The sequence below is a fragment of the Lithobates pipiens genome, unplaced genomic scaffold (assembly GCF_037356315.1).
Source record: "Lithobates pipiens isolate NorthernLeopardFrog02 unplaced genomic scaffold, aLitPip1_a1.2 Scaffold_8, whole genome shotgun sequence".
Lineage (NCBI taxonomy): Eukaryota > Metazoa > Chordata > Amphibia > Anura > Ranidae > Lithobates > Lithobates pipiens.
The window spans coordinates 226345662-226489840 of NW_027507903.1; the positions used below are offsets into that span (position 1 = coordinate 226345662).

A 144179-nucleotide genomic window follows, 5' to 3' on the forward strand; every position below is an offset into this window, starting at 1 on the left:
ACAGCATAAACAGCATAATATTTTATAATTTTACTGACAAGCTAAACAAGAAATTCAATAAGAACAGGGCAATTGAACCCGCAAGTGGGACTGCAACAATTCAATTAACTGCCATTGATAGAGTTGGAGCTTCTTCTGTAGCAACCCATAGAACCAGTTCAAGGAAAGAAAGGCTAAGTGTGGGAGCACCCTACCAGCACTCCCTTGTCACTCCACGTAGAACATTATTATCTGTGTATACACATATTTATTAATGTTTGATATGAACTCCTTAAAGTCATATGTTAGGGCAATGTCTACATACTTTAACAGCATAAGGATGTCCAGCCTGTTCTGCACAAGGGAAATAAAATGCTGGATGGAATAGGATTAAATTGTTACAAGCATCTACCTTTACAGGAAAGGGCATAGCTTAATAGCAGGTCTGATCCTGGTATGGCAACTATGTCACCAAAGGTAAAACATTATCAAACTAATTGTAACTAATGGTATGAGAGTCCCATTCATCCTACCTGTAGATAGAGGACACCGATGGACCCAGGTCTTTAAAGTGTAATTATTGTAGTGGCTGTAGCTTTGGCATAGTTTGGCTGACTGTAGTTTTCTGCTAATTAATAATAATGGTAAATTTGTTACAGCAAATACTTCCACTTAAAATGCCTTCAGTGTGGCTTGGAATCATCCAGTTACAGAAGTACTTTGTAAAATTGCGTAACAGCAAGGGTATCAGAAATAGCAACCAAATAAATGTTTAGGCTTAGGTGCAGTTTTCTGGGTGTTTGAGCTTTGACCCTCATTGATGTCTTGTTGACAACCCATTCAATTTAATGCTCGTAAGCTTTACGTGTTAGGGCGATGTTATGGGGTCCTAGTTTTGATTTTTCATTGTAGACCAATTCAGGCTAGCTAAGTTTTACTTTCTGTATCTTCTATGACAGTTGCCAAGCTGCGTTTCCCAAAGACGCAGTGGGGATGGTTTATAAATACACTTCCTTGTGTGGCTCTAACATTATAAAACATAAACGCCACACAAATAAAATAATGAAGAAAGCATGGCTCAGTGTACTACATGTTCAAGGAATACTAGAAAACACATTTCAGTGTAACAGAACTAAAAATTATACAACACACACATATACTATTCTCTCAGAATAACACTAAGATTTGAAAAGAAATAGGATACTATATACATACATATTTATATACCTTTTTTATCCCAGTTTCCTGCACTGAACATATTTACTACATGGGCATTATCAGTCAATAATAAACTATCCAGATCCTAAGTGCTACCCATACACTACTTAGGGTCATTGTGGAAGACACAATAATATGGTAAATGGGTATTGTTCAAATACAGGGATTCAATTTTGCCTGAATTAAGAATGGCCAGCGCTGCCCCAAACACATGCTTTCTCTCTTCTTCAAACTTGCGCAGCAAAAATCGGAGGAGGGATTTACACTATGTGGTTGTTTGGGACAGTCCTACAGAAAATTAATCTTTCAGGCACTTTTATAAATAAGGCATGCTGTTATCAGTAACCCAGCACCGCATTCAACAATCCTAGTTAAATAGAAGTATTATGGAGTATCTTTGGATATATACTACAAAAAAATGGCTTGCTTTGGGATAGGACAGAGGTAAAATAATGTCCATATACTATATGCATTTAGAATTTGGTTGCTATAAAAATAAAGGTGTATTTTATAGTCTAGTTATTACCTTATGGGCATATAAGAAAATAAATTATCTTATTGTTTTTCAAGCATAATGTAAAGTGCCTGATATAGTTTTGAAGAGCAAAGTGTGTCGGTTGGTTGTGGTTCTGTATGTATAGTCAAATTTGCTTTTTAGTCTTGAATAGAAGAAACAGTTTAGAGTAGGGACATTTTTGTTCTTGTCTGTGTTCCCACAAGGTTTCATCATCTAAATTTGTTCTGGTGACCATTGTCGCAGACACAGAAAGTGAGAAATCCAAAAATTCACAGATTACAGTACAGTTTAGCAGCTGTCAACTGTTGTGTCTTCAGAAAAGGGAATTTTCTCCAACAAAAATGAACCTTCCCTACTCCATCCAAAAGTAAAAAAGTGTTGGCTATGCATACATAGCCAACAAACGATTTAACAGACTAACATTTTAATAGTCAAGGGATTGTTTTTAAATAAAGGATAACAGAAAATATAAGTTTTTACCTAATTTATCACTAATGTTCACAAGGGCACAAATTCCCAAATCTGCAGTGCGGACAATGTGAAATTGAATACCATTATCAGTAGACTTCAAAATATGCCTATAACATTGTGGTAGGGAAACATTACTAGATCTGGCTCAGTCATCATGTGACTGGGGAAAAAAATCACACTTCTTTAAGCCCTTCATGACGCTGGCAGACAAATTCTGCCTAAACCTTCTCAGGAAAAGAAATAATTGGTCTGGTGGAATTTTCCCAGATGTCTACTACTGTTTTCTCCCCAAGATAGGCTAACGCTAGGGTTATTTCTAAAAGTCATGTTTGCACATTGCTATAAGAAAAGAAACTGGATATGTGCAACCTGGTTCTGTATGTTTGTAGGTCGCTTAAGCTATTAGATATCAAACAACTAATTAGGTAGATAAAATTGTACAATGACCATATCTGACAAATTTATGGTCTGATTATGGCATGATCATTTGCACGTTATGTCTAGGTATTGCATTTTTTTCCTTAGTTTTCACCACTCCACATAAGGTCAGATCCATTAGAGTTCAGGTAACCAAAACCTCAGGTACGCTGCACGTAAAATGTATGCCCAGGATCATTTACCAAATGTGTCTAAATGTGTCTAAGTGCAGCAGTGTCTTTCCTCTTCTCCTTATAGCTCCTGATCCAAACCAAATTCCTGTACATCAGGGAACCCTACATTTCCTCATATTTACTATAAATTAAGACCTAAAGGTTTATAAATCAAGATTCTCAGGACTGCATATTCAAAAATCTGTACAATGGTTCAACTATTCATACATATTAGGCGCAAACTACTGTAAATAAGATCAGAAAATTCTAATTCAACTGTGAATAAAATCCAAACCACTTATGGCCATTATGATATCTTTAAAACAGAGGTTTTGAAGGACTTTAAAGCCAATATCTAGACAGCTTTTTATTATTGATACAGTGGGGAAGACTTAAAATCTTTGTAAGGCATTCTGTTTGTGACCCCATTGAAAATATATATAAAAAAAAAATGGGGGTGGGGTGCAATTGTTACTAGGATAGGGTGTTAGGGTGGCAACAAAACACTCTGAAATTCTAAGTCCCTTAAAAAATGTAGTTTTGTTTTAATATGCATCCCCACTGGGGAGAGTTTCTTGTCTTGACAGGAAGTGAAGGGAAATCTACCCAATAGGAGCCCACAGGACAAAAAAAAAACTGAAGCAATTCCTTTATCACTCTATTCAAAATGGAAGGAAATATTTTGAAGCTCGGCTTTCACTATTAGGTATGATGTTATATTTACAATCCAGAGATAAGGAATCCACTAAGGGCTTTTAGTATGAAGGAAAAAAAGTCCAAGTTTGTTTACTTTCCAAGATGCACATTTTTCAGAATCCATCTCCACTAAAAACATGAGCAGTGGTTGCAAAAATAGAGTTCTGGCATAATCCATTCTCCAGTATCCTCCATTGATCCTTATTCCAGCAGCTCATCCATGATTTTATCACTTGTTTCCATGTACTCAATTTCAGTAGTTCTAGAAATATTAACATGTGCATGTATAATGCATAAATAATCACCCCTAAAAAGGTGTTCAGTATCACATTTGTTGGTACCAACAACAGTCTTTGGACTCATTTAGTCATTTTAGTCTTATAGCCACTCACTCTCGTGTTAAGGCACAAGCAGGGTTAATGATGCTTGGAGGAAAGTGGGTTATGGATCCAATCGGATATAATAAGTCCCATGCTTCCAATCATAAATATGACTCCAACAATAAGGAATACAAGGGCCTACAGGGCAAAAGAAAAACATTGAAATTGATCACTGAACATCCTGTCATACAGAAAGTCGATTTTAAAAAAATTAACATAAAGCTTTCTAACAATCTTGTCGGGGTGGTGAGAAATTAGTAATACATGAGCTGAAATACTTTTCCTAGGTAAATTGATCTTCCAGGCCCCTTCCAGTGCTAATCACACAGCCATGTGATCTCTGCTCATGGGATCAGGCTCCCAGAAGCTTAAATTACACGTAGCGATATAATTATTCTTCAAAGATAAAGTGACATGTGTGCTGACATCCGCTGCTATCCAATCAGATCCCGTCCGTGAAATCCAGAAGGATGGTAACCCTATTTTCCATCCATCTGGCGGATCGGATGAGATCAGATGATCATCTGATCTCCCCATAGAGGAGAGTGGGGCTCTCACAGGTCCGTGTCTGTACAGTGAGTGGAGACGGACCTGTCATCCGCCTGCTCAGCAGGGATCAACGGATCGATCCCCCGCTGAGCAAAGCGGAGTCCGCCGGGCAGACTGCCCCGTGTGAAAGGACCCGTATTTTGTTTTTCTGCTGCATTGTTATGTCCCAGTCCTCTCCTTTCTTTTCACTTTAAATTGTTTGGAATGAGAAGTGCATATTAGTTGTGGATATCTGCATTGCTCTATGCACACTACACATTCCTAAGGCACGGTTCACACTGACGCAACAATTACTCTGACTTTGAGAGTATATGTCGCATGGCACGTAAAAAAATCAGACCTATGAGAGCTGTCTTAAATGGTCCAACTTGTGTTGGTATGACTTTGGAAAAGGTTCCTGCACTACTTTGGTCCAACCTCTGTCCAATTTCAGCCCATAGAATTAAATTAAAGTCGCATTCAAGTCTGATCCTCATCTTCCTTGACATTACAAGAAGATTACACAGGCATTCCCTGAAGTTGCTGCTAAGTCGCGCCAGAGTCGCACCAAAATCGCCTGGTAAAGTCGTGCAATTTTCAAGTCGTGGTAGCGTGAACCGAGTCTTAGTCCCTAGTCCAATCAAGAAAGGGTGGCTATATTCCCATATACATTGGGACCATGGAGAATGAATGTAGCTACCCTATAACATGAAATTGGATCACAGCAGCAAACAAAGGGACATTTTTTGAGTTAGGAATACATATTTGAATAGAGTTTTCTTTAAACCAGCATTTAGTGGCACTTCAAGCATTTGGTTATGTGAGCAGCACAGCAGCAAGTTCACAGCAGTTTTCTCCACGTAATGATTATTTAATTTACTCTAGTACTATTGACATTTGGGTATATGTGTGTTTTAATTACATGTTAAATTTTTTGCTTATTTTTTGCTGGCCATATGTGGACAGATCCTTTGTTTGTTATAGCAAAAGATGCAATAGCGCTTACAATGTGCATTCTACTTCCAAGTCTAGAATTTTCTGCTGTTTTAACAATCTAATAGTATGTTTGTTTCAACATGTTGGGAGATTGCTATAATATGTTGCACCTTTTGTGAAAATAGGTTAAACTATTAATGGCTTAGGTCAGATTACTGAGATTTATACTTGGGCTGAATAACTACATTATGCGGTGGGGAACAGCGCCCTCTACAGCTGTGAATCACTTATAACATTACTGTAATAAATTCACCAATTTTTCTACATGGATGATTCATTGTTCTAAGATTCTACCTGTACATTTCTAGGGTGTGTAATGTAATACAACTTGTTTTAACATAGACAACTGGCTAGGACAAAAAAAAAAATGTGAGGGCAAGTACATTTGTTCAGTTATTATGAAATCGGAAATAATACAACTCGTAAGAAAACCTACTTATTAAGAATTCATTTTACAGTACCATCTAAACCTAACTGCTGTGCAGTAAGATTTATATGGAAGAGATTCTGTAATATAGGTTTGATAGGAATGTTTAGGAAGGCATCATATTTAGCCACATGTGAACTGCCCACTCGCAATGTACTGCGGATGGGCGGCCCACATAGGCAAAGCAATATACCTGTATGTCACTACTTGCTTCCGTGTTTAGGAAGCATGCATGCCCCCGGCACCCGGTGTGATTGTACACAGTAGGACGCTGTCACCGAGTCATTGCCAATGCTTCACACCCGAGAGGCCTGCTGATCGACTGTGTACAATCATAACCCAGAGCTTTGTGTTGACAATCGACACAGAGCTCTATACAGAGGGAACGATCTGTCTGTTTTTCAGGGATGAGAAACTTAGAGGTCATTTAGTAAAAGCAGTACACTAAACACATATTACACATAGTTAGGCACACATTTAACCCGTTGATCGCCCCAAGATGTTAACCCGATTCCAGCCAGTGTATTAGTACAGTGACAGTGTATAGAATTATCACTGATCACTGTATTACTGTTACTGGTGATGTCAGTGGCAGTTAGTCAGTTCCCCTCAGCATCAGTTATTGTCAGATTGCACCCGGAACCAGTGCAGTCCCATTATAAGCATCTGATCACCGCCATTAGTAGTATATAAAAAAAATGTCAGTCTTTATACCATAGTTTGTAGGCGCTATAACTTTTAAGCAAACCAATCAGTATATACACTTTTTGGGATTTTTTTTTTTTTTTTTATCAAACACATGTAGCAGAATACATTTTGTCCAAATATTATGAAGAAATACAACTTTGTTTTAATTTTTTTTTTATTGGTTATGTTTTGTAGCAGAAAGTATAAATATTGGGGGGGTTTTTCCAAAATTTTGGGTCTTTTTCTGTTTAGATCACAAAAAATAAAAAACCCAGTGGTAATCAAATACCACCAAAAGAAAGCTCTATTTTTATGAAAAAAAATGATATAAATTTTGTTTGGGTACAGCGTTGCATGGCCATGCTATTACCAGGTAAATTAGCAGTTAAAAGCACTAACTCCAGAGCTCAAGTGATTAATCGTAGCAATTCTAAGCATCACAATATGTTACCTTTGTTTTGCAAACTTTCACTGTCATTAACGTACTGTTAAAACTGTGCAATTCACTGTGACAATAGACATAATGTGATGAATAGGTCAATACTCCCTCTGGTGGCCAGAAGAGGCAAGATGTAAATGTGCTTTTAGGGCACTTTCACAATTGGGCCTCACCTTGTCAGTGGCACTGTTTTAGTGACGCTTTACCGTAGTTTTAGCGGCTCTTTTAACCCACTAGTGGGCAGGATTTTTTGGGAGCAGTGTGTATACACCACTCCCAAACCTCCCCAAAGGTGCTGCTTGCAGGACTTTTTTTCCCGCAAGCACTCGGGCTTTCACACTGAGGAGACATGAGAGGTGCTTTTCAAGCACTTTATTGACACTTTACTTTACTTTTAGCACAAAAACAGGTAAGTGTCCTAATATTTAAAGTCAGCAATTACAGTATTTTTTCTGAAGGAGCCTGGAGCTCTGCTTTAAATAGCGGTCTCCATAGTTTCCAATATGTTTTTTTTAAGGGTAAATAACATACAACTAGGCAGAAAAAGTGGGATAGGAGATAATAAGTTTGGCACTTATTGGTTTTTACATTATGTATTGTGCAACTTCACACAAATTGAAGAATAAAACAATGTTTTGTTTTTACTGCTAAGCGTAGTTCAGTTTAATTTGGTGGCTAGTGTTGAAATAAAATGTAGAATTAAAAAGCTATGTAGCACCCTCTACCATAGGTAGGTGCTAGAGTGAGGATTTTGATAGGGAAACTGTCAGTACACGTAAATTTGGGCAGACCTATGCCTCAGGCTAGGTCTGCTTGTTTTGATCTGGGGGGCAGGGAGTGGTTAGTGCAGCAGTGGGTGTGACCACCTGTGCTTTAGTTCTTAGGCGCCTCCCCTGCTTTGAGGAAGAATGATCTGGAAGAGTGGCAGGGCCTAGGACTGGAGTGGCAGGCAGCTCTTGTGAGGTGCCCTGACCAATCCCCAACTGGAATTAGCAGGGGACAGGCCTCCCATATAAGCTGGGGTAACAGCCCACTAGGGGAGGAGCTGTCAGCCCAGGAGACATGGAGAATGGAGTACTAGGCAGCAGCAGGGGCCCCATCCCCATCTGGTAGGGGGTGCAAGGCCTAGCGGAGGAGCAGGAGCCTGGGAGAGCTGGGAGGGAGCTTCAACTTTACACGGTTATGGATGAAGTGTTCTGGAACAGAGAAGCTGGAGAAGCTGCCAGAACGTATGTCCAGTTAAAACTCTTCATCATGGACTCGAGGCAGGAGAAGGTTGGTGAGTGGACCCCAGTGGAGTTCTGGATGAGGCATGCCAGGGGAGAGGGGTGCAAGGCCAGAGGAGAGACTGTGGGGAGATTGTCAAATCGCTGCGGCCTGAGGGCATAGGATTTGCAGGCCGGACTAGCTGGGAGCAATAGTGCACCAATCAGCACATGCTACTAAACTACTAGGCAGATGGGAAGAGGTACTGCAGACCTCTGGCCTAGTAACAGTGTAACCAATTCTAGCCAGCAACTAAGACTGTTCAGAGTGGTCTCTTTTGTCAAGGGAGGATGATGTGACAGGAAGAGTAATGGTCTACAGTGGAAGTTTGTGCAGGAGGGTAGAAGTCCTGAGAGCAACAGTCTCCAGGAGATACGCAGGGGAGGAGAAATAGTCTGTATGTTGTTATGCAGGGGAAGCGCCTGTAGATATTATGTGTACATCAGTACTTCACGGCTCAACCTTTTGTTCTAATTCTTAAATATGATGGCAAAGCAACTATTCCATGGGCATTCCATATTTCCATTCCCCCAACCAAGTTATATTCCCCAATAAACAAAAAAAAGCTCAAAATGACTGTTCATTGTCTCAGAAAGGATAGATGGAGTTCTGGCAGCAGGGTGACACGGTGGATGTTAGTTACTAATAGCAACCAAGCACTACAGATTTACTGTTGCTTAATGATTTTGTTGATAACCCCTTACTCCTTACCTAATTTATGTAATGTGGCCAAGGATGTGCTGCCACATCTTACAATTTTTCCTGGGTCTTAGATGATGTATGAAAAATGTCCATGGTCCACTTTTAGAACCCAACTCATCATTTGGCATCTTTGAAAATAATTCTCCTTGGGTTAGTCAACCCTCTAAATTGTGTGTTGTAAATTTCCTCTGTTACTAAGTTTATGGAATGCTAGGTACATGTGGAGTGGACTGGCAGAAATGTATGTTATTACATTAATCTTTATCACATTGTTATGCTCTTACCCCAATTTTCTGTGGGGAACGGAGAGGTTCCTTTTTCACTATTCGTAGATAGAATGCAGCTGGAAGAATGAAGATCAAATTTGTTGCTGCAGATGCACCTACAATTATAAGACATTTGTATTATTCATTTTTTTTACTGACTTGATATGCCTTTAATAAGATGAAACACTAAAATATGATTCAATAAAACATAAATACTAGCATGACAGCTGTTTGTACAAGTCAAGTGCTTTAGCTGGGCTCCATTCTATCATCATTCATTTAAAGAATCGACTGAAACTGCAATGAGACTAGATAACACATCTGTTTCTAAATTCTCTTCATTTGGGTTGACTTACTAATGAGTACAGAATATTTTCTTAGCTTGGTGCATTTGGTGAAGCTATATTCATTTGGAATACCAATAAAGTACATTTAAATTACAAAGTACCTTTGGGATAAAGGTTTTACATGAATAAATAAAAGTAAATTATTTTAATCACCCCTGCCAGTGGTAAATGCATTGTCTCAGCCATATAAACTGACATATTCTGCAGGAGAGTTTGTGCTGTGAAAAACAGACTTGGTGGCTGGATTAACAGATGAAAATAGAAGAAAGGAAGCCTAAAAAGGCAAACTAACAATGGCGGCCTCTCATGCAGGGTTCGGGGGCGCCGCCTCCCTAATCCATGTGCCCGGGCCCTAATCTACATGCAGGGCGCCAGAAACATGGATTCCAATTTTATTTTTTATTTTTTTTAAGCACATGATTAGAGCCTGATTTCAAAAAGGGTGGGCTCCGGGTGCAGAGCCCATCTAGTTATGTGACATTAGCAAATTAATATTCGCTTATGTCTTCCTGTTTCTCCTCCCAGCTAATCAGGAAGCCAGTCTTGAGACCCGATTGGCTGGGAGTCCTAAGACCTGGTTGGCTGCGAGTCCTAAGTCCTGATTGGCCGAGAAGGGAAGCAACCGCCGGGACTCGGGAGGAGACGCAGGGGGGAAGCTGCCAAAGCTGCAACCTGGATGGAGCAAGTGCGTGGCTGGCGGGGGTCTGGCTGGCTACGGGCGAGCGATTCGGCAATCAAGTGATGGGGAAGCGGCAATGGATCAAGCAAGCGAATGTCTGGGGGGGGGGGGGGTGCTTGGTTGGCTGGCTGACTGGGGGGCCTCGGCCCCCCCAAGAAAATTGAGTAGCAGATACCACTGCAATCTAATATAACCATCACATCCAAGAATATGTAAGCTGCAATATCATAAATATTCGCTTGTGGGTCTAATACTGTTTTAATAAACAACTCAAATTATTTTTTTGGGTGGAATGGGGCAAAGCTTGGTACTCATCAGTTTTTTTTTTCTGGCACCAAACAGTATGTGCGAATAGAAAATATAAGAATTATTCTTGCTGCATGACATGATTGCCACAGTATATACCATAGCAGGTGGAATATTCCAGCAAAACACCTAATGGGAGAACCAGCCGAAACCTGTTCCTCCCGAAAATCTCAAGTTTACCTATTGTATACATTTACTATTAAATATTTAAAAAAAGTAGACTGAAAAACATACCAATGAAACCAAAGATATCCTTAATAGTAGGCACAAATATGACAAGGGTATTATTAAAAGCCAGGAGAATAAAAGCAATCAGGAAATGCCTAAGCAAGCTGAATGGCCTTCCAGGAAATAGCAGCGTAGTGAGTGATGAGCGGATCTGAAAAACATAAAAGAAATAATATATGTAATACACAGATCACAATTCTTACAGTTATAGAAGCAAAACAGCTCTGAATATTGCATTTCTAATACACCAACATTTTGTTCTGTAGAAAACAAAGCAATTCTATTTAAGACAAATAAAATCTACAGCGACTCTAAACTGTATCATTGGGGTTTATTTACTAAAGGCAAATTCACTTTGCACTACAAGTGCACTTGGAAGTGCAGTTGCTGTAGATATGAAGGGGAAATGCAAGGAAAATAAAAAATATCATTTTTGCTTGCACGTGATTGGATGATAAAATCAGCAGAGCTTCCCCTCAGATCTACAGCGATCTACAGCAACTGCACTTACACAAGTGCATAGTGGATTTGCCTTTAGTAAATCAACCCAAACTTTGTATGTTTTTTTACTATGTGAGTAACTAAATGCACACCTTCATGCATTTCTTAATTTTTTTTTTATTATTATTATTATTATTATTATTATTATAGTAGGGACCTATATATAAGAAAACCAGGGAAAAGGAAAAAAAATTCTTGGCAACTAAATATAAAATATTGTGCATGAATGTTTTATTTTTCTTAATTTTATCCAGTAAGTGGAACGCTCAGGTTCCAGGCAATTGTTAAGTGTATACAAAGCTCAAAGTTCAACTAAAGGCAAAACTTTTTTGTTTTTAGTTTTGAACAGAGTGGAGATGAATTAGAACACCTACGGTATTCGTTTTTTTATTTCCGCCTGTGCCCCCCTTAGGGAGAGTCACCCTCTCTATCTGGCCTATTTACCATGATCATTGAAAGTGAAAGTAAAAGAAAATCCCAAATTTTTGGGTTGTCTCCAGAAAAGTAATAGAGGGCAAATCTCCCAATTGGGACACTCATTCTGGTGACTTGAGAGTCCCCAAAGGATTTCCTTAAAGTGTTACTAAACCCACAATAGTCAAATCAGTCTGTATATACAGCAAAGCATGCTTGTTATACTCACTGTGGAACCTAAGGAGGTAATCCTCTGCATATGCACATGTTCAGTTTGGTGTATTGATAGAGAGTTTATTTTTTTCTTGGGAGAATGGGAGCGTGCAAATGATCAGCACAGGGCCAATCAGCACTGTCCAGACAGATGGTCAGGGGTCTTGCATTCTCATGTGAAATTCGTGGGAGAATGAAAACTCCTCCTACAAGCTTTAACCAGACACTTATAGAAGTCACAAGACTGCTCTAACTGCTGATGAGAAAAGGCATTTAGCAGTTTATATTTACTAAAATAATTGCATTTACATGTTCTGTCTAGTGTGGGAGACCAAATATAGTGAATGCAGGGTCCTGGATTTAGTAACACTTACATTTTCAGGGATTTCCTCTCACTTACTGTTTTGGCTATTGGACAAGAAATTAAGGGCTCTTTCACACATAATGTCCGTTTTTGACAGACTCAGTTTGCTCAGAGGGGATTGCTCCGTTGATCCCCGCTGAGCCGGCGGATGATAGGTCCATCTCTGCTCACTGCAGAGACGGACCTGTTAGATCTCCACTCGTTGCTATGGGGGATCGGATGAAAACTGATCCGCCTGTCTGTTTTCATCTGATCAAATCCAATAGATGGGTGGAAAATAGGGTTTCCATCCGACTAGATTTTGCGGAGCAGATCGGATCTCAGCAGACATGCCACCACTGACATCCATCACTCCATAGAACTGTATGAATCGTCCATTCTGGTTTGCCTAAAAACTGACAGGGGACCTGAAGGATCCGCATGTGTGAAAGGGGCCTAGGGGAAATCTCCCCAATGGGACATGGATGGCAAAAAATTAACTGACAGGTGTTATGACCCTGCCTTACAGTTTTGGAATTTGCATTGAACAATATTTTTAGAGAGCTCTCCCAATGTGCTTTTTACATTTCTGGGGCCCATTGTCTGCATGAGCCAGTGTAAAAGGCAAACATAGCCTTTAGCAGTGCCGGGACAAGGTCATCCAGTGCCCAGGGCAAAGATGTCAAACTGTGCCCCCCTTTCCCTTAGGGTTAGGGTCAGGGTGCCCCCTACCCCTGCAATAAACCATTGCACCAGGGGCAGCTACCCCTCCTGTCCACCCCTTGTCCCAGCCCTGGCCTTTAGGCCCCTTTCATACGAGTGATCCGATCAGGTCTGCTTGTTAGTTTTCAAGCAGACTTGACAGGATGGTCCATGTATATGGAAGGTGTATGCTTACAGCTGCCTACCTCCATTCTGATCTAGTCTGCAAAAAAAAAACAAAGGGGGATTCGTACCTCTTCGTACGGACAGCTGGTCTGTTGACACCAGACCACCCATAGAGTAGAGCGGGCTGGATTTGTGGGCACGCTGCATAAACTGTGCAAACAGGGATCTGTCACCTGCCTGCTCTGCTCAGCAAGGGATCAGCGGACAGCTCCGCTGCTGGGGAAAGCGGATGTGCCCCCTGTGAAGAGGGCCTTAAATAAAACCTGCTATTGGAGAAACAAGGAGGCTATCATTGCTGAGCTCTCATTTAAAAAAAATACTAGATGTCTTTCTTTTGTGTTCACTCTCTGCGATAAAATTCAGTCTGTCTGTACAGCTCTGGGCTGTGTTGCAGTGCGAATGGGACACACAGAAAACAATTATTTAATGTGTGTTCTTGCGGCGACAAGTGTTTTAAATAACAATAAAACACTCATAACAGCATTATGCGGTTGATTTACTAAAGGGAACTCCACTCGCACTTACAAGTACAGTCGCTGTAGATTGCTTTAGATCTGAGGGGAAGCTCTGCTGATTTTATCATCCAATCATGTGCTAGCAAAAATGCTCTTTACTTTTTTCCTTGCATGCCCCCTCAGATCTACAGTGACTGCACTTTCAAGTGCACTTGCAGTGCAAAGTGGATTTGCCTTTTTCATAAATAACCCCCTATGTGTGAATTTGCCCTCAGAACTACTTACCTGGAACAAGCATGCAGATATTGACTTCTCTGATTTTCTTTATCTGTATACTTTTTGTGACTCAGTGACACACAGTATTAAATCTAGTGGGTCATCATGGCAGCCTGTCAGTTAGCATTTTTCAGATGACGGCCTGATATTTGAGGGCAGGTTTACTTTAAAATTGTTGTGAATATTTTTGTCGCATGTTATGTCATTTCTGCAAGCAAGCTAGGGGAAGTTAATGAAATGTGAGAGATTTTTATTTCTTGTAGCTAATTTTTTCACAGTGCTCACTGCTCAGACCAGTCAATTTCCTTGTTAAAAATGAATGGTCAGCTTTAGGCTATATACCAACGGTATTCCTGATGTTTTTTTTATACATTTTTCTATGTAGTTTACATTAGCATTGTTGGGTATGTTTATCTCTAGGCTCTTTTATAATATAATAAATCTACTTTCACATAGCTGGTACTCCAAATTGTAAAGCAAGATCAACATATACAATAAATAATGTAAAATATTTCTGATATATGATAGACACCCAAATATACATCTTACGTGTAAACAACATTTTGTCAGTAGCTCTGGAAGCAAGCCTTTCACTACACTAACTGAAGGAAAGTAGGTGAAAGTTCAGCAGTGGTTTGATGCAGATTCAATTTCTCTGAGGAAAATGCTTTGGGTGGATGGAGAGAGGACGCTACTATTACCTGCTACTATATAATTAGTTTTGACTGAAGCTGTTTAACCACTTACGGACCACCCGCCGTCGTTCTAGTCAGCTCAGCTGTTTGACTTTGAATATAATTGTTATGGCAGCAGATAGCTGCCATAACCCGGGTATCTTCTTAAACAGTGGGCGGTCCGCTTTCAGATAAAAGTGGTCTCTGCGGCAGCATCATCACTTTTATCGGCAGCGGGAGAGGTGCCCCCTTCCCGCCGCTCCCCGGTGGTCTCCGCCGCTTACCGGAGCCATCGGTAGAGGCAGAAATGATTGAGTCCTTTCTCCTGAGAGATATGGAGTTGAGTGAGGGAAAGATGGCCCCCACTGGGCTCCATACCATCGGATGACGGAAGCAACATCAAACGTCACTTCCGCCCAATGGTCTTAAAAGGCAATTTTTTTTTTTATTGGAAAAAAAGACATTTTTTTTTCTTTTTTTTTTATTACTTTTAAGTGTAAATGTGAGATCTGAGGTCTTTTCGACCCCAAATCTCACATTAAAGAGGTCCTGTCATGCTTTTTTGCCTAATACAAGGGATGCTTACATTCCTTGTAATAGGAATAAAAGTGACACAAAAATGTTTCTTTAAAAAGACAGTGTAAGTATAAAAAAATAAAAAGTAAAATAAATAAGAAAAAAACTGAAAAATGTAAAGCGCCCCGTCCCGCCGAGCTCGCGTGCAGAAGCAAAAGCAAACGTAAATCGCGCCTGCCTATGAAAACAGTGTTTAAACCACACATGAGAGTTATCGCCGCGATCGTTAGAATGAGAGCAATAAGTCTAGCAAAAGACCTCCTCTGTAACGCAAAACTGATAACCTGTAAAAAAATGTCAACTTCGCCTATGGAGATTTTAAGGGTCAGAGTTTGTCGCCCATTCCACGAGCGGGCACAATTTTGAAGCATAACATGTTGGGTATCAATTTACTCAGCATAACATTATCTTTCACAATATATAAAAAAGTTGGGCTAACTTCACTGTTGTCTTGCGCTTAAAAGACTGCTGCGCAAATATGGTGTGACAAAGTATTTCAAGGACCGCCATTCTATTCTCTAGGGTGTCTGAAAAATATATATAATATTTGGGGGTTCTAAGTAATTTTCTAGCAAAAAAAACTGATTTTAACTTTAACGAGTTTGAAAAATAGACCTGGTCCCTAAGTAGTTAAGCAGCATGCTAATTCTCAATGAAAATGACAAAACTTGTTTTGCTGTTTTTGATATTGGTAATAATAATTACCAAAAACTTGATTGCTATAAGAACTGCTGTCAGTTATCAGTGGAAACTCAGAATATTATATGTAAACAAACAATACCATCTATTTTAGTAGAATACATTGAAAGCCTGGATCTTAGGCTGCTTTCATACTGATCAGCTTTTGATGCGCTGAGATTTTTGTGAAAAATTTCCTACTAATAAGCTGCTTACAGTTGATGACTACACGAATCCTAGCCTTAATTCAAAGAGAAAAAAATTGCAGTCAATTACAGGACAGTTTTGCGTTGTTTAGTACATAATGGTTCCTACCTGCTTGGTAAGGATTATCACAGTTTATTCTTCTGGTTCTCTTCCTGGCACATGATAAAAAAATATTCTAGCTAATTTTATATGGCCACGCATGCATACCTTATATTGATGTGAACATAATATCGGTATGAATTATTAAAACTCAACTACAAGTAAAAATCTTTCCTTGCAGTGGGGATGCCCTACAATGCAAGTGTTAAATACTCGTTAAGGTCTAAGGCCTTATTCACACGGCCGTAATTATTTTTACTGATGTTACTACACGTGTTTTATAGGAGAAAAGTTCCTGTGTAAAATACTCATGTAAAGAAGCGTATGCGTACATAACTGTGAATGGGGCGCACCTGTAGATTATACACAAGAAAAAAGTGAGATTACAAAAAAAAAAAAGTTACAATTGAAATTGTAAATGGCATTTCCCATTTGTAAACAAAGCAGCCAGGGGTTCTCTTCATCTAAACCAAACACATATCCTAGATGAGAGACCCCACAATTAAAAAAACATACTAGAGTGGGGTTCCCTCTAAAAATCCATACTAGATGGTTATCCATGATAAGGGTCTATATGGGTCTAATATTATTATTATTATTATAATACAGGATTTATATAGCGCCAACAGTTTGCGCAGTGCTTTACAACATGAGGGCAGACAGTACACTTACAATACAATTCAATACAGGCGGGACTAGAGGGCCCTGCTCGTTAGAGCTTACAATCTAGAAGGGAGGGTCAAGTTGAAAAAAAAGTTAATAAAAAGTAATATACAATAGATATTAAGGGGAACTCCATAAAAAATACAAAAAAAAGTGTGGGGCTTCCCCAAATTCCATGCTAGAACCTTCTGGTCTGGTATGGATTATAAAGTGGAACCCCATGCAAAAAAAAAAAGTACCTGGTCCCTCAAAATTCACAGTGGATTCTTATCAGAGACTGCAGTCTGGCTGGTCAAGAAAGTGTGTACCCCTCAAACAAATTAAGGCCACAAGCCCTCAAGGAGGGTACCTTGCTGGGGTCAAATCACATTGTTCAGCATTGAGGATCCATCATCAATCACCAACCCGCCAAGACGATCTACTCCTAAAGGGCTCCTTATTGCAGGCACCCCCTACCTTTCAGGTGAATGAACACAAAGGGGCAAAAGCTGACAGCATTGCCCATAATCGGTTCATGTACATAAAGTATGTGGTCAATGACCACACTAGAGATATCTGCAAGCTTGTTTACAAACCAGAAAGCAGCGGAATAGTGGCTGCTAGAATACGGCAGCTGCCTGCATCATAGCAACCAATGAGGCTGTGCAGCCACTAGCTTTTCAGCAACCAATGATGCTAGAAGCCTGCACAGCAGTACGTTCTCATTGGTGGTAATATTACTGCCAATAAATTAAAGAGTTCTTGCTGCTTGCAGCGGGAGGTTCAGGGGGGTGAACGAGCTAAAATGTTTAGCCAGTCCACAAAGCAGAGACAGAGTTTCAAACCCTGCACTGCCACAAACCTGGGATCTGTGGGTTACAGAAGAGAACTGGAAATGCTAATACATTTCTTTGTGATTTTATTTCAGTGCATGGGACATAACAAGGCAAGCAGGATAACCTGTACTGGCAGAAAGTGTACTTAGACTAAAAAAGAAAACTAATACAGCCACCTCATCTAAAGACCTGTAAGCTGCGATTTGTTATATTTTTATTTTTTGGGTTTAAATATACTGTAACAAAAAAAGTTGACCCTGTGTTCACTTCAATCATCCATTCATTCGCTAGCAAAAATCCAGTTTTCTATATTTCCCTTGCACATAATTGAGTTTTCCCCTTTGTAAAAAGAATATTCGCTACTCCTTTAGTAAATCGATGCCAATGTATTTAAAGGGAATGAAATCACACAGGTTTAGATTAGTATTAGATACTTATGAACTAGATAATATTAAATACAGTACTAATGTATTCAAAATAATGGGACTCCTGATTTGTGTTGTCTTAGAATATATGTGTTCAGGGTAATATTTAGCTACTAATAACATGGTCATAAATCACTATCTCAAATGAGGACTCCAATGTCCCAGCTAGTTCTCGTATCTATAAATTGAGTTATTAACACTGGATGAGTTCGGCCACCTGTTTCCTGTTTCTGCTTCAATGTCTAGTGCTTTTCTGTTTAAGCCACACTACATTTACATCAGCTTCCATATACCACAGCATAGCCCCTGAACACTCTGCACTATAAACAGCTGCATTGGGAATTTTCAAGAAATAAACTCAAACTATTGATTAAATTAGGTTTCCAGGAAAACTAAGGGACACAGTTCTGATGTTTTCTCAGGACACAGAGCTATGGTTACATTTTTTACTTGTAGTTCTATCTGAATATAGTCTTAGCCAATGAGGAGAGAGAGACCCGGGACAGCCAAGACTCCCATGCACATCGCTGGATCAAGAGGGGGGTTCAGTTAAGTATTTCATTGAGTATTGGGGAGGTTGTGGGGGGAGTAGAACATAAATGTTTTTTTACCTTCATGCATAGAAAAAACTGTTTAAAACCTAGTGGTTATAAATACGGAAGATTTTTTTACCTTCATGCATTCTATGCATGAAGGTAAAAAACCTTTTGTCTGCTACTCCCCCCACAGCCTCCCCCTAATACTCAATTAAATACTTAATCAAGCCCCCTCTTGATCAAGCCCACTCTTGATCTGGTTTCCTGAATTCTGGGAACCCGGCTAATGATATCATATTTCCCAGGAGTCTTCAGAATGGCTTTCTCGGCTAAGCTCACCATCCTGCTTGCATGCCTGAGCTAAGGGCTGATGGATTCTAGGAAGTAAATGTTACATAAATCATCTGCCAGTGTATATTCGGTGACCCATCGCAGTTTTGCTGCGGAAGTGACGTTCCGTCGCCGCCATCTTGCTACACCCCTCACTCCTTCCCAGTAAAGATACACTAAGAAGGGGGAAAGTGGACACGTTGTTACACCCACCAGAGTTTTGCATTTTAGACTTATTCATAAGAGTAAAGTGAGTGAAATACAGGACTTAGAACTCCGTCTGACTGGCTAGATGTTGAATTTTAAAAGCAGCAAACGTCTGTCAGATTAGCAAACCTGTGAGATGAGCAGGGTTACCGCTGCTTTTAAAATTCAAGATCTAAGCAGTCAGACGGAGTTGTAAGTCCTGTATTTCACTATATAAACTGACTTTACTGTTATAAATACGTGTAAAATGCAAAACTCCGGTGGGTGTAACAACATGTCCGCTTTACCCCTTCTTTACTGTGGACAAGTGCGTGGTGTAGCAAGATGGCGGCAACGGAAGGTCACTTCCGCAGCAAATTGTGATGGGTCGTCGAATATGCCGTTACAACGTTACTCAAGGCAGCCACAACCAGAAATGTAAGATGGTGTTTTTCAAAGCGATTTCTCTCCAAAATAAAGCATGGAAATCTGTATGGATGGGGGAGTTTGCTTTAAATATTAAAAATGCATTAAATAGAGTTTTTTTGTGTTGCACAGATGCAGCGTAGTTCTGCTTTACGCCAAATGCAGAGCATTGCAACTAATGTATGTATGCTCTGGAAGTCACATAGGGGGTTATTTACTCCATTTTGTACTACAAGTGCACTTGGAAGTAAAGTCGCTGTAGATCCGAGGGGGACATGCAAGGAAAATAAAAAACAGCATTTTAGCTTGGACATGATTGGATGATAAAATCAGCAGAGCTTCCACTCATTTCAGATTTACCCCTTAGATTTACAGCGACTGCACTTCCAAGTGTACTTTTAATGCAAAGTGGATTTGCCTTTCGTAAATAACCCCCATAGGCTGGTACCCACATTTTTTCTTTCCTTATTTTATTATCTGATCACATGTAATAAATATCAAAAGAAGCCTATTATTACATAAAAATATGAGGGGCCACTGGGACATGTAATCGAAATCCACACTGCATTTGCCTGTAAAAATGAATGTTTAAAATTGGACATCCCAGGTGACTGGCAATATAAACAGATTTCTTTTTAGTGGCATTATGGCGAAAAGAATAAATTACAAATACATTTTAAAATGAGGAACATTTTATCCACTTTTTTTTTATTTCCAGAATAGTCTAATGTAATACTTGTTTTAATTTCCAGAATAGTCTAATGTAATACTTGTTTTAATTTCCTGAATATATATATATATATATATATATATATATATATATATATATATATATATATATATATATATATATATATAATTCTATATGATTTTTAGCACTGTGCCGTTTTTTTAACGGACTATCTTAACACAAGCCCGAGGCAGCATACATACTGTAGGCATGATTTTGCATGAGAAAATCAGCTCTAAAAATAATTCAATTTCTTTTATTATATGCATGATTTATTAGTTGCAGTTATAATTACTCATTTTTTGTCCTGATGCCGATAAAAACGGCAGACTATCCGAATAACCTGTCACTTAGGAATGTACATGTCTAACAGATATCATTTTGTAAAAATGTCTAGAGGCCTTTTTCAATTTTTCGCAATTTTTCTGCCTAATAGTAACTGACAATGCTGAGCCAGACTGACAGGTAAAACACGTTTGTTCGGAGGACATAGGAATATTTATGACAGGGGACGATAGGTCATTTCAAAGCTACCGACTTATCTTTGTTATACATCTCCAAATTGTATCTGTCTTTTAATCTATCTGTCTCGGATTGATATACTACAGAAGTGGAGAATGCTCACTTAGTTTAATGAATAAAGCGAAGCTGTATTCACTTCACTCATCCAATCACATGCAACTAAAATTTGATTCAAATTTAAAGTTGATACAGCCTAAAGCTATATTTTTTTTAAATCTAAATATCTGTTACATTTCACAAGAAATCAATATCTTGTTTTGAGGACGAGGCATTGCAACTCTCCGTTTCTATCAAAACATTTTGAACACTTTGTGACAACCGGATTATATTTATAGCACAGCACATGAAAGGTAATACTGCCATAACCAGCCAACAGCTGCCTTAAATCTTCACAGAGCAAAAACTACAGCTAAGAACATTATCCAGGTTTATTCAGGAACTACACAGTAGTAGTTCAGTACAGTAGGAAAACTACAGATGGAACAGTAGAGGGCGCCACAGCATGTAAGCCATATGCATTCCATTGCTGAGTTTCACCTATCATTTAAGTCATTTATGTGACAACTTTTATTTCTAACTCGAATGCAGCCTAAAGCAAATGAAGTACAAAAACATTTTCCATATATATATACGATTTTTTTTTTTTTATATCTGTGTTTTTAAAAATCTTTTAAGGCACTTACTGGGAACAAAACAATTGGCACTGTCAAGGTCACTGCCACCAGCACTGCTAAGCGGACACAGAGAAGAAGGGTATCAAATCTATATACTTTTGTGTAGGTGTGAAGTAATTCGTCTTGAACTTCTCCTGCAAGGAAAGGAAAAATGTAAACATAAAATGTATAATTGCTGCTGTTTACTTGTTTTTACATTGCCAGCATATTATGCAGCACTCATAGCTCCCAATGGTCCCTGATTTCGAGGGACTGTCCCTGATTTGGAGCAATGTCACTCTGTCCCTCATTCCTTCTCATTTGTCCCTCATTTTGGTCTGATCTCTATAGATGTATATAAAATGCACTTTTTATCTATCAAAAAGTGTTTTCCAGCACTAACCTTTCATCTGATTTCTAAATGGCTGCATTTATAAATTCCAAAAGCCAATATAAAGGAATAGTAGTGGTAAAAAAAAAAGCACTTCTGGGTTTAACCAATTTTGTTTTTTTGTACAATTCTCCTTTAAATTGGCTTGGCAATGGGTGTGTCCTATGCCTGCCTACTTTTGCTGATAGGTGTCCCTCATTCCCATATCAAAAAGTTGGGAGGTATGAGCACTGAGTATACCATATTGTGGAATGGCACAAATTGCACGCAAAATATCTTTATACTGGAAGAGACTTTGCAGTTTATATGTGTAATACACACATAAAATAATAGAAGAAGTCACAGCAGTGACAATGCCACCAACAAATCCTTTTCAATTACTGTCACAGGTACAGAAACCGCTGTTATTACTTTGACTTCAGCTATAAAAATAATAATATCAGCAATTTGTCTTTACTATCCAAGGGTCAGCAACCCATAGATCGTGATCTACCAGTAGATCATGCCCAGGTGACTTGTAGATTGTTGTCTGGGCTTGCTGACCCGGCATGCCAGAACATCAAACATAGTGCAGTGCAGTGTGCAGAGGGACTACTTGTAAAGTTGGAGCTGTAGGAGCAAGAGGTGCATAAGCCTCCTCGGTAGTGCTGGCTCCTGTCCCATGCCGAGTACCAACTGCACTCCACCTCTTATCCTGGCTAGCGGTCTCCAGAGTGGTGCCAGCAGCAGGAAAGGAGAGATCTTCATCACAATGTGAAGCAATACACTGAGTATAATAGTATAGGACAATTAGAGGTTTAAATCAGGTGGGAGGAGGCGACACTGTACCCAGTGATCTTTGAATTCTCCCGTGTTGTTCGGGTCGTTTTACACCTCTTTAAGATTGCCTACCCCTGCAGTATATTTGATAGTGCATGTAGGAGACTGAATGTTTGAATGACATAATATATATATATATATATATATATATATATATATATATATATTTATTAATTATATACATAGATAGATAGATTTATCTATCTATCTATCTATCTATATCTATCTATATCTATCTATCTATATCTATATCTATCTATATCTATCTATATCTATATCTATATCTCTATATATATATATATATATATATATATATATATATATATATATATATATATATATATATCTATAGATATATCTATAGATATATATATCCTGACTCTGCCCCTGCTGTAATAGTTCTGCTCCTTACTTGTAAGGCACGGCCAATAACAAAATGATAACTTGATCTTAACACCCTCTTGGTTGTCTTTATGTGTGACAGTAGCAATGACTATAGCCTTATGCACTTGGTGAAAGGAAGTGAAAGGAGTTACTGACAATTACTCTGGAATTTAAAGTATATCTAATTCCAATAACAAAAATGTAGTATATTGCAACTAGCCTTAGATGTGCTGGCTGCATTATTTATTTTTTCTTTTTACCTTGTCAATAACACACTTTCTTTTCTGGGATAGCAAAGCTGGCTCAAGTATACTGTATTTATGGAGGAACAGCAGCAGTGTCACCCTAGAACGGGAAGTGTTTTAGTACTAAAAAAAATCCCCCCCCCTCTTCTAATTAGCATAACCTAGGGGGGAGTGATTTGTAGGCTGCAGAAAGAACTGGGATCAATGTAACTGATAAGAGAGCAGCACAGGCAGAGAGTACAGGAAGCTATAAACTTACAAGATTTCTAGTAGAATCAATGCGTATATTTAACAGACCAAAAGGAAGCGAATTGCGAAGTTCACTGCACTTTGCAACTATGCTGTCTGTGGCTGTGATCAAAAATGATGTAGAGCACGTGTATGGTATTGGATGGGAGCAGACCTCAGTGCATTATGACTAAAACTGATAAGGGTAGGAAAAAAGTTCCCTGTTCATTTAATGCTTTAAATTGAGATGGAGTCTGATGACGCAGCCCTTCCTGGCTGTAGGAAAGGGAGGGGTGGCATGGAGGAACCAAAGGTCCCTAGTAACCAAAGGCCACTAGAACCCATAGGCGTGAGCACAGGGTGTGCCGGATGTGCCTGGGTACACTCTAATCTGGGGCTCAACAACCCATCAATCCCAATCACCTGTCAATCACGGGCATGTGATGGGTAAACTGTGAATCTTCCTTGACGATTCCCGGGAAAAAAAATAATATTGTAAAAAAAAAAAAACTACTGACACCATTTACTGTTATACTGACACTGTCCACTGTGCTGCTGACACATCCACTGCCTTACTGACTGACATCACACAATGTCCTACTGACACCAACCTCTGCCCTACTGACACAATCCAATGCCCTACTGACACTGTATACATACACACACACACACACACACACACACACACACACACACACACACACGCATGCGTGTTTGAGATTTGGGGTGACACCCTAATGCAATGGGCTGCGCACACCTATGCTAGTAATTAATAAGGAAAAATGTTTGTTGCAAATAAGCAGATATCCACATCAAAATTTTAAACCCGGATTTGCTTGGAGGACTGAAATCAATGTGCATTACAATATTCACACACAAGTCTGAGACTTTGCAAGCACAAAATTTACATTTAAGCGATGTAAAAATAACTAAATCTGTGCACATTACAGACAAATGGAGATAGAGTTTATCTTTCATTGATCAGAGCACACTAAATTGCTGACAGGTGAAATTGGAGAGGCCTGTACAGATTGATGTAGATGTTATTGCTCTGGGTAAAATGTTTTACAAGCAAAAAACATACGCAATGCAATGTGTTATTTTAAATGTGAGATATGAAAATGTCTATAAAAAGCATCACAAATATATTAGGTTTCTTTAAAAAGAGCAATTATTTTTTTAAATGTGTATTCATTTTGCTCTGGAAGATGATGCCAATAATAATAATCCCAATTTGGAACATTGACCCAATTTGGGGCATGCATAGTGTGCTCTTCCATGTGCCGGTGATGTATAAAATACTGTCCCCCATCAGATGGTGTCCGCCCTGTAATGCGCTTGTGCAGTTCGGAGGACAAGGAGAAGCTGAACATCTCTGAAGATAAACGGCGCCTGCGCAGTGAGTCCAGGTTCAAGCCCCATCATCCAAGTGGACATAGAGTTAGAATAGAAAATAGCCGTGCGAAGCGAGGCTGTGTCTGAAGTGTGGCGAGCGAAGCGAGCCCGCGAGGGTCCCTGTTACTATGAGCAACCGTATGTCCACTTGGATGGTGGGGCTTCAACCTGGACTCAGTGCGCAGGCGCCGTTCTTCTTCGGACACTTTCAGAGGCTCCTTATCCTTTGTACTGCGCAAGCGCTGCGCCTGCGCAGTACGGGGCGGACACTATTCGATGGCCGGACACTTTTTGACAGAACATTGGCTATGGAGAGGCTACTGCAAAATTTCTGCATGGGTAGCATAGTCTCTGGATGAACTCTAGCACAATATTCTGCCGAGGTCAGCAAATAGATAATTGTCTGATGATACTTCATGTAAGAATGAGAAGTGAGGTATTGTAAATATTAGCATTTTGGATGTTATGCAAAAGAACTTTGACCCGAACAGAGACTGAACTGTGCCACATGTGATGATCCTAAATGCTCTAGGATTAAACATGATTCTGCTGGATGAAACTGACAACCACCTATTTGAAATAATTACATTAGTCAGATTTAAACTTTCTTTTTCCAATAGTTTTTTTTACAGGACTGTCAATACAGGCAGTATCACAGTTATCTGATGTCATGATTATTTTGATGAAATAATTATATTTTTTCAAGACCAAATTTGGTAAATGAGTAGGTTGACCAATAGGCAATTATTTTCATTAATAAGGATAATCAGTCAGGGTGAAAAAACGAGCTACCCAAATCAATTTATTTCTTTGTTGATTGTGTTTATCTTGACGTGTTCAAGTCTTTTCATAGTTTCATAGTAAGGTTGAATAAAGACACCGGTCCATCCAGTTCAACCTGAGTGAGTGTCTACAATTGTCACATTTCACACTCACATCAGTCCCTACCCTCAAGGAGCCCACAATCCAAGGTCCCCATTCATATACTAGGGCCAATTTAGAACAGAAGCCAATTAACCTACCTGCATGTCTTTGGAGTGTGGGAGGAAACCGGAGTACCCCGAGGAAACCCACGCAGGCACAGGGAGAACATGCAAACTCCAGGCAGGTAGTGTCGTGGTTGGGATTTGAACCAGTGACCCTTCTTACTGCTAGGTGAGAGTGCTAACCACTACACCACTGTGCTGCAACATAGACAACATATTTTGATGAAGAAGGTCCATGATGGGCAACTATGCTCCTTGAGAAACTCACAGCAATGCAGGTTAACGTGATAGCTAAATATCAATAATGCTGGGCTCCCTGCATAGACCATTATCCCCACACTATGTTGACAAAACAATGCTCACATTATAAGCAGCTTGGGTCAGCTCATTCTTGATATCGCTTCCTCATTTTTCCACCCCTCCACTCATCCTCTTCTTCTATTTTCTCCCACTACCCCCAACCCTTCTTGCTTTCCACCTACATTTGCATATACCAGTATTTCCAACTACACTTGCTGTTGACAAGTGAATGTTTTGAAAAGGGAAGGTAAAAGACATGTCATCATTTAATCTAATTTAGAATGCTTTGACCTCTCAATCCTTCAAATTTCTGATTTCACTTATACATGCAGAATTTTGGAGTTTAAATATCAAATACTAAATGCTCTCAGCATTTGGCCATATATTAGAAACTAGATATTAGAAAATAATTGTACTCACCATAAAATGTAAGATAACCAAAAAGTGCAGCAAAGAGATACATCACAAGCATTGCTGTTATTGAAAGATTGGAAACGGTCTGCATTTTTCTTCGGGATCGACTAGAAAAACACATTGAAAGCATGTCAGGCTATCATAAAAAAATATATATATTAAGCATGCACTGATAATTGCATTGCGAAAGTAGTAAAGAGTTATTTACTAAAGAAGCAGAAGCTAAATAAATGTGATCAATATTCCATACTCTTATTGCCCAAATGATAAATCAATATGAATATAAATATTTTTTGTAAGCTCTAACAAACAGGGCCCTCTGAATCCTCTTGTTCCAAATTGTAATGTACAGGCATACCCCACTTTTAAGTATGCAATGGGGTATATTTACTAAAGCTGGAAAGTACAAAATTAGGCTAACTTCTGCATAGAAACCAATGAGCTTCCAGGTTTTATTACCAAAGCGTAATTGAACAAGCTGGAGTTAGAAGCTCATTGGTTTCTATGCAGTGAGCCTGATTTTCCAGCTTTAGTAAATAAACCCCATTTGCTTGTTGCCTTATAAAGCAGGGGTCACAGACCGGTGCTGGTCCTTGGCCCGCTGGGACCCAAGCCACGTGGTCGAGGTTGGTAGGTGGGCGTAGCAAGCTGGCACAACCTGCACTCCTACGCTCCGCACCCCTTCTCCCAGCAGCACTGCTCTCTTCCCTCTCTATGGTCACAAAGAAGGGGAAAGAGGAGAGCCCTTAGCCAGTGACAGGATCTCATTGCACTGGTGAGACCCAGGCTGCACCACCCCCCACCCCAAGCCAAGGTGACGGGCTGCCACCCCCCCATATGATAAGGTGTAACCCCCCTGAGTTGAGAGGCTGCAACCACCAAACAAATAAACCGCCAAATCCCCCCTGGTCCATGCAATCTCCACACAAATAACCATCAAATCGACCCACCCCCACCAGGTCCATGGAGGGGTTGACTTCCGAGCAGCTGGTCCATAGTGCCCAGGAGGTTGGGGACCGCCGTTTTAAAGGGCAAGTGAACTTTACCATAAATAAATGTAAAACAGGCCTTTTTTCATTGACCACCTTAAAACCTTAGACCTCATATGAAAATATTTTCATCAGCATACTGGCCAAAAATTATGGATGTAACCTGTGCCATCTGTGTTTTCTTCATAAAATATGCGCCATCTGTAAAGTGCAATGAGCTGCATCCAGACACCCTGATTATGATCTCTTATATTTTCTGACCAGTGCTGGCAAATGCTCATCATGGCAGAAAAAAAAGAGCAATGACAGATAGTAAACAATTTGGATGGCTGCATTTGAGGCTATGTGTGGGGATATTAATCAATGCATCTGTCTAAAACATAAACGTGCATGTACCTTTTGAGCTCACTGTAGATTGGTAACACCTCTGGGTGGCACACAAAAGCAAAAGCCAAGATTGGAATAGCATAGGCTGTCTAAAAGATATAAGAAGGAGAAGGAATTATGTGCTATGCTCAAAAAAGTACATTACACTATAATTGACACTGTTAAAGCCATTTTGAAAATGATTTGGACCTGTGCTGTTGAAAAAGATTACTGCACAGAAAACTGGTTAAAATTTTCAAATACGGTTCACTGGGGTCTGTATATAGCACTGCCTATAGACTTCATGAACATATAACCATAATACATATAAAAGGGGTATATTACAAATGAGTAAAACAACCATACAGCCTTACCTGGGAGTTGAACACAAATAATTTGGGCTTGCATTTTTCATCTGTGTGGGCTTCGATTTCCACCACACTTCCGTGGGTATTGTCTTTGTGTTCACCGATCCCTGCTGTTTCCCCTTGATTGTAATCCATCATAAAGTTCACACCAGAATCGATAGTAACATTTTGTATCATAAGGGGATGCAAATGATAGGTATTATTGCTTGTCAAATTTCCTTGATGGGGGTCCAGCAAAGATAATGGGCACGGTATCTGAGTTTTCTTGTAAATCACCTGGAATAGAAAAAAATGTTTTGTATTTTTTATTACCAGTGTTATCAAGAGCTGGAATGTCTTATCTTAACCACTTGCTTACTGGGCACTTAAACACCCTTCCTGCCCAGACCAATTTTCAGCTTTCGGTGCTCTCACACTTTGAATGACAATTACTCAATCATGCAACACTGTACCCAAATGAATTTTTTGTCTTTTTTTTCCCACAAATAGAGCTTTCTTTTGGTGGTATTTGATCACCTCTGGGGTTTTTATTTTTTTGCGCTATAAATGAAAAAATACCGAAAATTTAGAAAAAAAAAACGCATATTTCTTTGTTTCTGTGACAGAATTATGCAAATTATTAATTTTTCTTCATACATTTTGGCCACAATTTATACTGCTACATATCTTTGGTAAAAATAACCCAAATTAGTGGATATTATTTGGTCTTTGTGAAAGTTAGAGAGTCTACAAGCTGTGGTGCGAATCGCACAAAATTGATCACATCTGATGTACTGGTGGACTATCTCGCTTCTTGTGACCCAAACAAGTCAGGAAAGTACAAATACCCCCCAAATGACCACTTTTTGGAAAGTAGACATTCCAAGGTATTTAGTAAGATGCATGGTGAGCTTTTTGATGTTGTCATTTTTTTCCCACAATTCTTTGCAAAATTAAGATTTTTCATTTTTTTTTCTCCACAAAATTGTCATTGTAATAGGTTATTTCTCTCACATGGCATGTGTATACCACAAATGGCACCCCCCAAAAAATTCTGCTACTCCTCCTGAGTATTACAATACCACATGTGTGGAACTTTTTCACAGCCTGGCCACATAGAGAGGCCCAACATGCAGGTAGCGCCATCATGTGTTCTAGGAACATAAATTACACATCTAACTTGTTGACTATTTATTACACTTTTGAAGCACCAGGACAATGACACGTGACACGTGACACTGATGACAGATGGCACTGATACGTGATAATGATGACACTTATACGTGGCACTGATGACACGTGGCACTGATGACAGATGGCACTAATATGTGGCACTGATGACAGATGGCACTTATACGTGGCACTGATGACACGTGGCACTTATACGTGGCACTGATGACACGTGGCACTAATACGTGGCACTGAAGACACGTGGCACTAATACGTGGCACTGATGACAGATGGCACTAATACTTGCCACTAATACGTGCCACTGATGAAAGATGGCACTAATACATGGCACCGATGATGCGTGACACTGATGACAGATGGCACTGATAAGTGGCATTGATGACACGTGACACTGACAACAGATGGCACGTGACACTGACAGGTGGCACTGATGACAAATGGCACTGATAAATGGAACTGATGACAGATGGCACTAATACGTGGCACTGATGACAGATGGCACTATGTGGCACGGATGACACGTGGCACTGATGACAGATGGCACTGGGGACAAATGGCACTGACAACAGGTGGCACTGGGGGCAGGTAGCACTGGGGGCAAGTAGCACTGGGGGCAGGTAGAACTGGGGGCAGGTAGAACTGGGGGCAGGTAGAACTGGGATGGATGGCACTGGGGCAGGATGGCACTGCTGGGGGAGGATGGATGGCACTGCTGGGGGAGGATGGATGGCACTGCTGGGGGAGGATGGCACTTTTTTTTTTTACTTTTTTTTTTTTTACTTTTACAAAGGAAAGCAGAACGGCTGCCGCTGCAGCCGTTCATCTCTCCCCTCTCACACGCTGTCTGTGTGAGGAGGGAGAGCGGCGCTGAGAGATGATCTCATATGTTTACATATGAGATCATCTCCCATTGGACACGCCGATCGCGCTGTAAACGGCCGCTGTGATTGGCCATTTACAGCGATCTGTGTTTGCCTGTCCCCGGGGGACACGGCGAACACAAAACTTCCGTGATGCGCGACCGCGGCGGCGCGCATTGCAGAAGTAAACATTAGGACGTCCAGGGACGGCCTCCTGGACGAACGCGCCTGCCCTACGGCCGTCATTCGGCTATAGGGCGGGCGCGAGGTGGTTAAACAATAGTGATCATATTTGTGTTAGCCTAAATAATAGAGTTGCCATTACAGATGTGCACAGTTTCTTTGTGGATTCATTTGTTAAGTTCATAATTTTGTTTCGTAATATTCATTATGTTGGAATGATTTGTTTCTCGGAATTCGTTTTGTGTATTCAGATGAGTTTTGTATATTCAGATTTGTTTCCAATATCCAATGTTCAAAATTGATTAATGTTTCGGAAGATTGACTATATTCATTTTAATGGGTTAATTTGTTATTTTAAAAGATTACTTATGCACTCTGTTTGGGGTGGATGGAGGTGGATCCATCAGAATCTCTGAATCATAACATAGCAAATGCAATGAACATCATTTCTGATTCATTTGTTATGATACGATTCAGAAATTCTGATGGATTGACCTTCATCCAACCCAAACACAATAAGTAGGAATCATCATCCCTTTTTGCACTTTTACACCTTACTGTATTTTTCAATATATCTTAATTTCATAAGTAGTGCATTAAGAAAAAGAAAAAAGAAAAATGTTAATGCAACATAAAAACAAAAAGGATCTGAATCAATTCAGATAATTTGTTACGTTGTTATGTTATTTCGGATGCTTCAAATATTAACAAAAGACTCAAACTATTGCATCATGTGAAATTAATTTGTTGTTTCATTATAATTTATTTTGGATTTGTTTAAATTAGTTTCTATTGTGATTCAGAGATTCATATACAGTCAAATCTCAGATAAACTAAAATTTAGTCTAAATTTAGATTCGTAACTAAACAAATCGCACAGCCTAGTTCCCATGCAGTTTAATTAGAATGCGGACTTTATACCTAGTAATAATAAAATTGCTCGGTTGAAACGAAACTACTGATGTACAGGTAAATCACAGATAAAATACATATAAGGGAGTTGTTTTACTTTCTAATACACAGGACAGCCAGGTGCATGATACCACCCAAAGTAAAGGAATACAGTGGTGTCTTCTCTCCAACCCAGTCTGCTGGTGTGTGCAGAACAGAACAGAAGAGGTAAGCTCTTTACGCCCGATTTTTGCCGCAATTTTGCACAAATTTGAGGCAACTTGAAGCAATGCCTGTTGAATCTTGAGGTCTATGGACCTCAAGTCTCATTAAAGTCACACCAAAGTAGTGCAGGGACTACTTTGAAGTCACTGCGACTTGAACAGACATGAATGGTACTCATTGGAAATCATAGGGTATGACTTGCCATGTGACTTTGCAGTCCCAAGTTGCAGGACAGGTCGCACAAGTGTGAAAGAGGCCTTATTATCAGCTCTTATCAACATGTTCATTGTCAGCACATGTGCATGCAATACACCTGACTGGCTCCTAATGCTGACCTTTCCTCTCCCAGTCTAAGTGCTTTTGTACAGTGGAATCAAAGAGACTGTTGGCAAGTCAACATTTGGTAGTTATAATAACTTTTTAAAAATGCAGAGTTGCAATCATTTGTCTTTTATAACTGCCTAGAGTTCAGCTTAAAATAATTTTAAATGTAATGTACAGTGAAGTTTAATTAAAACATGGTTCCTTACCACACTGACGAAAAACACCATACAAGACAGAGAAAATCCACTTGTGTATCCAAGGTAACCTGTTCAATATATAACATACAAATTAATACATTAGTTATATACACTGTAACTCTGGACACATCTGTTATTCACACTTAATGATGAGTAGATACTTGATCATAAGAAAAAGAATATGTACTTACCTAAATTCTTCAGCATAGACAGTGGAAGAATTACCCCAATGGATACAAAGATCACCAGATAGTTCCCATTCAGATACCATGCTCTAAATATAGAGATGCACTCAAATTAGAACTAGTGTAAGCGGGTATAGAAATAGTATAAATAGTCATAAAAATGTATACACATACCCTGAATTCTCCTCCAATCTCATGAAAGTTTTAATTACTTCAGGAAGTTCATATTTCACAATAAATAAGTAGCTTGACATAGCTGAAAAAAACATTAAATAACAGCAAAAGGGTAATTAGATGACCTTTTGGTATAACTGTTTGTATTTTATACTTTAACACATAAAGACTGTTATCCTGTTACAGAAAAAAAAAACATTACAATTATTATGTAGCTGTGCTATTTTCTTGCAGAATATACAAACATTTTCCTAAGTTATAAAGAATATAGGTAAAACATTTTATATATATATATATATATATATATATATATATATATATATATATATATATATATATATATATATATATATATATATATATACCAATTTGGGTACCCTTGGGTCTATATATATTATAGTTAGTTAAAGTGATTCTAAAGCCTTAAGGTTTTTCACCCTAATGCATTCCATGCATTAAGGTAAAAAACCTTCTCTGCTGCAGTTGCCCCCCAAACCTCCCCTTTCCTTACCTGAGCCCATCCGATCCAGGGATGTGATCAAGCTCAGTGGCTTTGTTGCTTTCTCTTTCCTGATTGGACAGACTGAAAGCAGCCCCGCTGCTGTCAATCAAATCTGGTGACACAAGAGGAGGGGGTGGGGCCAAGTCCCGCTGTTTGTGTCAATGGACGTAGCAGCAGGACTTGGGAGCCAGCACACAGGGTGCCGCCAAGGAAAGCAGCTTTCTCTGGGGGCACCCAATGAAGAGGAATTGCCTGGAGGGCCAGCGGGGAACCAAGAAAAGAGGATTAAGGCTGTTCTGTGTAAAACCATTGCACAGAGCAGGTAAGTATAACATGTTTGTTATTTTTATGAAAAAAAAAACCCGAACCTTTAGAATCACTTTAATAATAATGACATATTTATAAGCAAGTCCTTTATCCAATACTTGCACAGAAGACATTCTTTCAATATCCTACACTGATAATAGTTATCAAGATTGAAACAGCTGTATATAAGTTGAATAAATAGTTCTAAATTTAGACTGTATCTGTGCTGTGAGCCAGTGGTTTTGGATTAATAATTGGCCACAAGGGCATAAAGGAATTTTTTTTCTTCTTGAACCAAAATAGGAAGTGATCTTATTTTTTGGTACTTGTGATGGAAGCAATTATATATAGTGTGTGTATTTAAATGTTTTTTTTAGGTTTGCAGAATTTACTTTCTAGACAAAAAAAAGAAAAAGAAATCTCGTAATTGCTAACATTGAAATTTTTCCCTGAGGATTAAAGGCATTAAAGACATTTTTTTAAACACAACTTTCTGAATAAAACCAAATTTCAATAAGACAGAATGCAGAACTCTGAGAATTGTCTTTATGATATAATTAATTGAATATATTCATGCTAAGCTTTCTTAAATGTCAGAGAATGCTGGATATTCATACATTTCCCATGAGGTCATACTGTTAAAGACACAAAGTTTACCACATAAGGAATAGTCAGCTATGTTTACTTTAAAACAGCCTTTGGAGAAAAGAAAAAAATAATCTAGTTTAGTATATCCTATCCCACAGTTTGTCATCCAATATTCACAAAAAGAGGAAGAATGAATTTTAACTGTAAAGCAAAAGGTGTGCAAAGTCTTCGTTTGTTTTCTTTAAAAATAAACTACAGCCTGAGTAGAAAAGCCTGTGTCCTGCCAGCATGTTGCAGAGAAATACTCTTGCTCTCTGTGAGTAAGAAGTGATCTCTTTGGGGGAGGCGGACCTCCTATTACAATTTGGATTAGTAGCAAGAATGGGAAATGTTATCATAATAGGGAATTTTAATTATCCAGACATAGACTGGGCGGAGGGAACCTAAGGCTCGCCAGTTCCTAAATGTCTTGCAGGACAATTTCATGGGTCAGATGGTAGATGCACCAACTAGAAATAAAGTGTTACTAGATCTACTAATTGCCAACAATACAGACCTGATCATGGATGTGGAAATACGGGGAAAATTTAGGAAACAGCAATCACAGGTCAATTGGCTTCAGTATAAATTACACAAGTAGGAAACATAAGGGAAATACAAAGGAACTGAATTTCAAAAGAGCCAACTTCCCTAAACTACAAACCTTGATATAAATTGGGATAAAATCTTAGGAACAAAGAACACAGAGGAGAGATGGGTTCACTTTAAAAGCATATTAAATAAGGGCATTAGCCAGTGCATCCCATTGGGTAATACATTTAAAAGAGTGAACAAAAGTCCTGGATGGCTTAACGACAACACTTCCGGTGTTTCACAATCTGGAATGTGTAGTGAGGAGGAGAGCTGTCCCATTGCTAACTGATTGTTTTGAAGCCTTTTTACTACTATGTAAATGTGAGTGCATAGGATTTTTATTTATTTAATTAATCTTGCGCAGCGATGATATTTTATTTACTTTGAGAAATTGAACGTGGACAAATCAAACTGTATGTGGAGAAGTCTTGGTAATCTTGGAGCCATTAGCTGAAGCCTGTTTCTGATTTGGCTGATCTTTTCTTTGGATTAATACTGAAAGTGCCAATAGACCCAAGGGGGTGTTTCTTTGAGGTGAGCAGGCATTGCACACTAAGGTGATTATCTATTTATTCTATCTATTTATTTATTGGAGTTTATTATTAAACTTTTTTTTTTACTTATATATGTGATACCAGAACACATTTCTGAATAGTTGCCGCTGCTTCTCATTATATATATATATATATATATATATATATATATATATATATATATATATATATAGTTATATAGTTTAGATAGTTTAGTATAGTTATATATGGTTTTTGAGTTTTCATCTGTATCAGCGCTTTAGTAATTTTTATTTTAAACCAATCTATTAACCTATGAGGTGAGTTGCCATATATATAAAGGAAGGCCTGTAGATGTGATGTATCTGGATTTTGCAAAAGCATTTGACACAGTTTCCCATAAATGTTTATTGTACAAAATAAGGTCCATTGGCATGGACCATAGGGTGAGTACATGGATTGAAAACTGGCTACAAGGGCGAGTTCAGAGGGTGGTGATAAATGGGGAATACTTGGAATGATCAGGGGTGGGTAGTGGGGTCCCCCAGGATTCTGTGCTGGGACCAGTCCTATTTAATTTGTTCATAAACAACCTGGAGGATGGGGTAAACAGTTCAATATCTGTATTTGCAGATGATACTAAGCTAAGCAGGACAATAACTTCTCTACAAGATGTGGAAACCTTGCAAGAAGATCTGAACAAATTAATGGAGTGGGCAACTACATGGAAAATGAGGTTTAATGTAGAAAAATGTAAAATAAAGCATTTGGGTGGCAAAATTATTAATGCAATCTATACACTGGGGGGAGAACCTTTGGGCTCAGCAATGGCATGCAATGCCAAGCTGCTGCTAACAAAGCAAACAGAATATTGGCATGCATTAAAAAAAGGGATTAACTCCAGGGATAAAGCGATAATTCTTCCGCTCTACAAGACTCTGGTCCAGCTGCACCTAGAGTATGCTGTCCAGTTCTGGGCACCAGTCATTAGGAAGGATGTGCTGGAAATGGAGCGAGTACAAAGAAGGGCAACAAAGCTAATAAAGGGTCTGGAAGACATTAGTTATGAAGAAAGGTTACGTGCACTGAACTTATTCTCTCTGGAGAAGAGACGCTTGAGAGGGGGATATGATTTCAATTTACAAATACCATACTGGTGACCTCACAATAGGGATAAAACTTTTTTGGGGAAGGGAGTTTAACAAGACATGTGGCCACTCATTAAAATTGGAAGAAAAGAGGTTTAACCTTAAACTACGTAGAGGGTTCTTTACTGTAAGAGCAGCAAGGATGTGGAATTCCCTTCCACAGGCAGTGGTCTCTAACACACATAGGTTGGACTTGATGGACTTGTGTCTTTTTTCAACCTCACCTACTATATAAATGTAACTATGCCCCCTACTAAGTCAGAGATGTAGCTTTTCAATCAGAGGGGAGTGATTTCACCGCAGCCCGGCCATACAAGCGGTCGAAGATTCAGAACTTGTAAGGAAGGCCACGTTAACGCTGAAGAGCCGGGGTATTCTAACGGGGGGGGGGGGGGGGGTTGACGTGTTCCTCCTGTCAAAACACAATTGAACATCAGGGGAGATCATTGCACTAACATTGCATTGTTAGTACCTGAGCTGTCCATTTTTTTTTCGTTCAGCCCGCTAGGTTGAACGGAAAAAAAAATTGTAGTGAATACCAGGCTTTAATAAAGTCAACAAACTCACATAGTCAGGACACAGTACCAAGCCAAATAATAAAAATGTGATCTATATACACAGCTACAGACACAATCAGCAAGGAGCATGAACTTTGCTGATTGCAGAGTTATACTTCTGACTCAGTGGGGGGGCACGTTGGATGGCTGCAGTCAAACTGTTGCTTCCACATAAAGAGCAGGTCCGAGTCCTTCTCTAGAATATGCTAGAAGAGGCCAGGCTTTTCTACTTAGGCATTTGCTGGAAAGATACACAACAGGAAACTCTTATCAAATTAACTTACCGCCAATGTTTTGCATTGTAATAGATATAAAAGCTGTATATTTTCCAGGCCATCCAAAAGCTTTCTCTCCTAATTTTTCATAAATTAATGAACCTGTTAAGAAAATAAATAACTTTAGTTTATTAGTGCAAAAAAAACTAATATAAAAGATATCTGTTGCTGTGGCTAAGACAACATGCATTTATTTTTCACAGGTTGAGGACCCTTTGTCTATTAAAATGAAAACATATTTTAAAAAGCTATATTTTTTTTAGAAAAAACAAAAAGGGGCTTTATGCCCCCAACTGTCAAGAGACATGTTGAAAATATTGTATTTTTGAACATGTGTGTATTTGTACAGCTAAGCTGGTTAGAACCATGTGACAAAAGCTTATAGGGTGCAATAAAATTTATCAATAATTTTAATTGAATCACTTGGGCTATAAGCCTGCATTAGGTGGTAGAGCTTCTGAATGTATTGTTTCTGCAAGTGACATTTGTCATTCAAGAAAGTAACACTATTTCGTGGTATAGCTTTTCAGTTTTCCTTGTCACCTCTCCACCTCCAGCGTGCTTATTGGGTGAGGAACTAGCATCACCACACTGATTCCCTGTCCAGAGAAATGGTAGATGTAACACAGAACCAGGAAATAGTGGAATCATGTTCCTGGCTCTGTAGTGTACAAGGTATATGGGATTATTGAGATATATGATATGTAATTATTTGATGATTATCTAAATATATCTGCAAATCATTTGGATAATTGAACAGTTCACATATACACATGTTAACTGTGTTTTTAGCTGTTTGTTCCAGTTATTTGTCACACTCCTTACCTCCTTCCTTTGCTGTCTTCAACAGGAGATGTACAGAGTATAACGATAAAATGGCAACTCCAAGAAGAAGCACCCTGAATTGAAAAGAACATTGACTTACTTTGTTTGAAGTGATAGCTCATTTAAATGAAAATGACAAACCACTAGGCACCTTAATCCCCGTTGAGAGGAGACAGAGATTATAGCTAGCAGCTAACTTGGTACATTCAGCTTGCCCATTAATGGTTAGACTCAAATCATGTATGGCCGGCCTTAAACTTAGCGTTAAACAAGGACAGTCCCTTATCTTATCTTGTTGATAGTCTCTCCTTTCTCCCTCATTGGCAACCCGTGAGCTTCAGCACTGTAAAGCTTCTGTCAGCCTTCCTCTCTATCTGAGCCAAGACATATAATCAAGGCTGGAAATTTACATACTTTAATTGCAGAAAGTGACATAAAGTGTTTGAGACCAATAAGAGGGGGAGAGTTTCCAATAAAGAAGTGACTGCTCTGGCCTTCAACAAAAAATGGTGGCCTTCAGCAAGAAGAATCAGGAGCAATGCTAGAGGCATTTTATGGCACGCACCAATTTTGGTAGCATAATTATTAATGTATGGTCTTTTTTTCAAGAACACGAATTATTATCAAACTGTTATGGGTGAAGTTCCACTTTAAAGTGGTTCTGCACCTTTAAAAAAATATTAAAAGCCAGCAGCTACAAATATTGCAGTTTTAATAAATTGACACTTACCTGTCCCAGGGTCCAGCGATGTCAGCGGCAGATGACGAGCAATCGTTCCTCTCTCTGCTGCCCCCGCCGCCATCCTCTGTCAGGGAATCGGGAAATGAAGCATTGTGGCTTCACTGCTCGGTTCCCTACTGCGCATGCGTGAGTCGCGCTGCGCGTCTCTGCTGGTCCCCGCTGTGTCCTGGGAACTGTGTGTTTCCCAGAACACAACGGGGGGCCGGGCATCTGCGGCGGTCTGCGGCAGTCTGCGGCGGTCTTGTCCCGGAAGTGGGTGCAGATACCTGGATTATCCAGGTAACTTCCCCCCTTCCCCCCTGAAAGGTGCCGATTGTGGCACCGGAGGGGGGGAGGGATCAGATGAGCGGAACTTCCACTTCAGGGTGGAGGTCCGCTTTAACCACTTTACGACCATTCACCATCATTTGACGACAGTATGGCACTCCTGCGTGAATCGCCATAGCTGTATGGTGAGCGTTTTAAGGAATATAGGGGAAGCGGTTGCTCCTGAGAAGGACAGAACGGAGATCTGTCAATGTAAACAGACAGATCTCTGTTCTGTCAGGGGAGTAGAGACAGATCGTCTTCTCCTAGTACTTAGGTGCAGCGATCAGTCTCCTCCCCCAGTCCTATTCCCTCTACAGTTAGAAACACACTGAAGGAACACATTTAACCCCTTGATCGCCCTCTAGTGTTAACCTCCTCCCTATCAGTGACATTTATACAGTAATCAGTGGCTATTTTTAGCTCCGATCGCTGTATAAATGTCAATGGTCCCAAAATAGTGTCAAAAGTGTCCGATCTGTCCGCTGAAATGTCGCAGTCCCAAAAAAAATCACAGATCACTGCCATTACTAGTAAAGAAAAAAGTAATAAAAATGCCATAAATCTATCCCCTATTTTGTAGATTCTATAATTTTTGCGCAAACCAATCAATATACGCTTATTTATGATTTTTTTTTACCAAAAATATGTAGAAGAATACATATTGGTCTAAACTGAGGAAGAAATTCGTTTTTTTTATATATCTTTTGGGGGTATTTATTATAGGAAAAAGTAAAAAATGTAGCTTTTTTCGAAATTGTCTGTCTTTTTTTGTTTATAGCGCAAAAAATAAAAAAACGCAGAGGTGATCAAATACCACCAAAAGAAAGCTCTATTTGAGGGTAAATTTTGTTTGGGTACGATGTTGTAAGACCACAAAATTATTACCGTATTTATCGGCGTATAACATGCGCCGGCGTATAACACGCACCCCAAGTTTAGGAGAGAATTTAAAAGAAAAAACTTTTAGGAGAGAAGTTTAAGGAAAAAAACTAACATTTAAATGACCATCAATGCAGCCTTATCAGTGTCATTTGCAGCCTTGCATTGCAGCCTTGTCAGTCATTTGCAGCTTTGCATTGCAGCCTTGTCAGTCATTTGCAGTCTTGTCAGTCATTTGCACCGTTCCACTGCAGCCTTGTCAGTCATTTGCAGCCTTCCATTGCAGCCTTGTCAATCATTTGCAGCCTTCCATTGCAGCCTTGTCAATCATTTGCAGCCTTGCATTGCAGCCTTTTCAGTCATTTGCAGCCTTGTCAGTCATTTGGAGCCTTGTCAGTGTCTTTGCCGTTTAAAAATGGCGCCGCTGAGATACAGAGAGGATGTCCTGTGTATCTCAGTGGCGCTCAGTAGTTCTCAGCTGTTCTCGGCGGCTTTCGGGTATTTTCGGCCGCACTCGGACGTTCTCGGCTATTTTGCGGCCACACTCGACCGGTCTCGGCGGCTTTCGGAGAGCTGAAAGCCGCTAAGACCGGCCAAGTGTGGCTGAAAATAGTCGAGATCGGCCGAGTGAAGCTGAAAATACCTGAATGCCGCCGAGAATGGCAGAAAGGGTTAGAAACAGTGGGGGATCGGCGTATAGCACGCACCCCCGATTTTCCCCTGATTCTAAGGGGAAAAAAGTGCATGTTATACGCCGATAAATACGGTAGTTAAAATGACGCAGTAATATGAAATTTGAAAAAGTTACAGCCTGTTAAACAAACAGCAATTCTCCCATTCTGTTATCTCATGCTTGTACACATAAATCACTATGAATAGGTGGCGTAGTAAAATTGTTATTGATTTCATTAGCACAAGATGCTGTAACTTATAGCCCAACTTCAACCAGAACAATCTTTTTTTGTGCACTTTATACAGAACAGTATGTGTGGGTGTGTGTGTGTGTGTGTGTGTATTATAGTCATGCATACATAGAGTAAGTTCTTTCCGTTCATATTTGTTTAGACTTGACTGTCATTTCAAAGTAGAGAGCATGTTCTATACACATGATCATTATGGAATGTGAGCTTCAGAAGGGAACTTGTAAGTGATTAATGAGCAGCACTGACTTATGTTTCAACAGAATGTAGCCCACATTACATAGGAGATGTTTGTTCTTAGAATATTAATGCTTAGTATCAACTGAGTGTTGTCAACTGCTTGCAGCTCACTATGTTTAAAATGAGGGAGGACAATACTTTTTACAAAAAAAGACGTAATGGTAAGCCAAAAATATAGTGCATTGTTTTTTTCTGTTTATTTCCTTGAATGGGGCAGATTCACAAGAAGGTAGTTGTTGATATACTGTATAAGAAACAGTCTAAAAGGGCTAGCAACATATTCAAATCTATTAAAATATGCTCAAGTCTCTGTATTGCTTTGCTAAATTATATAATTATACTGTATATATTTAATAAAAGAAACAAGTTACATTGGAGGAGGATACTTCTCTTATTAGCAGACTAGAGTGTGCCTAACAGACTGGAATTACAGAAATGCATTGAAGAGATAGGGGTTGATGACATTGCACAACTCAGTCTTGGCCTTATGACCTATATATGTCTAGCTTCAGGTTTAGTTATTGGGAAGGTTAGCAAGTATGCTTCAAGATTTCACTGATTATTTCATTATTATTTCTAATCCTCTCCACTTTCCACTCTATGTTTTTCTGCTGTACTTTTCTCCAAAAAAGGGTTTTCCAATCATTTCATATATTGGTGACAACTGCTACAGGACAGGAAGTGCAGAAAATCCTCACCAAAAGTGATATAGCAATATAAAATTGACAGTGGTTCCAAGCCTTTCCCATTATATCCAAACAAGGATAAATAATTATGTCTTGCATTTAACTTTAAATTAAAATAAAAACTATACCCAGAATTGGCTGGGGCAATACAAAGCAGAAAGGGTGCAAAATGTTTGTTTAAGACCTATCTGCCTCAACTATTGACTACTGCACATGTGTCAAACACAAGGCCTGCAGGCCAAATTCAGCCCTCTAGGCTATTTCATGTGGCCCTTGCTAACCTCCCAGTTGCTGCACCCCCATCATCTCTGCCTTCACCTTGTCTCAGCAGTCTGTAGCAGAGAGGACAGAACTCCTTCGATCTGTGCAGCCCACAGCACCCAACCTCTGTCGCCCTGAATCTAATGCCTCTCTTTCACACTCTCTAAGATTACTACTATCTTTCCCTCAATTCAATAAGCCCTTGAGTTTGTCACCTGTGCCTGAAAATGTGCCCCACAATGCCATCCCTGCTGTCCCTTACCCTTGATCACCCCAGTATTATTTTTAGTTCCCACTGTGCTAAACACATTCCATCTGTGCCCTCTGTTGTTTGGTGAATGTCAGATTCACAGATTTATAAGACCAAGCACAGTTTCATTACAGTGAAATAATATTTGAACAAAAAAGCTAATCTCTTCAATTAGACAGTAGTCACTATAACATGTTCTCATTGAAAGATTTTCCTTCACATCTTGTCCTGGTAACATTGGCAAAAATGTAAAATTTTCCATAACTTTCCAAAATGTTGACAGTGGTCACTAGGATAAAAGTAGAGAGGGTAAGTCTCTCCAGCAGAGACAACATAACAAAGATTGTGGTTTTTCACCACTAATAATGTTTGGGCTATACATACCTTTTAAGTTGGTTCAGGTTTATTGTGTTTTATTATATTTGTATTATTGATTCAGTAAAATTTCGGAGTTAAACATTTGGTTTAAGTGCTAAAGTTAGGTTTAAGGGTTAGGGGTAAGTTCAGGGGGTCTGTTTTGTTATGGGTCAGGGGTTAGCTTTAAGTTAAAGAGTAATGTTTCTGTGATCATACACAGGAAACTTAGAGAACTAAGTGTCAAGTCAGAGAACTGTCTGGTGGCTCATTGGCCATGCCCCACTGATGCGTTTTGCTCACCAGGCTTAGTGACTAAGCCAAGTTATCCATATAAGGGGTAGATGAGCAAAGTTCCTTTAATGCCCTTCTAACATAAAGCTAACTAAATGCTGCCCTTTTTCAACCTTTTAAACACAGAGGAACCCTTGAAATAACTTTTCAGTCCCAGAGAACCCCTGCTAAAAATGACTATATCCACAACTCATTAAACATTAGTGTGATTATCACTGCGAAGGATGCTCCTTACATTTGTGGTAATTGAAAAGAACCTCTCCCTTACAGATATCTAAAAAGATCATTGTTGTCAATGTGAAATTATCTGAAAGGCAGAAATTGCTCATTGCTCAAAGAACCGTTGCAACATCTGGAGGAAGTATAGTTAAAAAACCTTGCCTTAGGTTATTATCTTTTTATTATTGTTATTGTTGTTATTATTCTTACTATTATTATTATCATCATCATTGATACAACAGATAAGTATTATGAAGGGAGTACCAACACTATTTTTTCTTTACTAGGGTATGATTCACAGTATGAGTTGTATAAGCACTTGATTTAAAAGAGACATGAGTAATATAAAGAGTTTATATTAGTGATGATTTTTTTTAATTAATACATTTTTACTTACACAAACAGTATAATGCCTGTATTAGCCATTGCATAGGAGAGCCCAAGAATTCCACTGCCCATGATAGCGTTGCTCAAGTTGAATACTGACATGCCATATGAAGTGGTCCCAGGATGCTTTTTGGTAAAAATAAAAAGAGAGATAGTGCTTTCAGTTTTGGGAAAGAGACTTTCAGAGAGAACATGCCAGCAGGTCACAGATTTCTCAATCTTCTGGTAAGTATTAGCTTTAATGTACTCAGAGCTTCATTGCATTTATGAGTTAATAATTACACACAATATAAACTTATTGACACTGTTCTACATTTGCTGAGGCCTGCTATGTCAAAGCAACGTAGATGGTGAGGTCAATGGGTTAAGGACAGTGTTTCACAAGGGAAATGCAAGACTGGTATTTCAGTTACAAAAATCATGGTTAAATTATATATTTAGGAAACCGGATTGTGTTTGTACCAGATTTTTCGTACTGATTTTACGAGTAGGCCGGATTCAAACTGTAAGAATAAATTGCAGTGGCTATAAAAGACAATATACAGTTTATAAAATTACTAATATAAGTTTTTTTAATATGATTCAGCATAATAATACTCACATGCTCATCTGCATATTCATCCAGTTTATTCTTTCCGCCTATACCATTTGTTAGAAACTTCTGACTTTCGGCATCATCTTCCCCAACATAGTGACTGCATTAGAAATATCAGTATACAATAATATTATTATGTGAATTATAAAAAAACATTATAACAAGTAAATTACATTTTTAAAAATGAAATAGCAGTACCTTTTTCATCTAAGCCAGGTATTTCCACTATACAGAAATAAAGGTTGAATTTCTTTATATTCTAAACACGCCAGAGAGTTGTAGTCATTATTAAAATGATATTTGATTTGGGAACAGAGTTTAACAGAATAGGTAACTGGCCAAATGATTAGATATTGGATTGTAACCTCCAGTTTAAAAGTTAAATGCAAAGGGGCATGTTTATACTACAGAATAATACAAAAAGATTATGAATGCCACACAGACATGGACTCTTCACAGCAATAGCTCTTAGCATAGTCTTCAAAGACAGCAGAAAGTCCAGCTGAGAATCACTACTTCAGTAAAACAGTTCAGAACAAATCTACTTGTGATTATCCTCACAAACCCCATCTCTCACAGCGAAGTCCAGGGTAACTCTAGTAATATAAGTGAATTGCTGAAGGGATCCAATTCCTAAGGAGAAAGGGCCACTATATTGGAACTGGAGTGCTCTAATAGCAACTGGGGAGGTGCACCCCACAATTGCTGGGTCTTCTGAAAAACCAGCAGGTTATTGTGCTCTGGCACTAAATTGGCTAAAGCTCACTTGTCCAGCTTCCCTTGCTAAGAAATTGAAGCTAAAGAACATAACTTCCACGGGCATGTCCAGGATTCCAGAGTTGCGGGAAATAGCATTAAAGGGACAACCCCTGCATCTGAGGTGGTGAGTACATAGGCATTCCACTACAATGCTAAGCATAAACCAATGTATTCATTGCTGTTAGCTGCAGCATAGAGCAGATATGTTTCAAGAATAAAATAATTTAATCTCTTTTGCTTTTAAAACTTCACAATTTGGTCATTCTCTGGAGAAAATGGGTAAAATATCCACAGCATCATATTTCCTAAAGCTATCTTGTTCTGTTCTAATTGTTAATTAGAAAATTAAACCTGGAACTGGAATGGTTAACATGAACAACATATTCATTCAGATTCAGAATATTTTATTAATCCCAAAGGGAAATTCCTTTTTTCCAGTTCACTGTCAATTTTTCATTGGTAGATGGTCACCGTAGAACTGGACATTAGACCAAATACATGTCATGTAGATGCCCAGCATTTAAAGCAAAATGGTGGGCAAGACTCAGCTGTTCTGGTACATACTCGGCAACTTTAAAAATGCTGACTGAACTGAAACTGTTTCCCCTGACTTTGCATTTATGGTTAACCACTTTAAAAAGGACCATGCATTTCCCCAGTTTCTTGTTAGCTTGTCAACTCTCTTCTCCTCTCATTAGTTCCCACGTAGTTCCCACTATTGGTCCTGATGCCTAACATGCTAGAAATAAGGAGTTTGTTGAGTGGTAAGAAACTAAGTACTAGTGAATACACTGAAGTTGATTTGCTGAAGGAGTGCATTTATCATTTGGTTCAGTAAATCTGTGTTCAATTTATCCAACTGTATGGATAAAATGAAGACCCTTTCTTTGATAATTGGCTCAGAGTATGTTCTCATTCCTCTATGATTTTGCTATTGCTCTGTCCTGTGCTTGCTTGATCTTCTGCTTTGATATTCACATTATTTTTACTCTTGATTTATGGTTTCTTACCCAGGCATTGTCATTGGTAGCTCCTTATGCTTCTGCCATCAGTTTTACTACTCCCAACAAGTAATCCCCTGATCAGAACCAGATTCTCCATGGATTTTGTGTGTATATAGATCTATATAATTCTCAATCTACACAAGTAAATTAATTAATTTAAAAATAATCTAAGCAGCGCTCCTATCAACTCTACATATTTAGCATAGTAGATTCATATATACTTTCACAGGGATAGGAATAAACCAAATTAATTAATCAATAAAACGAATCACTTGCTGTTACTAAATAATTAGTCCAATAGTTCCAGTGCTCTAAATGCAGCAAAGATTAAGGAGGTAAACAAGTCCATAAAAAGGGCCGTAGTGAGTGACTCCAGTGAGTATAGAAGAAAACTAAGTGCACTTCACACAAACTCCTCCACACGGTGCTCCACACTCCCACAGGGGGTTAAACTCACCAGAAATTCATCTATAATGAGCCTATAATGTTGGACTAATTATATAGTAACAGCAAGTGATTCGTTTTATTGATTAATTATTTTGGTTTATTCCTATCCATGTGAAAGTATATATGAATCTACTATGCTAAATATGTAGAGTTGATAGGAGCGCTGCTTAGATTATTTTTAAATGAATTAATTTACTTGTGTAGATTGAGAATTATTAATAATCTGATTATTTATTTTTACGTACATTTTTAAGTAGCTGCTGTCCTAGGTGTAAACCTATTTTTTCCTATTTCTTCCTATTTTATGTTGAGTTTTGAAACTATTTAGTACTGAGGTGAGAGAAACAGTGGAAGCACATTTTTTAGATTTTCTCTCTTATTGTTTAATATAGATCTATATATATATATATATATATATATATATATATATATATATATATATATAGACCTATATATCTATATATATATATATATATAGACCTATATATCTATATATATATATATATAGACCTATATATCTATATATATATATATATATATATATAGACCTATATATCTATATATATATATATATATATAGACCTATATATCTATCTCTATCTATCTCTATCTATCTATCTATCTATCTATCTATATATATATATATATATATATAAAATCAGTATAATTTGCAGCAAGGTGAATTTGATCTGGAATAAAATATATTTGTTCTTTTTAACTGCATGCATGCAGTAATGCATATAGATATGTATTACCTATACAAGAGCTCACAGTACTCCCTTTGCCAATGCTTTTATCATCTTTTCTCCTGAGAAGGTCACACTCATTTTCATTCAAATAGCATCTAGGGTCAGCTTTTATCTCCTGGACAAAGATGCTGACCTATAAATGAGTGTGTTTGAAAAGCAGCCTTTATGTTCTTGGCTGTGTACACACATCTCACACAAATCAACCCCTGCCTCTGTTGCTTCTAACCTGTGAGTTACTACTCTGTGATAATATACACTTTGTGACTTTATTTTTTATTTTTTTTAAGTAAATTATTTCTATATATTGTGAAATCAGAAATGTATTTGTACAGACCTGCAAAGTAACCGGTAGATCCACTTCAAGCAATCATCAGCACATTGCACGTTTTATCAAATCCCAGTTACTGGTCTTTAATAATTATAAGCAATAATAGCTTAACATCCTACCTGTTTATTGTAGCTTTCTCAGAATCCATATCTTTGCTATATCCATCCTCAATGCTGTCTCCACTGTTGCTATCATCATCAAGATCTTTGTTGACTCTTTGCAGCTCCATACGGTCCATTTTAAGCAATTAATCGATTGATGCACACCTTTACTCAGAGTAAACACTATTGTTCCTGTTAAGGGTTCTACGTACAACGCAGTCGTCTTCAGAACACTTTGTTCTGCAAACAAAACATACAAAATTACATATTTTTCCAATATGAGCAGATTATTAATTAATCTCTTATAAGCAAACTTTGTTATTTTAATTGCTTATCTATGGTTTTTACTTGTGATGTACATTGGTTGCATTTACTTAACATTTTCACTTCACTCTGAGATAGAATAAAAAAAATAATGTTCTTAAAGTGTATGTGTGAGTACATTTTTTAAGACATTTAGATGTAGTAGAGGGTTATCTATGTCCCATTAGAGGACTTCCACTTATTTTCTGCCCCAGAGATTCAACAGGATGTAAAAGGATATTAGGAAGTTTGAAGAATTCTCACTTAGAGTAGGCTCACACTTTTGTGGGTTTTGGGTGCTCGTTTGCATGGCACAACAGCCCATTAATTTTAATAAGCTGCTGTACCTGCAAGAAACATGGGGAAAGACGTCCCCGTTCATTTTTTTTAAATCGCGGCCACGCTGAACCGCATGGTGCTAAGTCACCATGGGGTTCTTTGCACTTGAAAATGTGATACATATTCCAATGCATGACAGTGCTAAAAATTATTTTCCCAAGTGTCTGCTAAAGAGCAGTGTGTTTTGGCTGCAGGTCAGGAAAAAAAAATTGTCTCCTGATGGTGTGTCCAACATACCTGTAAGATAAAAGTTAAATCACATACTTATCTTACTCGTCATCTTGTAATGGACTGGAGTGTTCTCTCATGAAATTATGCATTACCCAGGAATCTCCCAGGGAAAAAAGTGATGTCAAGCCTAGTGATGCAGGAGATGTGGGTAAGGTGAGTATAACATTGTTTTTTTAAAGAAACTTTTTTTTTCTTTGTGGGTATCTTTCGAACATAATATCAGCAGGTGATTTTTACAGGGGAGGGGGTCTGGACAAGGTCTGCTTTAAAACAGACCTCCAGAACGATCAATCCTTTGTCAAACATGTTCAGAAAGGTGCCTGGGAATGCTAAAATTGTTATTTGTATTATGTCGGAAACTTCGTTTCCACACTTCAGCTTAGGCTTATGTACAGTGTACAATGTGTTTGCCTGCTCCCCTCTTCCTTTTTTTTCAGCAATTCTTTTTACTGAATACAAAGCTTTTTGTGAATGATTGAGAGGAGATCCCATGGTTTACGAACCCCTCCTTTCACCTATTTATAGAAAGCCTTGTATTTACTGAAAAAAATACAAGGTTTTCTGTAAAAGACTGAGGAAGAAGAAAAGGGAGGACGAGCCATGCTATATTTTACTGTACACAAGCCAGAACTGTCAGTCTGTATTGTGAAAGCTCAGTTACCAAAGTAATAAAAATAAAATTTTTAGCAACCCCAGTCACCCTCTGGACATGTTTGGCAAAGGATTGACCATAACTTCTCTGGACCATTCACAATAAAAAAATACAAACATTTCCCGGAGTTTCACTTTAAGTTATAAATATGTCTCATGCTAATTGGCTCATATAATACATAGTTGGATTTCAACTTTTTATGTTAATGCTTGACGATTTGCACCATATAATTCAGAAAATGTTGTCAGGCTATAGGTGATTGCTGTGAAAATCAATGCATTGCTTAAATATTAAAGAGATGCACTTGTAAACTTCAACATTAATTTTACATGTATTTTAAATTACCATTGCTGGGCAAATTTGTAAAAATACAATTTTAATTCATTAATTACTCAAGCTCACTTACTGATTACACTAATTTGCCTTGTTAAATTCATTTTTAAATCCAGTGAAATCAGGCCTACTCTTAGTAACTAACGCTGCCAAAAAGAAACACACCCTGTACCAAAAGGCGGTTCAGGACATTGTGATACAATTGAGTAATGTAGTTCTGCAAATAAGTCAGAGCTGGCGTGGAATAGAGTAGCTGCTGTTGACGTTTCAATCAGAGGTTAAAGCAATTTGCACCAATTAAAGGAGACAAATGCATTTACTCTGTCCTAGAATCTGAAATGCCTAAAACCAAACAATATCCTAAACCTTTTATTTTTAGTCAACCATTTGGGAAATGACCCAAAGCCCTGAGTTCTTTTTTTTTCTGCAGTCTGTGGCCCCAGTAGAGAGATTTCCCCTCATAATGTGTGTTGGGACAGGAAATGATGGGAAATCTCTACTTTGGATATACAGATTTTAAAGTGGTTGTAAACCCTTACAAACCACTTTGACCTACAGGAAAGCCTAGATTAAGGCTTACCTGTAGGTCCAAGAAATATCTCCTAAACCTATACAGTTTAGGAGATATTTACCCGAAGACAGTGGCGCGCAGATTGCGGTGATACGCCGCGATTATCGCCTCCCACGTGCATGCGCGGGAGTGACGTCATCGCTGCTCCGGCGAATCACAGCACTGGGGCAGCAAGACCCACCAACAAGATGGATGCTCGGAACTACAGGGGACAGCGGTGACTTCGCTGGCTCCTGTGTCAGGTAAGTGACACATAACGGACTACTATGTGATGCATAGTAGCCCATTATGCTTTACCTTTGCAGGGAATCAAAGAGGAAGTAAACCCATCAGGGTTTACTTCCTGTTTAAAGCAAAACTCCAAATGCAGTCACCTTCACAAATTGGTAAGGGGAAAATGTTAACTAATTTGAGAGGTATTACATGCTCAGCTCTGTCCTGTTTACTTTCATCCATTTCTATTCACTAAATACTGCATCTGCCACTCTACTTCTGGTGCAGCATATGAAACCATCAGCTCTCCTACAGTAAGGTGATCCTGTCGTTTACCCCCTCTTTTCTCTTTCTTTGTCCAGTCAGAAAATGCTTTCTATTCACAGAATACAAAGCATTCTGTGAATGGACAGTGGCAGAAAAGGCGTGAGTAAATGACTGAAACACTTCAGCGATGTCTGTGAATGAGAGCCGCATGCTCTTGTCCATTCACAGAACAAAACAGAAACTGTTTTCTGTTTACAGTGCTGAGCAATTAAAGGACATGTTCACCTTTGGTACCAAACATGTTACCACAGAGGACCTGCCTGTTCCCTTCTGATCCCCCGCTGTCAGCGGGCAGGGTATTTTCTCCCCACACCCGCTGTCACAATTTAAATAGGGGCTCCGCCTACACAGCTACATCATCCATCCACAGTGATCTGTAAATGAATGAACTACAACTACCATCTTCCAGCGTGGCAGATGGCTTGTAGTTCTCAATAAACTGCGAAGGTGCTGGTGAGCACTCTCATATTTCATTGATCTTTCTGCTCTCCAGTAACTGTCTGTCCATATGGCAGATATGGGCAAATGGCTATACTGAGATTCTGTAGGAGCCTGGCTTTGAACCCAAGATCTGCTGATAACACAGGCAATGCTCTGCAGGGTCCAGAAAAATTTATAACAACAAATGCACTTTTTTTACCTTCACAAATATGTGAATTTATTGAATTTATTCTTTTTTTTAAAAAAAAGGTGATCTTAGACCTTAATTCGCCTAACAAGAGTTAACTTATTTTCCCCTATGAATTTGCAGAGATGCCTGTGACTGAAGCTCTGTTAAAACAAAAAATAATTTTTTAAGGTAAATTGGTAAGGCATTTAACCCTTGAGTTCTTGTCTCTCTGGGGTTGATTTACTAAACCTGGAGAGTGCAAAATCTGGTGTAGCTCTTCATAGAAACCAATCGGCTTTCATGGTTTTTCTGTCAAAGCTTAATTGAACAAGCTGACGTTAGAAGCTCATTGGCTAACATGCACAGCTGCACCAGATTTTGCACTCTTCAGTTTTAGTAAATCAACCCCACTGTCACAGGAACAGGAAGTGAGGTAATACGATTAAGCTCCATAAAAACCCACATTATTTTCCATTTCCCTTTATTTACTTTATTTGCCTTTGCCTGTTTTTGCATATTTTGGTAAAAATAAAGTGTATCTACCCTGTTTCCCCTAAAATAAGACCTAGCGTGATTGTCGGTGTTGGCTGCAATATAAGCACTACCACCCAAATAAGCCCTACTCTGTTTCCTCAAAAATAAGCCCTACCCTGAAAAGAAGACCTACAAGGACTTTAACTAGGGCTTATTTGGGGGGTAGGGCTTTTATTGCAGCTATCACCGACAATCACACTAGGTCTTATTTTAGGGGAAACAGGGTAAGAACAAAAAATGACTACATTTCAGGTTACCAGAACCTAAATGTTATAGCTATGTTAGTTTTTTAGGCTTTTTTCCTTCATTTTTGCCTTGTGATCCTGTCAGTAACACAATCACTGTCCTAGGATGGTAATACTCCCTCGGTGTGCTGTATCTATGGGGAAGCAGGATTTTTACCCTTGAGCGGGAATTATTTTAGGACCACAAAACACTTACTCCCTCCACTTTTCCATTTCATAGGTAAGGTGTTTTTCCAGTTTTTTTTTATTTCTTAAAGGAAACCTATCATTGCCCACCTGCGAATTTCCCGATGCCAAGCTGGATATGACTTCAGTAACTTTGAGTCACAGACCCAGAACATGCACACTGGAAATAAGTTTTAGAAAAGCATCACAATTATTTTTCCCTTTACCTGTTCTGGGTCAGCAAGTTAGTCAACATGACAAACAGGGAACTAGCATAGGTAAAAAATGACAGCCTTTATTTCTCTATTGCTACAGTTTTGTATTGTTGGTGGCAAGTTAAATCAAATAGTGGCTTCTTATATCTCCTAAGGATAGCAGTGTCAATACTTTCATAATGGAATTCCCTTTTCTGCACAACTACCCAAATTATGTTGCAAGTTCCCTCCAGTGGATTATGTAGTATAGAGAGTTTACTGCAAAGTCTATATGAGAGAGCACCTGATTGGGTATTCTTTACAATGTGAAGCTTCACCACATTCACTAAGCTCTAAGGAAAATGAGTGCAACTGCAATTGCAAAGTGTAAAGACTATTTGTCTTTAGTAAATCAAGGCCGAACTCAAAACGTAGAGAGATATAAAAAGACAGATTTACTAAAACTGGAGAGTGCAAAATCTGGTGCAGCTGTGCATGGTAGCCAATCAGCTTCTAACTTCAGCTTGTTCAAATAAGCTTTGACATAAAAACCTGGAAGCTGATTGGTTTCTATGGAGAGCTGCACTAGATTTTGCATTCTCCAGCTTAAGGCTGGGTTCACACCTCTAACAGATGTGGCTCAAAGCAGGGGGTCTGGTGCGTCCCTGTTCTCTGTTTCAGGGATGAATCAGGCCCGAATTCTTGCCTGAATTCGCCCCTGAAAGGGAGCCAAAGACGCACAGCACTCCTGTTCAAGTCGCTCTGCAGCCGCGATGGAGATATGTGAACCGGCTCCATAGAGAGCAAAATCTCCTGTCATGCACATTGGATGCGGCGAAACCTGCATACAGTTTGCATAGGTGTGAACCCAGCCTTAGTGAATCAATTCCACCTGGTGATGTAACAATCCAATGCCCAACCTATATCAATTTTGAATAAAGTAAGTGTCTAAAACTTACAATACGAGAGGATGGAAAATGAGACAGGCGAAAAAACTTGATTACTTTGTTGGGTAGATAATTGTCTGGTATGTAAATGCAGTAAGGGTACTATTGTTAGGATTACTATAATCTATACTATAAGATAAAGATTTATAAAGCATTTTACAAAGTGAATATTGGTCACTGAACCAGATCTGTTCTTGTAAATCACAGGAAAGTGTATAGATAAAGCAAGAGAGTTAATATTGTCACAGAAGAAAAGAAGGAACAATACAAATTAAAAGAGCTAAGTTTTACAGGCTTCTTGACATTCATAGGAATATCATTTGTATCTTAAATACTTGAATACACATGATACAGAAAACAAATTTTTTTACTGTGTGAAGAATTAGGAACCAGCAAATATATATTTATATGCATTTTTTTTAACATTGCCTTATATTTTTATTATTATGTGTTGATGATTCTTTAATAAAAATTAAATTTGCAACAAATCAGACATATCCAAATATTTGAAACGTAAATAATGAATCCCTATTAAAAAAAGTTTACTTTTACTTTATATTTGTAAAAACCAATAAATAACAAGTTAACAAATAATTAAGTAATTTAAAAAAATGCTACTGATAAAAAAAACTAAAAAATATAAAGACCACTAGTGAAAATAGTAACCACCATGCGGTGTAAAATAAATGAAAACTAAAGACAATAGCTGTAGTATTCTTCAGACACAACACAGTTTTGATCAAATGATTTCTTGATTTCAAGCATCAGCACTAAATCAATATTTTATTTACAAGCTTTTCACAAAGTAAAATAAATAGCAACCATTACTTCAGTTTCTAATTCTAAAAGGCATAAAGGGATCTTGTTCATGTATACTTCATATGTAAATCTAGTTCCAATTATAACTGTGCATAATCAATAAAAATAAATTACTTTTATGTGACAAAAGTCAGCAACAAAAAAACAGAGTGAGTTATTGCTCATGAGTAAAGAAAGAATAACTATATAACAAGTAACTAAAAAAGTAAAACACCAAAATTATTAGTCATATTAATGTAAGCATATTAATATGACAGATCATATCTAATGGCCATCTACTGTAGAATCGAAATACCTAATGAAAACTATGGATGCAAAAAAATAAATAAATAACCATACATAGCTATAAAGATGTAAATAAAAACAACAAAAAAACAAAAAAAACACACGATCAATATTGACTTAAATAGTAAAACATATATATAAATATACCTTCAAATCCTGGCTTGCACACTTTATGGACTTCTGATTTTTAATAGTTTTTCTTGGCTAACCAAGGCAGTAGAAAAATTGTCAAGTGTCATGCAGCAGTGTACTATTTAAAGACTAGAGGGAGTGTGTCTACCAGACCAATCAGATCAGACACACAAGACCAAACCTGTCCAAGTTGCGTCATATTCTGCAGATAAAACCAGATTACGCCAGACATTGTGTACTTAATGAATTTGCCTTTGCACATCCTCCTAAAAAATGGAAGCAAGATAACCACAAATTTTCTGCTTTACATCATTATGCACTCATTAACTAGGGATGAGGTTTGGGATAGCCGTTACCATTGGGTTCGAGTTGAACCCTGTGTGCTCAAGGTTTGTGGTTTCTGAAAATTTATAGTGAATTTTGTCAGGCCAAATGCTCTGTAACCATAATGTACTGCATAGCCTTTGAACTTAGTATAGCTGGCTCAGAGGGGCCAATAAGGAGGTATTTCCAGCAGCCATTTTTCAATATGTGTTGTAGTAGTTTGAGGAGCTTACTCTCTGTGTAGGGAAATCTAAGCTAGCTTTACATGGTTCAAATGTTGGCTGATTCGAATTGAATCATCTGAATTTCAAGCTGTGGGTGACCCTGCGTCAGAACCACCCAGCTCAACAAAAGTTGATAGAAGGAAGAGGATAGAAAATTGTTAGCTGAACAGTAACTGCATTCCATCAAAAGCAGTCACTGTCTTTTTACTCAGACAGTCACGGATCCTGCAACTGTCTAAATACAATACCCGGGTACTTGTTGGCGAGGCTGCACTGCACTGGGGACTTTCTCACATTTGTGGTGGGAGTGCCCTAAAATACAAATTTATTGGGACAAAATAATAGAAGTATTTTTTAATATAACGGGAGAAAGAATTAAAAAACAACCATGGGTATGTCTGTTTCATGACACAGAGAAGGGGGTGAGACAATATGGGCGTACCCTAATTCCTTACCTATTGAACTCAGCGAAGGCCTTAATCACATGTTTGTGGAAATCCCAGGAAATCCCATCTTTGAAAGAGTGGATTGAGAGGGTAGAGCGGATAAGAACTATAGAAGAGTCGATACATAAGACAGAGGATATAGAGGGGAAACATCAGAGTACATGGCAGCAATGGCTAGTGTTTAGGAAAACGGAGAGCAACCTGAGGTTAATGGAAAGAGAGTGTTGATAGAGAAGGAAGGAGGTGAGCGATACGGGGTAGGTATTTTTTTATTTTTTGTAGGAGGTGGGGGCTGGGGGGGGGGCATGGGTTTGAAGAGGGAAGGTTAGGGAAAGGGCGGTAATAATTGTAATGTTAATCATGAATGTAAAAGATTAAATGTTTGTAAAACTGAGCAAAATAAGAAAATAAAGAATATATATATTAAAAAAAAAATACAATACCTGGCAGTGTGGGTTTCTCCATTAAATACTGTGTATAGAATGGATGGGGAATTCTATTGATTTCTCTTGTTCTGCACAGGTGGCTGAATGAGAGAAATCTAAGTATGTATGCCTAGTATGTTTGCAATCCAGTGCTATTGTGTGCTATATTGCACTAAGTTACTGTATTTTGCAGTGTAGTGAGAATGATTCAACAGTCCTGCATTTTGTGCCTATCAGAAACAACTGTAGTTGATATTTAACTGATTCTCACACCTGCAGTAGTTTTTATTGGATTTTAAAAATTTTCTTTCATGTTTCTTATGTCACGTTTTTATTTCCACTACATTAAAAAAATGTATTGGGGTTAAGTGTTTCAGGTTTTACTTTCTTTGAGGAGGGTATATTTTATTTTTGTTTGCTAGGGCCTTTTTTAATTTCAGGGTGCCCAGTGTACACTGGTTGCTGACAAAGGCAAGGCTTTTTATGTTTCCAGTACATCACTGCATACTGTACTTATGCAGTAAAGTAGTGTACAATAAAGCAACACATATTTATTTCACCTATTGCCTTAGCTGACATTAAATTTAGGCAGCTCCCTTTAGTAAAAATGTCAGGCAGCCTAAGGGGAGAGGCGTAAGTTCTGCATATGGAGGTAGCAGAGGTCAAGCAGGTTCTGCAGATCAAAAGGGTGATCAGGCAGGACATATATGTCTTTTCTATAATAAAGTGGGCATGCTATATAGATATAGCATTTGCAGTAGCAACTGTGGGCCAAAGCTGCTGTCAACTCCTCAGACCCAGGCCAAAAGATGGCTGATCCCAAACCATCTTCAATCAGGCAATGTCCTGCATGACCTTGTCTAGCACATGCTCTCAACCTGATGGTGTAGTGGTCCATCATAAAGTAGCCTGGAATCATTAGGCTAAAAGGTTTATTTCAACTCTAGGTGGTCATACCTGGCTGGTGTTGGCTTGGCAGAAATGCACAGCAACCTCAGCTGCCTGCCAGCCACCTCATGTTACATAGTTACATAGTAGGTGAGGTTTAAAAAAGACACCAGTCCATCAAGTGTGATTATATGTCAGTATTACGTTATATATCCTTGTATTTTGTGGTCGTTCAGGTGCTTATCTAATAGTTTTTTGAAACTATAGATGCTCCCCACTGAAACCTCCGCCTGTGGAAGGATATTCCACATCCTTGCTGCTCTTACAGTAAAAAGACCTCTATGCATTTTAAGGTTAAACCTCTTTTCTTCTCATTTTAATGAGTGGCCACGTGTCTTATTAAATGCCCTTTTGTGGAAAAGTTTTATCCTTATTGTGGGGTCACCAGTATGGTATTTGTAAATTGAAATCGTATCCCCTCTCAAGCATCTCTTCTCCAGAGAGAATAAGTTCGGTGCTCGTAACCTTTATTCATAACTAATATCCTCCAGTCCCTTTATTAGCTTTGTTGTCATTCTCTGTACTCGCTCCATTTCCAGTACATCCTTCCTGAGAACTGGTGCCCAGAACTGGACAGCATACTCCAGATGAGGTCGGACCAGAATCTTGTACAGTAGAAGAATTATCACTTTATCTCTTGAGTTAATCCCCTTTTTAATGCATGCAAATATTCTGTTTGCTTTGTTAGTAACAGCAGCTTGGCATTGCATGACATTGCTGAGCCTATCATCTACTAGGACCCCCAGGTCCTTTTTCATCCTTGATTCCCCCACAGGTTCTACCCCGTTGATTAGATGGCATTCATATTTTTTCCACCCAAATGCATTATTTTACATTTTTCTACATTAAACCTCATTTGTGTCAGAAACCATGACATCAGGCTGAGACATAAATACAGTTAAATCACACTTGATTAATAATAAAAGTAAATAGAACAAACATAGTCAAAACATAGTTCAGTAACCAGGGCGGATAGTCAGCCAAGCCAGAAGTCATGTTGACCAAGGCAAAGGCAGAGCTCCTCTGGACTGGATGTTTTAAGTAGGTAGGACTGATGAGCAGGATATCATCAACAGCTGAGTAATTGTGGAGAGAGATGGGAGCTGGCAATTAGCAGACAGCTGAGCAGCCAGCTCAGAAAAGGAAGGACTGAGCCCAGCCCAGACAATTTGCCATGTAGTTGCCCACATGTATCGACCTCTGAATGGTCTTCCTCAGCACAAAGCTATCTGCTGAGGAAGACCATTCAGAGGTTGATACATGTGCAGAGGAGAGGATCCAAACCTGTAACATCACGTAGCCATGGTTGTGAGTGAGTGGACACCCACAATACATGTAACAAGCGGATTTTGTTTTTATATCAAGCAAGTGTACTCTTTTAGTGGGGTTTGTGTTTTTGATTACATGATACATGAGTTCCTTGAATTGGAGGAACAGCTGAATAATCTCTGAGATCAATCCCCTATCTGTGAGGGACTGCCCGACTAACAAAGATAGAGGAGGTGAATGTCGACATTGCTTTCATTCGCCAAGGTCAACAGAAGCTCAGGGGCTGAGTCAAGGTATCATAGACCAGAATTGGCAGAGTGGATGGTGCCCTCCTCCCTCTAAAAGATGTCTCTAACCGGTTACAGCAGCAGGTGCACTAGCTCCTGCAAAAATAGGACAACTTAGAAAACCAGCTATGCCAAAGTAATCTCATGTTTATTGGGCTGCCTGAGGGGGGCCCATCTGCCTTTTTGAAACAACTCCTGGTGTCTACATTTGGTCGACAGGCCTTCTCTACCACCCTTGTGGTGAAACAAGCTCACCACTAGTGATGGACGAACTTTTGACGGGACATTTCGCGAACGCGGACCGCGAACGCGGCCGATAGGTCGCGAACCGGAACGTTCGCGGCGGACCCCATTGACTTCAATGGGAGGCGAACTTTGCAAATCTACAGGTCAAATTTGCAGCCACAAAATAATTAATAGCTGTGCAAACATAGTCCCACCACATGGCCAATGACATAACACATGTATGAGGTGAATCTGGAATCGAAAACTACAAGCATTCTTTTTTTATATGGGAAATTGTTGTGACAATTCAGGACTGTGGAGCGCATGAAGGCAATGGAGGAGAGGGAAGGTCAGGGACCAGGGTAGGCAAAGAAGAGGGTGCAGGAGATGATCACCAGCAGCGGGACATACAGCAATGACACCTGCACCGTGATAGAGTCATCTGACACCAGCACCGTGATAGAGAGCACTGACATCAGCAGCGTGACATACAGTGATGACACCTGCACCATGATAGAGTCATCTGACAACAGCACCGTGATAGAGAGCACTGACATCAGCAGCGTGACATAAAGCACTAACACCAGCACCGTGATATACAGCACTGACAGCAGCACCGTGATAGAGAGCACTGACATCAGCAGCGTGACATAAAGCACTAACACCAGCACCGTGAAATACAGCACTGACAGCAGCACCGTGATAGAGAGCACTGACATCAGCAGCATGACATACAGCAATGACACCTACACCGTGATAGAGTCATCTGAAAACAGCACCATGTTAGAGAGCACTGACATCAGCAGCGTGACATAAAGCACTAACACCAGCACCGTGAAATGCAGCACTGACAGCAGCACCGTGATAGAGAGCACTGACATCAGCAGCGTGACATACAGCAATGACGCCTGCACCGTGATAGAGTCATCTGACAACAGCACCATGATAGAGAGCACTGACCTCAGCAGCGTGACATAAAGCACTAACACCAGCACCGTGATATACAGCACTGACAGCAGCACCGTGATAGAGAGTACTGACATCAGCACCGTGACATACAGCACTGACACCTGCACCGTAAGTAGCCCCAGGAGGAAGTCAGCATAGCACAGGGATGGTGGGAGCCCCTCATAATGAGCATAGCACAGGGATGGTGGGAGCCCCTCATAATAAGCAGCCCCGGGAGGATGTCAGCATAGCACAGGGATGGTGGGAGCCCCTCATAATAAGCAGCCCCAGGAGGAAGTCAGCACAGCACAGGGATGGTGGGAGCCCCTCATAATGAGCATAGCACAGGGATGGTGGGAGCACCTCAAAATATGCACATCAGAGGTACAGCCCCAGGAGGAAGTCAGCACAGCACAGGGATGGTGGGAGCCCCTCATAATGAGCATAGCACAGGGATGGTGGGAGCACCTCAAAATATGCACATCAGAGGTACAGCCCCAGGAGGAAGTCAGCACAGCACAGGGATGGTGGGAGCCCCTCATAATAAGCAGCCCCAGTAGAAATATGACACCGCTCAACCCCTTCAAAGAGGAGGGTACGGGCATATAGTACGGTGTGCTTTTTTTGGACAAGGAAGTGAGCCAAATGAAGAAAGAAGGTCTCTGTGCTCGATTAAAAAAATTGTTTATAGACATATACATGGTCTACTGGTCACATGTGTTGAATTCCTCCGAGATCCATGCCTCATTCATTTTTAGAAATGTGAGGTAGTTAACACTGTCGTGAGCTAGGCGAGTACGCTTATCGGTCACGATCCCCCCTGCTGCGCTGAACGTCCTTTCGGACAGGACACTGGATGAGGGGCAAGCCAACAGTTCGATTGCAAATTGGGCAAGCTCTGGCCAGAGGCAAGCCTGCCCACCCAGTAGTCCAGGGGTTCATCACTCCTCAGAGCATCCACATCGGCCGTTAACCCGATGTAGTCGGACACCTGACGGTCTAGACGTTCCCTGATGCTGGATCCGGATGACACCTGTCGATGGGTCGGCTGAAAGAATGACCTCATATCCGAAGTCACCAACACATCTTCAAACCGGCCTCTTCTTGCAGGCGCTGTTGGATTGGTACCCGCAACTCCTTCTCTGGGAGTGGGAATTGCTCCTCTGCCAGCGCACGCAAAGGCAGAATGCAGCATTTCTCGAAGCAAGGCCTGGAAGTGCTCCATTCTGCCAGCCCTCTGTGACGGCGGTAACATTTCCGCCATTTTGTGTTTGTATCGGTGGCCTAAGTACGTTGCCACCCAGTACTGGTCCTTGACCCTGATTATACGGGGTCCCTATTAAAACACTGGAGCATGAAGGCCCCCATTTGCACTAAACTGGAAGCGGTGTGGTGGCCTGGCTCCTGCTCATCATCCAGGATAATGTCGTCCTCTTCATTCTCCTCTCCCCATCCACGCACAACAACCGGGGTCCCAGAAAGGTTTAAAGCATGCTCTTCTTGCTCCTCCTCACCCGCCCCGGCACCATCCTCCTCTGACTCCTCTTCAGACTCCTGTTGTTGACTTGTCTCAGATAGAGTAGCCCCCCCTGGGAATTCATCCAGCATTGCGACTTCCTCATCTTCCCGCTCCTGCTCCTCCACAGCTTGATCAATGACACGACGCAATGCACGCTCCATAAAGAAGGCATAAGGTACCATGTCACTGATAGTGCCATGGCTGTGACTGACCAGTTTGGTAATCTCCTCAAATGGGCGCAGAAGTCTGCATGCGTCGCGCATGAGCAGCCACTGGCGCGGTGAAAAAAGACCCAGCTCCCCAGAACCTGTTCTGCCGCAGAGTTCATACAGGTAGACGTTAACTGCCTGTTTCTGCTGGAGCAGCCTATCAAGCATATAGAAGGTTGAGTTCCATCACGTCGGGCAATCGCAAATAAGACGTCTGACCGGCAGATTGTGTCGCCGCTGAATGTCAGCAAGGTGAGCCATGGCCGTGTAAGATCTTCTGAAATGGGCCGAGATTTTCCTTGCCTGCCGCAAGATGTCCTGGACCCCAGGGTATTTGACAAGGAATCGCTGCACGACCAAGTTTAAGACGTGTGCCATGCATGGCACGTGCGTGATTTTGCCCTGTTTCAATGCGCTAAGCAGATTGGCACAGTTGTCACACACCACTTTACCAACTGTCAAATTGAGCGGTGTTAGCCACTGATCTGCCTGTGAACGCAAAGCTGAAAGGAGTGCCGGGCCAGTGTGGCTCTTGGCTTCCAGGCACAACAGACTCAGCACGGCATGGCAACGTCTCACCTGCCATGTCGAATAGGTTCTGGGGAGCTTGGGCGGTGCAGCGGAAGAGACGCTAGCAGCGGAAAAGGAGGAGTCAGCCGAGGAGGAGGGGGAGGAGGATGGAGTAGGAGGAGGAGGAGAAGAAGAGTCAGGCCTGCATGCAATCCGTGGCGGTAAAACCAAATCTACATGGGTGCCACGGGTTACATGCTTGACGGCCGTCAGAAGGTTCACCCAGTGGGCAGTAAAAGTGATATACCTTCCCTGCCCGTGTTTGCTAGACCACGTGTCTGTGGTCAGATGTATCTTGGCACCGACACTGTGTGCCAGAGATACATTCACTTGCCGCTGAACATGGCCATATAGCTCTGGGATGCCCTCCTCTGAGAAATGCTTCCTTCCTGGGACCTTCCATTGTGGTGTTCCAATGGCCACAAATTTGCGAAAGGCCTTCAAGTCCACCAGTTTATATGGAGGTAGTTGGCGGGCTATGAGTTCTGACAAGCCAGCCGTCAACTGTTGGGCAAGAGGGTTATCCGGCATCATAATTTTTTTTACGCTCGAACATTAGGCCCACGGAAGCCTGCCTTTTTGCAGAAAAACGTGAGCTTGGCGTGATAGAAGGTGGAGTGGAGGACAATTGTGAGGAGAGAGGAGAAGGAGAAGTAGAAGACGAGGCTGGACGGTGAGAGCCTGGAGTGTGGCTTTGTGTGTTCCGTTGCTCCCACTGGGCTCGGTGATGGCTGCTCATGTGCCTTCTTAAGGCGGCCGTCCCTAGGTGAGTGTTGGGCTTTCCGCGACTAATGCGTTGACTGCAAAGATTGCAGATGGCAACGCTATTGTCAGCAGCGGACACGTTAAAAAAAGCCCACACTGCGGAGCCATGTGCCGGTGTCCTGGGAGCGCTAAATGTGACCATACATGGTCGATGACTCGCTCCTGATACATTTGTAGTCTGCTTTGTCCCTCCTGTGCAATGTAAGTTATTCCCGCTTCTCCTCCCTATCTGCTGGTCCATATCTCCCTCTGAACTCCCCTCCTCTTCCTCTCTTGTGGGCACCCACGTGACATCACTAGACACGTCATCATCGACGTCACCTTCCCCACCGCTATAAGTAGATATCTTGGAGTAGGCAGCAACACTGGGGACCAACCTCCTCCTTGGGCTGATCTGGGTACTGTCGTCAGACTGCTGAGTAGCGGTTGTTGCTACCTCCTTTTCCTGATCCAATACCAAGAGTGGCTGCGCATCAGAAATGTCTTGATATGGATTGGAAAATAATTCCTGTGACTCAAGCGGAAGGTATGTGGTGGTGGCGGTGGTGTTGTTGGTGGTAGTGTCTTTGGGGGTGCACATAGCCGAGAGTGAAGAAGAGGGTGCAGATCGAGAGGATGAGGAGGGTGCAGAAGAGTAAGGCTGAGTGAGCCACTCAACCAAGTCTGGTGCGTCCTTTAAAGTAATTGAACGCACCTTCTGCAACTTCCCACTTTGGCTCAAGCCTGTTGCTCCTGCCCTACCCCTACCACCCCTGTGGAAGGGCCTGCCTCTTCCTCTGCCTGTCATTTTTTAAATGACCCTGTGACAAAACTCTCAGTCCCTATACCGATGTAGGACTGCTGCAGTATAGGGCAGTGGTCAGCAGTAGTGCACCTCAACCCTATGTATTGTGGACCTATACCAGTCCTTATAGAATGGCAGACTGTACCTCACTCAACCCTATGTACTGTAGCACCCTAGACAGACCAAGTTACCAGTCCTTATAAGGACCTTTGTGGAACAAGTAGGTTGTGTGTGACTGATTAGCAGACTGTACGTCAGTCCCTATACTGATGAAGGACTGCTGCAGTATAGGGCAGCGGTCAGCAGTAGTGCACCTCAACCCTATGTATTGTGGACCTATACCAGTCCTTATAGAATAGCAGACTGTACCTCACTCAACCCTATGTACTGTAGTACCCTATACCTTACCAGTCCTTATAAGGACCTTTGTGGAACAAGTAGGTTGTGTGTGACTGATTAGCAAACTGTACGTCAGTCCCTATACCGATGAAGGACTGCTGCAGTATAGGGCAGCGGTAAGCAGTAGTACACCTCAACCCTATGTATTGTGGACCTATACCAGTCCTTATAGAATAGCAGACTGTACCTCACTCAACCCTATGTACTGTAGTGCCCTATACCTTACCAGTCCTTATAAGGACCTTTGTGGAACAAGTAGGTTGTGTGTGACTGATTAGCAGACTGTACGTCAGTCCCTATACCGATGAAGGACTGCTGCAGTATAAGGCAGCGGTCAGCAGTAGTGCACCTCAACCCTATGTATTGTGGACCTATACCAGTCCTCATAGAATAGCAGACTGTACCTCACTCAACCCTATGTACCTGATAGTAACAGCTAATCACTAAACTTACTGTCCCTACAGCAGACACACCGTCCTGTCCCTTTCTCTAAACTGACAAAAGACACTCAGGCTGCTGCAACAATCAGTAGCACAGCAAACCTATATCCTGAACTACACCTAACACCTATACCAGTCCTGAAAAGAACTTTTGTGTACCAAATAGCTAGCGATTTGGGTCACTGCAATCTCTCCCTGCTCCACACAGCAACCTCTCCCTATAGTGACAGAAGAAAGAATGTAAAATGGCCGCCGGATAGGGTCTATTTATAAGTTAGGGGGAATGTCCAAGTGTCCATGTTCTGTAATGTTTCAATTGGCTGTCCTGTACCCCATGATGGATGTGTCATCATAGGTCAAAGTTCTTTTACACATAAAACACGGAAGTCCGCCGGGCGAACGGCGCCAATAATCCACCGATCGGGCGGACTGCGAACAGCCGAAATTCGCCGCGAAGCGACCGCTGGGCGAACCGTTCGGCCGACCCTACTCACCACTAGACCACCTTCCTAGGGTGCCCCTCCTGGCACATTCATCTCTAAACTCTTTAGTTACAATGCCTGGAATGCAGTCCTTCACCTGATATGAGAAAAGAGCAATATCCTCTTCTGCAACATGAAGATAGCAGTGTTCCTGGTCTTTTCGGTAGAGGTAAAGCATTATGGATGAGCACAGTTTTGTGTGAAACCACTTTAACTAGCAGCTACTCTGTGGCCTTTATCTGGTGTGCTGTTTCCCCTTGAAGATTTGATGTAATAAACAGTACATACGGATCTACAGTTGTGTGCAGCAATTCCTTCTGATGATTATTGCGTACAAGATTCATGGAAGGACTGCCTTAGAGTACACCATCTTAAATATGCTATTCACTTTCCTGCTTGTTTACGAGCTGTAGGAGGATGACAAAATCCCCTTCTTTGATGACCTGGAGGCTGTCATAACCTGGCTGGAACAGTGGGACTCCTCCAGAGCAGCTACTAATTAATGGTGGTTCTGCTCCTCATGGGTTTGTGAGTAACTGTGACTATTCTATGTGACATGTCCCTGTGCTTCTAATGACTATATCGTTGCTGGCGAAAGGCCATACTCTGGGAGACAGGTCCGTTTACCCCTTCCATTTTTTCCCTTCATTCTACTCATTTCCCTGTCCTTCCTTCTCTTTTACCCATCTATCCTCTTGATTTCCCCTTATTTCTTCTTTCTTCCTGACCTTTTTCTCCCTCCCCCTTTCCCTTTCCTTCCTTCCTTTTTCTCATGGAGCCTGCCATGCTGATGACATCCTGAAGCCACAACTTCTCTGCTGGGTCTGCTGAGCAGAAAACGTCACCGTGGGACTACATCTCTTGTTAAAAGAGGACCTCCGGGATGTTTTTTTTCCTTATTTTAGATGTCACAGGGAGTTTCACGGGATGGTGACTCTCATCACATTTGTTATCTATGATGCTCTTGCAATCGGGCACACATATAGTATACAATTACTGATTACAAATTGATTATCTGTCTTCAAGAGCAAAGTCCTACTGAGTGTTTTGCTAAACAGCGAATGTTTGCCTTCCCCGAGAAATTGAAAGGGGGGATTCTGTTGGCTGTGAGTTTGTTTACTGTTCACTATTCTTGCAGATCTACCAGTTCCTGATCCTAGCTATGCTACAATGCCAAAACATTCTATTTCTAAGTTGGACTGTTCTTTGTTCTTAGAATGCATGTTCAATTTGACTGGGTGCAGGGCGGGGTGGGTTAGGTATATTAGACTTTTTCTAACCTGTACTACCTATTTACATTGTATTATGGCAGTACCTGAGTATCCTATCTATATAGTGAGAAATGTTACTGTGATCCTGTTGGCTAGAGAGACTTCTGTGTGCACCAATATTGACCTACCATTGCTATGGCCTCCATAAAATTATTAACATGGAAAGGACTCTCTCCTGGTTGTATGGTATTTTCCCCCAAATTTTTTTTGCTTTGTTAAATGTTCCTCATGGCAGTACCCAGCTCCATGAACCTTTTTTTTTTTTTTTTTTTTAACACTTACTAATCAGCCTTAAAAATGCCCAGAATTTAATATCAAGATTCACACCCTTCTTCCCCTACAGGTGAGGTTCACAGCTAAATATCTGTCTTAGTCAACTGTCACCAGAACAGGTCTCCCACTTTGAACATTTACCCTTACATCTTGATATGGAGACAACTTTAAAATTTTCAGTGTCAATGACCACTAAATGGTCACTAAATAAGTTCTGCCTATATATTATTATTATACAGAATTTATATAGCGCCGACAGTTTATGCAGCGCTTTACAACATTAGGGCAGACATTACAATACAATTCATAAAAACTATACTATACGACTATTTATAATATTACATTTTTTTGTTGGTTTTGGAAAAAAATCCCCAGTGGGGACACCTTTTCTTGTGAAAACATAATACTAATGGAAATTCCATTAACATTGTTGACATTTCCTATTGCGTTTACAGGTCATTACAATGTATTTTGAAAAATAATCCATCCAAACATCATACAATCTTTTTTTCTTCTAATGATAAAAGGTAGTCAATCATTATGATACATATTAGTAAAATAAATAATTTTAACTGGCTTCATACATCAGAGGTCACCCGCTGTAGTTCTTAACAGATGAAAGTCTCCTTGAAATCTCTAAGAATCTTTTAGATCTCAGAGTGTGTGCACCATGATGGGAGCTGTCATTCTTTAATCACATTTCACAATAAAGCTAAATTGGTTCAAGCACATGAAGGATTCGTTTGCAGACTAGTCAGAGTGGCATTTTGGTTTAACAACCATTTTGGGAAAGTATTTTTGTATTTATTGTAATCAGAGCTAGCTAGATAATCTAGTGATTATTTTTGTAGCAAAGTAGGCTGGTATTAGCTCTGAACCTGGCACACTGCTAGGATGAGCTTACACCTCTTCGATCTCTATTCACAAAGCTGCACAACACATTGGTCATATGTGGTGGCGCTACCACTGCTATTACAACTCACTTTTATTATGTCGGACCTTTTGATATCACTCCCTAACACAAGTTTGAGTCTGGGCAAAAAATTGAGGTTTTAAAAAGGTGTTTGTATCCATCTCTGATAAACCTTCTTTAACAATGCATTTTCTAACACTAAAAGTTAACACGTCTGCTTGCAGCACTGGGTCCTTGTTTGGAATCCTGACCAAGACACTATTGTCATGGAGTATTCATGCTCTTCCTGTGCTTGCATGGGTTTTCTCCCACGCTCCTAAAATGTGATGGTAGTTTATCTACTGTCTAAATTCATCCTACTATGTATGTGAAATAGGGACCCTTGATTGAGAGCAGGGGCTGATACAAATGTATTGTTACTGTTGGTGTTATATAAATAGCTGTAATACATTTAAAGCTGATAGTCTATGAGATGCACCATGGCCACTCCTTAGCAAACGGTCAGTTAAAGGGGTGTTCAAGCATACAGAAAAATACCTTTTTTCTGTATGATCCATTTTCAATTGTTCCTGTCATCACAATATCCTTTCAAACATATACTATTAAGTTTTCACAGCATTGTAAAATAATTGTGTTGCTTAAAGCGGGAGTCCACCGGGACTCCGCGTTTTTTTTTTTTTTTAAAAGCCAGCAGCTACAAATACTGCAGCTGCTGACTTTTAAATAGTGACACTTACCTGTCCAGCGCGCCCGCGATGTCGGCACCCGAAGCCGATCGCTCGCTCGGCTGCCGGGTCCCGCCGCCATCTTGGGTATGGGAATCAGGAAATGGAGCCTTTCGGCTTCATTTCCCGGTTCCCTACTGCGCATGCGCGAGCCGCGCGGCGCAATCCGGACGGTCCCCGCTGCCTCTGGGAGCTGTGTGTTTCCCAGCAGGCAGCGGGGCACTTGCTGAAGGGGGCGGGCGCTTGCGGAACGGGGCGTAACGTGCGCCCCGTTCCGCAGAGAGCTAGCCCGGAAGTGGGTGCAGTTACCTGGATTATCCAGGTAACTGCACCCCCCTCCCCCCTGAAAGGTGCCGATTGTGGCGCCGGAGGGGGGGGGGGATTCCGATGAGCGGAGGTCCATTTTAGGGTGGACCTCCGCTTTAAGCAATAGTTAAGGCCATTTTAAGGCCATGGCCATTTTTTAGTATAAAGCCAGTAGAGAAGGTTAAAGCAAGGGAAAAACCTTATTTAGTTATGAGTTATTTCTAGTAATTTTGGTCATCACAGTGTGCCTTCCGACATATACATATAGAATTTGTTGCCTAATCAGTATTTATTTTTTGTACATCACGGGACACAGAGCCACAGTATTTACAGAATGGGCACCACTAGGTGATGGACACTGGCACAGCCTCAACAGGAAGTTTAGCCCCCTATATAACCCATCCCCTTTTTTTCAGCCATATTTTCCTGGCGGGTGCTTTACCGGCCCAGGAGTGTGGATCCCCCAATAACAAGGGGCCTCAGTTCCTGAAGGTTTTTTAACAGAGCCCACTGTGAGTGGTGAAGATTGTGTCTGTTTTACCACATAGCTCTGCAGCTGGATAAAGTAAGGGAGATTCCTAAGGAATTTTTCAAATTCTTGTGGGTTTTCTCCTTTAAGTAAATGTTGCTATGCCTAAAGTCACCACCAGGGGCTGTCAAGAGCACATACCTGATTCCATGCTTGTCAGTCTTGTCTCTGTGTCACAAGCCACATGCTTCCTCCGAGCCCATGCTCCAGGTAGGATGCGGGAAGGGTTTTTTTTCTTTCCAGCAATGTCCGCCCACAGCTTCCTTCAGGCTAGCGGCTATGTGTTAGTCAGCGGTATCCCGTCGCTGCCATTATGGCGGCTCTTCATCCACCAGCCCTCCTCTCTCCTCCACCCCAGCATCCCCTCCATATGCAATCAAATCAGATTGGAGCCCTTGGCTCGCGCGGGAAAAGTGGCCTTTTTTAAAAAAAAGATGAGGGGGTGGAAGGGGTGGTCAGAGGAGGGGGAGCGGAGCATTAGTACGACATTAGCATGGTTTAATGTCCATGACGTGGGCTATACAAGGCTATAAAGGTGCACTTTTTTGCAGGTGCACACAACTCAGGAAGGGTCACAGAGAAGATGGATGGCATGTGAGTGTGGGTGACAAAGGCATTTCCAGGCAACATTTACTTAGCATTAGACTGAGCCTTGATAGCAGCAGCAGTTGCTGGACTATTTTGCTCAGCAGTGGGTGCATTTTTGGTAGTTCCTCTACATTTGTGCTTAGCACTATGGGTAGAAGGGGATGTACAAATACCCTGAAAAATAGGGGCTCAAAGGGATCTCCCTCAGGCTCTGAGGACCCCCCTCTGCAATGCCACCCCCCTGAAAGACCTAGGGAGGCTGGCAAGAGTGAGCCGTTGGGGTCAAGGGCTACAACTGCTTCTGGCATTTCAGTCCCTGTATATATAGTTTTTTTCCTCAACCATAAGTGGATTAGAGGAAAGGCCTTAATCGCATCTTCAAAAAGTGGAAGAAAACGCATTAGGTCCCCTTCTACCACCCAGGACCCTCAAACAGGGGAACTCTGGGAAAGGGGACACAAATCCCCCTCAGAGGACTGAGATGAGACTGATGACTCCTCTTCTGAGGAATCAAGTGGGGAAAGACCCTCTTCAGCTTCACAGGCTGAGAAATTACTCGTGCAATCTCTTACTGAAATGGTCAGCTCCCCATTTAAGTTACCCGTAAGTCGGTTGAAAAGCCCAAGTCTTGTTTGGGTTCATTGAAGCCTTCTCAAGTTGGGCATGCTTTTCCTGTTCATTCCTTGCTGGAAAAGCTTATTTATTCTGAGTGGGATCACCCAGATAAACATTTTTTTCCTCCTAAAAAGTTTTCAACACTTTATCCTATGGAGGAAAAATTCACAAAGATGTGGGGTATACCGGCAGTTGACGCCGCTATATCCTCTGTGAATAAAAGTTTGACTTGTCCTGTTGACAACGCTGAAATGCTTAGGGATCCAACCAATAAAAAATTGGAATTCCTGTCAAAAAAATGTTTTTCCTTGGCAGCTTCAGTAACTCAATCTGAAGTGGCAGCAATTGGGGTATATCAATCCTTGAGAGATCACTTGAAGCAGATGATCAAGGATTTCCCTGAACAGCAGGCCTGTGAGTTAGCCAACCTGCCAGCTGCTTTGTGTTTTGCAGTTGACGCAATCAGAGATTCTATCCTTTAGACCTCTCGCCTTACGCTTGGGTTAGTGCATATGCGTAGAATCTTGTGGTTGAAAAATTGGACAGCCGAAACACCATGCAAAAAGCTCCTGGCTGGTTTCCCCTTCTGTGGTGTAAGGCTGTTTGGGGATGATTTGGACAGTTATATCCAAAAAATCTCAAATGGGAAAAGTACCCTTTTGCCAGTCAAGAAAAGGAGTAAACGTTCCTCATTTAACCTTCCTGGCGGTACGATTATTTCGGATTTTAGGTGCTAAAAGCGGTACAATTATTTTGCATGAAAATTTGGTGTTTTATATTGAAGTCCTGTAATTCTTAGCAATAACTCACTTAAATCTGTCCAAACCAGAGTCTAGCAGACATCCCGGGTATGATAAAGTTTGAAAAATTAAATCATAAATGATAATATAATAAATAATTATAAATAATTGTACTAAATAATAATATAACAATAATAACATTTATTCAATAATGTAATCAAATCAAAAACACTGAAATTTGCTCAGTTGCAGAATTGTCACTGTCATTACTTTTCAATATTTGATGATGGATCTCCCCACAAATCGCTATCGCTCAATTCTGCGAGTGATTCTAATTTATTATCGCTGTTTTCTAGCTGGTCTAAAATAATTTTTGATGTAAAGGGACAGTTTTGGTTGCTATGGACAATCTCCAGTTTCCAGGCATAAAGAACAGTTTTTATAATATAAAACTGCATGCAGGACACTGGGCAGACCACTAGGGACAAAGGGGATGTGAAATAATTACATACAGCAATGTAATCTGTAAGATTACATTATACTGTATGTAATGTGTATGTTTCACTTTTTGAATTTGGCGCCGATCTCCATCCCCGTGCGTCGCAAAGCTCGCAGGGAATGGAGATCGGCTCCGTGATGAATCGAGCGGAGGACGAGCCGCTCGTACAGCGTGGGGACATTGCTGGATCCAAGGGAGAAGGTAAGTAAGCGTCCTCCTGGATCCAGCGATGCGGTCCCGAGTCTGGCTCGGGGTTACTGCTTTTGGTATAAAAATTACACCCCGAGCCAGACTCGGGAATACCGCCAGGGGGGTTAAACTGGCTCTTTCTCCAGTGCCAGGGGCATCAGCCTCCAGGCAGTCACGACAGCCTCCACCATTGGTTGGGGTTTTATTTAAACCTTTTCACGGCGCCAAAGCCAAATGGAGATGTCAGACCCATCCTAGAACTCAAAGATCTAAACTGGTCTACCTTTCGGTCTAGCTACTGCACCTTGGGTGTTTACAAAGTTCCAGGCTCCTCCTCTGGCCAGATTAAGGGCCCAGTGTATAACAATTATAGCGTACCTAGACGACCTGCTCTTAATAGACTGGGTCCTCAACCTAGAGAAGTCTTCTTTAAAACCAGTAAGAAGACTAGAGTACTTGGGTCTGGTTATAGATACAACCCAGAAGAGGGTGTTTTTACCCCAGGCAAAAATCTGCACCATAAAAGAGCTGGTTCAGGTAGTCAGGGCAAAGAAGGGTGCTTCTATTCGCCTTTGTATGAGGTTGTTGGGAATGATGGTGGCTTTATTTGAAGCGGTTCCCTTTGCTCAGTTTCATTCAAGACTGCTGCAAAACAGCATCCTGTCTGCCTGGAACAAGAAAGTCCAGGCACTAGATTTTCTGATGCACTTGTCCACAATAGTACATCAGAGCCTCAGTTGGTGGTTAATACCCGATAATCTGCAGAAAGGGAAATCATTTTTTACCAGTTGCATGGAAGGTGGTAACAACAGATGCCAGCCTTTTGGGTTGGGGAGCAGTTCTGGAAGAGACGACTGTCCAAGGGAAATGGTCCAAAACTGAGGGGACCTTACCCATCAACATTCTTGAGATTCGGACGGCGTACCTAGCCCTAAAGGCCTGGACATTCAGGTTGCAGGGTTGTCCTGTCAGGATCCAATCCAACAATGCCACAGCAGTGGCTTATATCAATCTCCAAGGGGGTACCAGGAGTCGTGTAGCCCAGGGAAGGGTAAACCAGATCCTAATCTGGGCAGAAAAACATGTGACGTGCATATCGGCAATATTCATTCCATGGGTAGAACTGGCAGGCGGACTAGTTAAGTCGCCAGCAGTTGTTCACAGGGGAATGGTCTTTTCACCCTGACATCTTCCTGGCTATATGCTAAAGATGGGGGATCCAGGATGTAGATCTGTTTGTGTCCAGGTTAAACAACAAGAAGCATTCCCTCCTATTCTGCTGCTACCATGACTTCTTTGCAGGAGAAGTCATGGCAAGCAGGAAAAGCAGGAAAAGAAGCCGGTGCTTCCGGTGGCCCAGCATGGCCCAGAAGATCTTGGTATGCAGAAATAGTAAAGATGGCGGTAGGGCCCCCATGGACCCTACCACCGCGACCAGACCAGCTAACGCAGAGACCAGTGTTCCATCCTTCCTTACAAACGCTAAATTTAACAGTTTGGCTATGGAAACCCACATTCTGAAGAATTGTGGGCTTTCAGGCTCAGTAATTTCTATCTTGATTAATGCAAGGAAGCCAGCTTCCAGAGTCATTTATTATAGAGTCTGGAAGGCATATGTTTCCTGGTGTGAATCCAGGGGTTGGCATCCCAAAAAGTATGTCATAGGGAGAATCCTTGCTTTTCTGCAAATGGGGTCAGAGATGAAGCTGGCCTTGAGTACTATTGTTTGCTGGCCTTGTCGGTATTGTTTCAATGTCCGTTTGCTTCACATTCTTTGGTACGAATCTTTATACAGGGGGTAACAGGGCTTAATCCACTTGTTAGAGATCCCCTGAACCCTTGGGACTTGAATTTAGTTCTGTTGGCATTACAGAAACATCCTTTTGAGCCGATACAACATATTCCCTTGGTCCTTTTGAAAAGGAAGCTAATTTTTCTGGTAGCCATTTCTTCTGCAAGAAGGGTATCAGAATTTTTATTTTTTCCAGAACCCTGTTCTACGGAAGAAAACTCACTACATTCTCTGGATGTAGAGGGAGTGGTCAAAACCTATTTGGAGGTGAATGCTCAGATTAGCAAGACAAATGTTTTGTTTGTGTTGCCTGAAGGTCCTAAAAAAGGACAGGCAGTGTCGAAATCTACTATAGCTAAGTGGATTCGGCAGGTAATTATTCAAGCTTATGGTTTGAAGAGGAAAGATCCACCTTTTCAAATCAAAGCGCACTCCACCAGGGCTGTTAGTGCTTCATGGGCAGTGCATCACCAGGCCTCCATGGCTCAAATCTGCAAGGCCGCAACTTGGTCTTCAGTCTATACATTCACCAGATTCTATCAGCTGCATGTAAGAAGGCATGAGGATATCGCCTTTGGGTGCAGTGTGCTGCAGCAAGCGTCACAAAGTCCTCAGGTCTGATTGTACCCTACTTTTGTTTGTGTCTCCCTCCCTTCAGATAGCATTGCTCTGGGACATCCCATTCAGTAAATACTGTGGCTCTGTGTCCCGTGATGTACAAAAAATAAAATAGGATTTTTATAACAGCTTACCTGTAAAATCCTTTTCTTTGAGTACATCATGGGACACAGAGGTCCCTCCCCTCTTCTAATACACGTATAGTGCTTTGCTACAAAACTGAGGTACTCTCAGTAAGGGGAGGGGTTATATAGGAGGCTAAACTTTCTGTCTAGTGTGTGCCAGTCTCCATCACCTAGTGGTGCCTATATAACCCATTCAGTAAATACTGTGGCTCTGTGTCCCATGATGTACTCGAAGAAAAGGTAAGCTGTTATAAAAATTCTAATTTAGAATTTAGAGCAATGAATGAGTTTTTCATTAAGCATAAGGAGATCATAGAATATATTGTTGCGAAGAATAATTTTCACTCTTGATGTTGTGAACCTAAGTTTATATCAAATATCCAAACATGCGCAGGACAGATTCCTGTTTTTGAAGTCTTCTTAATATTATTGAATGTGTAAAGTGAAAACAGGTTTGTTTAATCTATAATATATATTAACCCCTTTTATAAAGGCCTAATTCATACCCTTTATTACTCTTGTCTCCAGTTGACGAGAGGGTGCTGGGAACAATCTGATTTGCATTTAAATTAAGTTCACTTAAGGTAACAAACATAGCAAGAGTTTGTGACATTATTCCCTGTGGTTTCATCACTTTTATTTGCATACAGTAAACATAGCATCTAAAAATATCAATTGCGTTCTTCAAATCCCACCAGTACACAACATATAGTGGCACAATGATAATGTATAGAGACTATAGGATTCAAGTTTTCATCGCTGGAGGTTGGAGCTACATTTTTGGCACCTTGCTCAAATTTGCTTGAATTATCCTAACCTGAGATGTCTGTATTTCTATTCATCAAGGAAAAAAAATGTGTAGCCAGTAATGATGCAGGGAAGAACCTCCCCTTTGCCTTGGTTGTCAATGAACAATGGCCTACTGTGGTGAATCTTTGCCCGTATAGTCCCATATCTATTATATAAATCCCCCAAAAATCCTCTAATTTTTAAAGAGTAGTTTAGATTACAGATTAGATGAAATAATATTAAATCAGGGAGGGTGTTATCCTCCAGACCAGCACATTACTTCAAGCAAATACACATTCAAAAGCCTAGCCAGGCATAGCAACTGCAATCTAAATTGTAGTTGACAAGCATTCTGAACGCAATCCATTTATAATAGGTACGCAAAAATTGTGATCCTTAAATACCTATTTTAGTCTTAAAAAGAAGCTTCCAAAAAAAATTATTATGACTTAACGTCTCTTCGGGAATACTATATTAACACACAAACATCCCAATCATAATGTTTCAATTATGTACCTCACTTATATATTCTGCCTTCCATCCTTTACATCTTCCAATCACATAGTTAAACCTATGGCCCCTAAAATCATATAAATACTCACTAATCCAACAGCTGAAGTGACTATAGGAAAACATGCTACTGATGTTCTGCTTACTTAGTAATCTCTTCTCCTCTGGTCTACTCATTAAAAAATAAATAAAAGAAGCATTATATTATTTGTTATCTGACTGCTTTTCCCAGTATGTTTGTTTACAGTGTTAAATTGACAGCATTGTTTAAAGTTGTTTTTATTTTGCAGCTATATATACATGAAGATTTTTCTGCTCTGCAAAGAATCATACAATTCATGAATTATGATAGCTAGAATACCTAAATCATGCAATTCTTCACAGATCCAATATAACTTCATGGAAAATTTGTTGAAATTTGAAAACTGATAAATCAGCAATTATCCTGATCATTACTGTTGCAGAATACCACACAAAAAAATCAATAGTTTGTTCTCTTTTAATTTTCCTAAAATGAAGAGAAAAAGTAATGAATATGCCAAAATACTATTTGCTGTCCTGGTACACGAGTAGTACTCTGAATTTCCAGTTCACTGCGATTTACTATCAGTACAATTGGCAGACATTAATTACTTGTCAGCTCAACTATAATAAAATCACAGTGTCGTGTTTAAAATGTAGAGTTGTTATAGAACTACAGTGCATACTTGTAATGTTCAAAGTATTAGGATCCCTGAGGTACATTAATTTTAATATAACATAGGCAAAATGTAAATGCAATATTTACAAATAAATTAAAGAGGATATCCAGTTTAAAGCCCAACTCCAGGATATTATCAACCCTCCCTTCCAGCTCATCTAACTGTCCACTGGCAAAAAATAAAAAATAACAATAGAAATGCCCATTTTACATACCTGAAGCCATGGTACCTTTTCTCCCTTGTATTGCTTGTTTCCTAAGGTCCTTCTTCAGGTGTCCACGTAATTTCCTGCACAACAACTCATACTGTACCAGTGCCCAAGAAGATAACAAGTGGAGAATTGTTTTGTCCCCAGGGCATAAAATTAGCTTGGCTCAAAGATGAAACTGTGACTTTGATCCATTACATTGTCCATTACATTACAGTGCACACCACTGCAATGCAAAACAGGCAACAAAGAAAACTGCTTTGTCTTTGTATTGGAACTGCACTGGGCAACACTAATACACGAATGTCCAGTGAAATAGATGCATTAACCACAAGTCTCCAAGGTCCTTATAGAAACCAATTGGTTGATGCAATAAGATGAACCCTAAGCATTCCTGGACTGAGGGGCTCACAGAATGTAAGATTGAGGATTGGACAAACCGATTGTATGGTAATTAATAGTGCTGAGGGACCCAGAATCCGACAGCATTGATCCTGGCCAATAGTTATGCAAATCCAATCTGTAATCACTTCATGAGTAGTGAATAGTAGTGAGCTTGAATAGTACATAACCAAGAAGTTATATGGCAAGGCAATGCTGCCCAACACATACCAATGCAAATGGTGTGCATGGGCCCCTAATCTATGCCCTGGAGATGTTATTTTGACACAGCCATATCAAAGATACTCAAAGCAAAGAAAGATAGACCAACAAAAACTCTAACTTGTTCTAGTCAGAGCTTACATAGGACAGGTCTTAATCCTCATGGTAGCAGCAGGCCAATCAACAAGAACCAGAACTACCACATGAGAACAAAAGCAACTCAGCTGCATACCCATATCTTCCTGGAATTTCCAAATTTTTACTTGTGGTGGCTCAACAGAGCTGTGGGGGGGGGGGGTGAAGAAAAAATCAGAATGTGCTACTAGAGAGGGGAGTATTAAAGCAAAATGGTCTGTTTGCCTGCCTAAAAAAAAACACAGATTTTCTTTAAAGTGTTCTACAATCTAAAAGCACTAAAGGCAAATAAACTGTGCACTTTGCAAGTTGCACTAATTTCCCCCAAACTTAGTGAATGGGGCGAAGCTCTGCTGATTTACATCATCAAATCATGTGCAAGCACAAATTATGTTTTTAAACCTGATTGGGTATTCTTTACAAAGTGAAGCTTCACCACATTCACTAAACTCCAGGGAAAATGAGTGCAGAGTCTATTCGCCTTTACTAAATCCACGCCAGTATCAACACCTACAATGCCTTGAAAAAGTATTCACACCCCTTGAAATGTTCCACATTTTGTCATGTTACAATCAAAAACTTAAATGTATTTTATTGGGATTTTATGTGATAGACTAACACAAAGTGGCACATAATTGTGAAGTGGAAGGAAAATGATAAACGGTTTTCAAATTGTTTTACAAATAAATATCTGAAAAGTGTGGTGTGCATTTGTCTTCAGCCCTCTTTACTCTGATACCCCTAACTAAAATCTAATGGAACCAATTATCTTCAGAAGTCCCCTAAATAGTAACTAGAGTCCACCTGTGTGTAATTTAATCTCAGTATAAATACAGCTGTTCTGTGAAGCCATCAGAGGTTTGTCAGAGAACCTTAGTGAACAAACAGCATCATGAAAGCCAAGGAACACACCAGACAGGTCGCTGAGGTCAGGGATAAAGTTTTGGAGAAGTTTAAAGCAGGGTTAGGTTATAAAAAAAATCCCAAGCTTTGAACATCCCACAGAGCACTGTTCAATCCATCATCCGAAAATGGAAAGAGTATGGCACAGCTGCAAACCTACCAAAACATGGCCGCCCACGTAAACTGACAGGGGAGCATTATTCAGAAAAGCAGCCAAGAGGCCCATGGTAACTCTGGAGGAGCTGCAGAGACCCACAGCTCAGGTGGAAGAATCTGTCCACAGGACAACTATTAGTCGTGCACTCCACAAATCTGGCCTTTATGGAAGAGTGGCAAGAAGAAAGCCATTGTTAAAAGAAAGCCATAAGAAGTCCCGTTTGCAATTTGTGAGAAGCCAATGTTGGGGACACAGCAAACATGTGGAAGAAGGTTCTCTGGTCAGATGAGACCAAAATTTAACTTTTTTGGCCTAAAAGCAAAACGCTATGTGTGGCGGAAAACTAACATTGCACATCACCCTGAACACACCATCCCCACCGTGAAACATGGTGGTGGCAACATTATGTCGTGGGGATACTTTTCTTCAGCAGGGACAGGGAAGCTGGTCAGAATTGATTGGAAGATGGGTGAAGCCAAATATAGGGCAATCTTGGAAGAAAACCTGTTAGAGTCTGCAAAAGAATTGAGACTGGGGCAAGGGTTTACCTTCCAGCAGGACAACAAGCTTAAACAAACATACAGCCAGAGCTACAATGGAATGGTTTAGATCAAAGCATATTCATGTGTTAGAATGGTTCAGTTAAAGTCCAGACCTAAATCCAACAGAGAATTCATGGCAAGAATTGAAAATTGCTGTTCACAGATGCTCTCCATCCAATCTGACTGAGCTTGCAAAGAAGAATGAGCAAAAATGTTTCCCTCAAAAGCACTTGCAACTGTAACGAAAGGTGGTTCTACAAAGTATTGACTCAAGGGGGCTGAATACAATAAAAATGTTGAAAAACATTTATTATTTTCCTTCTACTTCACAATTATGTGCCACTCTGTGTTGGTCTATCACAAAAATAACAATAAAATACATTTACGTTTTTGGTTGTAACATGACAAAATGTGGAAAATTTCAAGTGGTATGAATACTTTTTCATGGCACTGCAAGTGTTATTTAGCAAATTTGAAGTAGGATCTAATGCTTTTTGGAGAGCAGTGTTTTTTAAAAAAAAAAAATAGAACCATGAACATACATGTTGTCAAAGGCAAACAATGCTTGACAATTTAAGTGTCACATTTGAGGACTGTATGGCATTCTCTTGATAGAATATCAACAATGTTTTATTTCTTCCATTTGTAAACTGATTGTAAACCAGTTAGGGACCAAGCCTTTAAAAATAATAATTGTAATAATTTCCTGCCTTTTTTTGTCAAGGCAGATTAAACACTCAATGCACTCGCTGACTCATTCATTAGTTTTTAACATTAGTTACCCCTTTTCAAGGTGATATATCCTAGAGGCTTACATACATTCTCAGTTAACAAACCTGTGGGACAATTTATACATTTATTCAAAAAATATTCAAACAAATTTCACCCAACATTGACAATTTTTTTCTAATTGCATTCAAGGGGAAAGCATGTAAATCCTAGGTGAAAGTTGTGTGAATCTTGTGCAAAAACTTTTCAAAATAGACTCCTTAGTGTTTAACCCCCCTGACGGTATTCCAGAGTCTGGCTCGGGATGGAGATTTTATACCAAAAGCGGTAACCCCGAGCCAGACTCGGGACCGCATCGCAGGGAGAGTTTACTTACCTTCTCCCCTGGATCCAGTGATGTCCCTGCGCTGTACGAGCGAGCCGTGCTCCGCTCGATCTATCACGGAGCCCATCTCCCTTCCCTGCGAGCGTTGCGACGCACGGGGACGGAGAACGGCGCCAAATTCAAAAAGTGAAACACACAGTATACATACAGTATAATGTAATCTTACAGATTAAATTGCTATATGTAATTATTTCACACCCCCTTTGTCCCTAGTGGTCTGCCCAGTGTCCTGCATGCAGTTTTATAATATAAAAACTGTTCTTTATGCCTGGAAACTGGAGATTGTCCATAGCAACCAAAACTGTCCCTTTACATCAAAAATGGTTTTAGACCAGCTAGAAAACAGCGATAATAAATTAGAATCACTTGTAGAATTGAGGGATAGCGATTTGTGGGGAGATCCATCATCAAATACTGAAAAGTTATGACAGTGACAATTCTGCAACTGAGCAAATTTCAGTGTTTTTGATTTGATTACATTATTGAATCTTTTTTATTATTGTTATAGTATTATTTGGTATAATTATTTATAGTTATTTATTATATTATAAGTGATGATTTCATTTTTCAAACTTTATCATACCCGGGATGTCTGCTAGACTCTGGTTTGGACAGATTTCATTGAGTTGTTCCTAATAATTACAGGACTACAATATAAAACGCCAAATTTTCATGCAAAATAATTGTACCACTTTCAGCACCTAAAATCTGAAATAATCATACCGCCAGGGAGGTTAAACCAAGATATCACAGTATGAAATTGATGGGATGTGTGTAAAACTGGACTGTATTAATTATTCTGATCTAGATAAAGATTTAATTATATTTTAGAAACCATGCATGCAGAAATCGAGAAAAATATCTAAAGATTCTCATACATTTTCTTACAATGGTGTATAAATATAATCCAATATAATCAGTCTTAGTCAAACTTATAAATTGATGTTACTTCTCTGTATGTAAGACATTGGTAGATTAAATCTTGCTTTGCAAAGATAACAAGGACCAACCTTGTTTTTTGCCTCTAAGGTTTTTCATCCAAATTGTTTGTTATTTTACATCCCATAAAATGTTTTTGTAAATTTGTATTTAATTTCAAATTTAATAAACTTACCATCAACGTTTACATTTTAAACTTCTTTATTGAGCTTAGTATTTAATTCCAAACTATGTATAGCTAGCATAAATCTTTCTTGCGTTTCATTCTAATTATGAATGTATATACAGTGATAATCAAAAAGTCTTTCATAATTAGGGTTTAGGTATTTGCCCAAGATTTACTATACCTCTATAAAAGGGAATTATTATTACAATTTGATTAAGCACATTTATAGTCCACTCATGTTTAACAAATGACTCAAACTCTTTTGCTTGTAGGCAAATTAAAATATAGGAGAAACAGAAATGATGTTCCTGTAGAAAATAGCAGTATACTAAACTAACCTGTAGGTGCACAGTTCCTACCATTTTTATTTCTAGGGATGTTTTTTATAGACACACGTAAATACTGAACTGAATCTGGTAAAGTGGTTGTAAACCCTTTACAATCACTTTAACCTACAGGTAAGCCTAGATTAAGGCTTACCTGTAGGTGCTTGAAATATCTCCCAGACTTGCATGGTTTAGAAGATATTTGCAAATCGCTGTGTGACTGCGCATGCACTAGAGTTAGAAAGGTATGCTGTGCTGTTTCTAGCTCGGGTCATGCTTTTAAAGGCGGCTCCCGCGTGCATGCGCAAGAGTGACGTCATGCAACTCCGGCCAGTCACAGAGCCGGAGTTTGTGGCCCCAGAAGGAAGAGGGGTGAAGATTGGACGCTTGCTACTAGCGAGGCAGACGAGGACATCTCCTGCAGGTAAGTGTCACATAATGGGCTACTATGCGTTGCAAAGTAGCCAATTATGCTTTACCTTTGCAGGCAAACAAAGAGGATGTAACACCTATCAGGGTTTACTTCCTCTTTAAGAAGAGGCAATAAAGAGGGGGATATAATAATCTTTTAAAAATATGCAGAGGTACAAAATAAAAACTGAGTGAAAGTTGTTTAAGATTTCAACAAAATGCAGATAGATTCTCTATATCAGTGTTTCTCAAACTTTTTCAGTCAAGGCACCCTTTAAAATTCTCCACAAACACAAGGCACCCAATTACAAAATGTAAAAAACTAAACTAAATAGTTTTAAATAATGCATCACCATACACACATGTAGAACATCCAGCATTAGAGGTGATTTACGTTTCCAAAGCAAATACACCTTTGCACAGTGGTACTGAGTAGCATTCCAGCGTTTCTCTTCTCCCTTGAATCTCTCACTCAGCTAATATGACCCCAGTGCTGACATAGAAGGGTGGGGGGTCAAACAAGGATGCTGTTCAGGTACCCAATGTCCTATTTATCAACTGATGACATCATTGGTTCTTAGGATGCTGGCAGTTGGAATGTTTTCATGGTGCACAATAATATGTAGTTTTGCCTAACTAAAAGGCAAGCTTCATCTACCCACTGATTTGTATACAATTTTTGGGCAATTTTAAAGGCATTTTACCATGGCACCCCTGAAAGAAATCGGAAGGCCCCCCTGCTCTATACTATAGGAGGAAGGAGGCTTATGCTTCATGTGTGGAAAAAAAGCACTGCGTGTTTTTGTACATGCACAAAATAAACATATATATATATATATATATAAAAAGACGACAAAGGGACCCGTTCCCCAATTGAATAGCTTTACTTTAAGTTATTGCAATTGGCGAATGTGTCCCTTTGTCATCTTTTAAACGTATATAGGGGAAAGACTGGGAGTCCACCCTGACATTGTTCCAGCCAAAAAAACAGGATAAAGAAAAGGCAGTAACCCACCCAAAGTTTTGTTTTGTTTTATATATATATATATATATATATATATATATATATATATATATATATATATATATATATATATATATATATATATAAACAAGTTGTATTTATAGTCTGCATTTTACAATATACCTGTTTCCTTCTTGCTCCTTAGTCTACTATCAGGAATCCAGCAAACTATGATCGATCCCATCAATGAGGTTCACTGCAAATTTTGGTTCAAAAGTTTGCAGATTCTCCATCAGAAATAAGCAATAAGGCTTAACCTAAAAATGCAGCGCATAACCTTTGTCCTGGTTAGCTAAATCTCAAGACTCAACAATTTGAATAAATGGATAACCCAGCCTAAAAAGGGCTCAGAGCAGCTATATATTTAATGGGTTTTGGAGCTGTTAGAGAGAATTAACAATTTTTTAGGGAGCGGTACTGTTTTTTTTTTTGGCATCGTTACATGCAGCACCCAGATTCGTATGCTTTTGTATGACAATACCTTTCTCATTAGCCCTACAAATTAAGAATTAAGTAACTCTATTTGCCAGCCCCCCCCCCCCCCCCCATTTTACTTCAGTGAGGTTGACTGCAAAGTTTGGAACACTTCAAACTTCAAGATTTGCAAAACTATTGATGAATCGAACCAAGGCAAAACTCCAGGCAGAGACAAGTGTCAGAATCAAGAGTAAGAGTCGGGTATCAGAGTCAAGAGTCAGGAGTCAGAATCAGGTTTCAGAGAGGGGTGTCAGAGTCAAGAGTCAGTATCAGCAGTCAGAATCACTAGATACTTTTAAATTGTGCTTCTCTCCTTCATCTCTTTACATCCTATACAGGTAGTAGAACTTTATAAATCTGCATAAGTCATATTCAAAAGCACCAGTTACTGGGCTCCATTCACAAAGCTATATTTTACTCTTTAAAATTTGTCGTAAAATAGCCCATATTGTTTTTCCAAATTTTTTTTGCAATTCACAAAATAATGCTACTAAAATGCCGCATGTGGTATTTCATCAAAATGTGGGGTATTTATCCCATGAAAGCATGCAGTATTTTATCTCATGCGATATCCAGTAGGATGGATACAGTGGAGAATAATTAGAACCCCTGTTAGTTTTTATTGCTGATAAAGTGGCAAAATGGTTTAAACCATAGAAATTTGCCAACTCTTTAACCACTTAACAACCGCCCTATAGCCGAATGACGGCTACAGTGCGGTTTCTTAACTCTGGGAGGCTGTCATATGACGTCCTCCCAGAATTCCGCTCTCGCGCGCCCCCTGGGGCGCGCACTCGAGAGCATCCGTGACCGCCGGGTCCACAGGCTCATAGCGGCCGTTTACCACGTGATCGCTCTGTCAAATGAGGGAGTGATCACTTGTAAACAAACCAACGTCATGTTATGACGCCGGTTCCTCCCTCCCCCTCTCTGTACCGATCGGAAAAGCGGAGGGGGAAGAGATCGGTGTCAGCAGCGATGTGGGCTGCATCTGCAGTGCCCAAATCGCTGCTCACCGAAAATTAACCCCTCAATTCCCTGCAATACCCTGCCATTACTCTGCAATACCCTGCAATACCCTGCAATACCCTGCAATACCCTGCAATACCCTGCATTACCCTGCAATACCCTGCAATACTCTGCATTACTCTGCATTACTCTGCATTACTCTGCATTACTCTGCATTACTCTGCAATACCCTGCAATACCCTGCAATACTCTGCATTACTTTGCAATACCCTGCAATACCCTGCAACACTCTGCAATACCCTGAAACACTCTGCAGTACCCTGCAACACTCTGCAATACCCTGCAACACTCTGCAATACCCTGCAACACTCTGCAGCACCCGCCAATACCCTGCAACACTCTGCAATGCTCTGCAACACCCGCCAATACCCTGCAACACTCTGCAATGCTCTGCGACACTCTGCAATGCTCTGCGACACTCTGCAATACCCTGCAACACTCTGCAACACCCACCAATACCCTGCAACACTCTGCAATGCTCTGCAACACCCGCCAATACGTGCAACACTCTGCAATGCTCTGCAACACCCTCCAATATCCTGCAATGCTCTGCAACGCAATACTCTGCAACGCCATACTCTGAGATACCCAGCCATAGTCGGTGATACCCTGCAATACCCAGCCATAGACACCCCCCCTCCCGCCGCCCTCTGGTGCTTCTACCGACTCGCCAATACGATCAAATCCAGAATTTCAGGCTTCCCAGCTTAGAGGTGAGATGCGGGGTCTTATTGACCCCATATCTCACTGTAAAGAGGACCTGTCATGCCATATTCCTATTACAAGGGATGTTTACATTCCTTGTAATAGGAATAAAAGTTTAAAAAAAATTATTTTTGGTGAAAAAAATGTCAAACTAAAATAAATAAAGTAAAATGAACAATAACATTTTTTATTTTTTATTAAAGCGCCCCTGTCCCCATGTGCTCGCATGCAGAAGCGAACGCATACGTAAGTCCCGCCCACATATGAAAACGGTGTTCAAACCACATATGTGAGGTATCGCTGCGAACGTTAGAGCGAGAGCAATAATTCTAGCCCTAGACCTCCTCTGTAACTCAAAACATATAACCAGTAAAAAAAAAATTAAATTGTCGCCTATGGGGATTTTTAAGTAGCGATGTTTGGCGCCATTCCACGAGCCTGTGCAATTTTGAAGAGTGACATGTTAGGTATCGATTTACTCGGTGTAACTTCACTTTTGTTTTTTTTAAGCACAAAACTGTTTTTTTTTCCAAAAAAAAGCTTTCAAAAAATTGCTGCGCAAATACCGTGCGAGATAAAAAGTTGCAACGACCACCATTGTATTCTCCAGGGTGTTTGCTAAAAAAAACATATATAATGTTTTGGGATTCTATGTAATTTTCTAGCAAATAAATGATGATTTTTACATGTAGGAGAGAAATGTCAGAATTGTCTTGGGTGCTCCAGAACGCCTGATGGCGCTCCATGCATGTTGGGCCTCTGTATGTGGCCACACTGTGTAAAAGTCTCACACATGTGGTATCGCTGTACTCGGGAGTAATAGCAGAATGTGTTTTGGGGTGTAATTTGTGGTATGCATATGCTGTGTGAGAAATAAACTGATAATATGACAATTTTGAGAAAAAAAAAAGTAAAAAAAATCTTGATTTTGCAAAGAATTGTGGGAAAAAATGACAACTTCAAAAAACTCATCATGCCTCTTACTAAATACCTTGGAATGTCTTCTTTCCAAAAAGGGGTCATTTGGGGGATATTTGTACTTTTCTGGCATGTTAGGGTCTCAAGAATTCAAATAGGCCGTCAGTACTTCAGGTGTGATCAATTTTCAGATATTGGCGCCATAGCTTGTGGACTCTATAACTTTCACAAAGACCAAATAATATACACCAATTTGTACTTATTTTTACCAAAGATATGTAGTAGTATAAATTTTGGCCAAAATTTATGAAGAAAAAATTACTAATCTGCTAAATTTTATAACAGAAACAAAGAAAAATTCATTTTTTTACAGAATTTTCTGTATTTTTTCTTTTATAGCACAAAAAATAAAAAACCCAGCGGTGATTAAATACCACCAAAAGAAAGCTCCATTTGTGTGAAAAAAAGGACAAAAATTTCATATAGGTCCAGTGTTGCATGACTGAGTAATTGTCATTCAAAATGTGAGAGCACCGAAAGCTGAAAATTGGTCTGGTTATTAAGGGTGTTTAAGTGCCCAGTGGTCAAGTGGTTAATCAGTGCAGTCCCTGTAGCATATGTACTAATACAAAAGAGAAAAGATGACTGGAATACCAATCAAAAGGAAGCTGCTTTCACAGGACACATGTGGTGTATCAAAAACAACTGAGTTCAATTTGGTAAATACACAATATCTTTAAAAACGTCAAATGTTGAATGCAAATAGTATCAAAAATAACACACACATATAAAAAAATTACTTTTGTCTTTTTCATTGGTGGAAGAAGGGTATTAATATATGTATGTAATTTTTGATACTATTCTCCCCTGCTAACCTCTGGAGGAAACCTCGGCTTCCATGGAACCCTGGTTGAGAAAAGCTGCTTTAAAGTAATTTTTGCTGTGATATTTATCATTGCTATATATTTGACAGGTCTGCTTTTTCTTGTTAGAGAATAGCCGTTGTCATTCTCTGATGTTCTTGAAAATGTCACTCTGGTATTCATCTGTCAAACCTTCAAATTGATGACACCACTCTCCTAAAAGCTCAAGTTCCACACCTTTGTAAGAATACTTTTCTATTTATAATCCCACTCTGGCTTGCAAATATTTGAGCCAACGATATCTCTAAAAGTAATTGTGAATAAGTAAAGTATCCCCACAACATATAACATATCTTCTAACAAGGGATTAGACCATTGTGATATGCATATACATTGTATTATGTTTAGAGTGATTGGGAGGTTTGCAGCAAATTATGTATATGCTTGTACGATATACACAAAAAAAGTCTACAAAAAATCTGGCGAAATGGCCTTTAGAAAATAGATATATTTCACTACATGAAATCAACCCTGTAATGGGGTTGATTTACTAAAGGCACAAAGAATGAGGACTTGCAAGTGCAGTTACTCCAAAGGTTAGGAAATGAGAGGGATCTCTGCTGACTTCCATCATCCAATCATGTGCAAGCAAAAATATATATTTTTTCCTTGCATGTGATTGGGTATTCTTTGTAAAGTGAAGCTTTATCTCATTTACTAAGCTCAGGAGCAACTTGCAAATTGCACAGTCTATTTTCCTTAAAGTAGAATCATAGGCACAATCTTTTATTCTTATTTTGGATAGAGTAAGAGAGGATTATAACAACTGTCAGTGTTTTTTTTGCCACCTGTGTCCCATTGAAAGATTTCTCCTCAATTACTTTTCCTGGGATTTTCTTTCACATTTACTTTCAATTATAATGGTAAACAGGACACATATAGAGAGGGTGAATCTTCTTAAAAGGGGCACAAACAACAATAAAAACCTGACAGGTGTTCTAATCGACCTTCACTCTGTCCAAAATTTAGAAAAAATGTTTTTCCTTTAATAATACTTTAACCACTTCCGGACCAGCAACCGCAGTTATACTGCGGCAGGTTGGCTCCCTGCACGAGCTGTGTGTGTAATCACACAAATCCTGATTCTGTCAGGAGAGAGGAGACAGATCGTGTGTTCCTACTAAGTAGGAACAACAATCTCTTTTCTCCTCTAGTCGGCCACATTCCCCCTCACAGTTAGAACAAGCCTAGGGAACACAGTAAACCCCTTGATCACCCCCCAATGTTAAACCCCTTCACTGCTAATGACATTTATACAGTAATCAGTGCATTTTTATAGCACTGATCGCTGTATAAATGTCACTGGTCCTAAAAAAGTGTCAAACTTGTCCGATGTGCCTGTCGCAATGTTGCAGTCACGATAAAAATCGCAGATCACCGCCATTACTAGTAAAAAAATAATAATAATTTTTGACCACCCGTTCCTTCTCAATAAACTACATTCCCTTGGCCTCTGAGATTCTGCTCTATCCTGGTTTTCTGCCTATCGATCACAATACTCCTTCAGTGATACATACAACTCTGTCTCCTCCTCTCCATTGCCCCTTTCTGTGGGGGTCCTCAAGGGTCTGTTCTTAGACCACTTGTCTTCTCTATCTACACCTCCTCCCTTGGTCACATGATAACCGCCCACAGCTTCCAATACCACTTATACACAGATGACACCCAAATCTATCTGTCTACCCCTCACCTCACTCCTTCAGTCTCCTCTCACATTACTAACTTACTAACTGACATCCAGCATGGATGTCACACCACTTCCCTAAAACTGAGCTATTAATATTCCGGCTCGCCCGTGCCCCCCTCCATGACTTTTCCATCAAAATCAACAATGCAACTATCAGTCCCTCCCATCATGCCAGGGTACTAGGTGTAATCCTAGACTCTGACTTGTCATTTCAGCGCCAAGTCCAATCGTTGTCAAAAGTTTGCCCCTTTTTAAAAAATGAAACCACCAAGCTCCTCATTCACTCCCTTGTTATTTCTCACCTTGACTATTGCAACTCCCTTCTCATTGGCCTGCTTCTCCATAGGCTATCTCCTCTTCAGTCTATCATGAATGCTGCTGCCAGACTTATCCACCTCACCAACCGCTCAGTGTCTGCCAACCCTCTCCTCCAATCCCTACACTGGCTCCCAATCGCTCAGTGAATTAAATTCAAGCCATTCACAACTCTGCCCGAAGCTACATCACCAATCTTGTCTCCACATATCACCCAAATCGTCCTCTCCACTCTTTTCAAGACCTTCTACTCTCAAGCTCTCTCATCTCCTCCTCCCATGCTCGTTTCCAGGATTTCTCCAGAGCATCTCCCATCCTCTGGAACTCGTTACCTCCCCCTGTCCGGCTATCCCCTACTCTTGCTATCTTCAGGCGATCCCTTTAAACTCATCTCTTCAGGAAAGCCTATCACGTCTCCACTAATCTTCTACCATTTCCATTAGCTAATTCCCCACAGTTACAACCTTTTGTTACCACCTGCCCTGCCCTATTAGATTGTAAACTCTAGATTGTAAATGCAATAAATAAATAAAAATGTAATTTGAAAAAATTACATTGAAAAAATGTTCCTTTAAGAGGTATGGGCGGAAGTGACGTTTTGACGTCGCTTCTGCCCTCCTATGATATAGAGACGAGTGGGGGCCATCTTAGCCTCACTCGTCTCCATACCCAGCAGTGTGCAGGACCCGATCACCTTCACCACTACCGCAGATAACGGTGATCTCGCGGCGAACTCGCTGCAGAGACCACCATTATCGTACACATGACCGGCGCCTGAAGAGATGGATATCTTGGTTGTGGCAGCAGCTGCTGCCGTTACCGAGATATCCCTCTTCAAAAAATGGATGTACATTGTCGTGTGCCGGTCGTAAAGTGGTTAAAGTGACACAGTGCCATATCACAAAAAAATGGCCCATTCATTAAGCAGGAAATCTTCCAGGGTTGAAGTGGTTAAAGTGTTACTAAACCCACATTAAAATCTGTTTGTATATGCAGTAAAGCATGCTTGTTATACTCACTGTGAAACCTAATGGGGTTAATCCTCCACATTGTGTAAAAAGGCTGTTTGCTCCTGTCTTCCCTGATCCTCTTCCAGGATCCTGGGTTTAGTAACACTTTAAGTAAATCAACCTCAATGATTTCCATGTTTCCATATTTAGGTTTCTATGCATTACTGTTGAGAGAACCGATCCAAAAAGGCAAAAACTACTCAAAATTGGGTATTATATTTTTACAAATACCGCATACCTGGACTACTACTTAATTAACTCATGCATTTATTTATTTACTTCGTTCTGTCAATTGACTTTAACCCCTTTTCATGCGGCATTTACTGACAGTTTTGAGCGTTTCATGGTAAATGCCGCAAAATGGTATGGGCATTTGACAGTTGCAGGATCACCTTGCGATATTTAGGGAAAATGTGTCTGGTCTCCTAAATACCACATGCAATCTGGTTCTGCGAATGGAGCCCACTGTATTTTAATGTAACAAAAGTTACTTTTTTAATGTTCATAACTGTGTTGTAACTTTTATTAGTAATGCCATTGGGCTTATTTAAAATGTTCTTAAAGCACAAGCTCAGTCCTCAATGTTTTTGAAGATCACCTTTTAATCATCATATGGCAAAATTATGTGTGACTATAATTGTGGGACTTTCAGAAGCATGGAGGTGTAGCTTGTACATTAGGGACATTTTGAATAAATCCAATGACAGCTGATTCTGACACCTGACTTTGACTCCTGACTCTAACACCTAAGTCTGACTCCTGACAAGTTTGAATGTAGTTTGAGGGATTGATGGATCGATCATAGTTTGCTTAGTCCTTAATGAAGAGTTAAGGAGGAGCATGAAGAAAACTGAAGTATGTCCAAAAATGGACACTATAAGGCCTGTTTCACATTGGTGTTACTTTCAGGTCTGCCTGTCAGTTTTATTAGGTGGGCCCGATTAGACGTTCCATTCAAGACTATTGACAGGCACTTGCAAACAGTCATGTGCCCGTTTACATTGGATTATCTCAGTTTATCCAGGTCCAGAAAAGAATGGAAAAATGTCTGCATCCTTTTCAGTTTTTCAAACAGAAACAGAAATAAACATTATAAAGATTGTTTGCCTTCTTCTAAGTCTACTGCAGTTTTAGGGTTCAGGGGGTGAAGAGTGTAATTTCTTCCTAGATCAATGAACATGTCTTTTTTTCAACCTGCTATGTAGGCTTCCAACATTGTACTTTTGTAGATAATGTTACTTGTACAAGTCAAGAATAAATCTTGACTTGACAGAACAGAACTGTGGCTGTCAATCTATATGGTGGAAAATAACTGCAATGGTAATAAGGCTGAAATGAATACTTTTATCTGATTCATCACAAACTGATATCGACAATTACAAAAAAAACCTTAATTAAATTATCCAATAATTTACAATTAAAAAACAAGGTGAACAGCAATTAAAGATGTGCTGCATTCTTTCTTTGTCCCCTCCCAACAAATATATTGCTAAGTAAAATCCTTCCCCAAGATTTAAAACAGTGAGGTATCTTTTTCATTATTTTGTAAAGAAATTTGTACGGGATACATAAAGCCCTTTTTAGAAGCACTGTGCAAGGGGACAATAAAGCTATCCCTGGGGGAGGACGGTCAATTCCACATAATGCCAATTTTTTATTGATTGTGTAGAGGTTAGTACTGGAATTTGAATAGGGCTCACCTCTATCCTGAAGCACTTATCTTCCCTCATCTATGTTATACTTACTTTGCTTGGCACCATGGCCCCACCTTTTCGCTTCAGGCAGTTATCATGCAGTACTATAGAAACACTTATGCTCAGGGTGTCTCTATGGTTAAAAATTAACAACTGTCTAAAAGAGGAAGAGCCACTTCATCAAACAAGGCAGATAAGATATTGTTAAGGGGAGGATCTTACTGGAAAGGGGGAGGGTGCCTATTAGTTAACTGGAAGTTATTGGATTAATACATTAAAATAATTATACTTTAAAATAATTATAGGTTGCAATTTAAGTTATAGGAACTCATTTTTTTTTTTTTTTTTAAAGAAAAGTAATTATAAAGACATATTTATTAAACAGTTGGTAAATTTCAGGGGGCTTTATATTCCAAACGTATGTATTTACTAGCATATGGAATATGGAAAAAAAATGAAAAAGATGCTATATATTGTTTCAAAAATGCTACTGCTTATTTAATACTCATTCTCTGTATAAGCATTGCAGGAACCTCTGGTGCATTTACTAAAACTGTGAGTGGGAAAAATATACATTGAAAAATTCTGAGAAAATACAATTGCCCATCAAAAACTGTCCATGAACTCACAAGGCAGTTTGAGAAAACATTTTGTAAATGAAAATAAGTGCGCAATATATGTGCTGATTTCTTGTTGAACTTTGATGTTTAACTTTCTGAAGGTGTGCAACTGCACTGTGCCATAGTACATATTTACTTGAAATCACCTCTTCCAGCCTGTTTTTTAAACATGTTGATGGACATGCATCTGTTTTGTATTTCTTCTGATTATGATAAGAAAATTATACAAATTAAGTGACAAAACAAAAAACAAAACAAACATTAGAGGTACATTTGAAATGCTAAAATACAGTATTAAGAAAATAAATTTTTATGGGAAAGGATACGTAAACCATAATAACAAATTCCTCTCATTTGCCCTTTTTGGGCCAATTAAATGTACAATTGAAGGCATTTTGTTATAGCTACTCTATAAAAGTACAAAAAACATCCTAACTATAATCCAGTGACCTTGTTGTATACTCTGCAGTGCTGTCTCCAGTGGTGTTGTGAGGTTGCTATGGGAAAATATAGACCACCTTCCCACCTACCGTATATACTCGAGTATAGGCCGACCCGAATATAAGCCGAGGCCCCCAATTTACCCCCAAAAAACTGGAAAAAATTATTGACTCGTGTATAAGCCGAGGGTGAGACATGCCTGTCCATCCCTGTGTGTCCGTCCATCCCTGTGGGTCCATCCATCCCTGTGTGTGTGTCCATGCATCCGTGTGTGTGTGTGTGTGTGTCCATGCATCCGTGTGTGTGTGTGTGTGTGTGTGTGTGTGTGTGTGTGTGTGTCCATGCATCCGTGTGTGTGTGTGTGTGTGTGTGTGTGTGTGTGTGTGTGTGTGTGTGTGTGTCCGTGCAGCCTACCTGTGTCCAGCCTGCCTGTGTCCGTCCAGCCTGCGTCCCGTCCAGCCTGCGTCCCGTCCAGCCTGCGTCCCGTCCCGGCCCGGCCCGGCCCGTCCCGTCCCGTCCCGAGCCGAGCCTCCGTCCTTCAGCCTTCTCCGTCTTCGTCGGCGGCCATTCTAGGATTCAACAGCCGCGCCTCCGTCGGTGATAGGCGGAACACTCAATTTCCCACTGACTGCTGTTCCGCCTATCGGATGTCCGTGATAGGCGGAACACTCAATTTCCCAGCAGCCTGTGTTCCGCCTATCACGGGCATCGTCTCATCCTCGTCCGTAGTACGAGGATGAGACGATGCCCGTGATAGGCGGAACACAGGCTGCTGGGAAATTCAGTGTTCCGCCTATCACAGGCGAAGGCGGAGCCGGAGGCGCGGCTTTTGAATTCTAGAATGGCCGCTGTCTGTCTGCTCGACACGCTGATCGAGCGGGCAGACAGCGATGACTCGAGTATAAGCCGAGGGGGGCACTTTCAGCCTCAAAAAAGAGGCTGAAAATCTCGGCTTATACTCGAGTATATACGGTATCTTTATATTATATTAGGCTATTATTATACAGTATATATTTATATATTTACAACATGAGGACAAACAGTACAGTTACAATACAATTTAATACTTGATAAATCAGAGGACCCTGTTCATTAGAATGTACAATATACAAGTCAAGTGATACAAAAGGTAATACATGTGGGGCATGAGTAGATGGAGAAAACAAATGTACAGTTGTTAGGTGGAGGTAGAATAGGCTTCTCTAACCAGAAGGGTTTTCAGAGATCACCTAAAATTGGGCAGAGTAGGAGCTCATCAAACTGATTGGGGTAGGGAGTACCAGAGGATAGGGGAGGCTTGGGAGAAGTCTTGGAAGCAAGCATGGGAGAAGGTAACAAGGGAGCTAGAGAGTGGGAGGTCTTGGCATGAAGGAAGAAAATTATTTGGTTGGTAATTTTAGGCTAGGTTAGTGATCTAGCTGGGGGCAGAGTTGTAGATGAGATGAAGAATGGGTGCTAAACAAGATAACAGGAGACACATGCACTCTTTGGCACAGTATCCTGTAACTCAAAGATGGAAAAACTGAGTAACAAACTGAACACGCAAGCAAGGACCTGCTACCATGCTTGGTGTTGTCAGATTATAACTAGGTACTAGCTCAAGGTTTGGTCTGAACACTATGAACGGCCAAACATTTACCCACTCAATGGGAGCTGAATGTCATGGCTTCCAGATTCCCATAACTCCCACCTGTAGACCCCCACAACAACCGGGCAAGTGTTGTGGGGAAGAGGCACAATCCCATGTTGAGGGCATGTTGCCTGGTATAGTTCAGGAGGGGAGTGCATGCTCTTTCCCCCTTTTCCTAGCCAACCAGCCTGCATGCTCAGATTAAGAAATTGGTGGACCTCAAATGACATTCATGGCCAACATACATAATATATATATATATATATATATATATATATATATATATATATATATATATATATATATATATATATATATATATATATATATGAATATATGAGTGTGTGTAGAAGAAGCTATCAAAGTAATTTACTATCAAGTCTAAACATTTTTTCATTATAAACTTCAGTGCTAAAAAAAAAAAAAAAAAAAAAATCACTAATCCTGGCTGCATAGAATTTATATAATTGTTTTTTTTGTTTTGTTTTTTGCATTGGTACATGCTCCCTGGGACAGTGTCCACCTATTTTTCTTTTTATTACACCTGCTTACCTATTAGCCCAGACAATGGACATTTGTAATTTTACAGATTTGGCTTCCATTGATTTTAATGGGGTTCGAGTTTGGCATTCAAACTTCATTGAAATTTGCTGAACTCATACCAAACTAAATCCAGAGCAGTTTAGCTTAATTACAACCAGGAAGATGGGGGACTGACAGGATAACTAGGTCTTTCTCATAAAATTATTAGATTCAAAGAAAACAAGTTTGATTTTAAAACACCCACATGGGTACACAGATACAGTTATGCTCATAAGTTTACACACCCTGGTAGAATTTATGATTTCTTGGCCATTTTTTAGAGAACATGAATGATAACACAAAAACTTTTCTTTCACTCTTGGTTAGTGTTTGGCTGAAGCCATTTATTATAAACTGTGTTTACACTTTTTAAATCATAATGGCAACAGAAACTACCCAAATGACCCCTACATACTCTAATTCTTAATACTGTGTACCTTAACATCAATGCCAGCGTAAAGTTCTTTGTGGTATTTGTGGATGAGACTCTTTATCATCTCAGATGTTAAAGCTGCCCATTCTTTTTGGCAAAAAGCCTCCATCTGAAGTTATTTGTGGGTTTTTCTTTGCATCCCGAACAATTTTCCTAGCAGTCAGTCGTGGATGAAATTTTGGTCTACCTGACCGTGGTTTGGTTTCGACAGAATTCCTAATTTTCCATTTCCTGATTAGAGTTTGAACACTGCTGATTGGCATTGTCAAGTCCTTGGATGTCTTCTTATACCCCTTTCCTGTTTTATGCAGTTCGACTGCCTTTTCCCGAAGATCTATTAACACATTTTTTGCTTACCCCATGACTCAGAATCCAGAAACGTCAGTGCAGCACTGGATGAAAGAGGGTCTGTCAGGAGTCCAGAAACTCATTGACCTTTTATACACACACACTAATTACAAGCAAACAGATCACAGGTGAGAATGGTTACCTTTAATAGCCATTCAAACCCCTTTGTGTCGACTTGTGTGCATGTTAGCAAGCCAAAATCACCAGGGTATGTAAACTTTTGATTAGGGTAATTTGGGTAGTTTCTGTTGCCATTATGATTTAAAAAGAGTAAACACAGTTGATTGATATTAAATGGCTTCAGCCAAACACTAACTGAGTGAAAGAAATGTTTTTGTGTTATCATTCATAGCTCTGAAAAATGTCCAAGAAATCATAAATTCCGCTAGGGTATGTAAACATATGAGCACAACTGTATATAGATAAAATTATACATTTTGAGGTAACATAAACTTTAGTGCAAGCATTTCATATGTTGAGATGCATTATTGAATTTTAAATGGGCTGGCAGAGCACCTTTTCTTCAAAGAAGTGCACCACAGTCCACAAAAGATTTATGTGTTTCAGTGCACAAAAACGCGTAATTTGGGTGTCGCTCAGAATGGCACCACAATGAAGAACACTTTCATCTAATATAAAATGTGTCAAATAAAGAATGTCAGGACATTACAAACACCTCCAAAATGACATTGTTTTTCAAAGTGGACAGCCCAAGGTTATTTGCCACAATTATTTGGAAATGAAGAAACATGTTGGTATTGGAGGTAAACAAAGGGAAAATTGTATTAAATACTTACTGTAATTTTCCTTTCCTGACACAGTCCATGGCAGGATACATGTGATATATTTCTGTCCCTATATCCACCCACAGGATCTGTTTAAATCTATAAAAGGAAAGCTAAAGCAACCTCCACCATTCTCCGTAAAATAACAAGACCAAAAAAGGGAGGGTTCATATGCTGCCATGGATTGGCATCAGGAAAGGAAACTTATGGTATGTATTTGATACAATTTTCCATTTTCCTGATGCCAACATGGCAACACACATCAGATAAATAATGAGCTTAACAGGTAGGGCTAAAATGTATAGTAAAACTTTATTACAATGGACATGGAAGCCTGGGCCATCATTTTGTCAAAGGCAATTGATGTGCCCCTGGATCTTCTGTGTAGCGCCTGAGGAAGCTGCACTATGCCAACTAGCCTGCTACTTAGCAGAAGTCTCCATAGAAATTTTGCATGAGCTGCCCAAACTTCACCACTTCCCACCCGCCACATAGCAATATGAAGTGCGAAAGGTGGTTCTGTTATCCTGACTGGGCAACATCAGGATAACCTGCGATCGCACATGCCCGTGGGGGCGTGCATTGTGGCGATCGTTGATGTGGTGTGTCGGTCTGACACACCACACCTCCAATCTGGGTAAAGAACCTCTGACAGAGACTCTTTACCATGTGATCAGCTGTGTCCAATCACAGCTGATCACAATGTAAACAGGAAGAGCCGTTTATCTGCTTTTCCTCCACTCGCAAGTAGAGTAGAGCCGATCAGCTGTTCTCTTGACATGGAGGTCTGCGCCGATTGATTATCAGCACAGCCCTTCTGAGGATGCCCATCCAGAACCACTAGGGATGCCACCCATGGCCACCAGGGATGCTAATACCAGGTATTAACTTTAAAGGTGCCAGTCAGTGCCCATTCTAGATGCCAATCAGTGCCCTCATCAGTGCTGCCTATCAGAGCCATCTATCAGTTCCCATCAGTGCCACCCATCAGTGCCCATCAGTGGCAGCTATCAGTACCCATCAGGGCCACCTATTAGTGCCCATCAGTGCCTCCTCCCAGTGCCCATTATTCCCACTCAGTATCACCTGCCCATCAGTGCTTTACATCAGTGACCATCAGTGCTGCTTATCAGTGCCAATCAGTGCTGCATATTAGTGCCTCATCATCAGTGCCCATCAGTGCCACCGAATCAGTGCCACCTCACCAGTGCCCATCAGTGATGCCTTATCAATGCCTGTTAGTGCAGCTTAATCAGCGCCCATCAATGAAGGAGAAAAATATTTATTTATAAAATGTTATACCAAAAACAAAGAAACTTTTTTTTTCAAAATTTTTGGTCTTTTTTTATTTGTTTAGGCAAAAAAACCCCAGTGATGATCAAATACCACCAAAAGAAATCTCTATTTGTGGGAACAAAACAATAAACATGCTGTTTGGGTACAATGCAGCGCAATTGTCATTCAAAGTGCTACAGCGCTGAAAGTTGAAAATTGATCTGGGCAGGAAGGGGGGATAGTGCCCTGTATTGAAGTGGTTAAAGACATAAAAATGGACCTAGCTGAATGAGCCTCTATCACTTCTGGAAGCTCTTACTTGGTCCCACTGTAAGTTGTGTAGATTACTTTGACTTTCCAAGATGACAAGGTTTTGCTGTAGCTTCCTCCTCCAAACTTTTAACTAGATTTTAACTAGGAAGCTGCTTAAAGGTAGGAATTTTAGACACTTGGTACATCCAATGTAAGTTAGGTAGTGTCTCTGCTGGAAAAGGATGCAACCACCAGTTTGTTTGTGAGATTAAAACAGAAGCTACCTTGGGGACAAAGGTGCTCGAGGGGCATAGGCACAGACTTGTCTGGAAAGAATAAAATGTAGGACACTGTAGCCCTAAATGCTTGCAGATCCGATACTCTGCCCCTTGAAGTTACCACCTTAAGTTATCGAGGGACACTGCCTCCCAAGTGATGTCCCATTGAGGACTGCTTTCTGATGATGCAAACAGAGTCTTGACAAGGAAGTCCAGGACCAGAATAAAAACCCACTGGGGAACGTTATTTCTCCTCAAGTGTTCCATGAATCATTCCCCTGGCAGCTTACACACCCATTTTCCCTGGAGAAAGCTGAAATGGCTGAAATTTGAGCCATTACGGAAATAGGCTGGGCCTCAAATCCAGATTCATGTGAAGAAATATAGCAACTGGGCAAACTCCAGGTTTCAGGGATCAAAATTCTGTTTAACTGTGAAGACTGTGAACCTGTTCTCGAACCTAGCCAAGATTGAGCTACTTCCAGAGGACAGCCCAAGTCCTCCAATCCTTCTCAATCCTTCCTTCTCAATTTCCTGTCCATCAAGGGACAGGTGATGTTGAAACACTGGTAGCTAAAGTGCTTGGTCCTGACTAGGTTCCATGGCTAGGGTAAACCCAAGGTCTGTAGGCCAATTGGCATGCTTGCTATCACAGTGAGACCTTCAGACAACAGTCTCCCCCTGAAACTTCACTACCAAAGGCTGTAGAGGAAAGGCATCTGCTAGGTGACTATTCCTTGGGTGAGTGAAAATGTCCATTTCCTCCACCAATGGGTGAGGGTAGGAAGAGAGGCACCTTGTGAATGAATGATGATGCAAACAGACTTAGCTGAGGGTGGTCCCATACTTGAGTGATATGGGCAAGATTTTCTGTTTAAAGACCCATTCATTGGGTACTAAGTACTGGCATGATTGGTGACAATGGTCCAGGATAATGAACCTACCGGATGGGATCAAGTGAGGGTTCCCTGGCATACCCATCACCAGAAGTTCCTGTGCATCTGTGGAGAAGCACTTTGAATTGGTTAAAGTACTAACTTCTGCATTGCAAAAAGGAAATCCTTTGGAGAGTCCAGAGAATCCAGTGTGCTCAATGTAGCATAGGGATGCAAGACATCATTGTTTCCATCAGACCCATCAATTGCTCTTGGAATAGTGCTTAGTGTTGGGAAGTACTTGTGACTTTTAATCATGACCAATAAAGAATGTTCAACATTGTAAGAATGTGTGCCGCTCTATAAAATTTAAACACTGTTATACGGCAATCAAGAGCCGACTGTGAGCACCTTTCATCTTCACAGCAAACTGAGGACATCCAGGGTTGAGCAGTCGCGAGTCTCTTGAAATAGTCACAACCATCATTATACTGTATGGGCATTTACGACCACCCTGCCTGAGAAGGGGTTTGTTGACCAAGGACTGGGCTTTAAAGCCCTCTCCATTGTCACTGAATGCAGCACAGCCTTAGGGGAACATTGATAACAAATGCTACTTCCTCCACAAAATCTGCCAAGCACTTAAGCTTAACAAGAGTATTAATAATCTGCTCTTCATAGCAATTCATAGCTGATGGTGACCTTGAGATTCTGGGTCTCAACTGTATTGCACTTGCCATAAAGTCCTGCATTCGCTGGCTTACAAGCGCCCTCTGCCTCTCGACTTGAATCTCTCAGATATCCGTCAATTCATCAATCGAGAATTCATCCAATGAAAACTGAATCTTCTCTGGGAAGATTAACACTCCTGACAAAATGCATAATGGTAGCATCCATTCTTTTGCAGTAGGGTGCAGTGCTGTAAAGTGTGTGTTATTGTGACGCATGTTAAGTGTATTAGCTTGGTACAGTGACATTCTTTTGGCCAGTGAATCAGCATTTCCCTCCAGGGTAGGGTATAATTTTGCCACTGCTTACTTATGTAAAACTTCATATCACTACTGCCACTCCTCCTAAATCACTCTTCACCTTTCCATTCTGACTTCAAAGGCAGTCATCTGCATTATCCCATTCTAGGCCTGCTTAACCAGCCTAATAAATGACTGGACCCATGCGACACTCAAAATCTGCTTAGCTTCTTCAAGGAGGATGAGCAACCCTCTTCTACCTCTGGTGTAGCCAGGTGTAAGGCAGATGTGAATGGCTTGGATAAAGGTGCCCTCGGAGCTGGGAACAAAGATAGCTGTAATGGGCTTGTGGCCTCCTTGGTTAGGAGGAGTAATTGTGATACCCTGAACTCATTTGCAGGGCTGTGTTCATGATGTTGCGCCTAGAGTAACTACTTGCCCATGAAGGGCTATGACTTGCTGATTCACACCATCCTTTTTCCTTAGAGAGGTCTTGGCGGCAATATCCAGAGACAAGTTAGACTGGAAATAGGTCTGCACTGTGGGCCCGACACTTCATACCCTTTTGTCCCTGTTAGCGCTCAGGGGAGGAGAAAGGCAAACACTCACTGGTAACTTTCTGCGCCTCCTGGGCGAGACTGCGGGGCTGGATGAGCTGTTGTCCACACTGGACATGACATGACAACTCTCTTTTAACTTGACCTTAAGCAAGAGTGAGAGTGGGCTAAGTTGCATCAGAAGACGAAGGTCGCGCTCATGGAAAGGAACTCTTTTTCCTCTTCTACCTTACCAGACTGGTGGTCCCTACCTGAGCAGATGGAGGTCTTGGCTATGTGGCAGAAGGCTCCTATTGGAGCAAGGATGTCAGCACTGCATGGAAAGGAAAAGGAAGTAGTCTCAGAGAAAAAAGTAAACAGAACATAGACATGTGCCAAAAACACGTTTCTCCTCCCTTCATTCACCTGCAGCATAAGGGAAAGCAGAAGATGTTTCCAGTGCAAAACCCACCTCACACATGCAAGAGCCTGGACATGCCATAACAAAGATGGCCACCACACAAGGTCCTCTGCACAGTGCATGTATTAATGCCATAGCTAGCCCTGAGACTAGGAACAGCTATAAAACCTGGACTGGACGCTGGTCACAGGAAAAGCCACACATGCAAGGCAAAAAATGAAAACACAAGAAAAAAAACACACAAATATCTCTCACAAAGGAAAAATTATGAAGCCTAATGAAGGTAGAGGCAAGGGATGAAAAACAAAAAAAAGGGAAAGCACATACCTGTGGGAGAAAAGAAATGGCAGCACTAACACCAGCACAAGGATTTGGCTCAAGTCAGTGTTCAGAGAAACACACGCATATGGACTCCAGCAACCAAACAGCAGCTCAGGTGCAGGGGCGTACCTAGAGCATTTGGCACCCGGGGCGGATCCTATATCTGGCACCCCCCCCCCCCCAAATTTTAAATGAAAAAACATCCACGATTTATTTTCCATTTTCTCAAGAATATTTATTGTATACAGCACACGCCTCGATTCTGCACCCTGTATATAGGACATATCTGCATTCTGCACCCTGTATACAGCACATATCTGCATTCTGCACCCTGTATATAGGACATATCTGCATTCTGCACCCTGTATATAGGACATATCTGCATTCTGCACCCTGTATATAGGACATATCTGCATTCTGCACCCTGTATATAGGACATATCTGCAGTCTGCACCCTGTATACAGCACATATCAGCATTCTGCACCCTGTATATAGGACATATCTGCATTCTGCACCCTGTATATAGCACATATCTGCATTCTGCACCCTGTATATAGGACATATCTGCATTCTGCACCCTGTATATAGCATGTGCCTGTATTCTGCACCCTGTATATAGCACATATCTGCATTCTGCACCCTGTATATAGGACATATCTACATTCTGCACCCTGTATATAGCACATATCTGGATTCTGCACCCTGTATATAGCACATATCTGGATTCTGCACCCTGTATATAGCACATATCTGCATTCTGCACCCTGTATATAGCACATATCTGCATTCTGCACCCTGTATATAGCATGCGCCTGTATTCTGCACCCTGTATATAGGACATATCTACATTCTGCACCCTGTATATAGCACATATCTGTATTCTGCACCCTGTATATAGCATGCGCCTGTATTCTGCACCCTGTATATAGGACATATCTGCATTCTGCACCCTGTATATAGCACATATCTGCATTCTGCATCCTGTATATAGCATGCGCCTGTATTCTGCACCCTGTATATAGCTCATATCTGCATTCTGCACCCTGTATATAGCACATATCTGCATTCTGCATCCTGTATATAGCTCATATCTGCATTCTGCACCCTGTATATAGCACATATCTGCATTCTGCACCCTGTATATAGCACATATCTGCATTCTGCACCCTGTATATAGCTCATATCTGCATTCTGCACCCTGTATATAGCACATATCTGCATTCTGCACCCTGTATATAGCACATATCTACATTCTGCACCCTGTATATAGGACATATCTGCATTCTGAAATCCCCCCTCCCCCATCAGGTCAGCTACACTATACACATGGCAGGGGGAGGGGGTGATGGACACAGCAGTCACCCTGACCCCCCCCCCCCCTCAGACCAGCACAGGGTAGACACAATACTCCAGCCTCTTCTTACATCAACCCCCCCCCCCCCCAATCAGCTACACTATACACATGGCAGGGGGAGGGGGACACAGCAATCACCCTGACCCCCCCCCCCCCCCCCCCCAGACCAGCACATGGCAGGGGTAGACACACTCCTCCAGCCCCTTCTTACATCAACCCCCCCCAATCAGGTCAGACAGCTACACCACCTCGGGGCTCTCAGTCAGCTAGGGAGGACTCTGTATTCACTGTGTGGAAGCAGTCCCCCCAGCGGAGAGAGATGAGACAGACACACACAGGCAGCAGCAGTGGTGGGTGGAGGCGGAGCTAGCAGGAGGGAATACAGTCACTCACTGAACAGTCTGGAACAGTCTATTGTGGCCATGGCACGGGGGTGGGGTGTTCTAAAAAATAAATAAAGTGAAAATGAGCAACCAGAGACAGCAGGGATGCCCTTGATATGATCTGACGTGTCACCCCGACCATATCAAAGTCACTTGGCCACTGACACCCCCCCAAAGTGTGGCACCCGGGGCGGACCGCACCCCCCCCCCCCTTATTGACACGCCCCTGCTCAGGTGTGCAGAGAAACACATGCATCATGGACTTCAGCAACTAAACACCAGCTCAGGTGTGCAGAGAAACACATGCTGCATGGAATCCAACAACCAAACACCAACTCAGGTGCAAAACATGAGGTTCTGGCATCTCTAGTTAGAGAATTCCTCAGCCCCAAAAGACCATCATAAGGGGCTTCCCACCTTGTTGGTGATTTAGCAACCTAAGATGTGGGAGATGCTGAACCCAGATGGAAACCCACACAGTTGGTGGGTATGGACTTATCGCAACATCAGGGTCTTACGGTTGTAGATCTTGAGGACAAAAAGGAGAATGGGGGAGGTTGCCTTAGCTTTCCTTGATATATTTAAACAGGTTCCGTGGGTGGATATAGGTGCAGAGCTATAACACAAGTATGCTGCCATGTTGGTGTCAGGAAATATCCATTAGGTGTGCTTAGCCTTTAAAGGTCACCCACTGAAGCCAAGTCTTCCATTAAAAATAGAAGTTCCCTATAGGATGGCAGTGGCTGGATATTATGGATAAACCCAAAACACTTTACACCCCCCACCAAAAATCCCACAATATTGGTGGACCATGGCATTTTAACAACCCCCCAACCCTCCTACATCATTAGTGGTCAATGGCTCTTTAAATTCCCGTAAAAAAATCAATCACGGTGGCCATTGGCCCTATAAACACATTTCCTATTCCCACCTTTGGTTGCTCATTCCTCTGTTGCGGAAGGAAGGGTGAGCTCACCAATGTAATTAGTACAATATATCATAATATCATCATGGTAATCACATGGCACAGAGCCATTCCAATGTGCCTTTAACCAATGCTCTCAACCGTTTAATGGCATTAGGAGCAGTGGCTATTGTGTAGATCAGGTACATGTTTAAAATGAAAGTAAAAGGCCATTCACCCACCCTAGTAAAAGCACCATCCAGCCATTTACATACCATGGCTGAATGTAAGGTAGTTACTGTATTAAATTAATATTATACAGGATTTATATAGTGACACCAATTTGTGCAGCTCTTTACAAATTTAGGGCAGACATTACGTTACAATACAATTTGGTACAAGAGGGATCTAATGCCGCATACACATGATCAGACTTTCCGGCAGACTTGGTCTGGCGGACCAGAAACCGTCAGACAATTCGATCGTGTGTGGGCTCCTTCTGACTTTTTCTTCCCAAAAGTCAGACGGACCTAGAAATAGAACATGTTTTAAATCTTGGTCCTCCAGACCAAGTTCCTATCGGGAAGCCCGTTCGTCTGTATGCTGGTCCGACGGACCAAATACGACACGCGAGCAGGTGCTGTAGCAGGTGCTGTAGGAGAATGTTTCCAGTGCGATCCTATCGCACTGGTTCTCGGCTACAGGGTACTGTACACCAGGCCCTTAGATTGAAAAAACGTTGTGGGGTCCCCCCAAAATCCATACCAGACCCTTATCCGAGCACACAGCCCAGCCAGTCAAGAAAGGGGGTGGGGACGAGCAAGCACCCCCCTCCCGTACCAGGCTGCATGCCCTCAACATGGGGCGTGGGATTTTTGAGGAAGGGGGGTGCGCTGCGGCCCCCCCACCCCAAAGCACCTTGTCCCCATGTTGATGAGGACAAGGGCCTCTTCCCGACAACCCTGGCCGGTGGTTGTCTGGGTCTGCGGGCGGGGGGCTTATTGGAATCCAGGAGCCCCCTATAATAAGCCCATCACCCTATGCGAATGAGTATGGGGTACATCGTACCCCTACCCATTCACCTGGGGAAAAAAGTATCAATAAAAAAACACACTACACAGGTTTTTAAAGTAGTTTATTAGGAAGCTTCAGGGGTCTTCTTCCAACTTTGGGGGTCTTCTTCGGGCTTCTCTGCGCTTTTCGGTTCTTCTCGCCGGGCTCCTCCGCTATCTTCTGCTCTTTTGCCACTCTTTTGCTAGCGGTGGCCCAGGCTTTCTCCTTCGTCATCGCCATCGCCATCTTCTTCTTCTTCTTCCTTCTTCTGTTCTTCCGATGTTGACACAGCACTCTCTCCCACTGTAATGCCGGGTGACTTATATAGGCATAAGGGGTGGGGTCACCGGGTGATGTCACCCAGTAACCCGCCTCTTATGACATCACAGCCCCAGCATGCCCGGGACTGTGACATCATAAGGGACGGGGGTCACCTGGTGACATCACCCAGTGACCCCGCCCCTTATGTCTATATAAGTCGCCGCGCACCATGTCCATGACATTACAGTGGGAGAGAGCGTCATGCCAACATCGGAAGAACAGAAGAAGGAAGAAGAAGAAAAAGAAGAAGAAGAAGATGACGACGATGAAGGAGAAAGCCGGGCCACCGCTAGCAAAAGAGCGTCAAAAGAGCAGAAGATAGCAGAGGAGCCCAGAGAGAAAAAACTGAAAGTCAGAAGAAGACCCCCGAAGTCGGAAGAAGACCCCGGAGCTGCCTAATAAACTACTTTAAAAACCTGTGTAGTGTGTTTTTTTAATGAAACTTTTTCCCCCAGGTGAATGGGCAGGGATACGATGTACCCCATACGCATTCGCATAGGATGGGCGGCCGGGATCTGGGGGCCCCTTAATATAGGGGGCTCCCGGATTCCGATAAGCCCCCCACCCGCAGACCCCAACAACCAATGGCCAGAGTTGTTGGGAAGAGGCCCTTGTCCTCATCAACATGAGGACAAGGTGCTTTGGGTTGGAGGGTGCCGCAGGGCGCTTCCATTCCCCAAAGCACCCACCTCCCCATGCGGCCTGGCACGGTTCAGGAGGGGGGGGGGGGGGCGCTTGCTCGTCCCCACCCCCTTTCGTGACCAGCCAGGCTGCGTGCTCGCATAAGGGTCTGGTATGGATTTTGGGGGGACCCCACTCCGTTTTTTCAGCGTAGGGGTTCCCCTTAAAATTCATATCAGGTGACGGGGCTTGAAAGATGTGTATGTATATATATATATATATATATATATATATATATATATATATATATATATATATATATATATAAAAAATGCAGCAGACATACAGAATGCCTTGATGTTAACTTGTTTCAGTGCCCAGAATAAATTAATATTTTGATCAATGGAATGGATGAACGACCAAAATTTTACGTGCCTAAATGTGCCTTAACATGTGCAAATCATGACCTTAGGCACATTTTTAATGGTATTATTTCTCCCCTGGAACATAGGCATCCAGAGGAAGAAAAGAAAATGTGTATAAGGCCTTAGAGACATAAATCTTAACGCACCAAAAGCGCATTGAGGAGAGGAGTGTTTGGGCAGAAAAGATGCCCAATGTGCCTAAATGCGTGTAAATGAGGCTAAACTCTAAGCCAGTTTAACACTCATTAAATTCGATGGCCAGAAAAAAAAATATTTTGGCCATTGAAAATATTATCTCTATATCTCTATCTCTATTATCTCTATATCTCTATTATAAGAACTTTGTTCACTCTGATTTACTTTTAGGAAGAAAATAGATCTCAACAATATTATAAAGCATGTTGGCTGCACCCCTTTAATTTCCTTTGTAACAAGTGCAGAGAGACATATGGTGTTTTCATCCAGCCTTTTTTGCAGCAGAAGCATAATTTAGCAACTACTAAGTAGTTCACTAACCAGAAAATTACCAATAGCTGACAACACTAAGAACTTAGTGGGCAAATTCATAATTTTTCAGTGTAATGTACTCATCTGTTAAAAGGCATATCTATCTATCTATCTATCTATCTATCTATCTATCTATCTATCTATCTATCTATCTATCTATCTATCTATCTATCTATCTATCTATCTACTGTATCTGTCCATATCTTTCAATACATACCTAAAATTCCATCTTATCTTTTATATATTTTACAGCTTTCTTCCCAGTTTATTTGTTAAATGTAATTGGCGTTTGTATCAATAAATATTTATAATATTTTTTCATCAGTTTTCGTCAAATTTCCATTGTAGCAGTTTCCTACAGTTTAACAAAATGTGTAAAATACTCATTTTGATATCATTAATGTTAATTTTGATTCACAGATTTTTGCCCATTCTAAATCACCTTACACAGTATCAAGAATAGAGATAATTTTGCCCAGTGAAAAACAAAAAATGCTCCTGAAAAAGTTCCCTTCTACTGGCTTATGTTAACTATAATTACCTTTCCCATTGCATTTTAGTGTTTTTCTAATTAAAGTAACCCCTCCATAAACTTTTAATTAAACGGGCTAAAAAAATGCTTAGGATAGCATACCAGTTCAGAATAATGCCCTGTACACACGGTCGAATAGTCCAACGACAAAATCCATCTGATTTTTTAAGACGGATTTTGTCCCAAACTTGTCTTGCATACACATGTTCGCACAAAGTTGTTGGAAAATCATATCGTTCAGAACAAGATGACATACAACACCTATGACGGGACTATAAAGAGGCCAGTAGCCAATAGCTTTCATCTCGTAATTTAGACTGAGCATGCATGGCACTTTGTGCGTCAGAATCGTTTACACACAATCAGAATTTAAACAATCATATTTTGTTGTCGAAAAATTTTAGATCCAGATCTCAAACTTTGTGTGTCAGAAATTCCAACAGAAAAAGTCAGATGGAGCGCACACACGATTGTAATTTCCGACAACACAGTCCGATCACACATTTTCCGTCGGAAAGTCCGACCGTGTGTACAGGGCATTAGTCCCCTTTAACTTCCTCACATCACTGTTGTTAATAGGCATTTTTAGCATGGGGAAATCTGAGAAGTTGCCCATTAGACAGAAATGGGTGCCCAAGAACGTCATCTGTATACATGAAGCACTTGTCTACCAGCATCATTTATGAATGTCAGTTGGTCGACCTGGAATTTTATATACAAAAAAAGGAAATTTCAAAATCTTTTTAAGTCAGAACAGTCCATGATTCAGGTATACCAGCAAGAAGTTTAAAGCTCAGAGGCCTACTTTTTTTGTTAAAGACACCTTAAGGCTCCATGCGCACTAGTGTTTTTATGAACTCAGAGAAGCTGTTATTAGCTTTTTTTTTGTCCATGCACACTACATTAGGGTAGTAGCATTTTTTGAGCTTTAGCATCTAGGAGCAAAAAAAAAATGTACACATGACCGGACTTTCCAGCAGAAAAGGCCCGATGGAATAATTTCATCAGATATTCCGATCGTGTGTGGGCTTCAGCTGACTTTTTTTTTCAAAAATTCTGACGGACCTAAAAAAAAGAAGATGTTTTAAATCTTTCCAAGGGAATCAATTCCTATCGGGAAAACCATTCGTCTGTATGCTATTCTGACGGACCAAAACGACGCAAGGGCAGCTATTGGCTACTGGCTATTGAACTTCCTTTTCTAGTCCCATCATACGTCATTGAATTCTAAACAAACGGACTTTGGTGAGATCGTGTGTAGGCAAGTCCATTTTAGCGGATTGCCGTCGGAGCTCCGTTGGAAAGCCCGTCAGAGTTTATTCTAACGGAAAGTCTGGTTATGTGTACGCTGCATAAGAACTGATTTACGAGAGAAGTTTAAAGTTTACATTTAAAAAATTTCGTAAAATTGTATTTAAATTATTCAATCAATTGCAGATGAAATAAGTAAACAGGAGTTTAATTTCCACATGGCCATTATGATCTAGTGACCATAATGCAGTGTTTTCTTGATTCATGTTATTTTTATGGATAAATCTGACCTGGAGAGAAAATAGCCCTGTAACATAAATTTTTTTTCAATTTGATTTGTTTTGCAGGACACTCTGAATTTTCTATAAGTATTCCACATTGTTTGTTATAACTATACCCCATACACGTTCTCAACTCATTGAGTAAATCAGCCTTATTGTATAATAGCATGACCACCCCTCTGCAGCAGGCCAGCTATATAATTTTAAAAGAGCTGATGACTGATGTTGCAGAAATTAGCTTGTTTTAGTCCTTTGACTGCTGTAATGTCTATATACACAGTGGCAAAAATAATTATTTGATCACATGTGGATTTTGTAAGTTTGCACACTGTAAATGGTGTCCTAGGAGAGGGACAGTGTTACATGCAACAATGTTACATAATTGACACATTACTCACTTTGTTGTTAACTGTTATGTGACTAATTATAGTAGACACTTCAGTCTTGGAGCACAGCTTTTGCTGATAGAATTGGTAATGTTATGGCCCTGTGACAGGATGCTATTGCTGTCTGTGTTCCCATTAGGGAGAATTCTCTTCACTTCCACTTTCTATAGCTCTATACGAAGATGTGTGGATAAATGTCTTCAGCAGAAACATTACAGGCAAAAAATAAATAAAAAATTCAGTTTAGGTGGAATGGAGAAAGGATACATCCCCTCTCAGGTTTTAATTGCTGTCTGTGTCCTCACTAGGGGGTTGGCAACGGGACAGAGTGTGACCAGGACAGGAAGGCCCCTGAACTGGCACACAGACAGCATAATTAGTCTGACACAGATTCCAAAGCTTACATTCCATGGTTAAAAGCTTAAAAAGGTTGAGTTTTAGTTTAGCTTCACTCTAGTAGCATTCAATAGAAATGAAAGAAACTGAAGAATTCCAATTATAATTAAATTAGTCAAATAAAATTCTTTATGCCCAAAAGTTCCTATTTGTTGCCAGATGAAGGCAGCATATTTAAGGTATCTTAAATATCTTGCTGGGGTAGTTGTTCAGATCATTTATCCTTTCGCTACATTTTTTCCATAGATTAAATGGAGGGTAGCCCTGACTTTATTTGTTGCATGATATTTGCATAAATGTTTCTGAACCCTGTGATTGCAGTAAAAAATTTAAATAAATAAATACACAAACACATTATGCATTAAAAATGTACAGCTACAAATAAATGACCACATCAAGTTAATATGACAAATGCAGTGAACCTTAAAATTTTGTGTTTTTGCCAAACCAGAAAAAAATATTCAAAATCATAAATAAGCAATACATTAAAAAGTTTACAATGTCTCATTTCAGAGTTAAAAAGAAATGAAAACAGTTATGACTATGACTAAGGCCCGTAGAGAGGGATGAAATGCATCAATATTGCTGTGGAAAGGTTTATTTATGTCTTGATGGATCATTTATAAAGGCTTTATGATTTTGCTTCAATATGCTTTGGTGCCAGACTGCTATCTTTTTTTAAAATAAAAGCACTAACATCATTCTTCTATGTTTGGCATATGTGGGGATATCTAATATGTGCTGCATAAAGGTGGCATGTACATTTTTGAGCCCTAGCTGCATGTATGTATGTGTATGTGTGTGTATAGATACTCAAACAGGGTTCAGTGGAACCCTAGGATTTTTCCAGAGTTTGCTAGGGGATCCTTGAGCTGTGGCTGACTGACTTCCCATTTGATGGTGCCTGTATAGTTCTAGGGCCAATGCCACTTGGCAGAGCTAGCTGCACGTACCCAAAAGTGGTCTGTAAGGGTGAATCTGTATACAAGATGCTTGTGCGCTGCTGTGGATTAAAAAACAAAAAAATAAAATAATAAAAATAATAAAAATAAAATATTATATATAAATAACTACCACTTATAGGTTAAACGAACAGTGCAATCATTTATCAGTGACCTCAAACACTAAAAACGCAAACAATAATGTGAAAAAATAAATAAATAAATATATATATATATATATATATATATATATATATATATATATATATATATATATATATATATATATATATATATATATTAATATGTTGTATATGTATGAAAAAAAAAGTCCCTAATTCTTAAATGTTAATGTGAAAAAAGAGCAACATTTAGATAGTGTTCATAAGTTCAATGTGAAAGATCCAATGTGATAAAGTGCTCCAAACAACCAAGTAAACCTTGCTCCTCAATGCATGAAAACAGGTGATGAATTCTCCAACCACCAGCTAATCACCTCTAGGTGTAATGCGCGCTCACCTCCCTGTTATGACCAAAAAGGCCACAATCACAGTAAGAATGATCACTATGCTTGATCAACAAACATGCCCATCTGGTCCTCCTCTGTCTCTAATGGATTAGGTTCCCTCCGCAATATTTCTCAAAAATAAAGAGAGTCATTGTGCAGTAAGTTTAAAATCTCTGAGACAGCAAAAATGACATCACAACCTCCTCCCAAAATGACATCACAACCTTCTCCCGATGCATTGCGTCACTGGTCATGTGACGTCCCATTGAAGACCCCATGACCAGTGATCCAACGCGTTGGGAGGAGCTTGTGACGCCATTTCCGGTGTCTCTGAGACCCGGAAAACGGTGAGCTGGAGCTTTGCTGATCGCTGATTGGAGTTTCTATTTTCATGCAATGTACAAGATGATAATATTGTAAGTTGATTGGTTGGATTCTTATTAAATGATATTGATTTTAAACTTACTGAACACTGAGATACTCTCTGTTTATTTGAGCAATATTGGGGAGGGAACCTAATCCATCAGAGACAGAGAAGAACCAGAGGGGCATGTTTGTGGATTGTTTGGAGCACGTTATCACATTGGCGCTTTCACATTGGACTCATGAACACTATTTAAATGTTTTTTCTCTTTTTTCACATTAACAGGGACTTTATTTTTCACACACACACACTGCGTGCTCGGATAAGGGTCTGGTATGGACTTTGGGGGGACCCCATGCCATTTTTTCAGTGTAGGGGTTCCCCTTAAAATCCATACCAGGCAACAGGGCAAGCAAGGTGTCAATCTCGCCGATGGAGGCGGCGACATTGACTTCCTTCACTATTCCTGTCTCGTTTACTCTGTGTGTGGGCAAGTCCGTTCATTTGAAAAGTCTGGCGTACCTCTGCCAAAAGTCCAGTGGATTGTCCACTGGAAATGTCCGGTTGTGTGTGGGCGTGTGTGGGAAAGTCCGCTCGTTCGGAAAGTCCAGCGGACCTCTGCTGCAAAGTCCGGCGGATTGTCCGACGGATAGTCTGATCATGTGTAGGCGGAATAAGGATGGCATTGTTCCCACTCATCCCCAATAAATTGTTTTTTCAAGGGTTCCCTGAGAACTGAAATTTCAGGGGGCCTCTTCTGTAAAAAGTTTGAGATCTGCTGGTATAGAGGGAGCATGGTTTTATTTTATTTGTATTAATAATATATTTCAGTATGTCTTAATCCTTTTTTTACTTTATTGTATTACTATCCGAGAGGGTCTGATAAGCCCCTGTTGTGATCGTAAAAAGGCAGTGACATGTACTCTTTATGAATTACTAACTCCCTGATGACATTAGTTTCCTTCAGGCCATGCAGTCTAGGTACACAGACAGAAGTCCCTGATCTACAGTTTACTCAGCTAGTGCCACAGGGTTGCTAAAGCAAGGGGATGAGCACTCTCGAATTGAATCAACGCCCTTTTTAAATATTTAAATGAACTAAATACATTTTCCACCAGTATTTTTAATTTGAAAATAATAATTAGTACTATCCCAAGTATACTCCTATGTGATAGTAGACATGCACCTATCAGACATTCTCGTTATTGCTCAGAGGGGCTCCATGGAGATATCAGACGACCATCAAGGGAAATGGTCAAAACTTTGTATAAACAGTGTCCTTTTAGAAATTGTGCCTATGATTCCTGCACTTCTGCAGAAAGAGATAACCTTTCTCTTTGCTATTTGCTTGAAAAAATATATGAAAAAAATTGCTGTAGGCTATTTCTAAGAGTATAGAAACAGGAATGTGATTTGCAGAGTAAGCATGTAAAAGTCTGTTAAAAGCAAATGTAAAATATCATGTTGCTTGTCAACACTTTAAAAAACGATTTTCTTATTTGTCTTCATTCAGCACCAGAGGGCGTAAAATGTTTTTTCTCTCAGAATTAAGCAAGTAAAAAATTCTGGGTTGTGCACTTCACCTTCTCCCCTTTTGTATTTTGCAGAGAACATTCCAGATCATTCTGGGTTGAACAGCCCTGGGGCAGGAGAAAAGGTGAAGAAGTCCTGCAGTTAATCAAAGCCTTTTTCCAAGGCAAGCTGAGCTGTAAGTGGTGGGATTTCTGCCCAGCACAACATTAACTTGACTTTAAACAAAACTACCCCTCTCTATATCTCATTTCATCTCTAGAGTAGTTAGATGTAGTGCACCAGTATACCATTTTAGAAGATAAGTACATCAAAATGAGTTATGGTATAGAAATAAGGCATCTAAACAGAAACATATGTATCCCTTTAGCGCCATTTTTCTCAAGGTAATAGAGCAAAGACAAGTGTAACTCATAAGAAAACATATGATCATGTCCTTAGGGTAAATAGCTAAAGTATTACCTTTGGAAGGTAGCTAAAACCTTTGAACTATTTTATGTCACATATCCCAGAGACTAGCAAACATGTTGTTTAAATGTGTAATCATGAATAATATCCACACTATCACCTTATTTATGGCATAGTGGAGGTTTGTGCTAGAATACTAGAATACTGGTTCATAAACATATATTCATGAATAAAATCTACACTATCACCTTATTTATGGCATAGTGGAGGTATGTGCTAGAATACTAGAATACTGGTTGATAAACATATAATCATGAATAAAATCCACAATATCTCCTTATTTATGGCATAGTGGAGGTTTGTGCTAGAATACTAGATACTGGTTGATAAACATATATTCATGAATAAAATCCACAATATCACTTTATTGATGTCATAGTGGAGGTACAGGCATGTGCAAAAATACTAGAATACTGGTTGATGTAATGAGACATTACAGTACCAAGTCACAGTAAAATGATCACATGCCTGGCGAAGGGGTCCGAAACAGTGCACTCTATCTTGTGATGTGATCGCTCTCTGCAATAAAAATCTTTGGATGACATTTGAGGATCCTTGGTGTGCTGGCAAATATGTGAGTTTATCTGTGACTTTCCAGTAACCAGCTGGTAGTCGCTGCAGCACCCATTACAGATGAGCCTTGTTTCCAGGAACATGTGCGAGGGCAATATAGACAAGACAGTAAAATCAAGGACACATGGGGGATACCCTTCTTCATTAAAAGGTAGTCCCTTTACTCTAACATGAAAGCTTTTAAATGCACCTTTTTAAAGAATAAAAGTACAATATAATAAAGTATAGTGACCTCAGAAATAAGCTTTAAAAGCAGGGAAGCTGCTGTAACACTAGATTACTAAAAATCTCCAGTAACGTCTACTTGTTGACCTCAATTAGGTTCATCTACAAATGGACACCTGCTACTAATAGGGAACGTTTCCCAAGCTTCAATTATTTTCTGTAGAATAAATAGTTTATGATTAAGCTTTTCTGAAAGGTGTGGGTTCTCCTGCCTGTCAGAATCAATCAGTATGAATGTATGCTTTGTTCTGTTTGTACTAAATACCTATTGTGAAGCTTCAATAATTACAGTTTACCTTTATTTAAAGTGTATGCAATCCCGAACAATGGCCTTCTTATAGGGAGCAAATATATTTCTTATATTTGAACTATTTTTGTCATTGAAATCATTTTTCTATATATATCTCTTTCGTGGGTGCAAAAAAATTTGATGATCTTTTTCATGGTTTTCAGGGTACTTAGGCATTTTAAGGGTACTTAGTATGGACACTGTTAAACTGACCATGGAAATTAGAGGGGGATCATGCAGCCATGACTCTACCATCCCCAGACATCTTTTATGACCAGTGCTTTCCTAAATATGAATTAAGGTTTTTGGAAACAAGTCCTGTTTAGACTTAGAGCCACAGCTGCCACTATAAAGCACAGGGCCTCCTACAGTGTGCCTGATAGATCCCCCTCAATAACCTCACTCCTCTACCTCCCAAACCCCCTTCCACAGCTGTCAAGATTTGGAAGCATTCTTGGACAGTCAGAGGAGAAAAATGAGGTGGCACAATATAGTGATATTTTACATAACATACAGAATGCACAGTTGTTTAGGTGTCATATGTGTGGAATGTACAGAGTGCAGGGGTCAGAATTATGTAATGTACATGGGGCACCAGGCAAGAGAAGCAGGGCATGTGCCCCGTAATGATCCCCATGCTGCAAGGCTTAACATGCGCCCCCCAAATGACAGCCAGCAGGATCCAGGGATGTATAAATGAAGGTAGGGGAGGTAGTCCAAACACAAGGCCCCTTATGCCAGCTGGGATCCCAACTGTCAAGGAGAAAGAACACACTCAGATACAAACATAGAGGCACACGCTCACACAAAAAAGGGGGGGCAAAAAAGGAGGGCTGGCTGTCTCTCAAACATGGTTATGTACAGTATATGTTGCTTCTTACTAAACTGAAATATTGTATATCTAAATATGTATATACTGTATTTACTGAATGTCTCCTTTTTTAGAAATAGTTTGTAAGCTTGCTCCATTGTTACTTACCCTCATCCAGCCGTATCCTTCTGTTTGGGCTGTTATGGCTCGCTACATCTGACACCAACAGCTATCATTGGAGATATCCAGTTTAGCACTGTAGAGTGCTACAGTCTTTCTAAATGTTATTTTTTAAAATTGCAGGTATAAATTGTTACAAATAATTTATTTTTTATTTTTTATCATTAGTGACTAAAAAGTCAAATTACATTGTTTCATGATTAGGACGTGGCACTGCACTACTATTTGCACCCACAGTACCATCCTGTGATGGTGTACGTAGCATTCTTATTCATAAATGCTAAACGCGGCTAAACACACATTATCGCCAATGCAAAACGCTTCTAAAAGCGCATTTTTACAGCCCATTTTTCCTGATGTCGGTACTGACTTTGCAGCTAGTTATTTTTTAACACCCTGTGTGCATGAGGCCTTACTGTGCCGGGTACTGTATCAGGAAGAAAATAATAGCAATCGGACAATGTGGTCTGATTACTATTCCCCATAATAAGCCTCAGCTAATGCTATCAATAGGTGCCCAACAGAGAGTGGTGGGCCGTCCATACAGGAGGAGGGAGGGAGGTGGCACACGGTGGAAGCCACCGTGATGCAGAGACGGAGGAGACGCAGGGGAAGCCACCGCCCGCCACCCGGAGGAAGCACTGTCCATGACCTAGATGGGGTAAGTGCGGGGCTGGTGACCGACCGACCGAGGTGGGGTGTGGCTGACCCGACTGACTGGGGGAGTATATACCCAATATACTTGGTCAGACAACTGTCACGGTGTCACCTGATGTTGATGAGTACCTTAATAAGGTATTGAGGATTATTTGGTGCTTGTATGTACAGCTGGCCATACATTGGTAGATTTTTGAATGCACCTGCATACAAAAATTTTTGGCAGTATATTTAATAATGCCATGAGACTTGAATATGTAATCTGAAAGTACATTTGATTACTTTTAACATTTGATTTTGGCAAGAAGGGAGTTTCCTGAGCAAAAACCACAAACACTTTGTTCAACAGAAAATGTCCATCTTGTTCCTTCAAATTTTTCTATCACTACGGTCAAAAACAAATGATTATATTGTTGTGCAGGCCCATATAAATGATCTCCTTTCAGTAAAACTGTCTATTTTACCTTTCTGCTTTGCTAATCGCAAGGCTATTTCAAAAAGAGCCTTGCAAGGGCATAATGTTTTTCTATCAGCATTATGTTGAGGCACATAGGCTGGATTTCCACTACTGCGAATTGAATATGAATTTCCCCACATCCAATGCGCATGTCAGGAGATTGTGACTGGCTCTCAATGGAGCTGGTTTACACAGCTCTGGGACGGCTGTGGAGCAGTTTGCAGAAGAGTGCTGTGCATCTTCTGGTCCTTTTCAGATCAGCCAAAAATGTGGGCCCGATTCCTTCCTGAAACCCCTGCTGTGAGCCGCACAACGGTTTGGACAATGTATGCTTCCTTTGTGTTGGGGATGTTAAATCTTGTTTTATAAGCTTATTAAAAGTCAGTAACTCCAAAAAGTGTAGCTGCTGACTTTTAATAAACACACACTTACAGTACCTGCCCCACAGTCCAGTGATGCGGCCACCCGAAGCCTCGCTCCTCTCTCCCTCCTCTCTGTGGCACCGGCATTGTAAGTGTGAGCACCCAGCTATGACAGCTTGCGGCTTCACAGCCGGCTGCGAACTGCGTATGTTTGAGTCATGCCGCACTCTCTTAGTGGCCAGGCAATCTTCTGGGATCTGTGACGTGTCACAGAAGATTGCAGAGCAGGAGGGGCTGCCTCGTGAGGCCATGGAAGGAGGAAGTGGGACAGGAAGTACCTTTCAAAACCTGGTACCTACCCCCCCCCCCCCCCCCCAAAAAAAACAATACATGCCAAAGGAGTGCTTAAAGCAGTAGTTCCACTTTTGGCTTTTTTAAGCAGTGACGTGGACACTTATTTAATCTGTGAACAGGAAGCGTGCCCCATTTCTGGCATGTTCATTGTACAGAAGTACAATACAAACATTCCTTTTATACAGCATGTTTTAATAAAGCGTGGAAGTGCTGCATACCTAATTGCTGAGTTGTACACTGTAATGAATAATTATATGTATGTCTTATATTTTATCAGCTATCCCTGGAATGCATTTTGGCAGTGAGTCTAATTTTCAATATTTTTTTAAATACAAAGTACAGTTCTTTTTATGAATTATACTGATTGAGGCACATCCCCTGTTTTATATGGTTTAAAACATTGTGTAATTAATTATGTGTGGTTCATAATAAAAAGGTGACCTCTAATTGATTGCTATTGATTTCAGCCAGCCACTATGCCTTTCTTGCTCCTTTTCTTTGCTAAATTACACCTGACAGGTTTTTAAGTCTTAACGCAAGGCGGACAGCTAAAAGCATAGTAGATATATACCTATTTGAAATGTTTTATATGACAAAGGATACTCCTACCACACTTCACATTTAGGGAGGTCATGCCACTTATTTATTTCTAAGTCAAAGAATAGAGAGGTGTCACCTTCTGAGGAAGGCATTACTATTACAGTAATCTCTAATAACTTTCGAGTCCCATGTTCAGTAACTGCTTTACTGATTTGTGAACTCAGAGGTGGCTCACTCAGCTCAGGCACTAATCAGGGTACCTTTTGCATTTTCCTAATGAATACAAACCATTTTCTGAATAAATGGAGTGGCAAGACAGCGAGGTCATGAGCTCTACCTTGTGCAGAGAACACTTAGCATTTATTGAGAAAATGCAAAGGATTTTCTGAATGGAAAATAAGCCAAACAAGTGACACACTGGGTTCACAATGCAGCAAAGTGGACACTCTGCACAGGATCCAGATGCTAGTGGCAATCACTTTAGTAGTAGTGCCCAATTGCTAGCATCCACAGAGATCCCACAGGTATGGCACATACATACTTATATTGGTCTAAGACAGTGGTCATCAACCCTGTCCTCAGGGCCCACTAACAGGCCAGGATTTATGTATTACCTTGGGGAGATGCAGACTAGAATACTGCAATAACTGAGCAGCAAATGATATCACCTGTGATGTATTTCAGTTATCTTGCAAACCTGGCCTGTTAGTGGGCCCTGAGGACAGGATTGATGACCACTGGTCTAAGAGATGTATAAATTGACATACCTAAACTTCAGCTTTAAAGTGGCTGCAGCAATTATGGTCTCCAGTGTCTCAGGAACTCCAAATCGAGGTGCAGACTGATATACAAATTTCAGTAATTCCCTCTAGTTTAAAGGGCTGGCCCACTACCCCCTGGCTTCTGCACAAATAAGAAAGAACAGGAGCTGAGATGGGAACAATCGTTGACATTGTCCTAGGTTTTGAGCCTCTTGTTGTGTTCAAGAATAAGTTCAAAGATGGGTTGTGTCACCAATTTGTTACTTAAAAGAGAAGTATGGATACTTTCTTTATTGTAGAATCATGCTTACCTAGGTGGATGCAGTATCGGTCCGATGCTGCATCTGTCCCCTTGTGGCTCTAAGACTGTAGGTCACTGTCTCTTTGCTCTGCCCCCCCCCCCCCCCCACACTCTCATTGGAGCATTGGGCTGTGAAAGGGGCAGGAGTGGCCGGCTCAGGCACTCATAAAGTATGGCCTGTGCCTGGACCGACTCTCCGACGTCAGCCGACAGTAGGCTTCCACCCGCTGTCTGTTAAAAATGGGTTACAGGAGTTCAGAATGAACTGCACTCTTGGGATCCACAGGAGAAGTACAGCCAAACAAACATATTTTCAGATGTGAAATATGAACAATATATATCCTTCTATAATGTGTACATGTCTCAGTTCAAAAGGGTCATTTGTGCCTGCTGCCCCGTTCCTTTGCTATCTGCATGAATTACTTCTGACAAACTTTCTTGACACAAAGAGAATAAAGGGATCTTCAGCAGATTGACCGCCTCAGTTCTGTTCCTGTATACTGTGTGAAGCGGGTGTGTCTCCTCCCTCCAATCAGCTCTAAGAGCTCTCTTCACTGACCTCTGGAGTGTGTAATTTTATCTCTCTGCCCCGTTTTATGACAGCACAGACAAACTTTGAAAAAAACTTTACTTTGAATGGATGTAGAGACAAGAATATTGCAATTATGCAGGTACAACTTATGTAGGAGGATTTGTTTCAGCTCTGTCTATCAACCGGGGGCCAGTCATTTCATTGGGTATATGAGAGGATTTACAACCACTTTAGGCCACTTTAGAACTTTTGAAGGTATAACGTGTATACTGTAATGGCATAGTATAACTAGTGACATTTTCAGTTTTCTAAGTTAACCGGTTCCCGACCAGCGCACGCCGATGTACGTCGACAGAATGGCACGGGCAGGCATATTGGTGTACAGGTACGTCCAATCTTCAATGCCGCCCTGCCATCGCGAGCGCGCCGCTGGCGGCGCACTCTCGTGCCGGTCGGGACCCCTGTGAGTCCGGTCGCGGGTGCGGGCATACCCTCGATCGTCTCACGGGACAGCTGAATGGAGGAAATGCCGTGTAAACAGCATTTCTCCATTCTGCCTAGCAACTAGTGACACTGATCTCTGCTCCATGTGATTGGAGCAGAGATCAGTGTTCACTAAATGAAAGCCCAACCCCCCCCCACAGTTAGCAACACACCCCTAGGAACACTTAACCCCTACACTGCCACCCACTGGTTAACCCCTTCACTGCCAGTGTCATTTACACAGGAATCACTGCATTTATATAGCAGTGATTACTGTAGAAATGACAATGGTCCCAAAAATGTGTCAAAAATGTCCGATGTGTCCGCCACAATGTCGCAGCCACAATAAAAATCGCTGATCACCGCCATTACTAGTAAAAAAATAAATAATAAAAAATTATTAATAAAAATGGCATAAAACTATCCCTATTTTGTAAACGCTATAACTTTTGCGCAAACCAATCAATAATCGCTTATTGCGATTTTTTTTACCAAAAATATGTAGAAGAATACGTATCGGCCTAAACTGAGGGAAAAAAAGGTTTTTTTATATATTTTTGGGGGATATTTATTATAACAAAAAGTAAAAAAATAATGCGTTTTTTTCAAAATTGTCGCTCTATTTTGGTTTATAGCGCAAAAAATAAAAACCGCAGAGGTGATCAAATACCACCAAAAGAAAGCTCTATTTGTGGGAAAAAAAGGACGTCAATTTTGTTTGGGAGCCACGTCGCACGCAATTGTCAGTTAAAGCGACGCAGTGCCGAATCGCAAAAAGGGGTCTAGTCTTTGACCAGCAAAATGGTCCGGTCTGTAAGTGGTTAATATTTGAAATTTATTTGACATGCAAAAATCATAATTATTTTCAGTAAACAGATCCTGTTGTTTTTTTGTGCTTTATATTTGATCTACAATGTATGCCACAATATAGGCTTAGTAGAAGCAGTAGAAACACTTGACATCATCATAAAATGTATGAAACATGGAATCATATTAGACATGGATGCTAAACCTGATTTTCTAGTGCGGTAAAAGCAGAAGCATTTGCTGTGCAGCGTACTATTACTTCTGCAAGTATTTCTGTTTAGAGAGAAGTACAAGCAGAACATCTAAATCCTCTTTATCGTTGAAAAAGACAGCAGTGCGTAAAAGCACCAGTGAAATATATGATTTTTTACAATAGGTGCAAATCCAGAGTAATTTCTACTTCCCCACTCTGCTATTCCGGTCATTTCTTACATCATTCTGGTGCTGGTAAATCTAAGTTCACCAAGTACATCGCTGTGTACTATAAACACTACTGGAAGCACTATTTCAGGGTCAGATGCAGAAGACCATTAGAGCAAGAGCTTGTCTGCTGGGCTACAGTTTACTACATGCGAAGAGTAATCAGGTAGTTTATATATGCATATACACAAAATTGTGGTGGATTTCTCCCAAATACAAATATAATGATTATAATAACATACAATCATTTAGGCTTTAACCTAATTCATAAACTTTTGTTTTATCAGAAAGTGGAAATACAGCACATGTCATCAATGCGGTATTATAATAGCAATAATAAGCTGCAACTATTAGAAGGTCAAGCGTTCTAATCGCTGTTTGCTAAAGAAGGGAATAGCAGGCAGTGCAGCCAAGTAATGAAGTGATCTACCCACCTTGCAGTGTAAAGTCCACAGATGAACAGCAGAGAGAAGCCTGTGTCAGCACTGATCTTACTTCGACTGATGAGAAAAGGGTCTGCCTCTAAGCATTACATTTCACACAAGGCACAGCCTGCTTTTAAAAGAACTCATCATCCCGCCCAAGTCTTTGTAATTCTAGACATTTCAGAAACATCTGTAATCACAGAAAAAAAAACAAAAAAACTCTTTTCACATGATCGCTATGTGGAGATAAAAAAAAAAAAACACTAAACAAACACACAAACCTCCTGTAGTTATTAGTTATACACATTTGAAATATATTGCGTAACTCATTTTTCTTGCATCCTCCTGTTTGTTAACATCTGAAACCGGCTGGGTATGCTTTCTCAGGCTCTGGTTGAATTATGGTGTATCCTGTCTTGTGTAATTAGAACTAAAGCTTTATGTTTTGACTGAAGTTCAATAATTTACAGGAAACTACAAAAAGAAACCTTAGTTGATTGCATTAAGTATTTTTACATTAGGTGGCTAGTAGGAATGACAGTTGAAGCAGAGGATAGCAGTACCCTAGAGAAAAATTTAAACAAGCCCCAGTCATGTCTACAAATACCCCGTGTTGCCCAATACAGCTCTTAAGGCAATAAATAATATTTTTTTAATTCAATAAATTACACTTTTATACCTTTTGCACATTTTTATAGTCCTTAAACTGGGTTCACACTATTGTAAATTGGATGTGGGATTCCCCGCATTCCAATTCGCATAGCAGAAGATTCACACATCTCTGCAGTGGCTCCGGTGCAAATTGCACAGGAGCCCTGTTCGTCTTTTGGCCTGAAAAATTCGGACTGAAATCGGATGTGAAATGTTGATTGGAGATACATCGGACTCCTGCTGTGAGCCGCTGTGTTCTCCATTGTGAACCCAGCCTTAGGCCCCCACCCACACTGGAGCGGGGGGTGCATCGGCGGTAAAGCGCCGCTATTTATAGCAGCGTTTTACCGTCAATTTCGTGGGCGCTTTTACCGCTGCTAGCGGCCGAGAAAGGGTTAAAAAAAGGCTGCAAAGGGGTTAAAACCACCACAAAGTGCTGCTGCAGTAGCACTATGCCAGCGGTATAGCCACGCTGCCCCATTGATTTCATTGGGCAGAAGCGGTTTAGGAGCAGTGTATCCTTCACCGTTCCAAAGATGCCACTAGCAGGACTTTTTTTAGCGTCCTCACAGCGCACTGCTCCAGTGTGAAAGCCCTCGGGGCTTTCACATTGGAGAGACAGCAGCGACTCTTTCAGGGCACTTTGCAGGCACTATTTTTAGCGCTGTAGTGCCTGCAAAGTGCCCCAGTGTGAAAGGGGTTTTAGAACTCTTTGACACTGAGGCGCTTTTCAGGCTCTTTTATGCTAAAAAAGCACCTGAAAAGCTCACAAAAACCTATTTCCATTCAAATCAATTAGGCTACTTTCACACTGAGGCACTTTACAGGCGTTACAGCTCTAAAAATAGTGCCTGTATAGCACCTGTAAAGCACTTCTCCTGTGTCTCAAGTGTGAAAGCCCGGGCACTTTCACACTGGAGCTGTGAGCTTGCAGGATGGTACAAAAAGTCCTGCAAGCCGCATCTTTAGAGTGCTGTAGGAGCGGTGTATTCCCTGCTCCTAAAGTGCCCCCTTCCCATTGTAAACAATGGGGTAGCGCAGCTAAACCGCCAGCATAGCGCCGCTCTAGTGGTGCTATGCGGGCGGTTTTAACCCTTTTTCGTCCGCTAGCGGGTGATAAAACCGACGGTAAAGTGGTGCTAAATATAGACGCCCACAACGTCCCAATCTGAAAGTAGCCTTATTGATTTCACACTGGAGCAGTGCGCTGGCAGGGTGATGAAAATACACCCCTTTCCATTGAAATGAATGTAAAACTCTTCAAAAGCTCCTGAAAAGCTATTTAAAGGCTCCTGAAAAGCTCTTCAAAAGCGCTCAGAGTTTTACTGGCAGTTTAGAAGCACCTCAGTGTGAAAGGGGCCTTATGCCCTGTACACCAGACCGGTTTTCTCACCGGAATAAAATCTGAAGGTTTTTCCAATCAAGCTGTCTTGCGTACACAGGATCACACCAAATTCATGAACGCAGTGACGTACAACACATATGACAGGACTAGAAAAAAGGAAGTTCAATAGCCAGTAGCCAATAGTTTCTGTCTCGTACTTGCTTCAGAGCATGCGTTGTTTTTGGTACATCGGAACAGCATACAGACGAGCGGTTTTGCCAATAGGAATTGATTCCGTCGTAAAAGTTTAGAACATGTTCTCTTTCTAGGTCCGTCAGAATTTTCGACGTAAAATTCCAATGAGGCATAACACTATCGGAATATACGATGAAAAGCTCCCGTTGGACTTTTTCTGTTGGAAATTCCTCTCGTGTGTACACGGCTTTAGAGTTTCTAACCACAGATAAATTGCTAGCATAATAATAAGATGCAAAGAAAACTGCTGCTTTACTCTGCACATATTTTAAAGTTGGCATATAAAGGTGAAGTATAATTATGGGTAGACTCCCTAAGTTCATGAAATCATTGCATTTACCCCATCTGCATCACCCGTAGTGACATCTTGAGCTTTTTGTAAAGTGTTACTAAACCTACAACAGTAAAATCAGTCTGTATATGCAGCAAAGTATACTTGTTATACTCACTGTGGAACCTAAGGGGATAGTCCACTATATTGTGCAAAAAGGCTTTTTGATTCTGTCTTCTCTGATCCGCCCCTACTTCCACTATCCTCAAACCATCTCCTGATACAACAGAGCCTTGGGAGCAAGCTGCACACGTTCAGTTTGGTGTGCATTGCTAGAGTTTTTTTTATCTCGAAAGGGTGCATGTGATCAGCACAGAGCCAATCAGCACTGTCCAGACAGAGGGTCAGGGGTCTTGCAGCCATATAGAACAGTCAGCGGAAAATGAAAACTCCTTCTACAAGCTTTAATCAGGCACTGATAGATGTCACAAGACTGCGATATACTGCTGATGAGAAAGGGTATTTAGCAGTCTATATTTACTAAAACTATTGCATTTCCATGTTCTTTGTACTGTAGAAGACCAGATATAGTGAATGCAGGGTCCTGGGTTTAGTAACACTTTAAGCTCGATATACATGTTGGGGAATTGCTCCATGACACAAACTGCAAAACAATTGAAGCCAAAAGTTTTTAAACTGAATAAACACCGGTATTGTGGTCTAATTCATTTGATAGGCTGGCACATTTGACATGGATACCAATTGTTCTTTGATAAAACTACGAAACCCACCAGTGTCATACATCACAAGTGAGAAGATTATCCCAACAAATTCAAGTTTTTCTCATGCATGGAAGTTTTGGACGCAGATAAGGTAAGTGAACTCCACCATAAACTACATTTAAATGCTTTAATTGAGGTTCTATACTTATTGTACTGTAGATATTTGTGGCCACAAGGCAATTAGAAGCATGGCAAGTTACCTATTTTAATAAACTGACGCTGCCAGGAATAATTTGCAATCATCCTCACTCTGTGCCAAGCATTCACTGGAATGAAAATATGAATGTTATTTTTTATTTAAACAAAATGTCAGAGTATATTTGGGTAAGACCTATGCAATTAGAAAATTAATGGACCTATTGATACCCATTCTTAAAAAAATCCATAAGATCAACACGTGTCCTTCAGTATTGGATGTTGCTTTGAGCCATAAAATGATACCAGTGTCTGATGCTGGTACTTTGGCAATTGTAGTGCCTTGGAGAGGTTGCTGATTTTCATGCTACCTAAAAGCCCCAACTGAGGATAAAAAGGTTGCAAAAGCCCTGGCTCCTAAGCTGGTGAAAGGTTATTTTGGAATGTAATTCTGTCAACTGGTCATTTGAGAATGTGATGCTCTCAAATGCAGATGTGGGGGAGAGCTGCTTCCCAAACTTTAATCCTACACTTTTTTTTTTTTTTTTAAATAGAAACATCTTTTTAAAACAGGCCACAACTTCAAGACACCGTGGATAAGAACTGTGAAGCTATAAGCTTTAGCCATTGGTACACTGAGAAGGGAGACCATTATTTGCAGACTGTTCATGCTGGTGTCAGCATGGTGGGGAGCACCCTTCATCCATGCTTACATGGTGTGCCAGAATGGAAGCCTAAGAATGGGCTTTATTTTATTTTATACCACTTCTGGTCAAAAGCAAAAATAGGATATTTGTTTGCGTGAGATATAAGAAGGATCGCTGAACTGTCAGGCCGCGTACACACGGGCGGACTGTTCGCTCAACTTTGTCCACTGAACAGTGTTTCAGCGGACAGTCCGCTCGTGTGTGGGGCTTCAGCGGACAGTTTCAGCGGACAGTTTGACGAACAAAGTTTTTCGGAAATTCCGAAAAACTGTCCGCTGAAACTTGGTTTGAGCGGACAGTCCGCCCGTGTGTAGGCCACTTTCGAAATGAGCAAACTGTTCCCGCTCGGAGGAAAGTCTGCTAATTTCGAGCGCGTCTCCAGGTAGGCGGGGCCCGCGAAGGAGACGTTGCGGGCCCCGCCGCCTGGTATGGACTTAAAGGGGAACCCCAACGCCGAAAAAAATCGGCGTGGGGGTCCCCCCAAAGTCCACAACAGACCCTTGTCCGAGCACGCTACCCGGCCGGCCAGGAAAGGAGGGCGAGCGAGCGCGCCCCCCCTCCCGAGCCGTACCAGGCCACGTGCCCTCAACATGGGGGGTGCCTTGGGGAAGGGGGGGCCGCGCGGCCCCCCCACCCCAAAGCACCTTGTCCCCATGTTGATGAGGACAAGGGCCTCTTCCCGACAACCCTGGCCGTTGGTTGTCGGGGTCTGCGGGCGGGGGGCTTATCGGAATCCGGGAGCCCCCTTTAATAAGGGGGCCCCCGGATACCGGCCCCCCCACCCTATGTGAATGAGTATGGGGTACAATGTACCCCTACCCATTCACCTGTAAAATAAAAGTACCCAAAAAAAAACACAACACACGAGATAAAATATTTTATTGCACAGCTCCGGGGGTCTTCCGTCTTCGGGGGTCTTCTCGCCGGACTCCTCCGCTATCTTCTTGTAGCTCTTTTGCTAGCGGAGGAGTCCGGCTTTCTTCCTCCCCGCCGCCGGCCTCTTCTCCCGACTTCGGGGGTCTTGTCCCCCTCTTCGGTTCTTCTGCCGGGCCACCGCGCCTTCTTATAGCTCTTTTGCAGGCGGTGGCCCGGTCTTCTGTCGCCGCAGACAACCAACGGCCAGGGTTGTCGGGAAGAGGCCCTTGTCCTCATCAACATGGGGACAAGGTGCTTTGGGGTGGGGGGGCCGCGCGGCCCCCCCTTCCCCAAGGCACCCCCCATGCTGAGGGCACGCGGCCTGGTACGGCTCGGGAGGGGGGGCTCGCTCGCCCCCCTTTCCTGGCCGGCCGGGTAGCGTGCTCGGACAAGGGTCTGTTGTGGACTTTGGGGGGACCCCACGCCGATTTTTTTCGGCGTTGGGGTTCCCCTTTAAGTACATTCCAGGCGGCGGAGTCCGCGACGTCTCCGTCGCGGGCCCCGCCTACCTGCACACGTGCTCGAAATGAGCGGACTGTTGCCTCGTGTGTGGGCGAGTCCGTTCATTTCAAAAGTTGCGCGGACTTAGTACGACGAACAAAGTTTGCCGTATTTGTCCGCTCAAAAAGTGCTGTGTGTGGGCGTGTTCGTTCATTCAAAAGTTTGAGCGGACTGTTTGACGAACTTAGTTTGGGCAGACAGTCCCCGCGTGTGTACGCGGCCTCAGATTGTCTCTATCATTTTGAATAACGCGCAATAAGCTAGTACTTCCAAAATTAAATTGATCAGTTACTATACCTTTACAAACAATTGTTTAAAAACTTTTACTGCGTATAGAATATGAACATCATACAACAATATAAATATCTACAACAATACACATTACCAAGATTACAGAACAAGCTAAGGAGCACTGTATGCTAACCCATATCAAAATTCATCTTTCTGTCAACTATTTTGGAAATGTTGAAATCTAATTGCATGCTATAGATTACTGAAATATGCACTTTAACATCAGCCTTTGTAAATAACTGTCCTTATGTTTTTTCACAAAGATGACCCTCTACATGATCATCCGTATGTTTATACAGATGATCATGCAGAGAGCACATGCTGAACAAGCTGGAACATAGCTTAAAATATAAGTCATAGCCTTGGCTAAAACAGGAATACATTCAATGGACTAGTGAAAAATATTTTCCCTTTTTAAAGATAGGTGAATAGTATAGCAAAATAACACCATTCTTTAAACTCACAATCAGCAGTATAGATCTTCTTTAATCATTTTTGTACATTTAATTTTTATCTCCTTTATTCTTTTATGCATTTCTAGTAATGAGAAGCAAATTGTATAGTTTGAAGAAACTGACCCTTCATTTATGTAATGATCCAGCTCCAAAAAATATATTTTTTTGATAAACTAGTGGGGATAATAGAATCATTATAATCAATGACCTGACAATTCATTATAGCCGCAATCAGTTTTAAATGACTTTTTCCCTTTAGAAATGTCATTTTGCTTGCGGTACTGTTCTACTGTGCCACTTTGCAGGCATACTATAGACACCCCACAGGCACAATATTTAAAGAAATATTTCATTTTTATTGTTTCACTTTAAGCATTATTAAAATCACTACTCCCAAAAAAAGGTCAGTTTTTAAAACTTTTGTTTTGCATTGATACATGTCCCTTGGGACAGGACCCGGGTCCCCAAACACCTTTAATGACAATAATTTGCATATAAGCATTTAAAATTAGCACTTTTGGTTTTTCATGTTAATGTCCCATAGACTTTAACGCTGTTCTGCGGTTTTCAAATTTGCCGCAAACCGTTCGCCCATCCCTAGTTAGAATGGCCCAGTCAAAGTCCAGACCTAAATCCAATTGAGAATCTGTGTCAAGACTTGCTGTTCACAGACGCTCTTCATACAATCTGACAGAGCTTGAGCTATTTTGCAAAGATGAATGGGCAAAAATGTCACTCTCGTGATGTGCAAAGCTGGCAGAGACATCCCCAAAAAGACTTGCAGCTGTAATTGCAGTGAAAGGCGGTTCTATAAATGCATTTTTGAAAAACATTTATCATTTTCCTTCCACTTCACAATTATGTGTCACTTTTTGTTTGTGTGAAATAACAATAAAATACATTTACATTTTTGGTTGTAACATGACAAAATGTAGAAAATTTCAAGGGGTATAAATACTTTTTCAAGGCATTGTATATATAGAAAATAAAGATATTGATATATTTTTATAATTGGGAGCTGTCATACATTTATATTTACATTTATATATTTTTCTATTGGATCATGTTTTTTCCTCCTGGACAATGTTCTCTTTTTAGATAAAACTTTACTGAGCCCACATCTTTTAATTGCTGGGTTTTGTAGTATTTCATTTTGTGGCATCTCCCCCCATTTAGAGTGTAAAACAACACAAATCTTGTAGGATTCCATGTGTTTTTTTTTCGTTTATGCAGAATGCAGCTATGCATTTTCCTTCATTACTCTGCCTATGTGGAATGGGGGTGTGTCCCTTTCCTCCAATCAGCTCCCACACATCATGCTTTAAACGTTTCTAAATGCCAGTTTCAAGCTTTCAAAAAAAATGTTCAGAGGACTTTGCCTCAGTGTCCCGTGTAAACATGGAACTTTATAGTGCCTATATGGCTGCTCTGTGCCCCTGCTATTAAAGCAATGGGGCTTGCTTATCCAAAAGTCCCCTTATTGCCCTTGCTAAGCCTGTTGGCAATGGTTCAAAGGTCATGCAGTGCATTATGGTTAATAAAAAAATCTCCCAGGTGAAACTGGCCATACGTTTCCCAGAACCCCAAATCCTGAACTCACAGGATGTGCCACAAACCCATGGTGGCGGCGAATCCAAACCTTACACTTAATTATAAATAAAACAAGAGCAAGGTTATTAAAACAAGGTTTTCATGCCGTGATGAGACACAAAAGATCCAAAGTTTACACAACTACAATAAAAACTCTTCTGTATTTCTTGCATGCAAATGCTAGTATATTATAAACTATTCACCTATTGTTCTTAAAAGGGGTTGTAAACCTTTGTTTTTTATTTTCTAAATAGGTTCCTTTCGGCTAGTGCATTGTTGGTTCACTTACCTTTTCCTTCGATTTCCCTTCTAAATGTTATTTTTTTTCTTTGTCTGAATTTCTCATTTCCTGTTTCTCCTCAGTAAACTTCACACCATCGTCCGAGCGGTGTTTAGTCAGCCAGAACAGCTTACTGAACAGTGAAAAATTCAGACAAAGAAAACAAAGAAAAAAAACATTTAGAAGGGAAATCGAAGGAAAAGGTAAGTGAACCAACAATGCGCTAGCTTAAAGGAACCTATTTAGAAAAAAAAAAAAAAAACCTTTACAACCCCTTTAAGCTGGGTATATACGTTCAGGTTTTTTTTGTTCTACTAGTGGGTTGCACAAAAAAAAAATCACAGTTCCCCACTAGAGTTGGGGCCTGGCAAAAGTTTAACTCGAACATCGAATTTGTGTTGAGCACCCCACAATGCACTGTGCGCTTCACAGTTCATTCTAGGACCCTAATTGGATGAAGCATAGCACCTGACTTCTGGTCAGGTGCAAGGCTTTGCCAATCAGGGCACAGAGCACTGTCAGAGCCATGATTGGACAAAGTGATGATCACTTTGTCCAATCATGGCTCAGTGCTCATAGTCCCACCCCAAACTATAAAACATTCCTTCCCACAGGAATGTGTAAAGAGTAAACTAGTGCGCTCCACCTAATATGTCATAAAAAAATACAAAATTGATGCACGTAGGAAGCAGCCAGCATAAAAACAGTGATCTCTGCACTAAAAAATAATTATATAGATTAATAAGAATGCGGCGCTACCTAAAAGTGCTAAAACTTATAAATGAATAATAATCCCAAAATAAATATAAATCAAATAATATCGACTAAATGAAACATGGATATAATAAGAAATGAATCAATATAAATCATCCAAATTAAGATACGCGTGCACGCAATAAATGTGCAACAATTAGTGAATAAAAGTCCGTGAAAAATATCAATCCAGTGATTAAATAAAAATAATTTGCATAGATAATCCAAATGTAAACAAGCATATAAAAAATATATATATATATATATATAAAAAATATATAAAAATATATAAAGTGAAAATCCGTGAAAAAAACAAATGTAGTGACTATTTAAATAATCAATATACACACGTGATTGTCCATAAATAAAGTGCACTGATGACTGGTAAAATTGCAAAAAATATATAAATAAAGTTCATGCAAAAAAGTGTGAAGAATCAATTCCCAAGAGTGGCAAATCACTGCAAACTTCAGTGCTTAATGGGTGCACCAACTATTTTCCCCAGCCTCTCACCTCCAATAGCTGGTAAACAGGCACTGTGTAAAAGGGTAACTGCTGGCTTCTTAATCATTCAGTCACACTGCTCCACCGCTGTTTGTATTTCACTGTAAGGTTATATATTATATGCCCTCCCAATAGCTCCAGGATATCCAAGCCATATAAACTGGAAAAACACAGAGGGCTTTCATGTGTAGTATCTTCGCTATTTTATTGAAATAAAAGGTAAAATCCACACTTCCATTCACAAATACAGCAGAGTGTGCAGCAACCGCGGACTTCCGGTTTCGGCCGTAAACCGGAAGTGATAGGTCCGACACCAAATTCCTTCCCTGACGCGTTGCGTTACAGAACGTAACTTTTTCAAAAGCTTTTGAAAAAGTTACGTTCTGTAACGCAACGCGTCAGGGAAGGAATTTGGTGTCGGACCTATCACTTCCGGTTTACGGCCGAAACCGGAAGTCCGCGGTTGCTGCACACTCTGCTGTATTTGTGAATGTAAGTGTGGATTTTACCTTTTATTTCAATAAAATAGCGAAGATACTACACATGAAAGCCCTCTGTGTTTTTCCATTTTATATGGCTTGGATATCCTGGAGCTATTGGGAGGGCATATAATATATAACCTTACAGTGAAATACAAACAGCGGTGGAGCAGTGTGACTGAATGATTAAGAAGCCAGCAGTTACCCTTTTACACAGTGCCTGTTTACCAGCTATTGGAGGTGAGAGGCTGGGGAAAATAGTTGGTGCACCCATTAAGCACTGAAGTTTGCAGTGATTTGCCACTCTTGGGAATTGATTCTTCACACTTTTTTGCATGAACTTTATTTATATATTTTTTGCAATTTTACCAGTCATCAGTGCACTTTATTTATGGACAATCACGTGTGTATATTGATTATTTAAATAGTCACTACATTTGTTTTTTTCACGGATTTTCACTTTATATATTTTTATATATTTTTTATATATATATATATATTTTTTTTATATGCTTGTTTACATTTGGATTATCTATGCAAATTATTTTTGTTTAATCACTGGATTGATATTTTTCACGGAATTTTATTCACTAATTGTTGCACATTTATTGCGTGCACGCGTATCTTAATTTGGATGATTTATATTGATTCATTTCTTATTATATCCATGTTTCATTTAGTCGATATTATTTGATTTATATTTATTTTGGGATTATTATTCATTTATAAGTTTTAGCACTTTTAGGTAGCGCCGCATTCTTATTAATCTATATACCTTCCCACAGGAAGCTTTTGCAGTGTGTTGTTGGAGTGAAGATAGATAGTTCAGGGCTCAGTTTTCCACTAGCGACTTAGTGTGTTCACTTATGTACACACAGTCGGACTTTCCAGCAGAAAAGGGACAACGGAATAAATTCATCAGATATTCCTTTCGAAAATTCTAACGGACCTAGAAATAGAACATGCTTTAAATTGGGAAAACCCTTCGTCTGTATGCTGTTCTGATGGACCAAAAACAACGCAAGGGCAGCTATTGGCTACTGGCTATTGAACTTCCTTTTTCTAGTCCTGTTGTACGTGTTGTACATTACCGTGTTCTAAACAATCAGACTTTGGTGTGATCGTTTGTAGGCAAGTCCGTTTCAGTGGAAATCCGTCGGAACTCCGTCAGAGTTTATTTGTGTGTAAGCGACATAATTGTGACTCTGAGTGTAGAGTGTCAGTATAGTGTGAGTATAGTGTGTCAGTATAGTATCAGTATAGTGTGACAGCTGAATGTCCTCAGAGAAGTTGGATGTGCCTCAGCATAGCCTTTTCCTAGAGTGCAGGCTCCACCCAGTCACCTCAGGTTTTGTAGCCAATCCTAAGGGAGATACTTAACTTCCCTTTTAGGTTCACACCCACAGTGATGCCATGCTTCCAGCAGTCAAGGCTCCCTTTCCCTAAAGGCGGTTCAAGGGGCCTTCAGTAAAGTGTAGTGTGAGTATAGTTATGTCAGTATAGGGTTGTGTCAGTGTAGTGTGTTAGTGTAATGCAGTGTTTAACACAGCATTACATAACATGTAGTGCTCTATACAGTGCTGTATACCCCCCCCCCTTTTTTGTTTGCTGTGTGTTTTTTGTTGTGGTTTTTTTGTTTTGTTTTTTTGTCTTTTTTTGTTCCCTGCCCACCCTATTTTTTTTAAATTGTCCGCCAAAGTTTTTCCGAATGCAACGCTGGTGTTCCCCCTTTTTTTATTAGATTTTTTAATTTTTTTTTATAGATTTTCTATTTCAGTTAGTGTAAGTCCTCAATTAAAAGGGCACCAAACAAAAATTTCAATAAAGTGCATCCAATCACACATTTCTCAGTTTCAATTCAATTTGGGTAATAAGGCTCCCCCGCCACCATGTCTGGAAGGCCAACAAGGAGAGGCAGACAATCCCATGCCAGGGGGCCAGCAGCATCTGTATCCACAGGCAAAGGTGGACCTGGTCCATCCTCAGGCAGGGCACATTTGTCTTTGTTTAATGATGTTGCCCGTGCTATCCAGACACAGCATTCAGAGGAGGTGGTGGACTGGCTTACTAAACTATCCTCATCATCCTCATTTTTTATCACCCAAGCAGAGACTAATGAGCAGTCCACTGCAGCTGCCAGAGTGGCTTATTTTGCCTCCTTGTCCACAGCTAGTCCTGCCATAGCCCCAACATTATGCATTGAGGAGTCAGCTGAATTATTTGAACACAGCATCAGCCATTTGCTTCTTGACAATGCAGAGGCATTACTTGATTCTGATGTTGGTTCTGAGGTTGAGGAAGGGAGTAACACGAGCCTACAGAGAGGGGAGAACACTGATAAACAACAAATTGGCAGATTAGAGTGGTTGACTGTAGAGCAGAAAACTGCATGAAGCCAATGGATATCAGGATAGCTAATGCAAAAGCTCCCTTACTGGTCTTTCTAAGCCTGCTGGGAATGGTTCAAAGGCCATGCAGTGCAATATGGTTAAAAACCCACAAAATGTAAGCCATAAATTAGCTGGGACTGCACATCCCAAACCTGCAGGATGTGCCACAAGCCCATGGTAGAGGCAAACTCAAATCTCATCCCTAATTATTACAAAAGTATAAAGAAAATGATTAGAACAAGGTTTCTGTGATGAATGAAAACAAAGCTTAAAGTAGAAGTCCACACTAAAACTAAAATCCCTACATCTATAGAAAGCCATGATATAACACTAATAAAAAACACTAAAAAAAATCAGTATATGTACCTTTTCTGAAGCTGCTCAGACCCGATCTCACACTGAGCCATCAGCCTCGGCTTCACTGTGGAGGCAGGTGCAGAGGACACATCTGACAACGGAAACCCCATAGTAACTCTATAGGTGACATCATGCCTCATTCATTTCACAGCCGTTGTCGGCTGTGTCCTCTGCAGAGCTTCCACTGCTGGAGATCGGGTCAGATCGACTTCAAAATGGTATGTATACTAATTACTTCTTTACAGGGCTAGATAAGTTAGTGTTAGATTGTGGATGTCTATAGATGCAGGAATTTTAGTTTTAGGGTGAACTTCTATTTTAAACAACTATAGTAAAAAAAAAATTGATATATAAGCGGATTTTAAGGATAAACAAAACATATATTTAGGCTACTTTCACATTTCACACTTTCACAAGCGCCTGTAAAGTGACTCTCCTGTCACTTCAGTGTGAAAGCCCAAGGGCTTTCACACTGGAGCGGTGCGCTTGCAGGACGGTAAAAAAAAGTCCTGCAAGCGGGATCTTTGAGGCGCTTTAAGAGCGGTGTATAAACCACTCCTAAAGTGCCCCTGCCCATTGAAATCAATGGGCAACCCTGCTGAAGTGCCTGCAAACCGCCTGCAAAGCACCTCAGCAGCTGCGCTTTGCAGGCGCTTTTAACCCTTTTTCAGCCTCTAGCGGGGGGTTAAAAGCGCTCTGCTAGTGGCTGAAAAACACAGCTAAAATTACAGTAAAGCCTTTACCGCTGATGCCCCCAACACCCCCAGATAGCTTGTAGTTTCTGATGTAGTTTCTGATCTTGAAGACTAAGTTCAACTTTTTGGACAGAATTTCAATTTTCAGAATAAATAGAAGCGTTTTCTAACGTCATTTCTGGCCCAGCTATCCCAATGTGCTTTTATCTCACTTACCTATTTTATAAAAGGCTTAAAAATCTGTCTATTTAGATTTTTAAAATGGTTCTAAGATTCCATCACTTCCTGTAGGTCATCTTCCTGCAGTATTCACTTCCTTGTTGCATCACACAAGAGAGTGTGATAGGGCGTGTTCACCACTCTGGATAACACCTCCCTCATTACTATACCATCTTCCACCCACTTTTTATACAATCAGATTGTACAATTTCCTTTAGATCTAACATTAGCTATGTAGTGCAAGGGCTTGTCTGATTTGATACAAATTGAATGGATTGGTCAGGTGGGTTCTCCTATTCAACAGTTCTGGTAAATTGAAAGGAAATTGTACAGAGATTGTACAATCAGATTGCATAGTATATGGCCATCTTTATACAAGTACATAGTAGGAAGTTTGGAGTTGACAGGCCCTGTTCACATCTCCACGTAAGGGGAACTCATATTCCTGCATGATTTTTGTCGGGCGTTTTGATACATTTTCACTCTGCCAAAGGAACAATCTATGCAAGATAAGAAAAAAAAATGATGGTTGAGTTTTTAGTGAGAAATGCAATCACGGTATTAGATTTGCATGCACCTGTGGAGGTGGGTGTGAGCCATCTCTTGGAGTGGAGAAGATCAGACTGGATGCTGAGGTGAGTTCTGGTGTGAGATTTTATTTGCAAAAGATGCACATTAATGCTATATTGGTACATAGGGAAGCTGGAATAAAAAATAAAAAAAAAGATGAACTTAGCCTTTAATGTAAGTCACCCATGTATAAAGCGTCATCTCATTTCACAGTGTCAGAGCAGACTGAGACAATGAAAAAAAATTATACAATCTATTCTTTCTGGCTGCTGCCATTAGAGAGTTACTGGCAGAATATCAAAAAAAAAAATTCTCATGAAAGCTGCATGAAGACAGCAGATCCCAATACTGTACTGTGCCCAGACATTACAGACAATTCAAATTGGCTATGTTTTATAACAGTATAAATTTAAGCTGGAACTATTATTCATTTTCTTTTTAACCCAGTCTTGGCGCTGAAAGTAGACTGTAAATTGATTTAGAACAAACTAATCAGAAACATATACTTTTTTGAAGAAATATAAGAAGGGGTTTTAATGGTGCCAAAGCACATACATGTTTATAAAATGATTTTTATTTGAATCAAAGTTTAAAAGAACATGGGGCATACAATTGCTCCCATAAGAACATTTCATTGAGAGATTGTTTACATACGTAGCATGCAATATATAGATACTATGTCAACCACAGTGCTTGTTGCTCTGCTCGACATGTTTCCCTTTCTGCTTCTTCAGGAGCTCTAAAGCATGTGTAACTATAAAGGAAAAAATCCAGTCAATACACTAATAAAAGAGCACACTAGTTCAAGACACTCATTATAAACATGTGTTTGCACATATGTGTACGCTATCAAAATTTATATTCGAAGAAACATCAGGCACATACTGAATTTATAAAAGGGAATGAAGCTGCACTAAATAAAGAAATATCCTGTGAATAAACATATAAGTATGTGTATTACAAACACAGTGAAAAATGTAACAAATAATGTCCACCTATAATCATAAAGATAATAAAGTGATAAAAACAATTATCAAACAATGAAATCCGGAATTGACCAAATGGGTTATAATGTGAAATCAACCATATGGATAAAAAAAATGTGGATAAATTCACGTAGAAACAGTCTATATCATTAAATGTTGATGATGCTGGAACATTGCAACACCTAGTGACAGGTCTTCAAAGGACACAGACTGTGAATTCACCACCACACAGAGTCAAGGCTTACCAGCTGTACAAGCTAAATTAGCTTGTCATCCGACCCTGGGTAATACGATCTCCCACTGCTGAGGAGGGTTTGTGGGTAGGACGTTCACCAAATCCCAGCTCAAACAAGATGCCGATCAGCTTGTGTCAGTGTTAACCAGCACTCTGCACTTGAGAGACTTGCTGCTGTGCCCGGGACTGGAACGGTCTCAATAAGGGTATTTGGCCAGCTATAAAAGCTAGATTAGCTTGCCACCCAACTCTGGTTAATACAACCTTCCACTGCTGAGGGGGGCTTGTGGGTAGGGCGTTCACCAAATCCCTGCTCAAATGAAATGCCGATCCACATGTGTCAGTGTTAACCAACACTCTGCACTTGAGAGGCTTGCTATTGCACCCAGGACTGGAACGGTCTCAATATGAGTAGGTGGCCCAAAAAATAAATAAAAAGAGACTCCGCCATCGGTAAAACCAGATGATTTATTAAGTAAAAAAGACTGGTCAAACAAACATAAGACTCAATCTTGTATCATAGAAAAACCGACCAGCAATGTAAAACAGTATAAAAAACACATGCCCGTGCAAAGCGGAACGTGACAAAGGCACGGTGACATCAGTACGTCACTCACCCTGCACATTTCGTTACTACAAAGGACGTCATAATTGTCAGAGATGTCCTCATCCCATATCGGTCCAACATGAAGTCCAATCACCAAAGGCTGGTAGATATAGGATGACATACATAGGATAATTACATCAACCCATGCTGAGGGCTAAATACTTTAAGCTACACTAAAATGATATAAATCAAATCCTGTAAGGATACTTAACAAAAAATGGGTTAAGCATTAAAAAAATAGTCAAAAAAATATACAATAGTAAAAGAAAAAAAATAATAATAAAAATAGAAATGAAAAAGACACAGCCATCCGGGACTCACATCAAGTTCACAAAAATTAAGGAGAACACCAGATTAGACTAAGATGACTAAAAAAGTTGTATAGTAATCCTAGGGGATGGGTTACAGTAAACCAAACACCTAGGAATTGTTGATAAATGAATTAACATCAACATCAATTTTCAAGCCAAGAGGGGTATAGCATTTAATCTTATGTACCCATGACATTTCCAATCTGGATATGCTCCTAACAAGACAGATCCCCCTCCATTGGGGACTATACTTGTCAATCACCAAGAAAATAGTGTTCATAGGGTCCCTATTGTGTACCATGAGATAGTGTTTGGACACAGAATGCTTGGTGAAGCCCCTGCGTATGTTGTTTATGTGCTCACTGAGACACACTTGCAGGGGTCTTTTAGTCCTTCCCACATACTGTAATCCACATGGACACTGAAGCATATAGACCGCTCCCAATGTGGAACAAGTGATGGAAGGTTCAATGTTAAAAGACTTGGAGGTACAGCTGGACTTAAAGCTAGTAGTCCTCCTGATATGATAACAAACAATGTAGTGCTATAATGTCAAAAAATGTAAAAAACCTAGACATAAATCACCAAATGATCTGGTAGTGAAATCAAACTTAAAAGGTCAGCACACATATCACATGTTGTACAGTCTAGTAAGGAATACAGAAAATGTGCTACAGTGAACTAACAATATGAGCATAAAAAAGTCCAACTATGACAAAATAATGTGAAACGTGAGTCCAGATATATACCGTTGGTATGAACTATGTATAGCCTTCCGTTCAGAGCCAGAAAATATTATAGAAAACGGTGGATACCCTTACCGAAAATGGTGGACACAAACTACTATATAGTAAATGTGTCATGCAGGCTTATGTGCGTCACACACCATTCGTATACATCAGGTCATGGATCACCATCCGAATAGTCGCTGCCCACTTCAGGATCGATACACCTCAGATCTTCCGGGTTTTCAACTTTCTCTCGAAGGTTCCGGTCAGCTAGGGGCTCTGAGCGGGTTCACCATAAACAAAAGATAAGGACACAATGCCTCTCATAGTGAAATTCCACCATTAAAGGTTTTATTTGAAAAAAAATTCCAAATGACATATAAAAAATGACATAAAAAATATTTACATTTTTTGACATTATAGCGCTACATTGTTTGTTATCATTCGTTATTTTGACTTAGTTTGTTTGTATGTTAGCTGCTGTTTTGTGTTATATCACATTTTTTTGTCACTTATATAGGGAACGTGTTTTCCCCCTCTTTTTGACTCCTAGCTTTACACCCATTTAAAGAGCAGACCTGACAGTTTCTATGCTGGTAATACCCAGTTAGCTCAGAAAAAATTTTTGGTTTTCACGTGGGAGGATTCAAAACATTGGTAGCCAATTTATCCCGCAGAGAGGGAGCACCCCTAAACATGACTTGGGGTCTGTCTGGCACAAGGGTATTTACAGTAATATCCTGTAATTTTTTTTTCAATTCTAATTTTATTTTTAATTATTATAAAGTAGTACACATGATTAAACAATTTCAAACATATACATTATTTACATACATAGTAATCACATTTATTATTTTCTTTCCTTTTTTCCCCTCCCATACATATCTTGGATACTTTAACACATAAAAGAAAAAAGAAAAAAAGAAAAAAAAAACAATAGAGGAGGTAAAATATATATTGTAAGGGATCTTCCCGGGGTAGGGTGTGTTTGGACACAGTTCACAGCAGACTTGGAATTTTGATAAAGCAGATCTTGGCGTTTATTCGTGGTACAAACAGTCCAGCAAACAAAATATACAGCAACACCGTGCTTTCTAAGTACAACAAAAATAAAAGTCCTAGCCCGGCTGGGCGCTTACTAACAGGTTCTGCTCACCTATCTGACACTTACAAACACAGCGTCTTTCGCCTGGATATCGCAGGGTGAGTTTTAGCTCCAGCAGTGGCTGTGCTTGCAGCTTCCTTCAACACACAGATTGTTCATTCCCTGGCTGAGAAGCAATCACCTGCAGACCCTACAGAGCCTTTAGCTTCCCAGGCTAATTAGGATCCAAGCTCACCTGATCCCAAACCCAGAACTGGATCGGGGGATGTGGAATGACAGGTCCCTCTACCAAACCTACCTGCCATTCCATATAAACCCAGGCCCGGCAAAATTAAATAACAACTCAGCAGCATATCGCTGCTGAGAAACTGATCCATCCTGGATTTACCATCTCACACTGTGTAGCAACCTAGGTGAGATGTACACCCCCTCGATCACTTCTCCAGTGACATGTCTACATATCCCCCCCCTCTTTTTCAGACCGGAGGGCTGAGCCTTTTGTCCCCACAGACAACTTACCCTTGACAATGCGTCAGCATTTGCCTGTAATTTCCCTGGCCTGTGTTCCACAGTGAAATTAAAGTTTTGTAGGGAGAGAAACCATCTAGTCACTCTTGCATTTCTCTCCTTGTTTAACTTCATCCATGTTAGGGGGGCATGGTCTGTCACCAACTTGAATTTCCTGCCTAGCAAGTAATACTTTAAAGATTCTAGGGCCCACTTCACTGCCAAACATTCTCGCTCCACAATGGCATAATTTTTCTCGGCCGGGGTTAGTTTTCTACTCAAGTACGTCACCGGATGCTCCTCACCATTCACTACTTGTGAGAGTACTGCACCTAAGCCTGTGCTAGAGGCATCTGTCTGGACCAGAAATTCTCGCCTGAAATCGGGGGTGACTAACACAGGTGGTTGGCACAAGGCCGACTTAAGGCTTTGGAAAGCCTCCTCGGCCTCTGGGGTCCACGTGACCATTGCTGTCTTTCCGCCCTTTGTCAAGTCAGTTAGCGGAGCAGCAACTGAGGCAAAGTTCGGCACAAATCTACGGTAATAACCCGTAATACCCAGGAAAGCTCTAACCTGTTTCCTTGTCAGGGGTCTAGGCCAATTCTGTATTGCCTCAATTACCCCCAGAGCAAGCATACGTTTTACCTCGGCAGATACGGCTTCCCTACGTGCCTCGGGTATCCTATAGGGCTTAAGGTTTACTCTGCTTCTAGGCTCAGTTTCAATGTGATGATGGATGAGGTGTGTACGCCCTGGGAGGTCAGAGAACTTGTTTTTGTTTTTCTGTAAAAATTCCTGAGCCTCCTGTTTCTGTGACACTGATAGAGTATCACCTACCTTGACTGGAGGGATTGGTTGTGACAAATTATTAACAGTATTTGTCGCCACCAAGGATTCCCTGTCTTTCCAGGGCTTGATCAAGTTTATGTGATAAACTTGGAAAGGCTTCCTTCTACCTGGTTGGTGCACCTTGTAGTTCACCTCACTGATCTTTTCAACAATTTCATAAGGACCTTGCCACTTCGCTAAGAATTTACTCTCAACAGTGGGGACTAGTATAAGGACCCTATCGCCTGGGTTGAATGTCCTGATTCTTGCGGACCGGTTGTAAATTCTACTTTGGGCCTCTTGAGCTCTCTGGAGGTGTTCCCTTACCAGGGGCATTACAGTGGCTATACGGTCCTGCATTTGTGCTACATGCTCAATAACACTCTTGTATGGGGTGGACTCATTCTCCCATGTCTCTTTTGCAATGTCTAGTAGACCCCTAGGGTGATGACCATAGACCAACTCGAATGGTGAGAACCCTGTGGACGCTTGGGGCACCTCCCTAATAGCAAACATGAGGTAGGGTAATAAATGATCCCAGTCACGACCATCTTTTGCCACCACTTTCTTCAACATATGTTTCAAAGTTTTATTAAATCTCTCCACCAATCCGTCCGTCTGGGGGTGGTACACAGAGGTACGGATGTGTGAGATTTTAAATAGTCTGCATAATTCCTTCATTACTTTCGACATAAATGGCGTACCTTGGTCAGTTAGGATTTCTTTGGGGATCCCAGTCCTAGAGAACATATAAAACAACTCACGTGCAATTGTTTTAGATGCAGTGTTTCTTAAGGGTACAGCCTCAGGATAGCGGGTCGCATAATCCAGGACTACCAAAATATACTGGTGTCCTCTAGCTGACTTTACAATGGGACCCACTAAATCCATGGCAATACGCTCAAAAGGCACCTCTATAATAGGGAGCGAAACCAAAGGACTGCGAAAATGTGACACTGGGGCACTAACCTGACATGTGGGGCACGACTCACAGTATTTTTTAATGTCATCATATATGGCCGGCCAAAAAAACCTCTGGAGAACCCTCTCTCGCGTTTTGTCAGTCCCCAAGTGTCCCCCAAGAACATGGTTATGTGCCATGTCAAGCACCTGACGCCGGTACGGCTTAGGTACCAGAAGCTGTTCCACAATCTCATCTTTAACCTTATTGACTCTATAGAAAAGATCATTAGTCACCGAAAAATGTGGAAATCTTTTTTCAGCATCTGGTTCCTGAGGTACCCCGTTCATAACAGCAACCTGCTCTCTCGCATTTTTGAGAGTGGGGTCCTGTAATTGTGCAGTCCCAAAATTATCGCTAGACACCTCTAAGTCTAGTATATTTTGCTCAGTGGGAGGAGCCTCCTCCTCCCCAGCCAGGACCTGCAAAGGAAAACAATCATTTTCATCCTGCACATTTTTATCATTCACAGTGGACAAGGCAACCCCCTTAGAGGTATCCTCACTCCTTTTGGGGATTTTTCTTTTTTCCCAAAGAGCCCAGAATAATGGAAAATCGCGCCCCAATATTACATTATGCATGAGGTTTTTAACCACACCCACTTCATATTGTACGGTGCCTTGTTCAGTCCCGACTTTAGCCAGCACTATAGGGTACACTTTTGTATCACCATGTATGCATACAACACTCATATGCTTTTTAGACTCTAAGTCCCCAGTCACCAGGCTAGCATGCACCAAGGTTACAAGGCTTCCTGAGTCCATTAACGCTTTAACAGGAAAGTCATTGATAGTGATGTTGCAGATTTGCGGTTCAGTCTCTAGTCCAGGAACTGCAGCACAAGATGGTTCCGCAAATAGCGACTGACGCCTGCTAGCGTCACATTCCATGGGTTCAGAGGTAAGAGGGCAATGGGCCGACACGTGTCCCGCCTCATGGCATCTCCAACACTGGATAGGGCCTGGTCTCTTTGGCAAGGAGTCCTTTTCAGAGCCCCTTAGCCACCCGGGACCATCACCAGTCTTTTGTCCCTGAGACACCACTTGAGCCCTTTTCCCCCCATCAGCACCCCTCCACACTCCCCCAATAGATGGAAGTCTCTTACCAGCTGACGGCACAGATCTGGCGCTCCGGGGAGGTGAAGATGCTGCAGGAACATCACGGAGGTAGTCCTCAGTCGCCTGGAACCTCTCCACAAGGTTGACAAGTTCGTTTGCATTCTTAGGATCACCTTGTCCCACCCAGCGTTGCAAGTCAGTAGGAAGGGCTCGGAGGTAGCGATCCATCACGACCTTCTCTAGGATTTGTGCAGGAGTAGAAGTGTCTGGCTCCAACCACTTTCTTGCCAAATGGATCAGGTCATACATCTGGGACCTCGCTGATTTGTCCAGACTGTAGCTCCAGTTGCGTACCCTCCGGGCACGGACTGCAGTAGTAACTCCTAGTCGGGCAAGCATCTCCTCTTTTAGCCGAGTATAGTCCTTAACCTCTTGCTCACTGAGGTCATAGTAGGCCTTTTGAGGTTCACCTGTTAAATAGGGCGCAATTACCTCTGCCCACTCAGCGGCTGGTAACTTCTCTCGCTCAGCCACGCGCTCAAATACTGTTAGATAGGCCTCAACATCGTCCTCAGCAGTCATCTTTTGCAGCGCTTTCTGCACAGTCCTTCTCCCAGAAAAAATCTCTGGAGCGGCTCCCTCCATTGTGGGTGGATTAGCAACCACAGGCGCCTCTCGATTTACTATCAGGTGCTCGATAAGTTGTTGTTGGCTTTGGCGCAAAGCTTGCAACTCTTCCTTATGCATCCGCTGTTGTGCAGCCATCATCTGCTGTTGTGCAGCCATGGACTGTTCATGTCGTCTATTGGCCTCTGTCTGCGCCTGCTGTTGTGCAGCCATCATCTGCTGTTGTTCAGCCATGGACTGTTCATGTCGTCTATTGGCCTCTGTCTGAGCCTGCTGTTGTTGCAAACTCACTTGCATAAACTGCTTCAGCATCTCCTCCATGTTGCTGGACTGTTTTTGGAGTGTAGTTGCAGCTTTCACCCAGGACATCAGCAGCTGTAGCCAAGTCTGTCCACACCGTTGCCCCTAGCAACCGCGTTGCCCGCTACCTCCACCAATTGTAAGGGATCTTCCCGGGGTAGGGTGTGTTTGGACACAGTTCACAGCAGACTTGGAATTTTGATAAAGCAGATCTTGGCGTTTATTCGTGGTACAAACAGTCCAGCAAACAAAATATACAGCAACACCGTGCTTTCTAAGTACAACAAAAATAAAAGTCCTAGCCCGGCTGGGCGCTTACTAACAGGTTCTGCTCACCTATCTGACACTTACAAACACAGCGTCTTTCGCCTGGATATCGCAGGGTGAGTTTTAGCTCCAGCAGTGGCTGTGCTTGCAGCTTCCTTCAACACACAGATTGTTCATTCCCTGGCTGAGAAGCAATCACCTGCAGACCCTACAGAGCCTTTAGCTTCCCAGGCTAATTAGGATCCAAGCTCACCTGATCCCAAACCCAGAACTGGATCGGGGGATGTGGAATGACAGGTCCCTCTACCAAACCTACCTGCCATTCCATATAAACCCAGGCCCGGCAAAATTAAATAACAACTCAGCAGCATATCGCTGCTGAGAAACTGATCCATCCTGGATTTACCATCTCACACTGTGTAGCAACCTAGGTGAGAT

At 40.7% G+C, this 144179-nt stretch overlaps 1 protein-coding gene across 2 annotated transcripts; it reads right to left on the reverse strand.

The window, feature by feature from the left end:
• Window positions 1-3129: 3129 nt before the first annotated feature.
• Window positions 3130-121258, reverse strand: SLC38A4 (solute carrier family 38 member 4). Of its 2 annotated transcripts, none has more exons than XM_077473063.1 (16): window positions 121107-121258; window positions 47315-47536; window positions 43915-44008; window positions 43324-43439; window positions 37773-37846; window positions 36957-37049; window positions 32427-32508; window positions 32259-32341; window positions 32077-32135; window positions 28224-28493; window positions 27880-27959; window positions 26501-26601; window positions 21363-21487; window positions 10729-10873; window positions 9181-9278; window positions 3130-3989 (listed from the first exon to the last, which is right to left on the reverse strand). In XM_077473063.1, the coding sequence occupies exons 2-16, from the start codon at window positions 47431-47433 to the stop codon at window positions 3888-3890; spliced, it is 1641 nt and encodes a 546-aa protein (XP_077329189.1). In that variant the 5' UTR covers window positions 47434-47536; window positions 121107-121258; the 3' UTR covers window positions 3130-3887. The 2 variants fall into 2 exon arrangements, with proteins under 2 accessions (XP_077329189.1, XP_077329188.1); XM_077473062.1 differs by lacking the exon at window positions 121107-121258 and adding an exon at window positions 54212-54358.
• Window positions 121259-144179: the final 22921 nt, after the last annotated feature.

Coding starts and splice junctions, on each gene's coding strand:
- SLC38A4 (XM_077473063.1), bottom strand. CDS start 47,433: ATGGACCGTATGGAGCTGCAAAGAGTCAACAAAGATCTTGATGATGAT. Junction 32,342..32,426: donor AGATTGGAGGAGAATTCAGG/GTATGTGTATAC, acceptor CTCTATATTTAG/AGCATGGTATCTGAATGGGA. Junction 32,136..32,258: donor GTCTATGCTGAAGAATTTAG/GTAAGTACATAT, acceptor TATATTGAACAG/GTTACCTTGGATACACAAGT.